This window comes from Oncorhynchus tshawytscha, linkage group LG14 (assembly GCF_018296145.1).
Source record: "Oncorhynchus tshawytscha isolate Ot180627B linkage group LG14, Otsh_v2.0, whole genome shotgun sequence".
Classification (NCBI taxonomy): Eukaryota; Metazoa; Chordata; class Actinopteri; order Salmoniformes; family Salmonidae; genus Oncorhynchus; species Oncorhynchus tshawytscha.
The window spans coordinates 38,049,465-38,182,141 of NC_056442.1; the positions used below are offsets into that span (position 1 = coordinate 38,049,465).

The 132,677-nt window shown below is 42.7% G+C and overlaps 1 protein-coding gene across 1 annotated transcript; it reads right to left on the reverse strand.

Annotated features, from left to right (window-relative positions):
• Positions 1-37,279: 37,279 nt before the first annotated feature.
• LOC112267179 (CXADR-like membrane protein) lies at positions 37,280-120,678 on the reverse strand. Its single transcript, XM_042297502.1, has 7 exons — positions 120,152-120,678; positions 45,994-46,151; positions 42,540-42,741; positions 40,792-40,959; positions 39,301-39,423; positions 38,622-38,763; positions 37,280-37,844 (listed from the first exon to the last, which is right to left on the reverse strand). Exons 1-7 carry the CDS (start codon positions 120,210-120,212, stop codon positions 37,391-37,393), a joined length of 1,308 nt encoding a protein of 435 aa, XP_042153436.1. The 5' UTR covers positions 120,213-120,678; the 3' UTR covers positions 37,280-37,390.
• Between the last annotated feature and the right edge of the window lie 11,999 nt (positions 120,679-132,677).

The window sequence follows — 132,677 nt, forward strand, 5'->3', positions numbered from 1 at the left end:
CTCCACTCCCACATTTGCCCGGCACGAGCGGAGCGCAGGCATAGGACGCACTGCCACCTCCCAGCGCCCCGGAGACACAGTACGCAGAGCCGGCGTAGGATACCCTGGACCAAAACTGCGTAACGGCGACCAGACACGCTGAGCAGGCACCATACGCCCTGGCTCGATGCCCACACTCGCATGACACTTTCGGGGGGCTGCCCTATAGCGCACCGGGCTATGGGCACGTACTGGCGACACGTGTGCTTAACCGCATAACACGGTGCCTGACCAGTAACGTGCTGCTTATAATAATAAGCCTCCCGCCAAATCTTGCTCACGCAGCAATCTCTCAGGCAGCAGTCTTTCACTAGTGAGTCTTTCAGATTTTCAAATTCACACGTTTTGCTCAGTGTTTTCAGCTCAGCCAAATACTGGTCAAAACTGACTCCCTGTCTCTGATCAAGAGAGAAAAACTTGTATCTCTCAAAAGTGACGTTCTGGCTGGTACAAAGTACTCCTCAAATTTAGCCATTAGCACAGTCAATGTGAAGTTTGCCTCGTCTTGCTGAAAGCTATTGTAAATGTCCAATCCATCCTCTCCAATAACATGCAGAACAATGGAAGCTTTCAATTTGTCATCATCTCCCCCTGCACCACTGGCTGCTAGGTAGATATTGAATCTCTGCTTGAAACGTTTCCAATTGTCAGCTAAATTGCCTGCTAACTGCATAGGAGTAGGAGGACTAAGCCTATCCATGACGGAGAACAGGAACAGTTTCAATTTCTCTTACTTCATTCAGTATGTTGCTCATCAACTTGCTCGTCAACAGATTCCAATGCAGCCTCGGTCTCGCTGCTGTCACTCTAGCTGCTGCGGCTCGTTGTCCTCGCTCTTGCAAGCTAGCATCTTCGACTACTCACGTCACTTGAATTGTGGTAGAATGTTCAATTTCCGTTGTGGAAATTTGCAGAGTTACTCTTTTCTTTTCTCTGTCTCTTCATAGTGACTACCAATCTGACACCATATTATGTTTGTTCCTTATATAATGACAAACTGTGGCGTACGTTTAACTACTTTTAATTAACATATACTTCAGTTAGAAAACTCCATGTTTAGCCATGCAAGGCATTCTTCAAACTGCTGCCTCCCGCATAGCCTGCTGGGTAACGTAGTCTAAATGTTATGAACACATATCAACACAGCAACAAGTACTGATATTGTATCATATAATAGCACTGACAGCTTTTAAAGAAAACAAAAATGTAGACATACATGGTCTGTTTACATATATTTTAGAAGCTATTTATGTCACACCCTGATCTGTTTCACCTGTCTTTGTGATTGTCTCCACCCCCCTCCAGGTGTCGCCCATCTTCCCTATTATCCCCTGTGTATGTATACCTGTGTTCTCTGTTTGTCTGTGCCAGTTCATCTTGTTTGTCAACCAACGTTTTTGTGTCAGCTCCTGCTTTTCCACAGTCTCTTTTATTGTTCTCCTGGTTTTTGACCCTTGCCTGTCCTTATCCTGTACCCACCCGCCTGACCACTCTGCCTGACCCTGATAGCCGTCCTGTACCTTTGCCCCACCTCTGGATTACCGATCTCTGCCTGACCTGACCCTGAGCATGCCTGCCGTCCTGTACCTTTTCCCCTGCTGCTGTAATAAACATTGTTACTTCGACACGGTCTGCATCTGGGTCTTGATACCTGATCATTTATACAGATTTGTTTAATAAAACCTGTATTCTTGAAAATATAAATACTTATGAACGTATAAAATATTTGAGCTATTTATATGACAATATTTTACATTGACAATAATTGTATTACACAATTTCTGATATCACATACTCACTTTTATTTAAAAATGACAAGTAAAATCAGGATTCTACCTCTACTGCCATTCATTCCAATTAGTGTCATGTCTACTCCTGTTCCTCTCATCTGACGTCACTGGTATACTAACCACTGGTCCTGGGATCCATCTTTACGCACACCTTGCATCCATCATTATGCACACTTACAGATCATTATGATACTCACCTGGACTCCATTACCTTCCTGATTACCTCCCCTTTATCTGTCACTCTCTTGGGTTCCTTCCTCAGTCGGTTTTGTTCCTGTGTTCATGCATTATTGCCACTGTTATGTTGTCTCGTTTCATGAAACGTTTCACCTCCACCTGCTTCTCGACTCACAGCGTCTCTGTCCACCGTCACAAGGAGCAGGCAGACCGCCACTGCACTGCGACTCCTGTGTTTCACCCTGGGGACCGGGTCTGGCTTTCTACCAGGAACCTCCCACTACGCCTCCCCTGCAATAAAGTGAGCCCCAGGTGAGTAGTCTATGTTCTTTTTTCTATGTTGTGGTTTTGTGTTTGGCCTGGTATGGTTCTCAATCAGAGGCAGGTGTCGTTCATTGTCTCTGATTGAGAATCATATTTAGGTAGCCTTTTCCCACCTGTGTGGTGTGGGTGATTATTTTCTGTTCTGTGTTTTTCTTCACTGTACAGGTCTGTTCGTTTGTTGTTTGTTGTTTTTCCAGTGTTCAGTTGTTTTATTAAAGAATATGAACACTTAACATGCTGCACATTGGTCCTCCTCTTTTTCCACCCACGACGAGCATTACAGAATCAGAAACCACCAAAGGACCAAGCAGCGTGGTAAGGAGCAGCGCTATCTGGAGGAGGTGACAACATGGGACAAGATAGAAAGGTGGTCGGTCGACCCAGGGAGAGTGCCGGAGCCCTTCCTGGGATTCTCTGGAACAGTGCGAGGAGGGATACCGGCGAATGGAGTTGGCACAGCAATCAAGGAAGCCCAAGAGGCAGCCCCAAAAATGTATTGGTGGGAGCACACGGGGAGTGTGACTAAGTCAGGTAGGAGACCTGTGCTTACCGTGGAGAGATGTGGACCAGGCAGGCACCGTGTTATGCCGTGAGGCGCACGGTGTCCCCGGTGCACAGGCATAGCCTGGTGTGTTACATCGCAGCGCCTAGTATCGGCCGGACTAGAGTGGGCATCGAGCCAGGTGCCATGAAGCCGGCTCAGCGCATCTGGTCTCCAGTACGTCTCCTTGGCCCGGGGTACATGGCACCAGCCCTACGCACAGTGTCCCCGGTTCGCCAGCACAGCCCAGTGCGGTCTGTTCCACCTCGCCGCACTGTGCTGGCGACGGGGAGTATCCAGACAGGTAGGGTTGTGCAGGCTCAGTGCTCGAGACCTCCAGTACGCCTCCACGGTCCGGTCTATCTGGTGGCAGCCCCACGCACCAGGCTGTCTCTCAGTCTTCTTCCTGCAGGTGATCCCTCCTGTCCAGCGCTGCCAGAGTCTCCCGTCTGTCCTGAGCTGCCAGAGTCTCCCGTCTGCCCTGAGCTGCCAGTGTCTCCCGTCTGTCCTGAGCTGCCAGAGTCGCCCGTCTGTCCTGAGCTGCCAGAGTCGCCCGTCTGTCCTGAGCTGCCAGAGTCGCCCGTCTGTCCTGAGCTGCCAGAGTCGCCCGTCTGTCCTGAGCTGCCAGAGTCGCCCGTCTGTCCGGAGCTGCCAGAGCCGCCCGTCTGTCCGGAGCTGCCAGAGCCGCCCGCCAGTCAGGAGCTGCCAGAGCCGTCCATCACTCAGGAGCTGCCAGAGCCGCCCTTCATTCCGGCGCTGCCGGAGTCTCCCGTCCATTCGGGGCCCGCTGCTAGGGTCCCCAGTCCGAGGTCGGCGGTGAGGGTCACCGCTCTAAAGGCGCTACTGAGGCGGGGAAAGAAGCGGGCAAAGACTATGGTGGAGTGCGCCAGAGCCTCCATCGCGGACAGACGCCCACCCAGACCCTCCCCTATAGGTTCAGGTTTTGCGGCCGGAGTCCGCACCTTTGGGGGGGGTAATGTCACGTTCTGACCTTAGTTTTTTTGTTATGTCTTTGTTTTAGTACGCTCAGGGCGTGAGTTGGGTGGGTAGTCTATGTTCTTTTTTCTATGTTGTGGTTTTGTGTTTGGCCTGGTATGGTTCTCAATCAGAGGCAGGTGTCGTTCGTTGTCTCTGATTGAGAATCATATTTAGGTAGCCTTTTCCCACCTGTGTGGTGTGGGTGATTATTTTCTGTTCTGTGTTTTGCTTCACCGTACAGGACTGTTCGTTTGTCGTTTGTTGTTTTTCCAGTGTTCAGTTGTTTCCTTGTTTTTTAAAGAAAAGCACTTTTTGTTAATTTAAATAACCCCAAATTGATCGGAAATACTGTGTAGACATTGAACTTTTCCTGGCTTTCCACAAGGCCAAATACAATCATGTAACCCCATTCATATTGGGATCTGTTTTACGTTATCCACTTCATCCTGAAATAGTGCAATCCTGCCACCATGTGGAAGAAAATCTATAATACGCAGAGACAGTGTATACTATACCATACCACTGGGCCATTCCAATTCTGATTAGTTCAAATAGCGCTGCAATGTTTGAGACTTCCTGCATGCAAGCCATACAGTACAGAGATCAAAGAGCAAGAAAACCTCACATGATCAGAGGAAACAAACTAACTCTTTGCATCCTTATTGAAAATGCATTGTTTTTAGTCACAAGAAAACCTGCTCCTCAGGTGCCCATTATGCACATGATTTTATAAATAAACCAAATAATGTTCCTCTAAAGCAATTTGCAGCACCTTAAACCAGAACACCTACTTTCCTGTAATACTTCCCTTTTTAGATGTTCACCTAGTTATTTCCCTGATTTGACTATAATTAATCTCTTCAGTGCGGTCGGTCAGACGAGAGGAAATTACTTTGGAGGGACTTAGAGAGCCCTGACACTGGGGACTCCCCTGTTTTATCTCTGGCCTCTCAGATGGAGATAGCGATGGAGCAGGGAGCTAAATCAATTTTCCTGTGTTGTCTCATTAGCTTGGGCCCTGGGGTAAACTGTGCTCCATGGAGATGTCATTGGAGAAGGAGAGAGAGAGAAAGAGAGCGAGAGACAGAGAAAAAAAGAGAGCTTAGTCAGGGGCAGTGTGCTCAGAAGATGGCTTCTCCTTTACAGGCCTGGATGAGGACAGTAGGGTTCACTAAGGGTTCAGTATTGAAGGTGTTTAATCAAATGTGCAGTGCAATCAATCATGAACATTTCAATGCAAAAATATTTAGTTGGTTGGATGTCTCACAAGATGCTTCGAAACTTCTGCCAAGCAAAACTGGTATTTTCCAAGTGATAACACCTGACTGAACAGGGCACAAGCAAGAAACACCTTCATGTGACATACGAAAAACAAATGTCATCATGCCATCTGGTCTGCATTGAGTGGTTTGGGGTGGAGACACACACCGGACACACACACCGGGCACGCACCCACATACACACTGTGACGGCAAGGCACATCTCCAGACCCATCATGACATATGACGGCCTCGTGACAGTAATGTTGCTAAACTCCGGCAATTCGATCCAATAACCAATGCAGTGAATATTGCCATCCTTCCGTGCCCTATTTTGTCAACAGGGCTGAACACAGCAACAGCATTCTCAGTAATTCCAGGATGCTGTATATATCAGAGGGCTTTTGTGATGAGGATGATCTGGATATTTCCTGGTTGATAAAATTCTAATAGTTTCCTAATTTCAGTTTGTGACAAAACAAGCAAATACAGTGTAGAGAATTGTAGTACCATCTAAACCGCTGTGAAATATATGTTCCATAACCAAACATATTGTATTTTCAGCTGTTTGATGCTGGTGTACAAAACAGAAAGTAAAAGACTAAAAAACAAAACATAAGCATGAGAAGAATAGAAATAGTGCAAATTGAACAGATCTACCGATTCTGAGACTTGCTTTCAATGAGAATGACAGATCTATAACTCCCATTTCTATGTGAAATTGGTCGGGTCGCCCAAAAAGTCATATATTGCAGCTTTAAGACTCAAGGGAGGAGTATTATACCAGACTAGCTAAGCAGATCCATTATCATCAATATCATATGAGATTTTCTAGTGATTACATCAAATCAACTAGTTATACAGTATAGGCCTAGCTACAACTGCTGGAATCAGTGTATCTATCCATTATGGGCAGACTGAAAATGTCTTAGGTGACAAAGCTGTCAAAAATGGAATCTTGGAAGAGCCTAGGGCTACCACGGTGAGCTCAACGTCAGTAAGAAAGCACTATTCCAGCTGAAGGCACTTCTCTGGTGCTGTATAAGAGGGAGTTACATATCCAAAGAGCAAGATGAGAGCAGTGTGTGTGCCTATCTGTCGGTCTGTGGACCTGTATGGAGTAATGGGGTCCAAGAGAGACTATCCTGTAACTGTGTATTGGCCTTTGGGGAGGATTCAGGGCCTAAGGGCCTGGGGGGAAAGAAAATCAGTAGTGCCACAGCCCTAGCCCTGAACAGGGCCGGGTCTGCCTGTGAAACCTTAGCTACAGCACTGCTCATGGCCCAGATATGGGAAACTCAACGTGATGTTTAACCCAGATGTGAAGACAAGGATGCACACAGGACACCCAAGTATGGGGTTGGGAGCTTAGTGATTTGTAATCTGGGGACAGCAAGATCAGCCAGATCTTTGACTGAAATTACAGTGAGCACAGTACTTAAGCAATACTCCATATCTATGTATAAGACGTTTCCATCTGGTACCACAAATAACAAGGCTGGCCATAAAGGCCTCTGGGCTTTCCAGTTGCCAGCACTCACAGGGAATAGCAGAGAGGGATTTGGGCCCATAAAGCTTCATGCAGATGAGTTCCAGAAAGATTTTCTTTATTCTGCCCACGTATGCCTGACCAGGGCCCCAATGCAAATGAAAAAGCATCCAAAAAGCCTGCTCGTTGAATCTCCCTTCACTCTCGCATAATGAAACATTTACATTAAAATATAGGCAAGGCAATCCACAGCTTTCATTTCTCCCTGTAAGCAAAAAGCAGCCGCGCTCACTGGCCATAAGGGACTCTGCATCGCCTTGCTTTTGAAAATACATTTAAAATGTGCCAGGCTGCTTTGATCTTGGCGGTGGATTGAGATAATCAGAGGGAACTGGTGCAGTAGATCTCACGGGGATAAAAACATTAAATGAATCCCTTTACCAGGGCTACGATCAGCCTCATCTACTAGCACAGCTTTGATTATCCTCATTAGGAGGCATGTCAACAGAGAGAGACTAGAGCTGGGAACTGTTCCTTGGGAGAAAGAAAGGCCATTGGCCTAGTCCTTAGCCAACTAAAGAAGACGTGGAATTACTTGCTCTCTGCTGACCTTTTCATTGACTTACCACATTATGTTTGTTTGATAAGCCTGTGGTGTGAAAATCAAAAGCACCATACATCTAAAATGTGATGGGGGTCATCGCTGTCGGTTCACCTGACAGGTACATGACACCCTGTGCCTTCTGTGAGCCGGATGGCACTGCAATCGCTAGTCCTTCTTCAAGGCACTCAGAATCACATTTATTCACCAAATACATTTGCTTGTACAGGATTTTGATATGGTAAATTGGTGCAGCCACAATAAACAGAATACACAGACAGACAGACAAACAAAGAGAATATATGGACACAGAGTAGCTACAGTATGTATACAATGAACACCAGGCTAAAAACTACAGACTACGTTATAAACTTGTATAGAGCTCAGTGGGAACATACAGTATAGGCTAGAAATGATTGATGGCATCAAGCATAATGTACAGGGGGCTTGAATGAGGGATGGAGAGTGAGGATGGATGGCCAAAGGGGAGATGGTGGGTATTTGTGAGAGATGATTATTTCTGTCATTTCCGTTATTGTGTGCACTTTGTTCCGTCTGCTGCTTATGGGAACAAGATTTAATCTTTCCAATCAGCCTCCTGCTGTTTCAGAGGGAAGCTGTCTGGAAATCATATCAAACTGCCATGAATATAATTTGCTCTGGAGTCTAAATGTATTCATACCGTACACATCAGTATTCTCCACATATCAGCAAGCATGCAGGAAAATGTAAATAATGCACACAGTATACTATCATTATATCTTCCATGACTAGCTACAATAAGACAAAGCAGTAACTAACAGCAGATGAAAAGAGGATAATAATATTAGCACACTATAAAACATAGGCATACGACTTAATGGATCACTGCTTTGCTTCAAAAAGCACACAGCTCCAAAAATTATACTGCACATCTTCAGTATCCACACTAGTCATTACATCACCCTTGGCTGTAGTAACTCCTGATTCCTCCCATTCTAAATGAGTGGCTGGAATAAAGAAACCATACATATTCATCCATCTGGATGGGAACCAGGAATAGACTAGTGTTACAAGGCGGAGCCAGATGAATTCTTTATTACTGTTTCCCTGTAGTATATAAATCAGCTACCTGAAAGGCAAGTGAAAATGAAACCGCACGACCAAGCAGAGCAGTGGAGAGATGATGGACACACCCACTGGATGGCCACAGTAGCGGTGTATCAATGAGTGTATCAATGAGTGTATCCCTTACACGGTTACATAAATAGATTAATATAATAGTTTACATGCTTTACAAGAAGAACAATGTCCCTAATAATCCTGTTTACATGGACACATCTAAAATCAGGCTACCTGATGGGACTTTGATAAATGCATAAAATCTCAAATCAAAATAAACTTTCTACCACAGCACCATTTTGGGATGCCTATTTCATTGTGTTCGGACATATAAAGTTTGTATGTGAAAACTATTTATAAGATACATACTTTCAGTTGTTCTGAACTCACTTCACTCGTGCTAAAGAGGGAGGCTCGCTCGGCTGGTGCTAGCACATGTGCAGATCAACTACACAGCTGGAACTCCGATTAAAGTGTTTACATGTACTAATAATTTGAAAGATTGCTCAGAAAAACTGAAAGGCAAATGCTTACTTCGATTATGACCTTATACCAATTAAGATAAGCAAAGTAAGGGGTTTACATGACTAATGCCACATTCGGCCTACTGACATAATCAGCTTAATATTGAATTATTACTGTGCATGTATGGGAAAAGATGATCCATTCTCTCACTGCTATTATCACATACTCCTTTTACCCCCAACCTGTCTTATCGCATTTACCTAGTTCCATCCACTTATTTACATTTATTTGACTTTCTCTCTCATGGTCAACAGGTGTGTTATACCAATCAAATAGAAAAAACATCAAAGCTTAGAATGCCAAAAAAGCAGGTAGAGATCCCCTAGAACTCTAAGCCAAAAGGACAAAACCCTCTTAATTACATTTTATAGCCAGAATAACTGAAGAAAAGGTTTGACATTTTCCTGTTAATACAGATAGGAGTACAGAAGCCTGACAACTGACAATCACTTTCCTACTGTAGCTCTGTGCCATGACATGCAGTCTCCTGTAGTAAAACAATGCCACCATCTCTTCCTCTCAAGGGCAGGTTCAACACAGTGTTAGGGGGACCATCCCACATCTGTCTAGTAAATGGGTTATAGTGACAACAGAACTATAGCTCAAGAAGGTCACCCATGAAACATCATACAACTGGTTACTCATACATGCTGTATCTGCGCAATACGATTCAGTATTGTGTATGCATGCCTGAGTGAGTATGAATGACAACTGGATGGCCACAGAGTGACCCTAATTTTCAGCAAAAGCTTTTTCTTTAGTATTCCTATTAGGCTGATACCTTTTAACACAGTAATACAGGGCTGTGTAATCGGGCTGTGACACAGTTGTCATACATCATTGTTGCTCAGATAGTCAGCGGACAGACAGACTGGTTGAAGTAGGCCTAGAGGTATGGTACTGTACATGGCCACAGAGATGGAGTGATTCTTAATAGCCAGGTTACCCAGAGACCACCAGGCCTGCTAAGCACCACCGCCGCTCATATTAGACAAAGATTCATGTAGATCAGGATTGTCCCAAGTGACACCTCTAGTAGACACCATTTAGCAAGTACCCCAACTGCAATTCCGAAGACATATTACTTTTGATAGAGCAATCTTTTTACGCCATACTGTGTTATGTTGACTGAGTACATTTCTCAAAGGGGCCATTTTTCTATCTAATTGTTCATCAAGAACCAAACACACTATAGTCTGGTACTTGGTGCAACTGGATAAGGAGGGGGACCCGAGTGAGCATTAAATTAACTTGCTTTGCTCTCTGGAAATCCCATCCATCTCTGGCCTATCAATGACACAACTGCACCTTGGCTTTAGCATGATTAAAGTCTTTGCACCCCCCGTTTATGGCCGTCATTTACTTTGCAGTGTTATCAAATGTGCATCTAAAGCAGCATCATAGGTTCTGTGGTGTTTCATCCATATAAAAATCTTTGCAAATAAATCCAGACTTAATAGCCTCTCCCCACATGAAGTTTACTACAATAACATCTTACATTACAGACATTGAGGTAATCATCACAAGCTGTGTGAGGTAACTAGGGTTTCAAAGCTACTGGTAATTTACCAAAGTTACCGGAATCTTCAGTAATTTTAGCAATTAACAGAAATTCTATGGCAATCAATTGTAACTTCCGTAATCTATGGTTGAATACATTTTTTTTGTATTATTCATATACAGTAATAATTTGTTATATCTATGTTCATATTGTCCATGAGTTTCTAGTAGATAGCTTATACTGTATATACATTTTTTTATTTCACCTTTATTTAACCAGATAGGCCAGTTGAGAACAAGTTCTCATTTACAACTGCGACCAGGCCAAGACAAAGCAAAGCAGTGCGACAAAAACAACAACACAGAGTTACACATAAACAAACGTACGGTCAATAACACAATAGAAAAATGTATGTACAGTGTGTGCAAATGTAGAAGAGTAGGGAGGTAAGGCAATAAATAGGCCATAGAGGCCTATATAGCATTAACACTGGAGTGATAGATGTGCAGATGATGATGTGTAAGCAGAAATACTGGGGTGCAAAAGAGCAAGAGGGTAAGTAATAATATACTAATGAGGTAGTTGGGTGTGCTATTTACAGATTGGCTGTGTACAGGTACAGTGATCGGTAAGCTGCTGTGACAGCTGATGCTTAAAGTTAGAGAGGGAGATATAAGACTCCACCTTCAGTGATAATTGCAATTCGTTCCAGTCATTGGCAGCAGAGAACTGGAAGGAAAGGCAGCCAAAAGGAAGTGTTGGCTTTGGGGATGGCCAGTGAAATATACCTACTGGAGCGCTATGGTGTTGCTATGGTGACCAGTGAGCTGAGATAAGCCGGGGCTTTACCTAGCAAAGACGTATAGATGACCTGGAGCCAGTGTGTTTGGCAACGAATATGTAGTGAGGGCCAGCCAACAAGAGGATACAGGTCACAGTGGTGGGTAGTATATGGGGCTTTGCTGACAAAACAGATGGCACTGTGATAGAATACATGTTGCAAAATAGGAAACCGATTCTAGATTTAATTTGATTGGAGATGCTTAATGTGAGTCTGGAAGGAGCGTTTACAGTCTAACCAGACACCTAGGTATTTGTAGTTGTCCACATATTCTAAGTCAGAACCGTCCAGAGTAGTGATGCTAGTCGAGCGGGAGGGTGCGGGCAGCGATCGGTTGAAGAGCATGCACTTAGTTTTACTAGCATTTAAAAGCAGTTGGAGGCCACGGAAGGACTGTTGTATGGCGTTGAAACTCGTTTGGAGGTTTGTTAGCACAGTGTCCAAATAAGGGAAAGATGTATACAGAATGGTGTCATCTGCGTAGAGGTGGATCAGAGAATCACCAGCAGACATCATATGAATCAAAGTGGAGGAGAGAGACTCTCAGATGAAATTGTGTCTGGTACATCAGATTGTCCACAGTATGGTTCCCAGGTACCTATGTAACTACTTTAACTTGGTCCGGGATAACCATAACTATTCCACAACAATGAGTGAAACTAACGTTGTTCCTTTTAGATTTAAAAGTGGTTTGGGGTAAGAAACTGTTTTATACTCATCTGCCATTCTTTGGAATAGTCTTCCAAAGAATTTGAAACTTATAACCTCAGTAGGTAGGTTCAAGTTCTCACTGAAAAAAGTGCTAAATAGTAGCATGTCTCAAAAGTGAGTCGTAAGATTACAGTACGTGACTGAGAAGGAAATGGATAGCATATAGTCTGCCTTTTGGTGCCTGTTGTTTATCATATTGTGAATGTCTTGTATATATTAGGGATTTATTGTTTTATATATTAAGGCTGTGTGAGAGGAGGGAGATGTCCTTTCCATAGTTGTTCATTAGGAAAAGGAATTGTACTAATTATCTCAGGTTATGAAACAAACAACAATTTTGTCTGTCGTTGTCTGTTGCCCCCTTCCCTCTTCAAAAGGACCACAATGGAAATAAGCTTAAGCTTTATTGTGTTATCCTTGATGATTTTCTTAAATTGTATGTGAAGGTGTCACTGGCTGGAGCGCCCTTATGTACAGTGGGGCAAAAAAGTATTTAGTCAGCCACCAATTGTGCAAGTTCTCCCACTTGAAAAGATGAGAGAGGCCTGTAATTTTCATCATAGGCACACTTCAACTATGACAGACAAAATTAGGAAAAAAAATCCAGAAAATCATATTGTAGGATTTTTAATGAATTTATTTTCAAATTATGGTGGAAAATAAACGTTTGTTATTGACCACATACTTATCTAAATACTTTGTTATATACCCTTTGTTGGCAATGACAGAGGTCAAACGTTTTCTGTAAGTCTTCACAAGGTTTTCACACACTGTTGCTGGTATTTTGGCCCATTCCTCCATGCAGATCTCCTCTAGAGCAGTGATGTTTTGGGGCTGTTTCTGGGCAACACAGACTTTCAACTCCCTCCAAAGATTTTCTATGGGATTGAGATCTGGAGACTGGCTAGGCCACTCCAGGACCTTGAAATGCTTCTTACGAAGCCACTCCTTCGTTGTGTGTTTGGGATCATTGTCATGCTGAAAGACCCAGCAACGTTTCATCTTCAATGCCCTTGCTGATGGAAGGAGGTTTTCACTCAAAATTTCACGATACATGGCCCCATTCATTCTATCCTTTACACTGATCAGTCGTCCTGGTCCCTTTGCAGAAAAACAGCCCCAAAGCATGATGTTTCCACCCCCATGCTTCACAGTAGGTATGGTGTTCTTTGGATGCAACTCAGCATTCTTTGTCCTCCAAACATGACGAGTTGAGTTTTTACCAAAAAGTTATATTTTGGTTTCATCTGAACATATGACATTCTCCCAATCTTCTTCTGGCTCATCCAAATACTCTCTAGCAAACTTCAGACGGGCCTGGACATGTACTGGCTTAAGCAGGGGGACACATCTGGCACTGCAGGATTTGAGTCCCTGGCGGCGTAGTGTGCTACTGATGGTAGGCTTTGTTACTTTGGTCCCAGCTCTCTGCAGGTCATTCACTAGGTCCCCCCGTGTGGTTCTGGGATTTTTCTCACCGTTCTTGTGATCATTTTGACCCCACAGGGTGAGATCTTGCGTGGAGCCCCAGATCGAGGGAGATTATCAGTGGTCTTGTATGTCTTCCATTTCCTAATAATTGCTCCCACAGTTGATTTCTTCAAACCAAGCTGCTTAACTATTGCAGATTCAATCTTCCCAGCCTGGTGCAGGTCTACAATTTTGTTTCTGGTGTCCTTTGACAGCTCTTTGGTCTTGGCCATAGTGGCGTTTGGAGTGTGACTGTTTGAGGTTGTGGACAGGTGTCTTTTATACTGATAACAAGTTCAAACAGGTGCCATTAATACAGGTAACGAGTGGAGGACAGAGGATGCTTCTTAAAGAAGAAGTTACAGGTCTGTGAGAGCCAGAAATATTGCTTGTTTGTAGGTGACCAAATACTTATTTTCCACCATAATTTGCAAATAAATTCATTAAAAATCCTACAATGTGATTTTCTGGATTTATTTTTCTCATTTTGTCTGTCATAGTTGAATCAATTCAAGAGAAAATAGCCTAATTAATTAAAAAAGCGTCTAATTAACAATGATTTTATTTTCAGTTATCGCTGCAACTTGCCCAACTATTGAATTTTTCACAACTGCCACCATTTTGACAACAAAACATTGAAAATAAATACATATTGACAAAAAAAAGTCTGTAAAAAAAGGATATTGCACACTGAATCCCTCATATTAAACACCAATGGTATTCACTAAGTTGATGGTTTATATTTAGAATAATATTTTACAGCTTTTTCGAACACCAAAAAAAGTGTCAAGGTTAGCCAGTTTGGATTTGGCTTCACTCCTATCACAACACATCAAGATAAATATGTCATTGACAGAAACAACTTGATGTTACTAGATGCTACTGCACTGTTGGAGCTAGAAACACAATCATTTCGTAACACCCAAAATAACATCTGCTAAACACGTGTATGTGACTAATAAAATTTGATTTGATTTGACTTGGGAGCTAGGCCCACCCACTGGGGATCTAGGCCCAGCCAATCAGAATGAGTTTCTCCCCACAGAAGGGCTTTATTACAGACATAAATACTCCTCAGTTTCATCAGCTGTCCAGGTGGCTGGTCTCAGACGATCCGGAAAGTGAAGAAGCCAGATGTGGAGGTCCTGGGCTGGCTTGGTTACATGTAGTCTGTGGTTGTGAGGCCAGTTGGACGTACTGCCAAATTCTCTAAAATGACGTTGGAGGCGGTATATGATAGAGAAATTTTAATTAAATTCTCTGGCAACAGCTCTGGTGGACATTCCTGCAGTCAGCATACCAATTGCATGCTCCCTCGAAACTTGAGACATCAGTGGCATTGTGTTGTATGACAAAACTGCACATTTTAGAGTGGCCTTTTATTGTCCCCAGAACAAGGTGCACCTGTGTAATGATCATGCTGTTTAATCAGCTTCTTGATATGCCACACCTTTCAGGTGGATGGATTATCTTGGCAAAGCAGGAATGCTTCCTAACAGGGATGTAAACAAATTTGTGCACAACATTTTTGAGAAATAAGCTTTTTGTGCGTATATGGAAAATGTCTGGGATCTTTTATTTCAGCACATCAAACATGGGAATGACGGACTGTTGTTTCTCTTTGCTAATTTGAGCTGTTCTTGCCATTATATGGACTTGGTCTTTTACCAAATAGTGCTATCTTCTGTACACCACCCGTACCTTGTCACAACACAACTGATTGGCTCAAAAAGCATTAAGAAATTCCACAAAATTAACTTTTAACAAGGCACACCTGTTAATTGAAATGCATTCCATGAAGCTGGTTGAGAGAATGCCAAGAGTGTGCAAAGCTGTCATCAAGGCAAAGGTTGGCTACTTTGAAGAATCTAAAATCTATTTTTATTTGTTTAACACTTTTTTGGTTACTACATGATTCCATATGTGTTCTTTCATAGATTTGATGTCTTCACTATTATTCTACGATGTAGAAAATTGTACAAAAAAAGAAAAACCCTTGAATGAGTAGGTTTGTCAAAACTTTTGACTGGTACTGTATAGAGTACTTCTTTCATTCTCTCACTTCCTTGGCTGCTCTCTCAAGAACCTCAAGTGGGGCTTGTTTTATATTTGTATACATGATGTCTGCTCTGTAACAATAAAAATGCTCTATCTTGAGTAAATATAAATTACACATTGTACCAATACTATGCATATTCTAAAAAAAAACTGATGAAATGTAATCATAAATTGTATGGGATATGGAGGCCATAGGCTCAATTTACCCCATGGGCAATGGCTCAACTTAATCCAAGACAAACATTTTGACTATATTAGCCCACACAGCTACAAGGATGCACTTTCATGTTATGTTAATGACCTCATACTGTAGCTTACCTGTCTACTTTGGTTTAGATACAAGCATCATGAAACCTATAACACAATACATTAATTTGACTTTTTGAAAATCATTTTTTTTGTTTTTAGATATCAACCTCAAATCAAATATTTCAACTCACAATACCATGCATGTTTGGAATCCTCGGGTCTTCAGTATTCTACTGTAAGTAAACTAGCGTGTAGGCTACCTGTGTTGTTTTCTGTCACTAGAAGGGGAGGTTGTTTTCCCACGTTGGTTCTGTCCTTGCTGAAAGAGAGGGAAGGAGATGCTCTTGAACAAACCGTCCTCAGCCGACTCCTCCAGCCTCAGTTGAGGGATCAGGTGTCCGAAGGCCATGATGTTTATCACAACACCTGCGCACCGTATTTACAACGTATAGCCACTGATAAAGAGGGCGCACTTCGAGAGACAAGCCTACAACACTATAAAGAACTAATAAAACGAGTGCTGGTGCTTCTGTCGCTCTTATAATGTGGTCTCCATCGCCCCAAGATCCTTGTCATAGCGTCCTAAACGCTTTACTGCCGCTGAAAAGTATAATGTGGATGCTGAGGTGCAGTTGGTGCCAAGCGTCTCACAAATCGCTTCACTCTGGAGTCGCGTGAGCCAAACGATGGGACAGAATCTTTGTGGTGGACCGCGCGCCACTGGGTAGAGTGAGCATGCGTCGTTTGTTAATGGATCTAATGAGGCCCTCTTTACGATTCAGTGGACAGTTTCAAATATGTTGATTTCATTAGAAGTTAGGAAATTAAAATGCATGTTTATGTAAAACATAATTATTTGCCTAACCTGATGCTGCCTGTCACCCCAAACTTCACATATGTCACGTCCTGACCATAGTGTGGAGTAGGTCAGGGCTGACTAGGGGGTAGTCTAGTTTAATATTTTTATGTGGGGTCTAGTTAAATTTTTCTGGGTTGGTGATTTGTATGATTCCAACTAGAGGCGGCTGGTAATCGTTGTCTCTAATTGGGGATCATATTTAAGTAGTTGTTTTTCCCACCTGTGCTTGTGGGATATTATTTTGTGCATCACCTAGTCACCTTTCATTGTTTCTTTATTGTTTTGTTGTGCGGTTCACTTACTTTAATAAATAAGATGTGGAACCCAGATCACACTGCACGTTGGTCCGAGTATGCTTCCAACGACAAACGTGACAGAATATCCCACCACAACAGGACCAAGCAGCGTGCCCAGGAGGAGAAGGTATCCTGGACTTGGGAGGAGATATTGGATGGGAAGGGATCCTGGACTTGCAGGACAGGATCGCCTTCCTTGGCGGCAGACGCAAGGAGAGAAGGGAGGATAGCGATGAGGCCGGGGTTCGCGGCCACATGGAAAGCCCAAGAAACAGCCGAAAATGTCTTGGGGGGGGGAGCCGGAGGAGTGAAGCAGAGCCAGTCTGGGAGAAGCGGGAGAAACTGGAGTGTGAAGGGTGAGAGTCAGAGAGTGGTATTGGAGGAGAGAGAACGGAGAGGGTTGTTGAGTTGGTGGAGGATGCACGACATTTGCCCTAAGAAGCGTGTAATCAATTTAATTCCACCTGAGTCAGCTCCTCGTATTTGTCCTGAGGAGCGTGCTATTAGTCTGGTGAAATCTGTGTTGGCTCCATGCACCAGGTCTCCAGTACGCATCCACAGCCCAGTATGTCCTGTGCCAGCTATCCACACTTGCCTTGAGGAGCTGTCATTTGTCTGGTGCCATGTGTGCCGGCTTTACGCACCAGATCTCCAGTGCGCCTCCACAGCCTAGTACGTCCTGTGCCAGCTCCTCACATCAGGCCTCAACGTCCTGACTATAGAGAGCCCTTGTTTCTCTATGGTGGAGTAGGTCAGGGTGTGACTAGGGGGTAGTCTAGGTTAATATTTCTATGTGGGGTCTAGTTTAATTTTCATAGGTTGGTGATTTGTATGATTCCCAATTAGAGGCAGCTGGTAATCATTGTCTCTAATTGGGGATCATATTTAAGTAGATGTTTTTCCCACCTGTGTTTGTGGGATAATATTTTGTGTTTCACGTTTCGTTGTTTCTTTATTGTTTTGTTGTGCGGTTCACTTAATTCAATAGATAAGATATGGAACCCAGATCACGCTGCATGTTGGTCCGAGTCTGCTTCCAACGACAAACGTGACAACATAAGATAGGCTATCACAGACTTTCCTTTATGTTTCGACCTGAGCTCCAGCCAATGACTGGTAATACATCCGGATCCCTTCAAGTTAAATGCTTCTCACCCACTATGTTTGTATCATGTTGATGAATGTGGGATTTGGCTAGAAAACATACCTCAATCCAGTGATGGAAGATGCAAAGTCAAGAAGATTAAAATTGGCTATTTTGTTCCTCTTGCTAGGCTAGCTAATTCTAAAGCCACCTATTGGATTCCACAACACTTTCAGAAGCTACTCACTCCAACACGTTGCATTTTCATGGAATCCAATGGGCTGCTTTAGGAAATTTTTCCAGGTTGTGTGTTGTTTATATGTCCAGCAGTAGAGTCTAGCTCTCACCCATCCCCACCCTTTCTCCCCCTCAATTGAGAGATTGCTATCACCTCCAGCTCCTGGATTCAGCCAATCTGACAGTCTCCATTCACTTCACTCCTGTGCACGAGCTAGCCATGCTGTCTCTTCAGGCCCTGAATGGCTAGCCAGCCTGACATACGCACTCCAAGGGTATAAGTTTGGCCTGTACCCGTACAGTCTTTTGTCCAGTTTGTGAGCATGCATGATTTTACAGATCTAGGATCTTAATTTGACCCCATTTTCTACAGCAGGAAAATAATCTTGCAGCAACAGGAAATGTGAATTATTATGTGGATTATAATAAATGGTCTGACATTTCAAAGTGGAAATTACAAACTTCAGAAGCCTTTTTAAACCTCAAATATACTAGACATTCTACATTTCCTGCATTGCAGGAAAGTTATCCTGCAACAGGGTGAACAAATTAAGATCCTACATCTGTACATGCATGGGATGCATGACCACAAATCTGCTTATTCCCCTCTGGTCACTGACCAGCAAACACAGAGAGCTAGGTCTCTCTCTTTCAGTACTGGACCCAGAATCAACTCCCTGCGGTACCCCACATGACATACAGTTGAAGTCGGAAGTTTACATACAGTTAGGTTGAAGTCATTAAAACTTGCTTTTCAACCACTCCACAAATTTCTTGTAAACAAACTATAGTTTTGGCAAGTAGGTTAGGACATCTACTTTGTGCATGACACAAGTCATTTTTCCAACAATTGTTTACAGACAGATTATTTCACTTATAACTCACTGTATCACAATTCCAGTGGGTCAGAAGTTTACATACACTAAGTTAACTGTGCATTTAAACTGCTTGGAAAATTCCAGAAAATTATGTCATTGCTTTAAAAGCTTCTGATAGGCTAATTGACATCATTTGAGTCAGTTGGAGGTGTACCTGTGGATGTATTTCAAGGCCTACGTTAAAACTCTGTGCCTCTTCGCTTGACATCATGGGAAAATCAAAAGAAATCAGCCAAGACCTCCACAAGTCTGGTTCATCCTTGGGAGCAATTTCCAAACTCCTGAATGTACCACGTTCATCTGCACAAACAACTGTACGCAAGTATAAACACCATGGGACCACACAGCAGTCACACTGCTCAGGAAGGAGACACATTCTGTCTCCTAGAGATGAACGTACTTTGGTGCGAAAAGTGCAAATCAATCCCAGAACAACAGCAAAGGACCTTGTGAAGATGCTGGAGGAAACAAAAGTATCTATAGCCACAGTAAAACGAGTCCTATATCGACATAACCTGAAAGGTCACTCAGCAAGGAAGAAGCCACTGCTCCAAAACCACCATAAAAAAGCCTGACACCGGTTTCCATCTGCACATGGGGACAAAGATTGTACTTTTTGGAGAAATGTCCTCTGGTCTGAGGAAACAAAAATAGAACTGTTTGGCCGTAATGACCATCATTATGTTTGGAGGACAACACAGGAGGCTTGCAAGCCAAAGAACACCATCCCTGGGGTGGCAGCATCATGTTATGGGGGTGTTTTGCTGCAGGAGGGACTGGTGCACTTCACAAAATAGATGGCTTCATGAGGGAGGAAAATCATGTGGATATATTGAAGCAACATCTCAAGACATCAGTCAGGAAGTTAAAGCTTGGTTGCAAATGGGTCTTCCAAATGGACAATGACCTCAAGCATACTTCCAACGTTGTGGCGAAATGGCGTAAGGACAACAAAGTCAAGGTATCGGAGTGGCCATCACAAAGCCCTGACCTCTCCCTGTAGAACATTTGTGTGCAGAACTGAAAAAGCATGTGCGAGCAAGGAGGTCTACAAACCTGACTCAGTTACACCAGCTTTGTCAGGAGGAATGGGCCAAAATTCACCCAACTTATTGTGGGAAGCTTGTGGAAGGCTACCCAAAACATTTGACCCAAGTTAAACAATGTAAAGGCAATGCTACCAAATACAAATTGAGTGTATGTAAACTTCTGACCCACTGGGAATGTGATGAAAGAAATAGAACCTGTTATAAATCATTCTCTCTACAATTATTCTGACATTTCACATTCTTAAAATAAAGTGGTGATCCTAACTGACCTAAGAAAGGGAATTTTTACTAGGATTAAATGTCAGGAATTTGAAAAACTGAGTTTAAATGTATTCGGCTAAGGTGTATGTAAACTTCCGACGTCAACTGTATGTTGTCTGCCCATATGTCATAGACTAGCCTACGGTTAAAGAATTGAAGACTTCTCGTTCAGAATTCTTTAGACTGTAGCTAATAGACTAATCCTCAAAGCTCTGCTGATTTGTGTAGTTTTCCTGAGGAGTCTCAGCTCAATTACCTTACGGTGGGCTTCCTAGTCATCACTTGTATTCAATTAGCTCTCCTCTATTGAACTGCATGGAGTCAGCTTAGCATCTGTCAAATACACGTCTTAAGGGCCCAGAATAATTGTATTTTGAAACCACATGGCATGCCAATTTGGACTAGGCCTACTCTTACTTTTCTGCACTCTGCCTCCATGAAGAGATATTACTATTTGCTTTAATTTACAATTAGGCCACCCAAACAATGTTTTTTAGTTGTTTTACTTCATAAATATTAATGTAACAGGTGCTCTACTTTCTTATTTAGCATCAATCAGGTTTAGTGAATTCATTAGAATCTCCAAGATTGAACCTAACGCCAATGGCTTAACTAAAACGCATTTATGTTTGAACAATTGCCCCCAAAAGTCACATGGGCAATCCTTCTGCCCAAAATAACATATTGACCAGCAGTTCTAGGGAAACAAAACATTTGTAATTATAAAAGATTCCACAATATTGTGCCCTTTATACACAGGTCAAAGGGAAGGTTGGCCACCCAAAAAAGCCATAGAGAAGGACGAATGAGGAAGAGATAAGGCAGGAACCACCTGGAATAAGGTCATGACAATTACCCAGAACCAAGTTAGCTGGAGATGCACCATTGATGCCCATTTCTCCACTATGATCTAAAAGGAATGAGTCAAGTAAGTATCTTTCTTTTAGCACTGTGAGCAGGGCAGTATCAAGAAGAAAAGTATCAAGAAGTAAATTGTGAGCAATTGAATGTCTTCAGACTGGAATGATGTCTGCACAGTTCATCTGGATGAAGGGGGAGTTGGGGACTCTTGATTTAAAAAGGGAATTATAATGCCAAATGGATGTTAAAAATAGCATCCTATTAACCTCTCCATTTGACTTTATTGCAGCGCTGTAATTAGTGTAGTCGTCAGACAGTGAAATGTGCTTTAGATGCGAGTCACAGTGCAATACCCATTATCCACTGAGAGTCACTGAGAGAACTGAGAGGCAGACAGACATGGTTAAAAGTGTACGATGTGTGTGTTAAGTTTGACTCAACCTTCAGACAAATCTATCAATTGCTCAATAGTATCTTTCACCAGCCTTTTGGCTTTTATACAGAGTTCAAACTCCGGCAAGAGAGGCATTTTGTCCTATACAGCAGCAGTTGCCATTTTAGATGGAAATCAATGGGCAGATGGTTACCAATTGTAATTTAGGCAGAAGATATTCTTGTCCAGAGAGATACATGACCATGATAGTTACATGTGGGTTGTCAAAATATGTGAGTGCCCAGTGGGTACATACTACATTACTGTAGGCCTACAGTACTAGTGATGGGTCGTTCGCAAACAAGTCGGATCTAAGAGCCGTTGTAGGTGAACGTTGGGAACCGGCTCGCACACCAGAAGAGCCAAATCTATTTATTAAAAAATTACAAAATTAAGATATGAATAATCAAAAGATTTAAATGAATGGAATTAACTCATTTAAGGAACATATGGATGCTGTTTGACGAGAGAGCAACTGGGGATACAGCACAAAGGAATCCCTCAGCAGATGAGTGAGGCAGCTTGCATTTCTGAATGCAAATCTCTCATAAAAGCAAAATATAGTCAGCATTGCTGTGTGCTGCTAGTTATAGCATAGCAATTAAGAAGAAAGAGAGAGAAGAGGGACCAGTTTAATGTTTTAAGTGGAATGCTGCAGTTTTACACATTGCTATTTATTTTTCTTTGATATGGTGCAATATTCTATTATGCTGTTCAGATTGTATTTGTTTTGAATGGTTAGATATATATGCACTTTGTTTATATACATTAAAAAGTTATACTTTAAATGCAAATGTTTAATACACTGTGGTTATTAAGGTAGAGTATGATTTCATTTAATAATTTAATTTTAATTGTTTTAACACCAATCAGTTAAACTATCACAAACTGTTTGACTTGAAAAAATACAAAATATATTTTTAAGATCCGTTTGGGAGCCAAAAGAGACGGCTCTTTTTTGTGAGCTGAGTTACCAGCCTCAGAAATTGCAGCCTAAATAAATGCTTCACAGAGTTCAAGTAACAGACACATCTCAACATCAACTGTTCAGAGGAGACTAAGGGAATCAGGCCTTCCTGGTCAAATTGCTGCAAAGAAACCACTACTAAAGGACACCAATAATAAGAAGAGACTTGCTTGGGCCAAGAAACACCAGCAATGGACATTAGAGGGGTGCAAATCTGTCCTTTGGTTTGATGAGTCCAAATTTGACCATTTTGGATCCAACCGCTGTGTCTTTGTGAGACGCAGAGTAGGTGAACGGATGATCTCTGCATGTGTGGTTCCCACCGTGAAGCATGGAGTAGTGATGTTGCTTTGCTGGTGACACTGTCAGTGATTTATTTTTAATTCATGGCACACATAACCAGCATGGCTACCACAGTATTCTGCAGTGATACACCATCCCATCTGGTTTACGGTTAGTGGTACTATAATTTGTTTTTCAACAGGACAATGACCCAACACACCTCCAGGATGTGTAAGGGCTATTTGACCAATAAGGAGAGTGATGCATCAGATGACCTGGCTTTCACAATCACCTGACCTCAACACCATTTATTATTTTTTATATTTAACTAGGCAAGTCAGTTAAGAACAAATTCTTATTTTCAATGACGGCCTAGGAACAGTGGGTTAACTGCCTTGTTAAGGGGCAGAATGACAGTTTAACTTGTCAGCTTGGGGATTCAATCTTGCAAACTTTCGGTTACTAGTCCAACACTCTAACCACTAGGCTACCTGTCACCCCAAGATGGTTTGGGAAGAGTTGGACTGTAGAGTGAAGGAAAAGCAGCCAACAAGAGCTCAGCATATATGGAAACTCCATCAAGACTCCATCATTCCTGGTGAAGCTGGTTAAGAGAATGCCAAGAGTGTGCAAAGCTGTCATCAAGGCAAAGGGTGACTACTTTGAAGAATCTCAACTATAACATATATTTTGATTTGTTTAACACTTTTTTGGTTACTACATAATTCCATATGTGTTATTTAATAGTTTTGATGTATTCACTATTGTTCTACAATGTATCAGTACTGATAAAGCAGTTCCTTTGTAAACTGCCATTCATATATAACCATATGTGGACAGTGACACATGCATCTCTTCTGTATCGTTAGCTCGGTTTCCATCCAATTTGTGACAGATTTTCATGTGAATATTCTAAAATATGCTTAAAACAATATGCACATTTTCCCACTAGATGTTTCCAGCAAACTGACCTTTTGTGGATAAAAGGCTGTGCCTGATGACAAAAGGCGCATACAAATAACTTTTACAGTTAAATTCCCAGTTTTGGGGAAAAGTACAAATGGTCATACTTGAGTAAAAGTAAAGATACCTTAATAGAAAATGACTCAAGTAAAAGTCACCCAGTAAAATACTACTTGAGTAAAAGTCTAAAAGTATTTGATTTTAAATATACCCAAGTATCAAAAGTAAATGGAATTGCTAAAATGTACTTACGTATGTAAAGTAAAAATCACATCAAATTCCTTATATTGAGCAAAACAGACTGCTCAATGTTATTCTTTTTTTTACTGACGGATAGCCAGGGACACACTCCAACATAATTTACAAACAAAGCATGTGTTTAGTGAGTCTGCCAGATCAGATGCAATAGTACCAGGGATGTTCTCTTGATAAGTGTGTTGGACAATTTTCCAGTCAAAATGTAACAAGTACTTTTGGGTGTCAAGGAAGATGTATGGAGTAAAAAGTACTTTATTTTCTTTTGGAATGTAGTGAAGTAAAAGTAGCCAAAAACATAAATAGTAAAGTAAAGTACAGATACCCCCCCCCCAAAAAAATAAGTAAAAATACTTTACACCAATGTAAATTCCCATGTAGGCTACTGAATGAAAAATATAAGTTTAATGTGTTTCATCGCATTTTCAACTCTACTAATGGTTTTGAAAGAAAAACTGTTGCGTTCTATAGCAAATGTGCACACTCTTCTCTTGGTTGATGCGCTCTAGCAAACACTTAGCAGGTACCGTGCGGGTAGGCTACCTATATTATGAGATGAATATGGATAAGAGCGATAGGTCTATTATTTGTATTTGTCAAAGACACTTGATATTTATTGGAAAGGTGCATCAAGCTCATCACCTTGCACATTTCCCAACCTGTGAAGTTAATAATAATTTATTTAATCTGTAGCTTGATAAACTGCATGCTTTCCCAAGTGGTAGTGGGAGGACCACACATTATCATCACGTGACTCCAAGTTTACTTCGAAATGATCGATATGATGGTTATTATATCAATATTTGCATAAAGGCGTTTCCAACAAAGATCCCACCATGTCAAATGGAGAAATTGTGGGATGGCAGGTAATTCATCTGCATCAAATTGTTGGATGGAAACGTGGTTTGTAATAACCATGATTCCTCTTGAGGAGGCCTTATTATGGACCATCAGAGGGCAGAGGTGGTGCCAAGTCACTATTATTGGAGTCACAAGCAAGTCTTAAGTCACAACGTCCAAGTCTCAAGTCGAGTCCCAAGTCACATAAAAAAATACATACACGCAATGACTTGTTTAACTACAAATATTTGTCTATTTATTGAGGCTACCAGACAGCCCTTTTCATTATTTTACCAGACAGCCCTTTTCATTATTTTACCAGACAGCCCTTTTCATTATTTTACCAGACAGCCCTTTTCATTATTTTACCAGACAGCCCTTTTCATTATTTTGTCTAAAACACATTTTGATGATGTAATTGTAAAATAGGGACCTTGTATCAGTCATAAGGGCATTACATCAGCAGAAGGCAAGGCAGGTTGACATGCTCAGAGTGTACATTTATTTACTGGCGATCCAATGGTGAAAGCACAATATCATACAAAATATACAAGTAGATTGACCAAACATACAGAAGCGATAGCCCAAAAGAAATAGCCTTTTTATGAGGCTTAACCTGTCCTATCTGAACGGACTGGTAGAGGGCAAGACTGTACAGTCTACCCTTGAGAAACCAAATCGAATCGGTCTAACAGGAGCTCAAACAGGTAAGCCTACATAATATAAGCACTTGGCCCCCAGGACCATACAAATTACCCAATTGGCAATTGCAACCTATACACTGGTTCTTCAATGTAAAATGCAATTTACACATACATTGTTACATTCGTGTTAATCAAACTTAATGATTATTAATGATATTTAAACACCATGCATACACGGAACAATCATTTGATCTTACTCTACGTTCTGACTCCAAAGGGTAAAGAGAGTGCAGGCCACGTAGTCTATTTCAATGCGCAATGAGGCAAGCGCGCTCCTTTTACGCACAACCATAATGACAAAGACGTAGGACACAGACACACGGAACTCAAACGTTACACAGGAAATATGAACAAAGGAAACCATACTGTCAATTAACTAAGCATAACTTCTACCTCATGAGTCTTGTGAACGTTCACGTGCACAGTAAACATCACGCCCTCTCAGAGGGCAAGAAATGGTTGGCTAAATTAAAATTATCGTAGGCCTATCAAACATGAAACAGAAATGTATACGTGTGGCAATAAACGGCATGGGGATGAAACGCTAGCCGCTATTGTAGTATTAGATGGAATATAGATTTACAACATAGGGCCTATGCATTTAAACGTGTGAAAGCAAGAGCAAACAGTTCAACAAGAGAACAAAAGCAGAGCGCAAGTGAAGAGCCGCGTCTTCTCCACATTAATAATTAGTTTTAAACAAATGCAAATTATAATTTTGAAGCAAGTACCAGTGGCCTATGCTAGTAATTGTTACCCGATTGCTGATGAGCTTGCAAAGTAAACAGTTCATATTCTTGACCAGGGGCAACTTTGGTTTTAGAAGTACATATTTTTTTGTCCTATTGGATAAACACTCCAAACATCCTTCCCCACCGCTCAGTGGCGTCCGCATGGTCCCAAACCACGTCGCGGCCATGTTTTGTATCACATTCCAATGATAAAACTGGGGTGGGACAAAAATGCAATTTCAGAATGTGGGCTGTCCCCAGTGTTCTCGATCACCAAATGTGTTTGGGAGCTGCATATTTATTTATTATGGCAATCCTTTCTTCCTATAATTTACTTTCGAGCTGCAACATTATTACCTAGGTGTTTGTGACTGACAAAAAACACCACCAACGCAAAGAGACATACATTTACAACACAAACACCACCCACAGTTGATTTAGACTACAGGATAAATTAGATAGGTCTAGTCTATACAGATCCACACAATCCTGTAGCTGTACAGCAAATCAGCAATCTGTTCGCTAGATCATCACCCGACCTGTATTGATTGACCGTTTTCTAGTCCAATCAGAGTGCCAAGTGTGCGTTTTACTAGCCAATCTGTTCCAGTTTTTTTTTTACAAGAGCAATGCTGCGGCTACTGTCTCTGGCTGCTGTTAGAGTAATCCATGTATACTGTGCCACAAAATGAGTGACAAAACATTACAAAACCTGTCCAGATAAATTCAAGTCATCAGTCTCTTCATCAGTCTCTAAAGTCGTGTCCCGAGTCTTGAGGCTTCAAGTCAAGCCTCAAGTTATTCTATATCTCGTCTCAAGTCATCAAATTTGTGACTTGAGTCAGACTTGGGTCCAAGTCATGTGACTAGAGTACACAACTGCCAGAAGGAGCCTCAACCAAAGCTATTCATGGCTTCACTGTTTCATTCCCGATTACCACCAACATACTGTAGTCTAGATAGTCATGTGAGGATTTATTATAAACTGATAAAGTTAATTATTTTTATGCCTGATTTCTCAGTTTAATATGTGGATGGCTGTTATCATATTAGGGTCCAGCAGCATCATCACAGGTGGGGTAGTTTTCACTGAGATCTTCAACCAACACCAGGGGGCACAATTCTATAACTGATGAACAAAAACATATTTTTGGTGCTCCGATAATGTACAGAACTATGTCAATCTGCATACATTAACTTTCAAGATAAAGGAGAGACCAAAAGCCAAATAAGGTTTGATTACATTTTCTTATGGCAAAAATATCAGATTAAGATATTCCACACCAAGATAAAGACACAAGGACTAGTCTTTATCATAGTTACGTTATAACCCATTAGAGTAACATTGTGTTTCCTATTCCTGTGTTAATCCTTATTGTATTCCACACTAGGACTAGAATCACCTTTTTAATTTTCAATTACATTTCTCTAAAATGAGACAATGACCAGTGCTTGTATTATTGATTTTCATACCAGATAATTTGATTGTGTGTGTGTTTACATGTGTGTGTATCCGAGTGGGTGTGTCATTACACATTGTTAATCATGTGGAATCAAAGGGCATAGAGAGTAGAGATATGTGATGTGGGCTTTAAAATGTCTCAATCTTGTTGGATATGTATGAGGTGCTCTGGAATTATGGCAATGTTTAAACAAGTAGGATCAGCAACAAGCAGATGTCAGATAGTCTGATGTGATATCTAGCCTAAACAATCCCCATTGTATTGCTTTCATATCTACAGTAGTCACTTCATAGCTCTTTTACTTCAGGAATATGTTCCATAACCCTTGTTTGTCATGATTTGTTAAGACATTTTGTATGATACCTGTGTTCCCGTGAAAAAATTATAAGTCACCATTTCTCTCTGGATCTGTTTGACATGTATACTTCATCTTGGCAGTTCAATAAATTGTCAGAGGAAGATATTCAGAGGGAAAAAGATGAATGTCAGTTGTCACGAACTGGCACAAAGCCCGCAACAAAAAGGGAGACAACGTGGAGATCAGGAATAACAAAATATATTTATTAATTTAAGTAAACTAAATACAATTAACAATTGTGTGTAGTCAGTAATCAGTAGTGTGAGTGTTTGCATACATAAAGGTGATAATGGGGGAGTGTTGAAAGGTGCCAAGGCAAACAAAATCTAAGAGTCTCCTCAATGAATGGGGAAGAGGTGTATTTATCCTGGGACACACCACGGCCCAGGTGTGTCCCATGTCGCTGACGAGCCTCTCAGCTCCTCCCGCCAACATCCTAATAAGGAAAACAAGAGCAAATAGAAAGAATACGGCAGACAGAGTGGGAGGGTCGTCACATCCCCCCCATAAAACCGGGGACCAACAAGGACCCCGGAACACAGTACCAGTCACACAAACATATTCACCCAGTGTCCCAAATTCACCCAGCCCCTGCATCCCAAATTCATAATGGGGTACGTGTTCACACTTCCACTTGCCCTCAGACCTCAGCAACGTTTGCGCACAGGAAGCAACCTTTAAGAGGAAAGAAGAAAACGAGACTAGAAGGGAACAGACCGGAGCGACTGAACAGGACAAAACAAAACAAAATACACAATGGTCAGTCACGTAGACATTCAGGAACAGGGCGCACAAGCGAGCTTGTCAGCAACAAGCTCCAACAAAAAGAAAGCCTCAGGGTCCTTCACATTACATTTTGGCAACATATGTAAGTTTCCAACAATATCAAATGAGTCTGGGGCACGACCGAGAGAGGAGCGACCCCTAGGTAAATCTGGGTCACCTTCCCAGAGCAAACTCCCTTGAGAGCTTTCCTTCCCTAACCAACTGTAGCCACTCGTTGCAACTTGATTTTTGCACCCTCCAAATCCTGTTTAAATGCCAATTCCTTTTCATACTTTACATGATCATGCTCTAGTTGTAACAGAAGCAGTTCTTTATGTTGTTCGAAAGACAGACTACTAGGGCTAACAGATTGGAAGGCCATTGTAATGAAACAGGGAAATGGCGAGTCCTCGGCAGAGGCTGCTCCAAGAATACCACTCTCCATCAGATTGGCTTTCAATATCAACCTAACAGAATTTGATGTTTGTCACTAATTTCAATCTTGTAGAGTTCAGCGATCTTCAACAGCTGTTCTTTAGTACATATTTCTAACAGTTCCATTGATGGAAAGCGAATAAACTTGTCTACACAAAGACACCATAGTCACAAGTAAATACAAAAAAATAATACGTTTGCTCTTCCCCTCTGCTGAGCACACCAGACCACTAGAGAAATGACAATCACACTGGGCACCACAGAAGAGTGATGAGACATATGGAGCTTCCCCAAAACAGAAAATAACTCAACCCTAGTCTTCGTGAGGATTTGCAGTGGGTAATTACGCACTGTAGCCCGCTGGAAAGGATATAAAAGAGGTGTATTTATCCTGGGACACACCCGGGCCCAGGTGTGTCCCATGTCTCTGACGACCCTCCCAGCTCCGCATGCCGACATCCTAATAAGGAAAACAAGAGCAAAGAGAAAGAATATGGCAGACAGAGTGGGAGGGTCGTCACCCAGTCAATATAAGGCTGACAGGTCAATAGATATCTCTGAACCTTACTGCAATAGGCATAAGTGGCACATCCAGGGGCCTGGAGATTAGCAGTTAGGCTGAAGCCTCTGCTACTGCTGTCGCTGGCCATTCTGTCACTGCGAAACTGGGGATCATGAGGCCTATTGGCAACACAGAGAAAGGTGCTCCCTACTGTAGCTCTCTCAACTAAGTCACCATGAGTCACCAGTATAATACCATTACAATGTCATACAAATGAGAGGCAGCTGCTAGTGAAGGTCAGTTTCACTGCTTGTATTTGCCTTGATTGAAGCAAAGAAATTATATGCCGTATAACTTGTCATTGTATATTTTATTTGCAAATGAAATAGTAATAACTCAGAAGTAGTAAAAATATACATTTTTTTACTTGTAATATTTACATGTATTGTTTTCAACAAATAAAGAGAAGCAACTACAAAGAAGATGACAGATTATTGAAAAGTAAAGAGTGGTTTAAATTTCCCTTAATGATGCTATGCTGAGCTGTCTGTCCAGTCAAGGTCGTTACAGACAGAGCCAAACCCCCCAACCCCCAACTCTCACCCGTGACGAGCACAGCACACAAAGGTGCAAAGTACATGGATTTGGAAGAACCAAAATAGAAAACAAATTAAAAGCGTCATAAAACTCTCTGTAATATATATTTACAATCATGTTTTTTTAATCCAAATACTGGTATACATTTACATCAAAGCAAAGCATTCCCCCTCATCTGCTCCATAGCTTTTGACATGCAGCTCCCTTTGCGTTCCTCCTTTCTGAGATGGACTTCCACCCCTCCCTTTTCAGAATGTCACAACAGATCATGTTCCCGTGCCAGAGGCTGTCCAAATACAGTCTGAGCTTCAATCTGTCATGCTGAACTGCTTATCCCCAAAACTGCTTTATTAAGAACACAAAAGTATTGGCTACATGAAATTCATAGTCATTTAATATAATGTAGGATAATCAGAATCATGAATCATTTCACTTACATTTGAATGATGATAACATTATAGTAGGGCTACTTTAAGACCCATTTTGTCGGTGTTGCAAATCTGGGGGTGGAGAAAAAGCCTAGTTTAAATTCCCGACTGCTCAGACAAAAGCCTATCAGGATTCATTTGGAGAAAACAGAGCAGGTTTGACAGTCCACAAAGCTGGCACAGATGTGGAAAAGCGACGCGAGGGCTCATAATCTGGGGAATTTTCCACCTGAGACCTCCAGTTGCTTGAAAGCAAATCAAAAAGTCGGAGGAATTAAAGACAAAGCATCTTATCCTCCACCGAGCTGCTCCTATAGGCAGTGGAGGGAATTTAAATGGAGGAGCCTAGAGCTCTGGCTCGATCTCAATCTTGTTTTATGTCCCCTCCTCTCCCACTACTCTCTCACGTTCCCTTGAAAACTGTGAGAGCATTTGTTTTGAGAATGCTAAGACACATAGCACTGTTCATGTGTGTGTGTGTATTGTCTCCTGGGCTATGCAATGGTTCTTTTTATGCTCCCTTTGCTGGGGAGTGCCATCAGTCAGTCGTAATGCCCGCCAACCATCCATCAAATGTATTCTGAAGGAACAGAAATAACAAGGCTGACTGTTTCGGCTTTTGGTTCACTATGTACTGTATGTGTGTGTGTCTGTATTTATGTGCATTTGTGTGTCTGTTTCTGTGTGTGTGTTTCTATGTGTTTGTGTGTGTGTGTGTGTGTCTGTGTTTCTATGTGTTTGTGTGTGTTTGTGTGTGTGTGTGTCTGTGTTTCTGGTTGTGTGTGTGATGGGAAGCTGTCAATACACAAAGAGACCGGTGCATGGCTATATTAAAAGACAGCTTTGCCAGGCAGATAGCATGCGAGCGACTTCCAGAGGCCTAGATGAGTATGAATTATGGACGGGCATTGTTACCACTAGAGAAAACAAGATTGCTGCATGTGAAACTGAATTGATTTCAATAATAGACATACAGTTGAAGTTGGAAGTTTACATACACTTAGCTTGGAGTCATTAAAACTCGTTTTTCAACCACTCCACAAATCTATTGTTTACAAACTATAGTTTTGGCAAGTCGGTTAGGACAGCTACTTTGTGCCTGACACAGGTAATTTTTCCAAAAATTCTTTACAGACAGATTATTTCATTTAGAATTCACTGTATGACAATTCCAGTGGTCAGAAGTTTTCATACAATAAGTTGGCTGTGCCTTTAAACAGCTTGGAAAATTCCAGAAAATTATATCATGGCTTTAGAGCTTCTGATAGGCTAATTGACATAATTTGAGTCAATTGGAGGTGTACCTGTGGATGTATTTCAAGGCCTCCATTAAAACTCAGTGCCTCTTTGCTTAACATCATGGGAAAATCAAAAGAAATCAGCCAAGACCTCAGAAAAAAATCAAGTCTGGTTCAGCCTTGGGAGCAATTTCCAAATGCTTGAAGGTACCACATTCATCTGTACAAACAATTGTATGCAAGTAAAAACACCATGGGACCAGGCAGCCTCCATACTGCTCAGGAAGGAGATGTGTTCTGTGTCCTAGAGATGAATGTCTTTGGTACGAAAAATGCAAATCAATCCCAGAACAACAGCAAAGGACCTTGTGAAGATGCTGGAGGAAACATGTACAAAAGTATCTATAGCCACAGTAAAACGAGTCCTATATCGGCATAACCTGAAAGGCCGCTCAGCTCCAAAACAGCCATAAAAAAAGCCAGACTAATGGGGAAAAGATCATACTTTTTGGAGAAATGTCCTCTGATCTGATGAAACAAAAATTGAACAGTTTTGCCATAATGACCATTGTTATGTTTGGTGGAAAAAGGGGGAGGCTTGCAAGCCAATGAACTCCACCCCAACCGTGAAGCACGGGGGTGGCAGCATCATGTTGTAGGGGTGTTTTGCTGCAGGAGGGACTGATGCGCTTCACAAAATAGATGGCATCATGAGGTCGGTAAATTATGGGGATATATTGAAGCAGCATCTCAAGACATCAGTCAAGAAGTTAAAGCTTGGTTGCAAATGGATCTTCCAAATGGACAATGACCCCAAGCATACTTCCAAAGTTGTGGAAAAATGGCTTAAGGACAACAAAGTCAAGGTAATGTAGTGGCCATAACAAAGCCCTGACCTCAATCCTGTAGAAAATGTGTGGGCAGAACTGAAAAAGTGTGTGCGAGCAAGGAGGCCTAAAAACCGGACTCAGTTACACCAGCTTTGTCAGGAGGAATGGGCCAAAATTCACCCAACTTATTGTGGGAAGCTTGTGGAAGGCTACCCAAAACATTTGACCCAACTTAAACAATTTAAAGGCAACGCTACCAAATATTAATTGAGTGTATGTAAACTTCTGACCTACTGGGAATGTGATGAAATAAATAAAAGCTGAAATAAATATTTCTCTCTACAATTATTCTGACATTTTACATTCTTAAAATAAAGTGGTGATCCTAACTGACCTAAGACAGGGAATTTTTACTCTGATTAAATGTCAGGAATTCTGAAAAACGGAGTTTAAATGTATTTGTTTAAATGTACGTAATCTTCCAACTTCAACTGTATACTGCAAGTCACAGAAACTAATATAAACACTGCTTGTCTACACTGCAGTCTTTTCCATTCAGATAGGTTATGCCTAGCTGGTCCCACTATTCTTCTCACTTGAATGAGCGGCTAACATGAGAATGTGTGGGTGTTGGTGTGGCCCTGAAGGCTTGTACCATTGTTTTCAATTTTCGCCTAAAATGACATACCCAAATTCAACTGCCTGTAACTCAGGTCCTGAAGCAAGGATATGCAGATTATTGGTACCATTTGAAAGGAAACACTTTGAAGTTTGTGGAAATGTGAAATGAATGTAGGAGAATATAACACAATAGATGTGGTAAAAGATAATACAAAGAAAAAAAGTGTATTTTTTTGTACCATCATTTTTGAAATGGAAGAGAAAGGCCATAATGTATTATTCCAGCCCAGGTGGAATTTAGATTTTGGCCACTAGATGGCACCAGTGTATGTGAACGTTTTAGACTGGTCCAATGAACCATTGCATTAATTTTCATTATGTTGTATCAAGACTGCCCAAATGTGCCTAATTTGTTCATTAATAACTTTTAATGTTCAAAACTGTGCACTCTCCTCAAACAATAGCATGGTATTATTTCACTGTAATAGCTACTGGAAACAGTGCTCTTAGATTAACAAGAATTTAAGCTTTCAGACAATATCAGATATGTTTACTTGTTACTTACAACCTCATGCTAATCACATTAGCCTTCGTTAACTCAACCGTCCCGCAGGGGATCCACCGATCCTGAAGAAGATTTATAATGTACATCATTCCCTTGGCATGGAATGTTGTCTCATTATGGAGATGTACACCCTCTGCATTGTGATTGGGTTACATATACATATATCATAGCAGAGATTAGTCCTAGCGAGATATTCTTCCGGGATACCCTTGTGCGCCTTCAGTCAGGGTCTTTGTCCACTACTTTGTATACAAAGCCTACATGCCTCTAGTGCTCTCAGTAGAGTACGTACCATTGATGAGACCTCTACCAGAAGGGATAAAAGTAATACAAAAATGAATAAAATAAAAACCATTCATGTCTGTACTGTTACATATTGTTCTGTGAGTGATGACATCAAGGGAGTGATGACATCAAGGGAGCTATTAAGTAGTATTGGAATGTGCTTATTGCTGATCCTGCTTGCCAAAAGATTTTCTCTGACCCTCCTCTCATTTCACACTACAGGGCCAGGAATGTCAGGGACTTCACTGTTAGGGCTGACACCAGGTGACTGGCTTCTACCTCTGTCGTAGTTGTGCAGCATGTAAGGATACCTATTACAAAGTGAGCGTATTCAACAGCTCTGCCACTGGAAAACAATACACTATCAAACAGTATCCACATTCCACATGCAGGTCTTCTAACGTCATATTCTATTTTAGGCATGAATGAATAATTGTTATTGGAGTGTTTTCTGCAACTATTTGTGTACGATACCCCCAGCTAGTGGGGTCTCTAGCTCCCTACTCTTACAATCCTGTGTTATTTATTTTGAGGAAATGTTCACATTGTACATCTATAAGTAATAATTGATGATTTCTCTCTGTCCGCAATTGTATATAATCTAGATCATGCATTCTATTGTACTAGGTACTACTTTATAGATTTTCTGATGTATTTTCTTGCCCATGTGACATGCAAGTATTATTGAAATAGAAACCAGGTGTGTGCTGAAAATGTCCACTGATGGCCTGAGGAAGAAACATTTGTGTTTTGTTTTTACATTTTATTTATGCACTATGCTATATTCTTTGGACACCATGATGTTTCAATAAACATCTTGATTTTGTATTCAAGCCTAAGTTTTGGATCTATTCTTTTGTCGACAAGGTGCAGGTCTCTATCTCGTCCAGTATTGTTACTTTGACTCCTACGCACCTGCAACAGACCCTTTTCAGTAGTAAGGACCTTAAAAGAGCGCAGATGGACTCTGATCAGATACATATAATCCCACAGGTTTGGTTAATGCCCCTGTCTCACTGTGTTTTGGCAGTAGATTCCCAAAGCTGGATCAACACATAACTCAAACCACATGTGCATTCCTGATAAGGACAGAAAAAGAAACCATCAACAGGGATAGGGATTGCAAAGGCACACTAAATAGCCTACTTCATTCAAACTGCACAGGGTCAGACAGATGTACAACAAAGGGGATGGCTGATGCCAAAGCTTGGCCAATGTACAGAGAATGTACAGAGAAACTATCAAAACAATCAGACAGTAATCGAGTGGCACTCTGTTGTTGTGGATCCAAGGAGAGTACCTACCAGGGGTGGAACCATGCACACTGTACAATAGTCCCTAGAATCATACTCCTCCCTCTATTCAATCATCCACAGTATTTCGGGGATTAACTTCAATGTCATTTGTGTCTCTTTAACTATGTTTTACTTCCTTCTATTCAGTACCTTACAAAGCATAGAAGATATTTGTAGTGACCATCTTTGTTCAACACACATTCATTGACTTTTTGACAGGTTTTGGTTTCCGTAACATTGCAAAACAGTGGAGGTAAATAAATGAGTAAATAAAGCAACGATGACCCATCCTGGGGATTGGTGGCACTTCCTTAGGCTGAGACACAGCTGTCTGTCACCCTTCACAACCTGAAATATAATGGATATTAAACCTCCTTTGTCTTAAAGTTATTTTTATTATTCAGTATATTCAGTCATGTGTCTCTATTTACTGTACATTAACACCCAATTCATCCATATGCTAATTTGGGGAGAAGTTTCCGTACCATATGGGATGGTAACGCCAGTCCTCAGGGGCCTGATTGGTGTCACACTTTTGCCCCAGCCCCAGCTAACACACCTGACTCCAATGATCAACTAATCATGATGTTCAGTTTAGAATTCAATTAGTTTAATCAGCTGTGTTTGCTAGGGATTGGGGAACAGTGTGACAGCACTCTAGACCCCGAGGACTGGAATTGCCAATCCACAGAGCTGAGAGAGGATGTGGTGAGAAAAATAAAAGTTTCATCAGAACTCTGACTACCATGTCAGTGCTACATCCTATGAATGTGGCTAAAGTTTCTCCTATTGAGAAAAGCAAATGAGCTGTTCTCTGAATGGGGTCAGGACCATGGAACATGATGTGTCTCAGATGTCGTCATGGAGTTCGTAAAGCATCACAGAGTCTGGAGCACAGGAGGCTGCTGAGGGGAGGACGGCTCATAATAATGGCTGGAATGGAGTGCATTTAATAGCATCACACAATGAAACCATGTGTTTGACGTGTTCGATACCATTCCATGTATTTAATTCCAGCCATTACTATGAGCCCGTCCTCTCCAAATAAGGTGCTATCGGTCGCCTGTGTTCTGGAGGGTTGATCTAGCGGTTTCTCTCCTCACAGGACACACAGCATGCTCTCTGTCAGAAAGCCAGGGGTGTGTGGTTGTAGTGGGGGCTGGAAGCTCCGGTGTGTCTGCCTGTTGGGAGTGGTGTGGTTGGATGAGTCAGAGACACCACTAGGCCAAAATAAAGAGGCGTGGTTCTCCCTCAGTATTTCATGCCCTCATCCCTCCGTCATGTCGTCAGCTGCGTGTCTCCACCGGCACCTGGTGCAGACTTTGGATCTCTTTTCTCAACCCATTCCTTCTTTCTTCCTTTTTCTCTGAACTCTTCCTGTCCTTTTGATTTGATAAATAAAAGCTCCACTCTGGGTTTTTCTTACACCTCACCGCACACAGCGCTGTGCTCGCTCATTGCTTCCCATGACTTCAAAGTAGAAAGAAAAGTGTAAAAATAAGTTATTTAGCCACGAGACAAACAAAAATGTGTTCTGTCTCAGTTTTTTTGTTTTTGTTGTTTTTTATTCAGTAGGGGGCAAGCATTTCTTATTTTCCCTTTTAAAGTATGCATTCATTAAAAGTTTTGGGGTTTATATTATTGATTATTTTAATTACATCCTTTTACTACTTGCATTTCGTTGTTTAACGGAAGAGTTTGTGTCTTTGAAAGGGTGGGTTTTACACATCAACATAGCCAGGACAGACTTTCTTCTCCATCCTACACAGTTTGAAAGGCCTTGGTCTGGGCAGGGACCATGAGAGTGGGGGGAGTGGGCCCAGAGATCTGTTTCCTGGAGTTGATGTTGAATTTGGGGGTGCCAGGGGCTCAGGGGTCTTGTTGGGGGTACCACCGTTGTGTATGCTGGGGGGGACTGGGGGAAGTCAGGGGGTTGTCCATTCTCCTTAAGGGCAGCTATCGCTGGGGGCCGAGGGCGGTGCCCGTGGGGTGCGGTGTTGTGCACCATGGACTGTGTTGAGGAGGCCCCGGAGCGGGAGCTGCCAGAGCGGGATGAGGACAGTGAGTTGGGCTTCACCAGCTTGGCCTTGGGAGCCTCTGCATCCTCCCTGCACAGATACACAAATCAAAAACAAAAACAAACAAGAGCTACTTAGATTTGGCCAGTCATGACCCCAAGCATGCACACAGAGACAAACATAAACTTAGACAAACTCTATGGCCTTTCTGAGGAGAGCCAGTGGAGAAAACGATCTTACACAATCAGAGAAAAGGGTTTGGTGACGCTCCACTGCACTTGCTGCATTATCATCTGGGTCTGACACAAGTGTCTAAATAAAAATAGTCCAACTCGTCTAGGTCTTAATCCACTACATTACACTGGCACCACGGTCACCGACCCCACTTCAGAAAACTGCCCCATCCCATCCCACCCGCTCAGTGGTTAAACATGACATGTAAAAAGGAAACACCTCCCCGTAGTCTGCATTATTTATCTAAACACCAGCAAATAAGCAGCTACACAGCCTCCAAGCAGTGAATTGTTGTCTCTTCTGCTGTAACAAGCTGCGCCATTAGCAGCCTGGAGGCCCCAGTTTACTGTAAATCTCGCTCTGGGAGTCAATCACGGCCTCAATCCGTACTTAGGCCCTGCTGCCTGCTTATGGCTGCTCTGGAGAGGAGAGAAGCTCTGGGCACGGGAGCAGAGAGGTGTGAAAAGGATGGCTCTCAGAAACCATTAAATACTACGCTTGACAATGAGAGATTTATTACAGACACACACGCAAGTGCACATACACGCTTTAGTATTTAAAAAGTTAGACAGAAAAAGAGTGAAAGAGGGACAGAAGATAAAGAGATGCAGGAAGAAGAAGAAAATGACTGACCTGATCTCATTGGGAGTCTCCTCCTCCTCATACTTCTTCTTCTCCTTCTTGCGGAAGACGAGCCAGATGATTAGGATGATGAGGAGAACACCAAAGGAGACGCCCACCACGGCACCTGCCAGCACGCCCATCCCTCGAACATCTGTGGATCATCACACATTTTTGACCTCAGAAGGGCAGCGGAAAACTACCATACATGCACCTGTACATACAGTATCCACACGCAAATATTGATGCTTCTCACGTAAACAATCCCTTTCAAAATAATGATTTAGTCCCGATAGGTAAATCCTGTGAATTTGTGGATGATAGATTTTGCTGGTGTTGTGTGTATTATGTGTTCCCTACAAAGCTATGAATCTAACAAAATGCTATCAAACCATTTCTGTTGCTGTGTTAACTTATAAATCATGTCCCCAACATTTCACCCTGTTGTGACCTTAAAATTCCTGTGCCTTTCTGGAAATCTATTACCGTGACATTGAAACATTACTGTTTGAGCGAAGTCGATGACCAATGGCCACTGTTTTAACGGTACAGTCCCCAGTGTTGTGTTACTGAGGCGCAGGGGAGTGGAGCGAGGAAAAAACAATGTCCAGGTGCTGTTGGAAACTACAGTCATCCATCACCATCATAGCATGGTGTGGTGCGGAGCCGGAGAGCAGCTCTCTCTACTCACACTGCATGGTGACCTCGATGATGCAGTTCTCCTCGCCAACGTCATTGCTGGCAGTGCACTTGTAGACACCTGTACTGTCCTTCGTCAGGTTCCGCAGGGTGACGATCTCTGGATTCTTCAGATCTGTAGGAGAGATAGATAGACTGTGATTTAACAACCTGCTCAACTTGGGAAAGCTGATAGGACCGGGGTCTATGGTGCAGTTAGTGCATGTATGTCCACTACAATGGTTTCAAGCACTTCTACAGTTAGCATGATCTTGAAGAGCAATTTGATTAACAGCATGTAATAAATCCTTGCAGTGAAGTACTGTACTTCATATCAAAGTCTACTCAGCTCTGATCCACTCCATTCTATGATAATCTAGTACAGATCAGCAGCAAGACAAATGCAATGTGAGGCTGTATTTGTATTGAGGCTGTATTAAATTGTATTGATGAGTGTTGAGCCTAGTTAGAACTGACTCAGGTCTGTTTTGGGCTAACCATTCCTGTCTGCAATAGCGTGTCAGCTCTGAGGTATCACACTCTGTGGGATGGAGCAAGAGGAGAGGAACTTGCAAATGTTGATCTTGGCCTCGGAGAGATTGGGTGTACTCATGCACAGAGTGATTCTGGTGATTGAAGACCACCGGGCTCGTAGACCCTGGGGGAATTTAGGGGGAGTTTAAAGAGTTTGTCTGAGACAACGATGGAGATTTACGTGGCTAAGAGTCCCTTAGACATCCCTGTCATGACAGCCATGTGATATTACCTTTCACCACCACCCATAAATAATGGGCCACGACGGTGCGTTGTATCGCCCAATGAAAACGAATTAGACTGAACAGATGTTGTATCATGGAGGTCATTAATTTCTAGGCTTTCGGCATGGGCACGTGTCATCACTAATGCGAGTTGAGTGGGGAGAATAGGTGGTAAAACTGAAACGCAATGAAAGTGTGTTTTGTGCCTCAAAGGGGTAGATGCGTCTAGGATAGGGATTATCAAATAGATTCAGCCATGGGCTGATTTTCTTCTTGAGTGGATGGTCACCGGGTCATAATTAGTAATAATTTGTAGAATGCATAAATCATAATAATTTCAAACCTTGCTTACAGTTGTATACAATCACATATATCTCTCTATTATGCGTGGGAGTACTTTTGAACAGATTTACAAAATTAAAATCATTCAGAGCTGATTTTCTGGTGATTTTACAGTCTTTTATGTCCAAATAAAATCAGCCGCGGGAACAAATTAGGCTGCCAGTTGGGGAACACTGGCTGAATTGCCGGTATCAGGAAGTTTTTGTGCTATAATGAATCTCCATTACATTTTGGTGTTTCGGAGGCAGACTGGAATTTAAGTGTTTGGGGATAAAAATTGTATTCTGGGAAATACTATCATCAAAATATCACATACTATGTAATGTCCTCTTTAGGGGACCTGTGTTTCACATGCACATGGATGAAGTGGCGTACAGCAAGTGTACAATCTACAATCTACTTACCTCTCAGTGCCAGTAGGGGGAGGTTCCCAACACTCTTTCCCTTATCCAGCACCCTCTCCCAATTGTATTTGATAGGGTCTGAGCCGTCACTGGATTTGCAGCTCAGTTTAACATCACTGCCCTCCAGCAGCCTGCCGTCCATCCAGCATCGTGGCTTAGAGGGCTTCACTGTAGAAACAACAGAACAGTAGTTATAAAACACTACAAATAACATTATAATACTGTAGCAGCATGTGTAAACAGGAAATAATACTTAAAGATTCTTGAGTGTAACAGTAGCCTGTCTGTTTCTCATGGAAGCCAATGCTGTGATTACAAGTTGTGTTACAGGCCCCAAACCTAGATCAATAAGTGACTGTGAGTTGGTTTTGAAAGCCTGCAGACAGAGACAGGTCAGGAGAGAGTGCTGTGCTCCTGAGTTCCTGTGGCCTGGGGGTCACTATATGGCCAGCCCTTCTCTAGCTCTATGGCTGCTTCACAGTAGGTGCTCCAGTCCTCCTTATATCTCTCCATCCATCCCTTAACCCATCCCTCCAACCCTCCACCCCTTCCTCCTTCCATCTCCACCCCTTCCTCCTTCCATCCCTCCCCTCCATCCCTTCCCTCCCAGTCTAACTGGCATGGTGAACATGCTGCTCCCACGCTCAGTAAGAGGTATAATGAAGGGGCTGAGGAGAGTGCCGGGGATTCTGCAGTACATCTCACAGCTCTGTCAGGGCCAGTTAGACCAATCTATCTGCAGCCGGAGCAGGCAGAGCGAGGACACACACACTGACACAGGGGCCCAGACCCAGCCAGCCACCAGCTCCTCTACCAACCGATTATCTTAACGTCGGGACTGCAAGAGAAAAATGCAAATGTTCATCTCTCAAAATCAAAAGTGTCACTGCAAAGCTGAGGGCAATTAGTAAAAATCTAGATGCTAACTCAATGAAATGTCTTTATGGAGGAGAGGGAGAAAAGGAAAAAAGGATTAAGAGACTGTTCCATTAAAGTACCAATAACCACCGGTTTAACTGATCTCCCATGATGTTTTAATAAATTGCATGGGAGAATGATCTCATTTCTCCCGTTGGACTACGTTGTGGTATTGCTGCTCTCCACTTGCCTGTCTGTCCTTCAAAGCTGTTTGTCTATTCAACGATATGCAGAGACACATTTACCACAGAGCCAGTGAAAACTAAGCCATTTAAAACAGATCCGCCAAACCTCTGTGTATTGGAGCAATGAAAAAACTAAACAGAACAAATAAAACAACAATGGGGTTTTTGCCCCTCTAAAGCAGCCCAACTGGCTTTGTCATAATAGTTATGAAAGCTGAATGACGGCTCAGAACTCTGTATGGTGTTTAATAATTATAAACAGATAACAAATATTAAATCATCATAAAGAGCTTGTCTGCAGTATATTTGATGACAGAAAACGTATTTTCATATCATGGTAGCAAAATAATTCCTAAGGTTTAACAACTACATTCTGCATCATCTGTTTCAAGCTGACAAGAGGTCAATCCCCAATGCCAGCCATTTTTCGACATATATTAGATTATGTTACTTCTATGTGCCTCAGCAACCATACATCTGAGACCCTCGCAATGGAGAAACAAGGCCAAACAAAAAAATCTAAATCGAATCACTCCATCTGAATCAAATTGAATCATTAGATCAGTCAGCATGAGAGAGGAAATGTGCCTGCTAATTCTCTATTGATTAGCGTGTGTGAGAGACAGAGCTGGAGAGCAGACTCACCCAGCACTATGAGGTTGACTTGGCTCCAGTGGTACTTTCCCCCCATCTTGACCTTGCAGTAGTACTCCCCAGAGTCGGTCAGCTGTAAGTCACTGAGGAGCAGGGAGGCGTCTCCTTTCAGGTAGTCCCCAGCGAAAGACAGACGACTGGTCCCGCTGGTCACCTCGTTGGTGTAAACCTGGCCCCCGAAAAACGTGATGATCTGGGTTGGGGAGAGAGACAATGAGACACACAGAGAGCTGTATGCAGAGAGATATGTAAAGGCATCAGCTCTGTATGTGGATTTAGACATGCATGGACACTGCTTGCTCATAAAGACACATACACATACAGTACAGACATGTACCCTCTATTTGTCTTTCACTCTCTCTACCTTGTAAAAACACACACACAATGGCATCAAACACAGCTGTCACAGCAGCCTATTACTCAGGGCAAGTGAGAGCCTGCAGATGGGGACTGCTAAACGCTGGTGCCACAGCACATCAGTGCCATCGGAGCTGGGTTTACCTGCTGCGCTCGCAGGTGACGTCTGCCCATTTACACACACACACACAAGTTACTGTGCATTTGCATATGGGCACACTCCTGCTGTGTTCATCCATTTTGGATGCGGAGTGTACAGTATTTGCAGGTGTGTATGTGTTTGTGCTTGTGGCTCTGAACATATGTTTATGAGAGGTGGAATGAGTGATCTGTCTAATGTGCAATTGAATTCAATACAGCATCCAACATCAGAGTTCTCAATGTTCCCCTTGTCTGTGGACGGCCTAAGGATGGGCCAATGGGTGTGTAGCACCATTAGCATACGCATCCCCAGGTCAGCGCCAGTGAACCCTGCCCTTGCTCGGGATTTCTCTCCCCTCTGTGCTCCTGACACATGTAGCCTGTACACTCGGCAACAGAGGCTAAATGTTGACAAGCTGCTCTTTTCCATTTCAACACGACCTTCCAGCTGAAATAAAATAATGATTTATTAATTCCGCTACAGGCACAGTCTCGTTTCTAATAAAATGTTCAGACGTTTCATTTTAATTAATGGTGCCTTCAATGTTATCTCCTCGTTAAATATTCAATGCAATGTGCCAGCGTCTTCAGAGGTATCAAAGACATTTGTTTTCCCCTTTCTTCCCTTCTCTCCCTCCTCCCTTCTCCCCTCCTCCCTTCTCTCCCTCCTCCCTTCTCTCCCTCCTCCCTTCCCTTGTGGAACCAAATCTCTCATTGCTAATCAACAGATCAGTGTGTAAATGAATGACTTTCAAATACATTTGAAATCTCTTTCATCTGATAAGGCCTGTTGAGATTTCACGGTATTACTGTTATCAGATGTTCGTTTTTTCTTAATGAAATGTACTAAATCAAAACAGAAACTGAAACTTTAACATCTTCTGAGAGCTAGAAGACAAGTAATTACATTAGGACTGTTTTTAGACTCGGGTAGATGATAAAAGGTGGGTGATAGGATGGATCCATTTTTATTATATTAAGAGCTGGCAGTATTGATGTTGTCTAATTCATATCTCAGGGACTGGAATGTCTAGGTATACTATTTTCACAGCTGTTGTGATGTACAGGCTTCTCTGGTCTAATGTACAGGCTTTATTTAGTAACTGTGTCTCAGGAGGACTTTCAGCCACAGTAATTTGTTTACTACTGTATCTCAGTCGATATCGTTTCACTTCAGGGAATCTGAAAAAGCCTACAGTATATTCGGAATGTATTCAGACCCCTTCACTTTTTCAACATTTTGTTACATTACAGCCTTATTCTAAAATGTTTTAAATAAAACATTTTCCTCATCAATCTACAAACAATATACATACAAATTTATAAAAAATAAAATGTAAAAAACTTATTTACTTCAGTATTCAGACCCTTTGCTATGAGGCTCGAAATTGAGCTCAGGTGCATGCTGTTTCCATTGATCGTCCTTGAGATATTTCTACAACTTGACTGGAGTCCACCTGAGTTCAACTAAATTGATTGGACATGATTTGGAAAGGCACACACCTGTCTACATAAGGTCCCACAGTTGATAGTGCATGTCAGAGCAAAAATCAAGCCATGAGGTCGAAGGAATTGTCCGTAGAGCTCCGAGACAGGTTTGTTTCTAGGCACAGATCTGGGGAAGGGTACCAAAAAATGTATGTAGCAATGAAGGTCCCCAAGAACACAGTGGCCTCCATCATTCTGAAATGGAAGACGTTTGGAACCACCAAGGCTCTTCATAGAGCTGCCTGCCTGGCCAAACTGAGCAATCGGGAGAGAAGGACCTTGGTCAGGGATGTGACCAAGAACCTGATGGTCACTCTAACAGAGCTCCAGAGTTCCTCTGTGGAGATGGCAGAACCTTCCAGAATGACAACCATCTCTTCAACACTCCACCAATCAGGCCTTTATGGTAGAGTGGCCAGATGGAAGCCACTCCTCTGTAAAAGGCACATGACAGCCCGCTTGGAGTTTGCCAAAAGGCACCTAAAGGACACTCAGACCATGAGAAACAAGATTCTCTGGTCTGATGAAACCAAGATTGAACTCTTTGGCCTGAATGCCAAGCGTCACGTCTGGAGAAAACCAGGCACCGCTCATTCCCTGGCCTATACCATCATACTGTGGGGATTTTTTTTCAGCAGCAGGGACTGGGAGACTAGTCAGGATGGAGTGAAAGATGAACGGAGCAAAGTACAGAGAGATCCTTGATGAAAACATGCTCTAGGGCACTAAGGACCTCATACTGGGGTGAAGGTTCACCTTCCAACAGTACAATGACCCTAAGCACAGAGCTAAGACAACTCAGGAGTGACTTTGGGATAAGTCTCTGAATGTCCTTGAGCGGCCTAGACAAAGCCTGGACTTGAACCCGATCGAACATCTCTGGAGAGACCTGAAAATACTTGTGCAGCAACGCTCCCCATCCATCCTGACAGAGCTTGAGAGGATGTGCAGAGAATAATGGGAGAAACTTCCCAAATACAGGTGTGCCAAGCTTGCAGTGTCATACCCAAGAAGACTTTAGGCTGTAATCGCTGCCAAAGGTGCTTCAACAAAGTACTGAGTAAAGGGTTTAAACTTATGTAAATGTGATATTTATTTTTTACATTTGCAAACATTTCTTAAAACCTTTTTTTTGCTTTGTCATTATGAGTTATTGTGTGTAGATTGATGAGGGGGAAAAAAACGTTTTAATCCATTTTAGAATAAGGCTGTAACATAACAAAATGTGCGAGAGTAAGAGTAAACTGTAGGAAGTAGAAAAGGGCTGAGATGGGAAGAAAACAAATTGGAGGAACATTGTGTTGTATTAGTGTGCCTTTGAAAAAGCTATTAAAATAAATCAGATTGGTTGCAACAAAGAGATTGAGGGTGAGAGGGGGGGTATAGAAAAGGAGAGAGAAAGAAGGAAAGAGAGAAAATGACAATGAAAGAGGCAAGAGAGAGAGAGCTGCTTCCTCACCACTCTCTGCTTGGAGTTGGGCTTCTGCAGTAGCCACTCGATGTCAAGCAACTGCACATTGGATTGCCAGAACTGATGGTGGCACGGCAGGGTGGTGTTGTCTCCGACGACTCTCTTCATTTCTGTCTGGGCGCCGGCCGTCAGCAGGCTCAGCAGCACTATATATATATATATATATATATATATATATATATATATATATATATATATAGAGAGAGAGAGAGAGAGAGAGAGAGAGAGAGAGAAAAAAAAAAAAAAACAAAGACACTGTCAGACAACTAGAACCAGATACACCACCAGACAGCAGCCACAGGCAGAAAATATCTGGAGTAAAAAACATAGTGAGATAGGAAACCCCATCAGAATTACTAGGACATAACACATAATAGAAACAGAATCAAACAAACAAACCCATCTGAACCACAATGAGACAAAGACTATAACTAGAGTCAATTTCTCCCAAGCTCACCTAGCTGTCAGGTTGTTTGCTGTACGACAGGGTCTGAGTTGCACTAGGCTCCGTCAGCTGTGTATGTGGGGCTTGTGGCTTGGACCCTGGCCAGTGGCCAGACTGTCAGGGCATGCTATGCAGTGGGGGTCGCAGGGTTAATTTATTGGAGGATGCTGGACAGCCCCGCTGGGTTGAGGGGAATTGGACAGAGGCGTCAGGGGGATTTAAAGAGGGATGGAGCTCGTGGGGGCCGTTGGGTGATCAAGGGGACATACGACTCCCTTCCACTGGTAGACCCAGCACAGGGAAAACAATGCACTTGCTCCACAGCCCCCATGACGCCTCTGGCTTACTCTCTTAAATGCGCTAGATATTTTTGGTGCTTCAGCATTAACCTAACGCACATTTCATTTAGCCACTGCAGAGAGCCAGCTAAGAGCCTGGCTTCGAAGTGCTCTAAATAAAGTTATCAAACGCTTGTTCGGCTGCAGTATGTCCTGGTCATGTAAATATACTCGTTTTTATTACTCAGTGGTGTGTCGCTGATTAGGTGCTGAGTGGTTCAATAAATCACTAAATATACAATGTGGTATACAAACACTGTATTTCCTGTGGGCTGGCCCTGGGTATATCGGGGCTTGAGAGAATAAACAGACAGCGACTCATTGAAAGAATGCCTTTGTGCCCTATCACCCTCGATCACATGTTGTCAATGCATCAGCCGGAGGCACATTTCTTCTTATACATTGGCCAGCCTTTCAGGAACAGCACACGTAAGAGCGGTCAGAGTCAATGAGAATGATCGCTCGTCTGCCTTATAAAATAGGTGACTTGGTGTAGGGATGTGGTAAAGAGGGTGACATCTTAAAAGTTCTGTCACTTTTACCCTGCCTTCATGTACATACAGTGCCTTGCGAAAGTATTCGGCCCCCTTGAACTTTGCGACCTTTTGCCACATTTCAGGCTTCAAACATAAACATATAAAACTGTATTTTTTTGTGAAGAATCAACAACAAGTGGGACACAATCATGAAGTGGAACGACATTTATTGGATATTTCAAACTTTTTTAACAAATCAAAAACTGAAAAATTGGACGTGCAAAATTATTCAGCCCCCTCAAGTTAATACTTTGTAGCGCCACCTTTTGCTGCGATTACAGCTGTAAGTTGCTTGGGGTATGTCTCTATCAGTTTTGCACATCGAGAGACTGACATTTTTTCCCATTCCTCCTTGCAAAACAGCTCGAGCTCAGTGAGGTTGGATGGAGAGCATTTGTGAACAGCAGTTTTCAGTTCTTTCTTTGGATTCAGGTCTGGACTTTGACTTGGCCATTCTAACACCTGGATATGTTTATTTTTGAACCATTCCATTGTAGATTTTGCTTTATGTTTTGGATCATTGTCTTGTTGGAAGACAAATCTCCGTCCCAGTCTCAGGTCTTTTGCAGACTCCATCAGGTTTTCTTCCAGAATGGTCCTGTATTTGGCGCCATCCATCTTCCCATCAATTTTAACCATCTTCCCTGTCCCTGCTGAAGAAAAGCAGGCCCAAACCATGATGCTGCCACCACCATGTTTGACAGTGGGGATGGTGTATTCAGGGTGATGAGCTGTGTTGCTTTTACGCCAAACATAACGTTTTGCATTGTTGCCAAAAAGTTCAATTTTGGTTTCATCTGACCAGAGCACCTTCTTCCACATGTTTGGTGTGTCTCCCAGGTGGCTTGTGGCAAACTTTAAACGACACTTTTTATGGACATCTTTAAGAAATGGCTTTCTTCTTGCCACTCTTCCATAAAGGCCAGATTTGTGCAATATACGACTGATTGTTGTCCTATGGACAGAGTCTCCCACCTCAGCTGTAGATCTCTGCAGTTCATCCAGAGTGATCATGGGCCTCTTGGCTGCATCTCTGATCAGTCTTCTCCTTGTATGAGCTGAAAGTTTAGAGGGACGGCCAGGTCTTGGTAGATTTGCAGTGGTCTAATACTCCTTCCATTTCAATATTATCGCTTGCACAGTGCTCCTTGGGATGTTTAAAGCTTGGGAAATCTTTTTGTATCCAAATCCGGCTTTAAACTTCTTCACAACAGTATCTCAGACCTGCCTGGTGTGTTCCTTGTTCTTCATGATGCTCTCTGCGCTTTTAACGGACCTCTGAGACTATCACAGTGCAGGTGCATTTATACGGAGACTTGATTACACACAGGTGGATTGTATTTATCATCATTAGTCATTTAGGTCAACATTGGATCATTCAGAGATCCTCACTGAACTTCTGGAGAGAGTTTGCTGCACTGAAAGTAAAGGGGCTGAATAATTTTGCACGCCCAATTTTTCATTTGTTAAAAAAGTTTGAAATATCCAATAAATGTCGTTCCACTTCATGATTGTGTCCCACTTGTTGTTGATTCTTCACAAAAAAATACAGTTTTATATCTTTATGTTTGAAGACTGAAATGTGGCAAAAGGTCGCAAAGTTCAAGGGGGCCGAATACTTTCGCAAGGCACTGTATCTACCTGAAATACCTGGTACCTCTACACATTGATCTGATATGGGTACTCCCTGTGTGTAGCTCCACATTGATCTGATACTGGTACTCCCTGTGTGTAGCTCCACATTGATCTGATACTGGTACTCCCTGTATGTAGCTCCACATTGATCTTATACTGGTACTCCCTGTGTGTAGCTCCACATTGATCTTATACTGGTACTCCCTGTGTGTAGCTCCACATTGATCTGATACTGGTACTCCCTGTGTGTAGCTCCACATTGATCTGATACTGGTACTCCCTGTGTGTAGCTCCACATTGATATGATACTGGTACTCCCTGTGTGTAGCTCCACATTGATCTTATACTGGTACTCCCTGTGTGTAGCTCCACATTGATCTGATACTGGTACTCCCTGTGTGTAGCTCCACATTGATCTGATACTGGTACTCCCTGTGTGTAGCTCCACATTGATCTGATACTGGTACTCCCTGTGTGTAGCTCCACATTGATCTTATACTGGTACTCCCTGTGTGTAGCTCCACATTGATCTGATACTGGTACTCCCTGTGTGTAGCTCCACATTGATCTGATACTGGTACTCCCTGTGTGTAGCTCCACATTGATCTGATACTGGTACTCCCTGGATGTAGCTCCATTCTCATGCAATTTACTCCCCGTGTTTCTATTTAAATGTTGTATTATTATTTTTCAACTCTGCCTCGTTGGGATAGGCTGATAAGCAAGCATTTCATGGTAAAGTTGTAGTCGACAACTATGGCAAATATATTTTATTTGGTACATGGAGGGAGGTATCATACATGCAAACCCGTTATTCATAAGCGGTTGAATGACTCATAATGATGACATCATTACTCTGTGAACTTTGTGTGCAGCTCTAAAACTTTATTTGACTTTCACATTTCCCTGATGCAATAACCCTGGGCTCCACACCAGTCACTCACATCCATCTGAGTCACCACGTTGACCGAACTCCAGACACCCTCTCTGACTGGCACCCAGCACCACAGGAAAGGAGGCCATATTACAGTACAGCAGGGCCCTCAGTCTGCTCAATACAGCCCCGGTGACAGGGCACATTACTGAGGTCCTCCTACTGCTCTCGCTCTCCCCTGCTCTGCTGAAATCATTACTCATCAGAAAAAATGGCCACCTATTTCAAGCCAAGGAGCTCCCAACTCCCCTGAAGGTATCCCCATTCATGACTTTTTAATGCAGCATTTGCAGAGCCATTCATCTTGTGGGCGTCCCGCAGATTTTACTTGGATGGAAGTCATGGAGGGGAGCCTAGGAGAGAATGATCCAGCCAGCACAGAGGACTGTGGGTATCCTCTCAGCATAGCTCCTAATCACTTTGAGGAGGAGGAGGAAGGAGGAGGTTGGTTGGAGTGTGTGTGTGTGTGTGTGTGTGTGAGTGAGAGTGAGAGACCGTTGAGTGTTAGGGCCCGGTGATGGTCCGTTGGGAGCCCAGTGCATGCTGCTGGCCAAGGCCTGTTCAAGCCATGCTGTCTAGTCAGTGCCCTCACACTTGTCACCACGGAACTGAACCCCCTGCTCGGTGTGCTGGGCCTGATAACAGCTAGTAAGCTCACCTCACCTCTCCACCACCTGCTCTACTTCCTCCCTTCGCCAGGGGACTCACAGGCTGGGGAGTCGGGGAGAGAGAGAGAGTTTTGCATGGGAGCGATATGAGTATGACCAATTATCAAGGTTGTGTGTTGTATGTGCAATTAACTGTGCTGTAGATCGCCCACTCCTTTAGCCAACTCTCAACGACCTTCCAACAAGCACACTGAGCCAATACAGACTGCATGGGTTTGGAATTAGGCTTCACTTTATCATCGGTCAATGGATTTACCATATATGAAATGATCTCAATTTCAGCCAACAACATGACAAACAATACTATGCCTTTATAGTAACACTACAATCAGCTTTTACATCCTCAGTTTATGGTCTTGGAGAGGGGATTTTGTGCTCTGGGGTCCAAAATAAGTCTACCTTGAAGTCGAATTGTTCTCTGATTTTTGGGATTGGCTTCATTCACAGTGTTCACAGCTGTGGCGGTTTGGACCGATGGAAACCATCATCTGTGAGATACCCAGTATGCGGCATACCAGGGTGTCACAGCATACTATGGTGACTTTGTATAGGAACCTCAGGTAGTCTTTAGTTTATGCCCTTGACATTCAATGGTCTAATATAGTGGGATATTTCAGCTTACTTTAGTTTGTTATTTCAGCCGTTTAAAAAATAAATAATAAAAAATGTATAAAAATAAAAATAGCACATAAATCTTGAAAAAGCCATACATGCACATTAGTAAAATCATGGAGGATAACACACAATAAAGTCTGGGACTTATTTCCATTGTGGTCCTCTTGAGACAAGATGGCTAGGCAAGATCGAACACAGTATGGCACTGAGGTAATAAAACATAAAACCAAAGAAGAAGAACATCTATCTCATCACTGCAGTTACATCGCAGGGTACATTCATATGGGCACAGAAGACAAACAGTTTGGTACTTTATTGTTAAGGCAACTCATTCTGCTCTGAGGCTCCAGTATACAAGTAAGTACCTTTCCCAGCATTACTTCTGAACCTGTATAAGCACACATTAGCAACACCTGATCTGGTGCTGTGGTTGTGTGCATCCCTAACATGCAGAAAGTAATCAGTCAGATATCTGGACGCAGAACCATAAATACTAGTGTAAATCAGACTTTAATCTGGGATACCCTAGCATCAACAGGCAGCCAGCTGAGTTCCTGAAAGCAGCTCTTGCCTATGTGAGTATGTGGACTCAGGATCTTTGATGTTATACTGAGGATAGATACAGGCCTATAATTCCTATGGTCAGACTTTATCCCTCCTTCTCATAGAGAGGTATAACTTTAGCTTGTTTTCATGGGAAAGATGCATTGTTCAAGAGAGAGATTAATGATGTGTAATACAAGGGGCAATTTCCTCAGCAGAATTTCTAAGAAACCTTGCAGGAATATTATCCAGGCCTGGGGCTTTGGAGCATTTATGCTCTGCTAGCATACTGGCTACTTTGGCTGATGGTACCTTTGCAAGAGAAAAAGAGTTTAGCTGAACCCCTAACTCAGTATAATACTTCTTGACTTTGTCGTTTCCATACAAACTAGAACTGGTGGGAAGCATGCTGACAACAGAAGTAAAAAAAAATAATAATAGTTGAATTACTATGAATACCGGAGACACAGTAAATAGTCTGAGACATTATCTACTGTCAGGCACAGCAAAATTGTCAAAACATCACGAGCAGACCTCGGTTCAAATACTATTTCAAATATCTCAAATACAGTACATTCAAAGTAATTTTTCAGAAATATTTTACTTGAAAAGACAAGTCCCACTTGGCACACACTGGTTGAATCAATGTTGTTTCCACATCATTCAATGAAATTAAGTTAAACCAACGTGCAATAGATGTTGAATGGATGTCTGTGCCCAGTGGGGTGGTTGAATATTTTTATGTAGTTGGAAATACAATTGGAAAGTATGTTACAGTATTGTAAAATGCTTATTTCAAATACTGTTTTCAAATTCCTGGATTAAATGCATGAGTGTATTATGTCAGTGTATTTGAAATACAATTTGGCAGACTATTTTTTTATTTTGTTTTACAAATAACCATTCAAATACAAGTACTTGTTTTGGGCTGTGTATTTGAAAATACTGAAATACACAAAAAAGGGATTTTAAATACCAGATACTCAAATACACATGTATTTGATCACAGGTCTAATCACGAGGCCTCTATGTGTTCACGTCTTCTTGACATTCCATAGGACCCTGGGAAATTGTATGTTAAGGAGGCCATCTTAGCTGAGAGCTGTGAGTCAAGGGGGTGTTTCGCGATAAGGTAACTATGTTAATAACTTCTGGCTCTGACGAGACACCCCCCTCTCTCCCCCTCCTCTTCTCTCATTTCCTCTACTCTCTGGACTGGGATCAACATGGCTGAAAATTGACATTTTTTGACAGGGCTCAGTTTTTACCCAAGCAAAGAAAAGAGCTAAAGAACTGTATTATAATGAACAAAAGGGGACCTGGCAGCAGCATAGGCTTAGAGAGAGACAGAGAGACAGAGGGACAGAGAGCGTGAGGGAGAGCTGGGGCAACTATAGTGGAGGAACCAATTTCTATGAAAATGCCCTAGGGGGAGTTGTGCTCCAATAAATCCACCTCCCCGCAGAACGGTACAGTCTTATTATAGAGCAGCCAGTGGGACGCAGGCAGGCAGCGGCCCCAGATCTTTCACATTGCCCAAAGTCAAGCTCCACGTCCCATTCAGCACGTTGGCGTGGCTGGGGCCTCAGCACCGCTAAAGCTCCTGACCTCTGGCTCTCACAACTGTAGAGATCAGGGGAGGAAAAAGAAGAGGGAAAAGAGAAGAGAAGGCCCAATGTCTTGTGTTTAATAAGTCCACTCTGTTCGCCATGGTCAACAGATTCTGGCCACAATGAGCTTGAATCTCACCATAGCTCTAGGGAAAAGCAGTGGGAAAAGTGGAGGACGCAGAACTAACTCCTTTAGAGTTCTATATGTATTTGTCCTTTGTAATAAGAGTGCATGTGTGTGAGAGTGTGAACAGTATGTGGGTGCTTATGTGTGTGTGTGTGTGTGCTGCATGCTTTGTGTGAACATCTGCTGTCTCAGAAATGCACTTCCATACTTCCATCTGCATAATGGGAAAACAAGACCTATCTCATGCTGACGGTAAATCAAGGCCACTGTGCAAACATGTGAAGTAGAATATAGCAGTCGTAGGGCATACAGTTTCAAATTGCATAGGAGTTACCAGCTGATCCACACAAGGTCCAGACAGGGAGAGAGGACTGCAGCATTCATCTCTCAGCACAGTCACTCTATACTAAAGTTTTATCTTGCTCCACTGACAGGCATCTCTGGCAGGAGGAGAAAACAGAGGGAGCGGACAGGGAGAATTACTCAGAGAACAATGGGCTGGGACATAGAGAAATGCCTCCCGGATAACCAGGTGCAATGAATTTGGCTTAGCTCCATGGTATGACTAATATGTGTGAAATGAATCAGAAGCAACTGGTGACACACAGTTGAGCTGGGGACACATTAAAATGATGGAAAACGCTGAAATAGTCAGAGGTCACAACCAAAGTTTCCTCAAAAAATGTTTGGCACCGAGCATATTTCAGGTCTGCTGAGCACAAACTTGAACGTTATGACAATTCTGTGCATCTTCCAGAGCGCGTTTACTGTTAACACTGAGGCTGTACCCGCTTTAAGTTACAGTTTTAACAGTGGCCTTGTAGACTACTGTGGCTATTTGATCATAATGTAGCCATAACATTTCAACATGGAAATACAGTAGCTGTTCTATCATTCAGCCTACAGTAGCATCCAATGTGTGGTGTTCAATGTAGGCCTACATTACATGAGACTTTTGAAACATGCAGGGCTTGACATTATAACCTGTTTATCCACTTGTCATTCAGTGAAGGAGGTGACTGGAAATGTGGTGTTGTTTGATGCAATAAATTACTTCACAAAATAAAATGCATTATTATTTCCATGCCATTATTACAGAGAATCAGACAAATTATGCTACCCTCTGCCTATTGGCTACTTAGCTTATTCAAGCCTGTCTTAAAATACAACACTGCCCCTTTAAGAAAAAAAAACCTGACTCAGTTTAAAGATGTCTAGAAATGTATACATTTTGTGCTCCTGTAAGAAGCAATCACTCCCCTATTGCTGACTATAAATGATATATAACTGGGCTAACTCACTAACTAGCAAAGGATATGAACAAGATGTGCAGACGTAGCTACATGAAGCTCTCGCTTTGATCTCAAAACAAGCGCATCTACTCATGCTGTAAGCACAGTCCAGTTCAAAGTAAATGACACAGATGGTCTATGGTCTATTTGCATATAGGCCTACTGCAGCGCTGATTGTTTATGCCGCACCGGTCTGTGTAGAGTACTGGCTGAGTAGTGCATGTCAATGTAATAGAATCCTACTCCGATGTGTTCTGCCTACAACAAAAATCTCTTGCATAGTTAGTTTTGGTATGTTGCATTGAAATTGGATAATATTGCATTGATTCAATATCAATTACCACAGTAAAGAGAAAGGTCAATAGTGTTAACAGGGAAAACTCTAGAACAGTGGTCACCAACCGAGTCAAGATCACTACGAGTCAAAATGCAACCCAAGATCGTTACTCAGTAAGCTATAGGCCCAATACATTATCACTGCACATTGGCTTTGCCAATGCATTGTTGTTCAGGACATTTAAAAAAAATCATATTTCAAAATTTGATGTAGCCTATATGATCATACAGGGAATAGATCCGTTGTTATATTACTTGTAAAGCGCAGCTGAGTGAGCGTACATTTAAATAATTTGCTTTTTATTTTACTGGGCTGATGGTGCCTGCATCTGATGGTCAGTCTCAGCAGAAAGAGAGAGCAGCAGACTGACGGTCCGCCTCTCAACATTCCTCCGCTCTCCCTTTCCTCCACTGACACTGACCAACAAGGGACACAGTCTTCCAGCTGATGACGAAATTCGAGCCAAACAGCATATTTCTGCCTCATGCACAAATTGATGCCTCATGCACATGTTGTTACTCCTGTGAACAGAGAAAGTGAAATATTCCTCGATATTACTGTAGGTTTACCTGCTAACCTACAAAGCATTTGGTCGATTTGGTCCTGCCGTACATACCTACACGTACGCTACAGTCACAAGACACAGGCCTCTTTACTGTCCCTAGAATTTCCAAGCAAACAGCTGAAGGCAGGGCTTTCTCCTATAGAGCTCAATTTTTATGGAATGGTCTGCCTACCCATGTGAGAGATGCAGACTTGGTCTCGACCTTAAAGTTTTTATTGAAGACTCAGCTCTTCAGTAGGTCCTATGAGTGAGTGTAGTCTGGCCCAGGGGTGTAAATGTGAACGGAAAGGCACTGGAGCGACCAACTGCCCTTGCCGTCTCTGCCTGGTCGGTTCCCCTCTCTCCACTGGGATTCTCTGCCTCTAACCCTATTACGGGGGCTGAGTCACTGGCTTACTGGTGCTCTTCCATGCCGTCCCTAGGAGGGGTGCTTCACTTGAGTGGGTTGAGTCATTGACGTGATCTTCCTGTCCGGGATGGTGCCCCCCTCGGGTTCGTGCCATGGGGAAGATCATCGTGGGATATACCCGGTCTTGTCTCAGGGTAGTAGGTTGGTGGTTGACGATATCCCTCTAGTGGTGTGGGGGCTGTGCTTTGGCAAAGTTTGGCCCTGTCCGGGGGTATCGTTGGACGGGGCCAGTGTGTCTCCCGACCCCTCCCGTCTCAGCCTCCAGTATATATGCTGCAATAGTTTGTGTCGGGGGGCTAGGATCAGTCTGTTATATCTGGAGTATTTCTCCTGTCTTATCCGGTGTCCTGTGTGAATTTTAGTATGCTCCCTCTTTCGCTCTCTCTTTTTCTCTTAGAGGACCTGAGCCCTAGGACCATGCTTCAGGACTACCTGGCCTGATGGACTCCTTGCTGTCCCCAGTCCACCTGGTCATGCTGCCTGTGGCTATGAAACCCTAACCTGATCACCGGACGTGCTACCTTGTCCCAGACCTGCTGTCTTGGACTCTCTCTCTACTGCACCTGCCGTCTCTAACTCTGAATGATCGGCTATGAAAAGCCAACTGACATATACTCCTGAGGTGCTGACCTGTTGCACCTCTACAACCACTGTGATTATTATTATCTGATCCTGCTGGTCATCTATGTACGTTTGAACATCTTGACATTTTTCCTAGCCACCGTGCTTCTCCATCGGCATTACTTGCTGTTTGGGGTTTTAGGCTGGGTTTCTGTACAGCACTTTGACATCGGCTGATGTAAAAAGGGCATTATAAATAGATTTGATTGATATGAAAAAAGACCCACTAATAATAAGAATGCAAGTCTATAGATACACTTTCCTACTCATTAGTTACTGCTGCAGTGCTTTCTGTGAAGCTGAAAGGAAATAGGAAGAATGTGCATTTTGTGGCTTATAAAAGTGTTGAATACAAAGTGTTGACAGCTCTGAGTAAGAACTTAAACTCACTCATAAAAACAGCAGCTCTTTGTTGTATTTGTCTCTCTAGTCATGGTTTTAAACATTCTGAAATCTCACAGTATCAAGCGTTCTTTTATGCCTGCTACATTACTGCAGACAGTCATCTTGATTTGTACACTCACATTAAATGGTTCAAATCGACAACAGTTCACCTATCTGGCACACAGGGCAGCAGAATCGACAACAGTTCACCTATCTGGCACACAGGGCAGCAGAATCGACAACAGTTCACCTATCTGGCACACAGGGCAGCAGAATCCTGAATCGGGTGCACCTACAGTACCGTCTGAGACACAAAAAAAGGCTTTATAATTTTTTTACAGAAATGTTTAGCGATCGACTAGGAATGCCTTAGAGATTGACTAGTCGAGCCCGATCAACCGCTTGGTGCTCTAGAAAGTTGAGTGAAGTTCAATCTCTTGATTCTCTCTGTGAGCTAATATTTATGTGCAGCAATCTCGGGGCTAGCTTAGAGGGAACATTGGTCACAGCCAGAAGTACAGCTTGGTGTTCAGAAAGATCAATGAAATTAATACTTGTGGGTTTGTTGACAACCTGTTGCTATACAAATGGTAAATATATTGGTGCTTTCTTCACAAGGAAACAGTTATTACAGAGATGGGCACAGAGGGAGGTAAAGCATATGCTCTCATTTATACTGCTCTCTGAGGTGGACTTGAAACACTGAAATGCTCTCACATCTCTGATGGCTCCCCAGACAAGAGCCATTCTCTGAGACACTAGTACAAACTAACAGGCTACAAAAACAACCCTTGTCAGACCTCTCACAGAGACTCCTTTATACAGCCTCATATACAGGCTCTTTTTAATTAGTTCTTCTGAAGGGATTCAATATTTTTTAACTCTACCAGAGATCACACCTTAACATTAAATTGTACGCGTTGCAGGCACTCCCTAATTCTTGATCCAAGTCATGAATATTTTTCTCCTGTGGAATCCAAGAGGGCTGTGTTTTCACTGACTGGAGGCTGCTTTTTGAAGGGATAAAGTACCCATAATCCTTCTCTGCATTGCGCCCGGCAACCAACACCCCTTCTGCTAATATGGAACTTTTCTCCATGCCACTAAGAGCACTATTAAAGATCAGGGCCATTTCAAGCATGGAGAGAGCTGGGGCTTGAGAGGAAAATGTTTAAAATGAGGGCCCAGTCATGTACAAACTCATCTGCGATGATGGATTCCTAAGAGCCTGGCTAGAGCAGGCGGGTACAAAGGAATGGAATCGCTTCAAGGATAATCCATATGACCTGGAGGAGAGAAACAGGGAAAGGGAGAGAGCCTATGGGAAATAAGGAATGGGAGATGAAATTCCACTAAGGTCTGAATAATATGCGACCCTGTGGTACGTTTTCACCTCAAGCGCTATTGTTGGCTTCATTAACATTTATTTCAAGGGCTTGTCATCTATGTCACATCAAGCAAAAAACGGACATCATCCCACTGATAGAATCCAAAAATAGATGCTAAATTGGTTTCATGCCGAGCGCTTTTAATTCACCCAAAAGTTTTCAATAAACTAGCAGCAGATAAATGCCTCAAAAAGCTAATTACAACTTTTCCCAAAGGAACGCCAAGTCACGGAATCCTGCTTACATCTTCCAAACCATGCAGCTGTCGTCATCATACTGTATACATGGGTGTTATCCAAGATCCTATGGATGTTCCGTCAGCTGCTTAGCCATTAGCATTAGCTTAAACGACCAGGGCTCCAGAGTGTACCAAATGTGGTACTCGAGGCGTTCCAATAAGCAGCCACTGCCGCCCCACTTCCTCCCTTTACCTTTATGTGGCTCAGTAAAACCGTAGCTCCACATATGACAGAGTGGAGTTACGAACTCCTTCGGCCCTGCAGTCTAGGGGGCATGGAAACAAGACCCGTAACACATATCATACGAATCATAACCGTGAAAAGGAACAGTGAGAACTAAAAGAAATTCACAGAGAACCTAAACCTACCGTCAACACATAAGGTTTATTTCAAACACACGGTAATGGGGGGGGTGGCTGAGCTGGACCCAAGGAAAGAACTAATAAATATATATTTTTAAACCTAATCTAGTCTTACCTGCTTCAAGAACAGTTAGCTAACTAACCAATAAAATACAGTGGGTGGTCCACCCAGTTCTAACTAGGGTACTTAGACAGAGTTCTCCTACGGGTAATGTATGCCCATGGACGACTTGGCTTCGTATACCCTTTTCCCACCAAAAAAACTAACAGTCATACATACTCACAAGATAACGGACAAAATGAGATCTAGGCGCAACAACAAAAGAGAGATGTATCAATCCAGAAAGAGAGAGAGAGAGTTTGGGAAACAACTGACTGGGTTTTTAAACCAAGGGAAAGGGAATGTGATTGGGTAAGGGAAAAGGAGCAGGTGTGTCTTCAGTGGTGACTGATTGGCGACAGATGACTGCCACCTGTGACTAGGGCAAAAGGAGAGAAAACAAACACCCACAGGATACCTGTATCCATAACAAGTGGCACAGGACTTAAAAGTGCTCAAACACAAAGACACCACTGATAGTCATTGGTCGAGTTTGAATTAAAACCCATATTCATCATTTGGAATGGACATTCAACCAAAAGTTTGCTAGATCAAATCCCCGAGATGATAAGGTACAAATCTGTTGTTCTGCCCCTGAACAAGTCAGTTAACCCACTGTTCCTAGGCCGTCATTGAAAATATGAATGTGTTCTTAACTGACTCTCCTAGTTAAATAAAGGAAAAATAAAAAATACATTCTTCATTTACATTTTAATTATGCCAATGCATCTTAAGAGATTCCAGGCTCACTCACAGGATAATCGCTGGAGGTTTGTATGGTGTTAAACCGTTTAAGGTGTTATTTTCAGCTTGAAATAACACCATGTAAAGGACCTCCTATTTCCCTGATGTGTTCTAAATAAACAAGCCCCCCCCAAATGTCAAATGGCATGGCTTGCGCAAGATAACACGCTTCAGCTGAATTGTGGGGATTGGACAAAGACCCTCTTCTCTGCTGTGGCAACACATCCTCCCCACATCTGGCCACTACAAAACATACCAGCATGTGTGTGCATTCGATTTGCTACAAATGACTAGAGTGTCTATATACAGTACGTACTTAGCTTTCTCTTCAAATTAAATCAAATCAAGCTTTATTTATACAGCACATTTCAGACATGGAATGCAACACAATGTGTTTCACAGAAAATAGTGAGAGAGAGAGAGAGAGAGAGAGACATTTAGACATACTCCTCACAGAAAACAGTGAGAGAGCGTGAGAGAGAGAGAGACATTTAGACATACTCCTCACAGAAAACAGTGAGAGAGCGTGAGAGAGAGAGAGACATTTAGACATACTCCTCACAGAAAACAGTGAGAGAGCGTGAGAGAGAGAGAGACATTTAGACATACTCCTCACAGAAAACAGCTAAAATGACTAATGTGCTGGTCCTTGGCAGAATCTCTCTCTCTCTCTCTCTCTGTGTGTGTTTGCTTCACATGTGGTTGGGGTGTGGGCCTTGTAAAGGGCACATTCCCCCCAGAACACACACACAGAGAGAGGGAGAGAGCGACACACAGAGACGCACACTAAGAGAGAGACACACGAACACACACACCCTTGCAAAACCTTTGCTAGCCCCCAATGCCCCACAGCTTAGAGCGGCCACATTTCATGGACAGGGGACTGAAATCCCTTGACACGGTAAGATTTTCTCAGACAGGCTAGAATAGACTGCTTTTTTGCCATTTCCACAGAAACATTAGACAACTTTGCTGAAAATCATTTTCACTTGTGTGTATACAGTAAGTAAGGATGGAAAACAATGGCAATATTTGACTTAGTCAGAAATTCGGGATATTTAAAGAAAACAATTATACATCCTGTTAAGAAATTACATGTATTTTCACAGAAACTATTAGGAAAACCTGTATTTAATTCAAGCACAATCACAGTTTCTCCAAGAATTCAGCAAAACTATTGTTTTCTGAGCTGGGCCTATTTTTTGCTTTGAGTGCCATTAAGTTATTTTTCTTGGCAAACAAAAAGGTTATTTTTCAGGATTGTGCAAACAGAAAGGAAATATTAATCACAGAGGATTATTACTGTAACTGTTAGCTGGTGAAGAAACAAGAAACAATAACTAGAAAAAGACAAACAGTCATAGATTTGCCTCCATGGGGTTCAGGCTTGACCCTGATATCAAAACAGATGGTGCAGTCAACAAGGAAGCTGGCCTTATGAATTAAAGCACTGTTTAATACTGCCTCACCTGCTACTGATAACAGGAGCTGTCCTGTTGGGTATTGGCATGATAGAAGCTAAATTATGCTTGGGACAGACATATGGAGAAGACCTGAGACCAAACACAATTGTCATGGTATCCATACATGTATCAACAACCTTTTTGTGTACTATTTCACCTGGCACAACTGGTGTGCAATTCTCTTCATTATTCAGGACACAAAATAGACAACGTTTATTTCCCTGTTATTTATGCGGTCTAATTTCCATTTGTGGCTGGCTGCTGGTGAACTCCACTCACATTGTTGGTGCTGCCTGAATTTGTGCATTGGCCTCCGAAGATCAATACTTAATACGCTATGGTGCTGCCAAGTCCATTTAGCTGCAATCTGCTATTTTTTATGTCCATTAGGTGGAAAATAAAGCTGACAAGGTGGATGACCACAGGATGTGGAATGCATGATGTTCGCCCAGTCTCTGTGGTGATGAATGCTCTGTAGCAGCGTACTGTATGACCAATAAAAACATCAGATGCTGTCTGCCTCAAGTATTGTGCCATTAACTTTTATTAAATGCAGTTCAATACTTTGATGATGATGTTTTAAAGGAGTCTCTTTAACTCCTTTTACAAGATGTGGGAAGACAATAAAACACATGAGAGTAGACAAAGGATGGTGGTGGTACGTGAAAACAGGGCTGTTTGAAAACAAAACGGCCTGAGTTTGGACATGCTAACGCTAAAGCATGGCTTTAGACAGCATAAAACGGCCTGGATTTGGACATGCTAAAGCTAAAGAATGGCTTTACACCATAAAACAGCCTGGGTTTGAACATGCTAACACTAAAGCATGGCTTTAGACAGCATAAAATAGCCTGGGTTTGGACATGCTAATGCTAAAGAATGGCTTTACACCATAAAAAAGCCTGGGTTTGAACATGCAAACACTAAAGCAACAACAACAGAACAGAGCGGCTCATATGTTGTACATTTCACAAGCTAATTGAAAACACAGGGGACGCTAACTGCCTCCCCTGATCCGAGGCTGCTAGCTCGCCAGCAACATATTAGCACTGTCTCCAGACTTATGGTATGTATCTGACTTATTATTTAGTTTTTTTTAACTAGGCAAGTCAGTTAAGAACAAATTCTTATTTTCAATGACAGCCTAGGAACAGTGGGTTAACTGCCTTGTTCGAGGGTAGAACAAACTATTTTACCTTGTCAGCTCGTGGATTTGATTTTGCAACCTTTCGGTTACTAGTCCAACACTCTAACCACTAGGCTACCTAATTTGACTTGACTGACAAAGCAGAAAAGAACAAACACAGTACACCTGAAACCAGGAGTGGATGCCTGATGCTGCTGTTGCTTCCTAGGAGTGGAGTCACCCTGTCCATCCTGTCTGATGACTGGGAAGGGCACACCAATGGACGCCATCTCCATTTTTCTAACTTGATCACTAATAATCAGAATAATTTGAGAGTGCTCTTCTCGACCATTGATGGTCTGATAAATCCTAACCTCGCAAACCCATGTGACCTTTCTTCCACATCGAAATGTGAGGAGGATGCAGCATTTTTCAGAGATAAAAAAGCAAACATTAGGCTGGGTATCAGTGAAGCAAGACCTGATGAGAAGTTTGATAATATGTGCCCTAGCCTACCACACAAAGGCACTATGTATTAATTTCCCCTGGTTGACATAGACATGCTCAGGAAAGTGATATCACAACTTAAGCCTTCTACCTGCCTCTGATCCTATCAAGTCAAATCAAATGTATTTACATTATATAGCCCTTCTTACATCAGCTGATATCTCAAAGTGCTGTACAGAAACCCAGCCTAAAACCCCAAACAGCAAGCAATGCAGGTGTAGAAGCACGGTGGCTAGGAAAAACTCCCTAGAAAGGCCAAAACCTAGGTAGAAACCTAGAGAGGAACCAGGCTATGAGGACATGAACATGAACAGAACATGGCCAAGATGTTCAAATGTTCATAAATGACCAGCATGGTCAAATAATAATAATCACAGTAGTTGTCGAGGGTGCAGCAAGTCAGCACCTCAGGAGTAAATGTCAGTTGGATTTTCATGGCCGGTCATTAAGAGTATCTCTACCGCTCCTGCTGTCTCTAGAGAGTTGAAAACAGCAGGTCTGGGACAGATAGCACGTCCGGTGAACAGGTCAGGGTAACATAGCCACAGGCAGAACAGTTGAAACTGGAGCAGCATCCTATCCCCACCACCTTCTTCAAAATAGTTTTTAATTGTATATCTGAAGGAGTGCAAGCTATTGTTAATCATTCCCTGTTCATAGGGACATTCCCACTGCACTAAAAACTACTATGGTGAAACCCCTTCTAAAGAAAAGTAATCTAGATTCTTCAGCTTTTGGCAATTTTCGGCCAATCTCCAACCTTCCATTCTTAAAACCTCTACAGGATCGGTGATTTTTCCAACAATTGTTTACAGACAGATTATTTCACATATAATTCACTGTATCACAATTCCAATGGGTCAGAAGTTTACATGCACTAAGTTGACTGTGCCTTTAAACAGCTTGGAAAATCGCAGAAAATGACATCATGGCTTTAGAAACTTCTGATAGGCTAATTGACACTATTTGAGTCAATTGGAGGTGTACCTGTGAATGTATTTCAAGGCCTACCTTCAAACTCAGTGCCTCTTTGCTTGACATCGTGGGATAATCAAAATAAATCAGCCAAAATGTGTAAACCTCCACAAGTCTGGTTCATCCTTGGGGGCAATTTCCAAACGCCTGAAGGTACCACATTCATCTGTACAAACAATAGTACGCAAGTATAAACACCATGGGACCACGTAGCCGTCATACCGCTCAGGAAGGAGACACATTCTGTCTCCTAGAGATGAATGTACTTTGGTGCGAAAAGTGCAACTCAATCCCAGAACAACAGCAAAAGACTGTGTGAAGATGCTGGAGGAAATGGGTACAAAAGTATCTATATCCACAGTAAAACAAGTCCTATATCGGCATAACCTGAAAGGCCACTCAGCAAGGAAGAAGCCACTGCTCCAAAACTGCAATAAAAAAGCCAGACTACGGTTTGCAACTGCACATGGGGACAAAGATCATACTTTTTGGAGAAATGTCCTCTGGTCTGATGTAACAAAAATAGAACTGTTTGGCCATAATGACCATTGTTATGTTTGGAGGAAAAAGGGGAAGGCTTGCCAGCTGAAGAACACCATCCCAACCGTGAAGCACGGGGGTAGCGGCATCATGTTGTGGGGGTGGTGCACTTCACAAAATAGATGGCATCATGAGAGAGGAAAATTAAATGGATATATTGAAGCAGCATCTCAAGACATCAGTCAGGAGGTTAAAGCTTGGTCGCAAATCGGTTGTCCAAATGGACGATGACCCCAAGCATACTTCCAAAGTTGTGGCAAAATGGCTTAAGGACAAAAAAGTCAAGGTATTGGAGTGGCCATCACAAAGCCCTGACCTCAATCCTATAGAACATTTGTGGGCAGAACTGAAAAAGTGTGTGCGAGCAAGGAAGCCTACAAACCTGACTCAGTTACACCAGCTCTGTCAGGAGGAATGGGCCAAAATTCGCCCAACTTATTGTGGGAAGCTTGTCGAAGGCTACCCAAAACGTTTGACCCAAGTTAAACCATTTAAAGTAAATGCTTTCAAATACTAATTGAGTGTATGTAAACTTCTGACCCACTGGGAATGTGATGAAAGAAAGAAAAGCTGATACAAATCATTCTCTCTACTTTTATTCTGGCATTTCACATTCTTAAAATAAAGTGGTGATCCTAACTGACCTAAGACAGGGAATTTTTACTCTGATTAAATGTCAGGAATTGTGAAAAACTGAGTTTAAATGTATTTGGCTAAGGTGTATGTAAACCTCCGACTTTAACTGTAAATATTTCCGTATTTTTTCTCATTGTTTTTATTAGTTTTTTCCCGAGAAGCACATTGTGTTGCATTTCATCTCCAAAATGTGCTCTATAAAAAAAGCTTGATTTGATCTCCTCTGAGGTGAAGAGGTGCCATGACAGCTTTCACGGCTTGTGAAAGGCGTTGATTTGTGAGGTTTCAGACAAAGACAAAGTGCTGCTGTGGCTGTGGCTGTGCAGGGCAAATTGGAGCCAGTGCTTACAGGAAAGGTCCCGTTTACGCTCAGAGGATCGCTAATGGCCCAGGTTACCATCTGTCCTGCTGGCTACTCAGGTCCAATGGATCAGACAGACACTGAGTGCCTGCTAGGTACACACAGACAGTTACTACTTGCTGGCCTAAGGAAACTATGCAGCAGTTCAGTAGGCCTAATATAGCAGCCTATCAATAGTAAACAATTTAGAGGTATCTTTAAATCATAATTATTGTACTTTGTCCATTTGTAATGTGCCATACACTAGATATCCATCCAAATAATGCATGTGATGTGTTAGGTTTGGAATGGGCATAGCACATTGAACCTTCATAGCCACCAAACATCTTACAGCACAAGGACACAACATGCCTAAACAGCCCTTTTTAAAGAGAGCACCAGGAAAGGCCTAAAACATTCTCCCCTCTCTGGGGGCCAGCAGCACTAGCAGAGCAGAGGTCCCCATGCATCCATATGTGGCATAAGCTTCACAGCTCTCACACACTCCCCCAATAAATAAGGCTGGCCTTTGGGCTGATCAGCTCAGTCAGTCTCTCTCAGGGCAGGGTTGTCCCTCCCGGCCCGTCAGCTAGATAAGGAATTTCCACACGGCCACATCCGCGGGTGGAGAGGAGATTGAAACCAGATGAATGGGACTTTGGTGCAGCAGGCTCGCCAGGGCCATATTTCACTCCCCAAAGCATGATTAAACGAGATGCGGAGCTTTTTGGGCCAAGGCTGAGAACTCAGTGCTCAGAGGCAGGGCGTGGGCTCACTGCGACAGCCCAAGCTAGAAAAACAGGGCAAAGGGCAGACCTACAGTCTCTCTGATTTGTTGCTGTAGTCTCAGGAGTTAATTCCAGACACATCAAGAATGCACTCCGAATTTGCTTCAGACAAAATAATTGATCTACCCTGATTCAGACTTCTCAGTGAAATGGGAGCACTGATGAATGTAATTAAATTAGATTCTGTCTAAAAAGGGGTTTGGTGGGAATCTGTCACATTACATTGTGTTTTTGTGTGAAATAAAGCAGTGCAATGTAGGCCATGGGGTTGAAACTGACAACCAACGGTGCCAAAGAAAATGAGGGCAAACGGCAACATTTTGGGAGTGAGAAATAGGAATGTCCCTGTCTAATCCAGGAGTGAGAAATAGGAACGTCCCTGTCTAATCCAGGAGTGTGAAATAGGAACGTCCCTGTCTAATCCAGGAGTGTGAAATAGGAACGTCCCTGTCTAATCCAGGAGTGAGAAATAGGAACGTCCCTGTCTAATCCAGGAGTGTGAAAAGGGTGAAAAAAACTGACACAAATCTACAATTGCTAGAGTTACTAATTATACCTTAGACTGTAAAATTGCATTGTTGAGTTACTAAAATGACACTTTAATACCCCTGTCTGCAATTACTGTACTGGATGTAAGCCCCTGTCCAATGAAATGCAATATATGGTAACTCACGCCCTTCCCCCAAACTTGAATGTTTTACAGCAATGTGGTATAAAGTACAGTTTCCAGTTGTCCAGGACATCAGATGTGCACAGTACAGAGAAGTTGAGCAACTTGGAGGGTGTTGGCCTGTGCTCAAGGGGACTGGGGAAGAAAGAGAAAAAAACAAACCAACTGCACAGGTCTTGTTTTTCCAGCTTGGAGGCGATTTTCTGTTGGCCAGCGGAGGACTCTGCTAAATGTGTGTGTGTGTGTTCAGGGCAGATGGTGTTTGTGAGTGATTAAGGGTCTGCTTTCATTGGTTGTCCACAATGGCCCTCCTGAGCGAGGGAAAGTGGCATACTTTTTTTCCAAACCCTGCTCCAGGAACTGTCCCTGTTCCCTCTGACATGTAGCTGGTTGGCCACACTCACAACCCAACACCAAACACACTCCATATCACCACATTTCAGCTATGTCACTGCTAAAAGAATTGTGGCTGCTTTGCTGGCCGCTGCCCTGCGCTATACTCGAGTAAGTAAAGAAAAACCTTGTTTTTAATTCAGCCATAATGTTTGATCTGCATTTGCTTGGCCAACGAGAGATTAATCTCATTACCCTGTGCTAAATTGCATGCTTGGGCATCCTCTCTGACAAGACTAACATTTTACCGTTAGTTAATTAAGAGAACCACTAAAAAGACACTGGACCTACTGGACACGTAATACATTCCGAAGACAGCTCAGCCAGTAGAGAGCAAACCACGTAGATGACAAAATACCCAGCACTATAAACACACACAATAACAATGGCAGAATGGGGGAAACCTGGCACAGGACAGGCTAGTTCTGTGGTCGAACATGTGCTCCAAGTGATGCGGTGTGAGTTTAGTTAGTTGTGGTTTACCTGCTGTGAGAGTGCCCTATTAAACTCAGCCAGCCTTGCCACAATATACATGCAGGCTAAGCTTATTATTCTCCTCCTCCTATTCAAACAGCTCCCTTCATGTGGCACATTAATCATAATTTACACCTATTTGAAATTAGAAAGAGAGGAGAAGGAGAAAGGGAGAATGAGAGAGAGAGCGAGAGAGAGAGAGAGCGAGAGAAAGAGAGAGCGAGAGAGCGAGAGAGAGAGAGATAGGGAGGCTGCTGCTGTTCCTGCTATCCTTTCCTCTCCTGTCCTCAGGTTCTTCCCCTGTCCGCATTGGCTTCCTCATCTCTGTGTGAATCATGAGCCAGGCCCGAGCCTCCATGACTTGATCCCCTGTGACATCAACCCGGGAGACGTAGTGAGCAACACAAAGCAAAACAGCCTCTCTCCCTCTCTCTCTCTCTCTCTCTCTCTCTCTTTCTCCTTCTCCTCTCTTTCTAGTTTCAAATGGGTGTAAATGATGATTAATGTGCAAGAAGGTATCTGAGGATATGTCAGAGGACTCTAGATATTACAGTTTTTCTCAATTGCTAAACCACAATTTCTGAAACCTTGCTCCATTTCCTGAAAACATTAAACACAAAACCTCATCTTCAAACACTATTTACATAACCTCTGACTCCTCTTGCAAAATGAAACATTCGCCTCAAAACAGTTTTACCTGTGTTCAAAATCAAACACCACTCTCAAATCATAAACAAAGTGTTCAAAATGATATACACTCTCAAGCAGTCAGTAAACAATACACCAGAAAATAGAAAACACATTGTTCAAAACAAACAATTCTCAGGGAGAAGTACATTTTTAATTTAAAAAAATATTCATATTTTTCCTTCATTGTCTTTTGATGAACGAAAACAGGTTCTATCATAGTAGCTCAAAATGTATCAGAAATTACTACTCTGCTTTGCTCTTTGCAATTTTGTTTTTTGTTCTTCCTCGTCCTTGTACCCCTATTTTTACAGTACTCTACCCTGCATCTCACAAACTTGTCCTTGTGATACTGTAATTCTTGTTCTTTGTTGATATGAACCTGCAACCAGTCAAAATCTATTGAGCAGTCAGTACTGTTAATAAATGGAAAGCACAATGTTCAGGGCCACACAATTTGTCCATTGTACAGTATACAGCCTACAATGCACTGTACTACAGTATCCATTCTCAGACTTTCTCCTTCCCACCTTCAATAGCCTGTTTGCTCTCTGAACTGGCATATATTGGTTGTGTCGCATCATTTGAAACAGGTTAAATCAATTTTGAGTGGTTGTGTTCAATCAATGACATATGTTCTCTATTTGTATTTGATTGTGGCCACTTGTGTTTACCAGTATGGATGACATGTGCATTAGAGTGCAGAATGTGTTTTGAGAATGAGAATGTGTTTAGAGTTTTGCTGAAAAGTCTAAGTGAGATCTGCAAATTGTGTTTTACCATGTGAAATGGTTTAAGGTATTGACAACAGACTGCATAATGAGTCCAGGCAACTGAGAACTTTGTTCAGCCAATGGGTTTTAGTGTTTTAGCAATTGAGAAAAACTGTAATTTAACAGGTATTTGCTTTTCGGAGACTGAAATTAGTCTCTCTCCCCCTTCTCCTTCGTTAAGCCATTTCTTCCCCCTCTCCTCCCTCTCTTGATATTTTATGTAAATTCATACCTTCCATTCATTTGTTTAAACACAGCAACACAGCCCTAGATGAGTGCTTATGTAGAGTGGCAGCCAAACTAGAATCAACACAGGGCCCTTTTAGCCATGAAAAAAGTGTACCCTCGAGGGCTGAATACATTTATTTATTTTAGGCAACAGAACATAAAATGTTCTGTAAGGCCAGACATGCTAAGTGCTTTGTCTCTTATGCATCAACCCTTGGGGCAATTTATTCCTCTTAATTAAAGAGGGAGCAAGGAGCAGAGGAGGGATAGCTACTGTTGAGGCGGGTGGGTTTCTTGTTGTATTTCTTGTCAGAGTTTTTGGTATGATCCTCACTGCCGTGGAGTCTGCGGTTCTGCTGATGCAGGGGCTTTGTTTCAAGATTAATGAAAGACGTTTGGCTCATTGGCGTTTGGATCCAACTCAGAGGTTAAGAACAACCTCCAACCGGCAAAGGTTTATGCGCCACACTATACAGAATGTTCTGCTCACTCAGTGAAGCAATTCTTTCTCTCCTCCTCTCCCATTTTTACCCCCCTAACAAAGAAATAAAAAGTGAACCTCAGATGAATTTGAAAATGCCTACTTTTTCACTTTCTCCTGCTGACAAATCAGAGCAGGAAAATGAAAACCATTACCCCAAATAATACCATTACCACGTTTTTGAAGGCAGTAACCATGTTAGAATAGAATATCATCTGTTCTAAAAAGGACAAACGACTCCTGATTTGGGACTGCATGAGAATGCTTATTCATTGACTACAGCTCAGCTTTAATCACCATAGTGCCCTCAAAGCTAATCAACAAGCTAAGGACCCTGGGACTAAACACCTCCTTCTGCAACTGGATCCTGGAGTTCCTGACGGGCCGCCCCCAGGTGGTAAGGGTAGGTAAAAACACATCCGCCACCCTTATCCTCACCACAGGGGCACCTCAGGGGTGTGTGCTCAGCCCCTCCTGTACTTCCTGTTCACTCATGACTGCATGGCCAGGCACGACTCCAACACTATCATTAAATTTGCCGATGATACAACAGTGCTAGGCCTGATCACCGACAACAACGAGCCTATAGGGAGGAGGTCAGAGACCTGGCCATGTGCTGCCTGGACAACAACCTCTCCCTCAACATCATCAAGACAAAGGAGATGATTGTGGATTACAGGAAAAAGAGGACCGAGCATGCCCCCATTCTCATCGACGGGGCTGCCGTGGAGCAGGTTGAGAGCTTCAAGTTCCTTGGTGTCCACATCACCAACAAACAATCATGGTCCAAGCACACCGTGACAGTTGTGAAGCGTGCACGACAAAACCTATTCCCCCTCAGGAGACAGAAAAGATTTGGCATGGGTCCTCAGATCAGAGCATCCTGGTTGCATCACTGCCTGGTATGGCAACTGCTTGGCCGAGGGTAGTGCAAATGGCCCAGCACATCACTGGGGCCAAGCTTCCTGCCATCCAGTACTTCTATACCAGGCGGTGTCAGAGGAAGGCCCAGAAATTGTCAAAGACTCCAGCCACCCTAGTCATAGACTGTCCTCTCTGCTACCATATGGCAAGCGGTACCGGAGTGTTTAGGTCCAAGAGGCTTCTAAACAGCTTCTACCCCCAAGCCATACGACTCCTAGTCAAATGGCTACCCAGACTATTCGCATTGACCCCCCCTCCGCCCTCCCCTCTCCATACCCCTTTCACTCTCTGTTGTCATCTATGCACAGTCACTTTAATTAACTCCACCTACATGTACATACCACCTCAACTAACCGGTGTCCCCACACCTTGACTTTGTACCGGGACCCCCCTGTATATATTGTTATTTTTTACTGCTGCTCTTTAATTACTTTTTTAGTAATTCGATTTTAAAAATTAATTAAAATTTAAAAAATTAAAAAATTAGATTTTTTAAAACTGCACTGTCGGTTAGGGGCTCATAAGTAAGCATTTCACTGTAAGGTTGTATTCGGCGCATGTGATAATACAATTTGATTTGATTTGATGTCCTTTATGCCATTTATATGCCGCCCATGCAGCATCACATACATATGTGGAATCAAGTACTCCATATTCATAAAACCTAAAAACACCATGCTGTGAATGCCATCCATCTTATAGAATTCTCCACTTGACTGTGTCCGTGCCAGATAAATCCTATTCCACAGCAGTAGACTGTGGGCTTTGCTTTCTGGGTGTGATGAGAACATCATTGGGTGTCAGGACTTCACAACACAGTGAACCGGTGAGATCCTGATCCCATCATCGTCTGGTCATATTAAACATCACAGGTAATATGTAGGTACTAAAGCCTATAACACAAAGCTTTGGCATCTGCCATTGTCCAACATACTTTTCAAAGACGATTATATCAAACAGCGAACTGCAGCATCTTCCTATTCAGAACTACAGTGAGGTCTGGAGGCAGACAGAGTGAAGCTGTATAAAGAGACTTTGTCATGCTGTCTGTCTGATTGCCACCCACCCATCCCAGTCTAAGAGGCACCGCATTACTAGTGGTGATACACTTCACTCTCAGGCTACTCCCTTTGTGTGGAATTCAAACCAGATTCACCATCGCTGTCTAGCTTCTCTGCTGCATTGGGGAAGATGGGGATAGGGAGAGAGGGTTCTGGGGGGAAGAGGGTGAGGGAATGTTTTCAGGAGCCTGCAGTGAGACGTTTTTTCTTTCTTCCATTCATCCCAACCCTTATCCTTCAACCCGTTCCTGCCTCCAATCCTTCTCCACCAACCTCTTTTGCCTTGATGTAGACAAGCCTACAGTGCACCCACAGAACACATACTACAACACAAACACACAGTCTCACAGTCTCGCCCTGCATGGCGACTGTTCAGTGAAGGGGAATAATGCACTTGCCATGCATGGATGGGCCAATGCCAGGGCAACGACAACATTCTCCCAGGGATCCAATAAACAAGAACTGATTCAATCAGCTTTGTTTCCGGCCCAGATACCATGCAGTAGCCCGGTCGGTCTCTTCAGCTGGAGCAGCAAGCCAGCGGATTTGAGGAGAGGAGAGCCGAGCCGAGCCGGGCGACGCTGAGGTTAGCAGGATATGTTTCAGACCAGCCCGCTCTGCTCCGGGCTTATTTATCCCACCGTGGCCAATCACACAGGCTCTGGGCGCAATTTATATTCCCTATCGTCGGGCGGATTAGTCCAGTCTAATCTGCTCAACTCATAGAAAAAACCTTCACCATTTTTCTCACTCTAATATTTCTATTAGTCCCGCCTGAATTCCAGTGATGTGCTGCGACACAAGTGGCTCTGCGTGAGAGACTCCTCTAATAGGTGGTGGAGGGGGAGGTCAGGCAGGCACAGGACTTCTTAATGCAGACATAGGTGGAGAGCATCAGGGTGGGACTGCATGCTGATTATGGGTCTGGTGTGGATGAGAGGGAGAAACGACTCGTATGATTTAATGAGCAGTGGCTATTGGCCTGGAGCAGGGTCTTAGGAGGGTGCACACACACGTACGGAGGCAACTGGAGCAGTAATGCTGCCCTTAGCGAAATGCTACAGACTCCATAGTGCGACCTTCCAGCCCCAATGTCCTTCCTCCCTCAGATGTCCTTCATGACAAGCCAGGTCCCCTTTCACTCATTACAAAGCAGGAAGGATATATAGATGAATGTGGATGAGAGAAAGAGAGAGAGAGAGAGAGAAAGGCAGAGAGAGACTTGCATGTTTGGTATATCAAACTGAATAATATACTGAATAATAACTGCCCCTGAGGTAAGCACAAGAGACCCCCCTTTCACTTTATGAAGAGCAGATTAATAGCCAAACGCATAGAAAAAAAATATCTTATGACATTTGAAGGCCTTCATATTGACATCGGGTCCCCAGCAGCAGTTTTGTATGCTGTAGTAGTGCTCCTGGCCAGTAGGTACAAGCGTGCCTGTGTGCTCGCCGGCTGATCAGCAACGTAATGTCACTGGGTTTTACCAGAAATTATTCTTAATGTCACTCCGTCTCCCACGTTTGAATGTCACTGCCTTTTAATTGGCCCAGTAAAATAGCAGTGTTGTTTGCAACTGGGAGTGACGGATGGGAGGGGACAAATGAGGTGATGGTGGTTTCAGAGACATGTTCTATGATGGGGGAATCAAAACCTGATAGGTTTTGGCCACGAGCCATTTTGCAATTGGGCTGATTCTGTGGTGCATTGTTTCACTACTGCCAAAGCAACATTAGGTTACACTGTGTGGGAACAGAACCGAGAACCATTCATTGACCCAAGTCAATAGTGTACATACAAAGAACAGTGGATACCCTATACTTTTGAGTGACAATGTAGGGACCTGATTGGTTGGTTTTGTAGAGGGGAATTGTGGGGCAGAGGTCAAAACAGTCAGGGCTGCCCTTAAGCCCTGCCTGTGGCCCAACAGACTCTGGGGACAGACTCTGTTCGACTGATATGACACACACACATCAGCCAGTCAGTCAGCCACAGTAGCAACACAGCACTGAGCGTCACATGCCAACCTAACTCTATGTCCCTTCTGACAACGCTGACATGGTGACATCCCCATTTGGCAAGGTCCTAGACTGGTGCCAGGACTATGAAAATGATCCCTCTGCTCATAAACAAACAGCTTACAGTCGGAATCGTGTGCCCATTGGAAGATTAACGCAAGGAAACATTTGCTCTCTGTGATTTTGGTTTTGAAATATAACAGGAATTTAAGAAAAGAGCCCACTGGGAATGTGCTAGCACTAATGTTTCTGGAATGGAAAGAAAATGATATCAGGTTTCTAGTTTTGAGTAATAAAAGAGCTCATTCTCTGTTAGCTCGGAGGAGGTGCTCTGAATCAGAAAGCCACATAAGCAAGGATCTCAGAGACGTAGAGGAGGAAGAAACAGGCTGATGGGGTTGGTGTTGTGTGGGGGCTCGGTAGTGTGTGATCCGTGTGCAGCCTGAATATCTGGTTGCAGGGTGAATTTATCACCTCGCTATGACTATACATGGCAATCAGGTGAAACTGGGGATAGCCTGCCTGCCAAGAGGCTCCAGGTTCAAGTTCAGAGTGTGTTTAATCTCAAGCACACACACTTGGATACTGACAGACACACACACACACACACACACACACACACACACACACACACACACACACACACACACACACACACACACACACACACACACACACACACACACACACACACACAGCTTCACAACCTTCTCTTTTGCCATGACTAACAGAGTACACATTACTCATTGCAGCTCTGCCGAAGCTCTTTGTTTAGATTAGGTGAGGCAGAGCAGAGCCCCGTCAGGCCCTGTGGCTGTGAACGCCACACGTCCGCCTGCCTGCCGTGCTATATACACACAAGCACGCACACACACTGCCAGTCTGCTGGCCTTATGTAGGCATGGTGGAGACCCATTGCCTTTCATGGGAGAGCTGACTTCGTTTCCTCCTGTCCTAAGGCTGAGTGTTTTCCATCCACAGCCATCATACCGTTCGGAATGACAGGAAAGGAGGGGGGGAGGCCGAGCTGCAGGAGACAGGGAGATGAAGAGTACTCTGGTGCTCCCTCAGTGTTTACAGTGGTTCAGTCGTTTGGCACCAGACTCGTCCCCACTCTAAGCCCCTCTTTCCTGAGTTCCAAACACCTGAGTGGTTCTGGGACGATCTGAGCTAGATAAAAAATATATACTGCTCTTGTCACTGTAATGTGTATGTGAGGCCTGCTGGGAAGAGAAACTCTGTCAGCATTGGTTTCTTCCTGCTTTTTCTGAACTTCGAGTATGATTTGTATTGAAGTTGGATTTGTATTGAAAGCACAGTATGCTCCCACTAAAACTAAAATTGGCATAGGCACACCCACTCGGGAGCCAGGCCCACCCACTTGGGAGCCAGACCCAGCCAATCAGAATGAGCTTTTCCCAATAAAAGTGCTTTATTACAGACAAAAATACTCCTCAGTTTCATCAGCTGTCCGGGTGGATGGTCTCAGATGATCCCACATGTGAAGAAGCTGGATGTGGAGGTCCTGGGCTGGCGAGTTTACATGTGGCATGTGGTTATGAGGCCGGTTGAAAGTACTGTCAAATTCCCTAAAACAATGTTGTGGTGGCTTATGTTAGAAAAATTAACATTAAATTCTCCGGTTCAGTTTTAGATGCAAGATGGCGCTGACAACATGGCAGCTCCTAAAAGCAACTTTGCAGAATTTCGTTTTTTTCCTTTAGTTCACCCGACCTAGAATGCCTCACAATCAAATGCCGACCGCATTACCGCCAAAGATAATTATGTTCGGTTATAGTCACAGCCATGTATATTCCCCCTCAAGCCGATACCAAGATGGCCCTCAAGGAACTACACTGGACTTTGTGCAAACTGGAAACGGCATATCCTGAGGCCGCATTTATTGTAGCTGAGGATTTTAACAAAGCAAATTTGAAGAACAAGTTGCCTAAGTTCATTCAAAAATCCCCCTTCTGGGATGGATACAAGGCCCTCCTCCGCCCTCCCTTCGGCAAATCAGATCACAACTCCATTTTGCTTCTCTCTTCCTATAGGCAGAAACTAGAACAGGAAGTACCCGTGCTAAGGTCTATTCAACACTGGTCCGACCAATCGGAATCCATGCTTCAAGATTGTTTTGATCACGCGGACTGGGATATGTTCCGGGTAGCCTCTGAGAATAACATTGACGTATACACCGACACGGTGACTGAGTTCATCAGGAAGTGTATAGGGGATGTTGTTCCCACTGTGACGATTAAAACCTAAACAAACCAAAAAAACGTGGATAGATTGCAGCATTCGGGGTGCACTGAAAGTGCGAACCACCCCATTTAACCATGGCAAGGTGACTGGGAATATAGTTGAATACAAACAGTAAAGTTATTCCCTCTGTCAGGAAATCAAACGGGCAAAACGTCAGTACAGAGACAAAGTGGAGTCACAATTCAACGGCTAAAACACGAGACATATGTGGCAGGGCCTACAATCACGTACTACAAAGGGAAAACCAGCCATGTCTCGGACACCGATGTCTTGCTCCCAGCCATGCTAAACACCTTCTTCACCTGTTTTGAGAATAACACAGTGCCACCGATGCGGCAGGCTCCCAAGGACTGTGGACTCTCGTTCTCCGTGGCCAACGTGAGTAAGACATTTAAGCGTGTTACCCCTCGCAAGGCTGCTGGCTAAGACGGCATCCATAGCCGCGTCCTCGGAGCATGCGCAGACCAGCTGGCTAGAGTGTTTATGGTCATATTCAATCTCTCCCTATCCCAGTGTGCTGTCCCCACTTGCTTCATGATGTCCACCATCATTCCTGTACCCAAGAAAGCAACTGAACTAAATGATTATCACTCCGTAGACCCACTTCAATTTGCATACTGCCCCAATAGATCCACAGATGATGCAATCGCCATCGCACTGCACACTGCCCTATCCCATCTGGACAAGAGGAATACCTAAGTAAGAATGCTGTTCATTGACTATAGCTCAGCGTTCATCACCATAGTACCCTCCAAGCTCATCATTAAGCTCGGGCCCTGAGTCTGAACCTCGCCCTGTGCAACTGGGTCCTGGACTTCCTGACGGGCCGCCCCCAGGTGGTGAAGGTAGGAAACAACACCTCCACTATGCTGAGCCTCAACACAGAGGCCCCACAAGCGTACGTGCTCAGCCTCCTTCTGTACAGTTGAGCTAACATAGGCTAATGCAATTAGCATGAGGTTGTAAGTAACCAGAAAGTTAGGAAACAACACCTCCACTTTGCTGATCCTCAACCCAGGGGCCTCACAAGGGTCCGAGCTCAGCCCCCTCCTGTACTCCCTGTTCACCCCTGACTGCGTGGCAATGCATGCCTCCAACTCAATCATCAAGTTTGCAGACGACACAACAGTAGTAGGTCCGATTACTAACAATGACGAGACAGCCTACAGGGAGGAGGTGAGGGTCCTGACGGAGTGGTGCCAGGAAAATAACCTCTCCCTCAACATCAACAAAACAAAGGAGCTGATCATGGACTTCAGGAAACAGCAGAGAGACCCTATCCACATCAACGGGACCGCAGTTGAGAAGATTTGAGAAGATGAAAAGTTGAGAAGATGTTGAGAAGTTGAGAAGATGAAAAGCTTCAAGTTCCTTGGCACAGCTCCACCCCTCCCGCAGCTACTCGCCCAAGCCTCCCCAGCTTATCCAGATAGCAGATGTTCTGAAAGAGCTGCAAAACCTGGACCCGTACAAATCAGCTGGGCTTGACAATCTGGACCCTCTATTTCTGAAACTATCCGCCGCCATTGTCGCAACCCCTATTACCAGCCTGTTCAACCTCTCTTTCATATCGTCTGAGATCCCCAAGGATTGGAAAGCAGTCATCCCCCTCTTCAAAGGGGGAGACACCCTGGACACAAACTGTTACAGACCTATATCCATCCTGCCCTGCCTATCTAAGGTCTTCGAAAGCCAAGTCAACAAACAGATCACTGACCATCTCGAATCCCACCGTACCTTCTCCGCTGTGCAATCTGGTTTCCGAGCCGGTCACGAGTGCACCTCAGCCACGCTCAAGGTACTAAACGATATCATAACCGCCATCGATAAAAGACAGTACTGTGCAGCCGTCTTCATCGACCTGGCCAAGGCTTTTGACTCTGTCAATCACCATATTCTTATTGGCATACTCAGTAGCCTCGGTTTTTCTAATGACTGCCTTGCCTGGTTCACCAACAACTTTGCAGACAGAGTTCAGTGTGTCAAATCGGAGGGCATTTGTCCGGTCCTCTGGCAGTCTCTATGGGGGTGCCACAGGGTTCAATTCTCGGGCCGACTCTTTTCTCTGTATATGTCAATGATGTTGCTCTTGCTGCGGGCGATTCCCTGATCCACCTTCACGCAGACGACACCATTCTGTATACTTCTGGCCCTTCCTTGGACACTGTGCTATCTAACCTCCAAACAAGCTTCAATGCCATACAACACTCCTTCCGTGGCCTCCAACTGCTCTTAAACGCCAGTAAAACCAAATGCATGCTTTTCAACCGTTCGCTGCCTGCACCCGCACGCCCGACTAGCATCACCACCCTGGATGGTTCCGACCTAGAATATGGGGACATCTATAAGTACCTAGGTGTCTGGCTAGACTGTAAACTCTCCTTCCAGACTCATATCAAACATCTCCAATCTAAAAATCAAATCTAGAGTCGGCTTTCTAATCCGCAACAAAGCCTCCTTCACTCACGCTGCCAAACTTACCCTAGTAAAACTGACTATCCTACCGATCCTCGACTTCGGCGATGTCATCTACAAAATAGCTTCCAATACTCTACTCAGCAAACTGGATGCAGTTTATCACAGTGCCATCCGTTTTGTTACTAAATCACCTTATACCACCCACCACTGCGACCTCTATGCTCTAGTTGGCTGGCCCTCGCTACATATTCGTCGCCAGACCCACTGGCTCCAGGTCATCTACAATTCCATGCTAGGTAAAGCTCCGCCTTATCTCAGTTCACTGGTCACGATGGCAACACCCACCTGTAGCACGCGTTCCAGCAGGTGTATCTCACTGATCATCCCTAAAGCCAACACCTCATTTGGCCGCCTTTCCTTCCAGTTCTCTGCTGGCTGTGACTGGAACGAATTGCAAAAATCGCTGAAGTTGGAGACTTTTATCTCCCTCACCAACTTTAAACACTCTTGCGATCTGAGCAGCTAACCGATCGCTGCAGCTGTACATAGTTCATCGGTAAATAGCCCACCCTATTTACCTACCTCATCCCCATACTGTTTTTATTTATTTACTTTTCTGCTCTTTTGCACACCAGTATCTCTACCTGCACATGACCATCTGATCATTTATCACTCCAGTGTCAATCTGCAAAATTGTAATTATTCGCCTACCTCCTCATGCCTTTTGCACACAATGTATCCTCTACAATGTAGACTCTTTTTTTTTCTACTGTGTTATTGACTTGTTTATTGTTTACTCCATGTGTAACTCTGTGTTGTTGTTAGTTCACACTGCTATGCTTTATCTTGGCCAGGTCGCAGTTGTAAAAGAGAACTTGTTCTCAACTAGCCTACCTGGTTAAATAAAGGTGAAATATTTTTTTATTTTTTTATGCTTAATTATTAATGTAACTTTAGTTGTTCTACAAACATTGGGCTATACATTTAGATTTTTAATACATTGTAAGGCTGCATGTTGCAACTCTAATGATGATTTCAAAAAAGTAGCTTGAAAGGCATGAACTCTGCTTTGTTTTTGCACAGGCTGTACAGTCGTGGCCAAAAGTTTTGAGAATGACACAAATGTTAATTTTCACAAAGTCTCCTGCCTCAGTGTCTTTAGATATTTTTGTCAGATGTTACTATGGAATACTGAAGTATAATTACAAGCGTTTCATAAGTGTCAAAGGCTTTTATTGACAATTACAAGAAGTTGATGCAAAGAGTCAATATTTGCAATGTTGACCCTTCTTTTTCAAGACCTCTGCAATCCACCCTAGCATGCTGTCAATTAACTTCTGTGCCAGATCCTGACTGATGGCAGCCCATTCTTGCATAATCAATGCTTGGAGTTTGTCAGAATTTGTGGGGTTTTATTTGTCCACCCTTCTCTTGAGGATTGACCACAAGTTCTCAATGGGATTAAGGTCTGTGGGGGTTTCCTGACCATGGACACAAAATATCAATGTTTTGTTCCCCGAGCCACTTAGTTATCACTTTTGCCTTATGGCAAGGTGCCCCATCATGCTGGAAAAGGCATTGTTCGTCACCAAACTGTTCCTGGATGGTTGGGAGAAGTTGCTCTCGGAGGATGTATTGGTACCATTCTTCATTCATGGCTGTGTTCTTAGGCAAAATTGTGAGTGAGCCCACTCCCTTGGCTGAGAAGCAACCCCACACATGAATGGTCTCAGGATGCTTTACTGTTGGCATGATAAAGGAATGATGGTAAGCTCACCTTGTCTTCTCCGGACAAGCTTTTTTCTGGATGTCCCAAACAATCGGAAAGGGGATTCGTCAGAGAAAATGACTCTACCCCAGTCCTCAGCAGTCCAACTCTGTACCTTTTGCAGAATATCAGTCTGTCCCTGATGTTTATCCTGGAGAGAAGTGGCTTCTTTGCTGCCCTTCTTGACAACAGGCCATCCTCCAAAAGTCTTTACCTCACTGTGCGTGCAGATGCACTCACACCTGCCTGCTGCCATTCATGAGCAAGCTCTTTAGTGGTGGTGCCCTCATCCCGCAGCTGAATCAAGTTTATGAGACGGTCCTGGCACTTGCTGGACATTCTTGGGCGCCCTGAAGCCTTCTTCACAACAATGGAACCGCTCTCCTTGAAGTTCTTGATGATCCGATAAATGGTTGATTTAGGTGCAACCTTACTGGCAGCAATATCCTTGCCTGTGAAACCCTTTTTCTGCAAAGCAATGATGACGGTACGTGTTTCCTTGCAAGTAACCATGGATGACAGAGGAAGATCAATGATTCCAAGCACCACCCTCCTTTTAAAGCTTCCAGTCTGTTATTTGATCAAAATCAGCATGACAGAGTGATCTCCAGCCTTGACCTCGTCAACACTCACACCTGTGTTAACGAGAGAATCACTGACATGATGTCAGCTGATCCTTTTGTGGCAGGGCTGAAATGCAGTGGAAATGTTTTTGGGGGATTCAGTTCATTTGCATGGCAAAGAGGGACTTTGCAATTAATTGCAATTCATCTGATCACTCTTCATAACATTCTGGAGTATATGCAAATTGCCATCATACCAACTGAGGCAGCAGACTTTGTGAAAATGTATATTTGTGTCATTCTCAAAACTTTTAGCCACGAATGTACACACTAAATCAGTCACTCATTCACAATTTGACAAGCACTTGATAATCCCTGGAATTTCACAGCGGCATCCCCTTTGTGTGGCCGTATTGCACCCTAAAAAATTCCAGGCCTTTTGCGGCCATTGGCCGTTGTGCCCTTCTCCCTGCATTCCGAATCACCTCTCACTAACATGGCTCTCCATCACGTGATCGGGTCTTTCTCACAGGCTACAAGTGAAGGCAGACACACCGGGGACACAACTGCATGTGTCCTCATCCAATTCTGAGATGCATATTGAGGATATTGGAAGAACTCTCCATTTACTTTTCGTCAGCAAACATGAAGAGTAGGCACTAGCCTATGTCATTCTACTGTCCCCCATCCTACAAAAGTCGATCTATTCTGTTGCGAGAAATAAATATAAATATACTGAAGAGCCAGTTAGGCTCTACAGACCTTGTAAAGCGGATTAATGTGCTTAATTTAGTTATTAAAAGTTATTTGGCCACTTTAGTTGTGAAAGAACCCTATCAAAACATACAGTTGAAGTTGGAAGTTTACATATACTTAGGTTGGAGTCATTAAAACTACTTTTTCAACCAATCCACAAAATTCTTGTTAACAAACTATAGTTTTGGCAAGTCGGTTATGACATCAACTTTGTGCTTGACACAAATAATTTTTCCAACAATTGTTTACAGACATATTATTTCACTTATAATTCACTGTATCACAATTCCAGTGGGTCAGAAGTTTACAGCTTGGAAAATTCCAGAAAATGATGTCATGGCTTTAGAAGCTTCTGATAGGCTACTTGACACAATTTGAGTCAATTGGAGGTGTACCTGTGGATGTATTTCAAGGCCTATGTTAAAACTCAGTGCCTCCTTGCTTGACATCATGGGAAAATTAAAATAAATTAGCCCAGACCTCAGAAAAAATGTGTAGACCTCCACAAGTCTGGTTCATCCTTGGGAGCAATTTCCAAACGCCTGAAGGTACCACGTTCATCTGTACAAACAATAGTACGCAAGTATAAACACCATGAAACCACGCAGCTGTCATACCGTTCAGAAAGTGGACGCGTTGTGTCTCCTAGAGATTAACGTACTTTGGTGTGAAAAGTGCAAATCAATCCCAGAACAACAGCAAAGGACCTTGTGAAGATGCTGGACCATCTCTATCCACAGTAAAACGGGTCCTATATCAACATAACCTCAAAGGCCGCTCAGCCACGGCTCCAAAACTGCCATAAAAAGCCAGACTACAGTTTGCAACTGCACATGGGGACAAAGATCATACTTTTTGGAGAAATGACCTCTGGTCTGATGAAACAAATATAGAACAGTTTGGCCATAATGACCATTGTTATGTTTGGAGGAAAAAGTTGGAAGCTTGCAAGCCGAAGATCACCATCCGAACCATGAAGCACATGGGTGGCAGCATCATGTTGTGGGGGTGTTTTGCTGCAGGAGGGACTGGTGCACTTCACAAAATAGTTGGCATCATGAGAGAGGAAAATTATGTGGAAATATTGAAGCAATATCTCAAGACATCATTCAGGAAGTTAAAGCTAGCTCGCAAATGGGTCTTTCAAATGCACAATGACCCCAAGCAAACTTCCAAAGTTGTGGCAAAATGGCTTAAGGAAAACAAAGTCAAGGTATTGGAGTGGCCATCACAAAGTCTTTACCTCAATCCTATAGAAAATGTGTGGGCAGAACTGAAAAAGTGTGTGCAAGCAAGGAGGCCTACAAACCTGACTCAGTTACACCAGCTCTGTCAGGAGGAATGGGTCAAAATTCACCCAACTTATTGTGGGAAGATTGTGGAAGGCTTCCCAAAACATTTGACCCAAGTTAAACAATTTAAAGGCAATACTACCAAATACTAATTGAGTGTATGTAAACTTCTGACCCACTGGGAATGTGATGAAAGAAATAAAAGCTAAAATAAAAAAATCTCTCTACTACTATTCTGACATTTCACATTTTTAAAATAAAGTGGTGGTCCTAACTGACCTAAGACAGGGAATTTTTACTCTGATTAAATGTCAGAAATTGTGAAAAACTGAGTTTAAATGTATTTGGCTAAGGTGTATGTAAACTTCCGACTTCAACTGTATATACCTACATGAGGTGTGCAACTATGATTATCTATGCACTTAAATAGTGAATGGAGGAAGCTTTTCCCGTGGTTCATTTTCAAGCCAGCCAGGTAGGCTTTTCTCCTGTTGTAATTATAATTAATGAGCTTAATATTAGGAATGTTGAGAAATAAATATAGTAGGCCTAGCCTACAGAAAGCTGATGAGATCCGCCTATTTTTAGTAGAGGCCATCACTGTTTTCTCGCGCAATTGCATAGACTATAGAAATTTTGTGCAACATGAGCTCATGAGCTCTAATGAAGTGTTTCATTCGATTTTTGATTACTTTTGCATTGATGTCAGAGTGATTATAGGAACAATGGAGTGCAGAGTACCAGGCATTTAACACGTTTGGTAGGCTACTAATGACAAGCAGCAGCATCAGAGCTTGGAGAAGCCTAATCACCTTGACTAAACAGTCACGTGGAATTTGACTGCCTTCATGACTAGTAACCGCCGGTGTGGTGGTAATACGGTCATCGCAACAGCCCTTGCTGGGGCCGAGAGACTAAAAAACAGCTTCTATCTCAAAGTCATCAGACTGTTAAATAGCCATCATTACCTGGCTTCCACCCGGTTACTCAACCCTGCACCTTAGAGGCTGCTGGCCTATATACATAGACATGGAATCACTGGTCACTTTAATAATGGAACACTAGTCACTTTAATAATTTTTACATACTGCTTTACTCATTTCATATGTATATACTGTATTCTATTCTACTGTATTTTAGTCAATGCCACACCGACATTGCTCATCCTAATAATTATATATTTCTTAATTCCATTCTTTTACTTTTAGATTTGTGTGTATTGTTGTGAATTGTTAGGTACTACTGCGCTGGAGCTAGGAACACAAGCATTTCGCTACACCTGCAATAACATCTGCTAAATATGTGTATGTGACCAATACAATTTGGTGTGATTTGATTTGAACAGCTCTGGTGGACATTCCTGGGGTTAGCTTGACAATTTCACACTCCCTCAAAACTTGTGACATCTGTAGCATTGTGTTGTGTGACAAAACTGCACATTCTAGTGGCCTTTTATTGTCCCCAGCACAATGTACACCTGTGTAATGGTCATGCTGTTTAATAGGCTTCTTGATAAGCCACACCTGTCAGGTAGATGGATTATCTTGTCAATGGAGAAATGCTCACTAACAGGGATATAACCAAATTTGTGGACAACATTTGAGAGAAATACGATTTTTGTGTGTATGGAACATTTCTGGGATCTTTTATTTCAGCACCTGAAACATGGGACCAACACATGTTGCATTTATATTTTGTTCAGTATATATGCTCTGCATACATTCTGACACTTCACTGGCAGCACTGTCCAACAGGAGGTTCCAGTTCAGCGCACAATAAAACTCCACTCTCCACTGTGGCTCCAGGGAGTCATAACAGGCTCATTATAAATGAATGAAGAGCGCTACATCTACGGCTACATACAGTAACGTTATGCATGACTGACATACTTTAATGGAGGGCGCTTAGAACAATTTTTAACTAGTCATGGAAATTATGGTCAAGCCTATTGATTTGGGCACAAAGTAAAATGTTACGATGTCACTTGATATTGGGAATAGATGCATGAAGAGCTTGAGGGTTTTGTCCATTAATGACCATGTAAATTAAGCTGTTACACAAAGGGAAATTAAAGGGACATGGTGGATTGTGGCTGGATTTCCATATGTATACTGTATGTAAATGATTAACAGGTGCTACACTTGTGTAATGATGTCACAGGGCTGATGAGTCATGTATCAACATTGTTGCAGCCTAACTGTGTTTATGCCATGGAGACTGGCCTTATGTACATGTTGAAGCCTACATCGGCGATATAGCTCATTAAACAATGTCTGTTTCATGTACATGTTGAAGCCTAAAGCTGCCTGGGATATAGTAGAGTACACAATGTCTGTGCGCTAACAACTACACTACATATGACCAGGGTGGAGCTCCTTGTCTTTCTTTTTTCCCGGTCTCTCCCAGTCTTTCACGCTCTCTCTCTCCTTGCCTCCTATTTACGTGTGTAAAACTCTCCGCACCCACCCTTCTCTCCCTCTCCTTGTTTGTTGCAGTAATCTCTCCCCCACCCCTGGCTACCTATTCCCTTTCTCTCCCTCTCTCCCCATCTCGATCGCGCTCCCCTGTCTCATCAGCTGACATGCACAGTGTCCCTCAGAGAGGGCCAGATGAAAGACACAGAGTACCGTGACCTTCACTTCACAGCAGGGCCACTATCAGTGACAAGCATTCAGCTGCAGTGAGACACTGTGTATACACACAGAGGCAGGGAGGCAGGCATGCACACACAGGCAGGGAGGCAGGCACGCACGCACACACAGACAGACACAAGGTAGTGCACACAAAGACACGAAAACCACACATCAAATTCTCACGATTCAAAAGCACTCATCCTCGCCAATCCTAAACGCCACTCTGCCAGGGATGACACCTCTAGAGGTGGAGAGCAGCAGCAGCCATCATGGCCCTCAGCCCAACCCCTCACAAGGCAGTAGTGGGATGGGGTTGGAGCGTTTAGAGCCTCCTGTGGGTCGTTTCCTTGGCCTGTGGCAGCAAATACAGAGCATCATGTTTTAATCAGCCTGAGGGACACATGGGTACTCCCCATCATGCTAACAGGTCATCCTACATCATGGCAGCTGGGGGCTTGATCACATGGGTCCATAGGGTCAGGTGGAGAGACAACCTGGTTGACCCCCAGGGCGGGTTATCAGGATGCTATTTCCTTAGCAAAGCCCATAAACATAGGATGAGCTATCTGAGGCCGAGAGACTCAGTAACCTTGGGATATGGGGTGTGATGGATGGAGACAGTAGACATTGGCCCTGTTCCATCATTGATCAGGGAATCTCAATCACACGAGGACCTGTGAAGCTTCAACTCATCCATGGTGTGCTCTCCAAATGAATTGGGACCAAGGCAATCAGGACCACTGGAAAACACACCTGGGGGTGATAATTATAATCACAGAGCAACTGCATGTCATTATAATAAATTATCAGGAAAATACGTAATCAAAACAATTGGCATAATTAGCTAGCTAGCATCACTGCAGTCATTACATTCAACAAAGCTTGTTTACTGTACCAAACAGGTAGAAGGCAGCACCATTTAGACTAACTGCCTTTGCTTGCTTTTTGGGTGACTGCTTTATTTTTCAGAGTGCTCTGTTGTAAAGAGCGGGCTATGGTGAGAAAGAGAGGAGGAGTGGAAGAGTTCAGTAATGTAATCAGGGCTTGGTCGCTTTGACATCTTGCTGCTGACTGCACTACTGGGGCTGAGTGTAGGACTGAGGCTGAGGATGGTGGGGTGTCCACACTGTGTAATGCCAAGGAGAAAAAAGCCTGTGTCATGCCAAGCTGGGAGTAGGGACCTTGCATGTCCGTGGACATCTGGCGTCCAACCCGCACTATGAAAACAGATCCCAAGACCCCAGGCATCCTGTTTACTATAACCAGACAGTCACCAGGATTGGTGGACTCACAAACTACCTACACACCCTATAACACATCAGAACAGGGTGGTTCTGTGAAGGCTTTACTGCTAATCCTGTTTGTGGAACAGACCAGCCTGTGACAAAAACAATACTATGGTAGAAAATTTAGCCAAATGTTATACTGAAGCATGACTTGGTACAATGTTTTAGCTTATATGAGGTTCAGTTTATGTGAATAATAACAAATAAAGATCCATCCATTTATGACTGCAAGTGGCGTATTAGCTGACATTGTAAATAAGAATTTGTTCTTCACTGACTTGCCTATAAATAAAGGTTTGAAAAAAATAACATTGAATTTCAGCTGTCACAGAGGAGAGACAAAAACACTTACGAGTTTGAGTTAGTCACAGACACACAGCCAGACCTGTTATGGAAAGCACTGGGAACATCCAGCAGTGTGTGCTGTTGATTACCAGCCAGAGTATTCACACTAGATACTGTAGATTGTCTGGAGACACAGCGTTGTTGTCATTAGCAAATAGCATCTATGCACATGAACTGGAGAAAAGGTGTCAGAATATGAGGCCTCAAGAAGACTAAATGTAAACCGTCCTCGCCAACTACACAACACTTTATCTAGTGCACTTCTTGCATCTCACACGACTATGTCTCCATGATATTATTTATGATATTGGTTTCATAATAACAGGAATTACACAAGGCTAATTTCTTGGTACATAATAATACTTCCTACTACAGAATGAGCTAGAGAGAAAGATATAAACTGATAGAGAGAGAACACTAGAAAGACAGAGAGATGTAGAGATAGAGAGAGAGGGAACGTGTCACGCCCTGGTCTTAGTATTTTGTGTTTTCTATATTTATTTGGTCAGGCCAGGGTGTGACATGGGTTTATTTTGTGTTGTGTTTATGTATGGGGGTTTTTCGTAGGTTTTGGGCTTGTGGCTTAGTGGGGTGTTCTAGCAAAGTCTATGGTTGCCTGAGGCGGTTCTCAATCAGAGGCAGGTGATTCTCGTTGTCTCTGATTGGGAACCATATTTAGGCAGCCATATTCTTTGAGTGTTTCGTGGGTGATTGTTCCTGTCTCAGTGTTTTGTATTTCACCAGATAGGCTGTATAGGTTTTCACGGTCCGTTTGTTGTTTTGTTTTGATCGTGTTTTGTCTACATTAAACATGTATCGATTTAACCACGCTGCATTTTGGTCCGACTCTCTTTCGACGGAAGAAAACCGTAACAGAACGAGAGAGATGGAGGTGGTGTATGGTCTTCAAACCAGTGACCTTTCATAACCAGCACTGTAACCGTTAGGCTACCTGCCACCCTAAACCATAGCATAGCAACACAATCATGTCAGCCATTAAGAGAGACAAAGACTGTCTGACATGGCTTTTAGATGTCTACTGTTTAGACTGAGTAATTGGAGAGAGATCATTTTGGTCTGGTCACACATAAATTGACAATTCACAGAAACGTACACACAGCCAAACACACAACTAGACACAGTCATTAGGTGTTGCCCCCCTGATTATTATGAGCTGGACTTAATAACTAGTGGAGGGGCACCACGTGTTTTTAATGTGTCAGCTCTGTGACCCGCTACATATCTGACACGATAAACATGCCTAAACATCTGCACATTTAGAGTGTTTTTCTCTCCCTCACTCTCTCTCTCCCTCCCACTCTCTTCTATTAATGTGGCTGCCAAGAGACAGAGAGAAGCTAATCAGAATGTGACAGAGAGAAGCTAATCAGAATGTGACTTAGAGAAGCTAATCAGAATGTGACAGAGAGAAGCTAATCAGAATGTGACTTAGAGAAGCTAATCAGAATGTGACAGAGAGAAACTAATCAGAATGTGACAGAGAGAAACTAATCAGAATGTGACTTAGAGAAGCTAATCAGAATGTGACAGAGAGAAGCTAATCAGAATGTGACAGAGAGAAGCTAATCAGAATGTGACAGAGAGAAGCTAATCAAAATGTGACAGAGAGAAGCTAATCAGAATGTGACAGAGAGAAGCTAATCAGAATGTGACAGAGAGAAGCTAATCAGAATGTGACAGAGAGAAGCGAATCAGAATGTGACAGAGAGAAGCTAAAGTCATTTAAGTTGTTTCACAAACATATAGGTACTTATGCAAACGAATATCTCCATGAAATTATTTATGATATTGGTTTTATACTAACAGGAATTACTTGGCTGATTTCTTGGTACAGTATAATAATAATTCCAACTAGAGAAAGAGCTAGAGAGAAAGATATAAACTAAGAGAGAGAGCTAAAAAGAGAGATGGTGAGATATGAAGAGCAAGGGAAAGAGAGAGAGATGGAGAGATGTGGGAGATGGTTCTCTCTGATGAGAGTGAAGAGTCTAACTCTGGAGCCTCCTCAGATCTCCTCCTGTCCTCATCTAACAATGACACTCATGCAGCACACACTTCGGGCTGAGCCAGCTTCAATCCCTCTCCCTCCCTTTCCTCCAGAGAACAGGTTAGGATGAAACAGCATAAAACAGTGTGCGAGCCTTTCTCTATTAGTCTCCTATACTGTAGACTTGCTATCAATGATTCTCTCAGTCCCTAAAATCCTTTTAGCTCTGATGCAGAGTTCACTAAATACGTTTCTTATTAGTCATGCCTGAACCAGGAGCTATGCTACTTTGTATATTTGTCTGCCTTCCCAAATTTCCCCTGGCAAACCTTACAGCTCTCTGTGGCAATCTGTTTTGTAAATAGAGACTAAACCAAATAGGGGCTGTGATTGATTGGAAAGCATGTGAAACAGCTCAAGTGCCCAGATTGACTCATTTAGGGCCATTTACTGTTCCAACGAGAGGAGGCCTGCCCTGCCTTACCTGTGGCCATCAGGACTGACTGAGGTGTGCCATGTTCAATTTCAGAGTAATAGGGGAGTGTTTCCTTCTCAAATGGATCATTGTGCCCAAGCTCCCAGGAGATAATTGGAATGGACAGGTAGGTCTATTCTTCAAGCAGACACTGATCATGCAGTCTAGAGGGGGACCGAGACAGTCTGTCTGCTTAGTGAGTTATTTGAAGGTAAAGACAAAGGAATATACAAACGGTGTGTCTAAAACTATAGTTTACCAGCTCTGGAACACATATTTAGAAAAAAGCTGCTTTTAAATAATCCCTCAGGGGTTGGAATTTCTCACTATCTCACTAATTGTGTACTTTAGGAACTCAAACTCCCAGCCACTCCTGATTAATGTACCTAAGATGGTGAAGATCAAATGTATTATGAATTAGACAGACAATGAGGTCACCCAGGCTGTTAACACTGAATTAACATACAGTCTAAGTCTTTTAACCCAAAGAAATGGGCAGACAAACAACACGGCTTAACAGTTAAAACCATTATGGGCTGTTAAGATTCAATGTAGGATCTTCATTTGATCACTCATTTGTTACTGAGAATTTTCCTGTAAAGCAGGAAATTAAAAGTTGTTAACTTATAACTTCTAAAGTTTGTAATTTCTACTTTGAAATTTCAGATTTGATTTCTCCTAAATAAAAATGTATCAACCTCTACAAAAATGTCAATTAATTATAATCCACATAATAATTCACATTTCCTGTTACTGCAGGAAAAAAATTATGTTGTAGAAAACTGGCTCAAATTACGATCCTGCATCTGTAGCATTTCAGTATATGCCACAGGGATAGCACGGAGTCTACGAGACTGGTGCTCTGAACCACGTGTCCCCAAAAGGTAACATCTGGCTGGTGCCATGAGAACTAAAGTGATAAGCATTGTCTCTCTCCCACACTGGGCAGTTCCCTATCTATGCACCATTACAAATGGTCCTCCAGAAAATAATAAAACAGGGGAATGGCATGTAATGAAGTTGTTTCTGGCCTCCACCTTTTCCTAATGAAATGCTAGGCAATAACTCATTTAGGACATAATTATGATGGATGCGGCCGTGAGATTTGTTAAACCCCAGCGAGAGAGGAAAAGTATTGATGAGTGAGGGAAAATAACTTCCCCGCTAAAGAGTCAGCTATCTGGACAATCTCTTTCTAAAATTATCTGCCGCAATTGTTGCAACCACAATTACTAGCCTGTTCAACCTCTCTTTCGTATCGTCTGAGATACGCAAAGATTGGAAAGATGTCGTGGTCATCCCCCTCTTCAAAGGGGGAGACACCCTAGACCCAAACTGGTACAAACCTATATCAATCCTACCCTGCCTTTGAAAGGTCTTCAAAAGCCAAGTTCACAAACAGATCACCGACCATTTCGAATCCCACCGCTTCTCCGTTATGCAATCTGGTTTCCGAGCTGGTCATGAGTGCACCTCAGCCACGCTTAAGGTCCTAAGCGATTCCATTACCTCAATCGATTAAAGACAATACTGTGCAGCCGTATTCATCGACCTGGCCAAGGCTTTCGACTCTGTCAATCACCAGATTCTTATCGGCAGAATCAACAGCCTTGGTTTCTCAAATGACTGCCTCGCCTGGTTCACCAACTAATTCTCAGACAGAGTTCAATGTATCAAATCGGAGGGCATGTTGTCCGGACATCCGGCAGGCAGTCTCTATGGGGGTACCACAGGGTTCAATTCTCAGGCTCACTCTTTTCTCTGTATACATCAATGATGTTGCTCTTGCTGCTGGTGATTCTCTGATCCACCTCTACGCAGACAACACCATTCTGTATATTTCTGGCCCTTCATTGGACACTGTGTTATCTAACCTCCAGACGAGCTTCAATGCCATACAACTCTCCTTCCGTTGCCTCCAACTGCTTTTAAATGCAAGTAAAACTAAATGCATGCTCTTCAACCGATCCCTGCCTGCACCTGCACCTGCCCCCCCCGTCTAGCATCACTACTCTGGACGGTTCTGACTTAGAATATGTGGACAACTACAAATACCTAGTTGTCTGGTTAGACTGTAAACTCTCCTTCCAGACTCACATTAAGCATCTCCAATCCACTAAATTAAATCTAGAATCGGCATCCTATTTCGCAACAAAGCATCCTTCACTGCCAAACATACCCTCGTAAAACTGACTATCCTACCGATCCTTGACTTCGGCGATGTCATTTACAAAATAACCTCCAACACTCTACTCAGCAAATTGGATGCAGTCTATCACAGTGCCATTTGTTTAATCACCACAGCCCCATATACTACCCACCACTGCGACCTGTATGCTCTCGTTGGCTGGCCCTCGCTTCTTATACGTCGCCAAACCCACTGTCTCCAGGTCATCTATAAGTATTTTCTAGGTAATGCCCCGCCTTATTTCAGCTCACTGGTCACCGCAGCAGCACCCACCCGTAGGACGCGCTCCAGCAGGTATATTTCACTGGTTACCCCCAAAGCCAATTCCTCCTTTGGCCTCCTTTCCTTCAAGTTCTATGCTGCCAATGACTGGAACGAATTGCAAAAATCACTGAAGCTGGAGACTCATATCTGCCTCACTAACTTTAAGCATCAGCTGTCAGAGCAGCTTACAGATCATTGCACCTGTACATATCCCACCTGTAAATAGCCCATCCAACTACCTCATCCCCATATTGTAATTTTTTTTTGTTCCTTTGCACCCCAGTATCTCTACTTGCACACTCATCTTCTGCACATCTATCACTACAGTGTTTAACTACAAAACTGTAATTACTTCGCCACTACGGCCTATTTATTGCCTTACCTCCCTAATTTTACCTAATTTGCACACTCTGTATATAGACTTTTCTATTGTGTTATTGACTGTACGTTTGTTTTTTCCATGTGTAACTCTGTGTCGCACACATATTTGCTTTATTTTGGCCAGGTCGCAGTTGTAAATAAGAACTTGTTCTCGACTGGCCTACCTGGTTAAATAAAGGTGAAATAAAATAAAAAATCTTCATGATGTGGATCATGAACTATTTAGATTGGGTCGCAAAATTCCTGGAACAATCAATAAATTCCCTTGTTTTCCCGAAATCCCGTTTGGAGGATTACTGGAGTCAGAAGGGAATAGGCAGGAAATCCGGAATCCACCAACCAGGATTTCAGGATAAGCAAGGAATTCATATTATTTAAAAACCAAAAATTCCCAAATGAGCTACAGTTAGAGTTAGAGTTCAGAGGAATGAGTTTGTTTGGTGAGTTCCATTCCGTGGTTGAAAGGGACACTAAGAAACCCTGAGTGGTGGAGAAGAAGAGAGAAAGAAATTGAGAAAAGGAATGAACTTCAAAGGTCTGCGTGATACCCCCAGTGCGATGAGAGTGCTTTACACAATCTCAAGAGGCAGGGCATAAAAACAAAGCAGCTCGGCAGTCAGTCGAAGATATGTGAGATTGAGAACAACAGAGAAGAAAGAAAAAGAGGAAGGGCTTTCATATGTGAACTCTCTCTGAAACAGCCAGCCTCTAGCCTTCCTCTCACACCATGTCCAAATCAAATACATTCATACTGAGCCACCGATGGAATCCAAAAGACCTGCAGTGCTATGCTCAAGAGGACAACACGTGGCAAAGGAAGCATAGAACAACAACCATGTCCGCCATCGTAAGAGAGAGAAGACTGACTGGCATGGTTTCTAGATGTCTATTGTTTAGGACACCCTCAGTGGGAATGATACCATCCGGCAACATCAGGTTTTCAGGGATACAGTATCTACAACCTAGCTTCCCTTTCCCCTGAAACCCAGATGTGGGGATCCTGCTTAGTGTTGATTCACAAACATACAAGTATATATGGAAACACTCCTGCAGAGCTCAGAGGTTGGTTGTTTTGGCTGAGGAGCATGTGGCTGTTGCCCTGCGCTGTAGTAAACCGCCCCATCTCTATACGGCTGCTGATGAAGGCAACTGTATGCAGTTGCACTGTGTGACTCACTGAGCTGGCTGCTCTTAGGGCTGGACTACTGCTCACTGGGGCACTATGTATTAGTCTCTCTACTGCAGTTCCATAGATTGAGCCATAAATAAAGAAGATCACACAATTGTTTATGTGGACTCACTTTTTCTCTTTGCTTTTCTCTCACTGTCTGTCTGTTTCTCTGTCTGTTTCTCTGTTTGTTTGTCTCTGTCTGTCTGTCTGTCTGTCTGTCTGTCTGTCTGTCTGTCTGTCTGTCTGTCTGTCTGTCTGTCTGTCTGTCTGTCTGTCTGTCTGTCTGTCTGTCTGTCTGTCTGTCTGTCTGTCTGTCTGTCTGTCTGTCTGTCTGTCTGTCTGTCTGTGTCTCTCTCTCTCTCCCTATCTCTCTCTCTCTCTCCCCTCTCTCTCTCTCTCTCTCTCTCTCTCTCTCTCTCTCTCTCTCTCTCTCTCTCTCTCTCTCTCTCTCTCCCTATCTCTCTCTCTCTCTCTCTCCTCTCTCTCTCTCTCTCTCCCTCTCTCTCTCTCTCTCTCTCCCTCTCTCTCTCTCTCTCTCTCCCTATCTCTCTCTCCTTTTCCCTGCATGACACAGATTGTTTTGAATATATTCATTTGAAATCCACTGGGTTGCTATAACTAGGAAACACACTAGAAGGGATGCAGATAATGTAGACAGATAGCAGACAGTTTCTAGCCTGGCCTCCTTTATGCACCACTATCATCTTGATGTCTTTGTACTGGAACATTGTTTCCTAGTTTGGAGAATTAGGTAAATCAGATTCACAAAACAAGTGGATTAACTCAATCACTCCTCCGTTTTGACAAGGACCTTTGCTTCTCAACCACAATAGGGATTAGGGGAAGTTGAGGACATATGCCATGCAGCAGAGAAAGATTAGAGTTTTCCCTTTACGGAATTATTGAAATGTGCTATTCAGAATTCCTTCACGGTGCCGGGCTACAGTAGGATAAGATGCAATATGGTACAGTACAAACCCTCTCAGTTACAGTTGAAGTCGGAAGTTTACATACACCTTAGCCAAATAAATGTATGTTTTTCACAATTCCTGACATTTAATCAGAGTAAAAATTCTCTGTCTTAGTTCAGTTAGGATCACCACTTTATTTAATAATGTGAAATGTCAGTTGAGAGAATTATTTATTTCAGCTTTTATTTATTTCATCACATTCCCAGTGGGTCAGAAGTTTCCATACACTCAATTAGTATTTTGTAGCATTGCCTTTAAATTGTTTAACTTGGGTCAAAAGTTTTGGGTAGCCTTCTACAAGCTTCCCACAATAAGTTGGGTGAATTTTGGCCCATTCCTCCTGACAGAGCTGGTGTAACTGAGTCAGGTTTGTAGGCTTCCTTGCTCGCACATGCTTTTTCAGTTCTGCCCACACATTTTCAATAGGGTTGAGGTCATGGCTTTGTGATGGCCACTCCAATACCTTGACTTTGTTGTCCTTAAGTCATTTTGCCACAACTTTAGAAGTATGCTTGGGGTCATTGTTCATTTGGAAGACCCATTTGCGACCAAGCTTTAACTTCCTGACTGATTTCTTGAGATGCTGCTTCAATCTATCCACGTAATTTTCCTCCCTCATGATGCCATATATTTTGTGAAGTGCACCAGTCCCTCCTGCAGCAAAGCACGCCCACAACATAATGCTGCCACCCCCGTGCTTCATGGTTGCGATGGTGTTTATCGGTGCAAGCTTCCAACTTTTTACTCCAAACGTAACAATGGTCATTATGGCCAAACAGTTCTATTTTTGTTTCCTCAGACCAGAGGACATTTCTCCAAAAAGTATGATCTTTGTCCCCATGTGCTGTTGCAAACCGTAGTCTGGCTTTTTTATGGCGGTTTTGGAGCAGTGGCTTCTCCTTGCTGAGCGGCCTTTCAGGTTATGTCGATAAAGGACTCATTTACCTGTGGATATATATACTTTTGTACCTGTTTCCTCCAGCATCTTCAAACAGTCTTTTGCTGTTGTTCTGGGATTGATTTGCACTTTTCGCACCAAAGTACGTTCATCTCGTGGAGACAGAACGTGTCTCCTTCCTGAGCCGTATGATGGCTGCGTGGTCCAATGGTGTTTATACTTGCGTATTATTGTTTGTGCAGATGAACGTGGTACCTTCAGGCGTTTGGAAATTGCTCCCAAGGATGAATCATACTTGTGAAGTTCTACCATTTTTTTTCTGAGGTCTTGGCTGATTTCTTTTGATTTTCCCATGATGTCAAGCAAAGAGGCACTGAGTTTGAAGGTAGGCCTTGAAATACATCCACAGGTACTCCTCCAAATGACTCAAATTATGTCAATTAGCCTATTTAAATAATGGTGAAATAAAAATTCTAAAATGTCAGGAAAAATGCAAGATACTGTACACAGCAAAAGCATCTGGTGTAGCTTACATTGAAGTCCACTGTCACTGTAAACAAAAGTATTGCAGCACCCACAACAGCTACAGAAGCGGGAAAGTTTTAATTTGCAGTGGGGATTAGATTATGGCTACGGTTTGTGTATTCAAGAACTCATATCCTTTGTGAACTGAATCGCATTATATTTCTTAGGGCCCATGCTATTGATTCATATGAAGGAAGGAAGTCAGTTCAAGTTATTCCTGGGGCCATATGAAAGACAATACTGCCATGGGTCATACAATGTATAATATGCGTTCACCTTTATCCTCACTTGAATGAAACCTGAGGTCAGGTGGGAGCAGCAAGGTCACTGGACTAGCAGCTCAATGCAAATGGGGGAATGAGATCAGCAATAGGGACGATGGGTGACCATTGATTTCTGGTGACACAGGAACAATCAATTGCCATGCACAAGTGTCTTCTAAACGAAGGACGCTGTTGGAAACAGATCTGTCTGTTTAAAAATAAAAGAGCAGAACAGAGAGGAACATGCTGATATGGGACAGTGAAGGACATTTCCTCTCTCTGTGACGCATGTGTCACTTCAGTATGTACTGGGATTGGTGTGCTATTGTTTCATGTCAGCTGGATGGGGTAGGGTAAATGTTACTGTAAAGTAGGCTGATTGCTGACTGGTAACCGTGTGAGCATATGTGTGTCAATGTATGTGTGTGCGTCAGTGTGAGTGTGTGTGTGTGTGTGTGTGTGTGTGTGTGTGTGTGTGTGTGTGAGGCAGGATGGGAGTAGGTACGACGAGGGACTGTAAATAACAACAGCCACAGGGTGGTGGAAGGGGGAAACGTGCCGTGAATTTATCCCCCCCCCCTCCCCCTCCCCCCTCAACCGACCAACACCTAACCCCCTCATAAGTCCCACCCAGAAATGCAGGAGATGGACGATAGGAGTGCAATGTGCTGTTTCTGTAGGCATGACATTAAAATGTGGTGACTAGCGTTACATAAGGTCCGAGGGCGGAGCTCGGGAGGGGGGTTGTTTATCCTAGCAGGGTCCACTTTAAAGGTTGTCCTGGGAGTGGTACAAGGACAGGAGGCACTGCATATGACAGGCCCCAGTGACGTGGAAGAGTAACAGTCACAGAGGGTTAAGAAGTCCAGAGGAGCCAGTAGGACCGCTGTAACAGACCCAACACCACTCTCCATCTTCCTCGTCTCTCATTCCCCTCTCTCCCGGGGACGAGTGAATTGTATGTTCATTACCCAGCATGTCACCTGTTCTTGACACTTATCTATCTCTCTCTCCCGGTACAGCAGCTTATGATGGAAGTCATGTTCTCCTCCATATCATGCACCGGCACGCAAGCACGCACACACACACACACACACACACACACATGGAGAATAAACAAAGACATACTGTACATATTGACGCTTGCACGCAGACATACTGTACACTAAGAATGCAGACATGCAAATACATACACAAGTATGCATGAATGCAGGCAAGCACACACGTAAACACACACACATACACGCACACGGAGGTTGGGGAGGAACTGGCAAGCCACTGAGTCACGAAGCAGCAGTCGGCAGGCTGCAGTCGGCAGGCAGCGCAGTGCTTACATTGTCCCCTCAGAGGCGAGTATAAACAGATTGATTGGATTACTCCTGCTGACTCACACGTTAAATTAGCAAGCTGGGGGGGTTGTTCATAAACGATCCTAATTCTGCCCCCCTCCCCCATCCTCCCCCCTCAGTCAGTCCCAAGGTTAGCTGAGGGGCAGCCCACCTGAAGCGGTGTCTAAACAGTGGACAGGCCACCTGAAGCGGTGTCTAAACGGTGGACAGGCCACCTGAAGCGGTGTCTAAACAGTGGACAGTCCACCTGAAGCGGTGTCTAAACGGTGGACAGGCCACCTGAAGCGGTGTCTAAACAGTGGACAGCCCACCTGAAGCGGTGTCTAAACAGTGGACAGTCCACCTGAAGCGGTGTCTAAACGGTGGACAGCCCACCTGAAGCGGTGTCTAAACAGTGGACAGGCCACCTGAAGCGGTGTCTAAACAGTGGACAGTCCACCTGAAGCGGTGTCTAAACAGTGGACAGCCCACCTGAAGCGGTGTCTAAACAGTGGACAGCCCACCTGAAGCGGTGTCTAAACAGTGGACAGTCCACCTGAAGCGGTGTCTAAACGGTGGACAGGCCACCTGAAGCGGTGTCTAAACGGTGGACAGCCCACCTGAAGCGGTGTCTAAACGGTGGACAGGCCACCGGAAGCGGTGTCTAAACGGTGGACAGCCCACCTGAAGCGGTGTCTAAACGGTGGACAGCCCACCTGAAGCGGTGTCTAGACGGTGGACAGCCCACCTGAGGCGGTGTCTAAACGGTGGACAGGCCACCTGAAGCGGTGTCTAAACGGTGGACAGCCCACCTGAAGCGGTGTTCCTCACACCATCTCTGATTAGCAATCTGTCATGGTAGACATACAGCCACAAAGAAGAGACTGAGAACCAGACCCACTGAGACTGATGGTTCTGATGGTGCTGGAGCCAAGCGTGGGTGGGGTGCAGAGTTTGTTGTGTACTCGAAAATGTACTCAAAAATGAGCCCAATGTCACCGTGACTGCGCCGCACCCCTCTGAGGGAACCGTAGGCTAGGAGGGGACATGATGTACGATTCGTGCTGCCTCCCTCCACCATGGTCAGGCATGCACACACACAGACAAACACACATACACAGCAGAGATCACAGCACAGGCCTCATTATGACCATGGCCCTGGCTAATGCCACAAGATCAATGACAGATCCTGCCTGTCTCTCCCTCTCCTTCTCTTTCTCTCCCTCCATCTTCCTCTCTTTCTCTCCCTCCCTCCCACTCTTTTTTTCTCTCTCCCTTCTCAAGTGCTGTTTCTGCCTCTCCACCTTGCTTACTGTCCCAGACTTTCTCCTTCTGTCTCTCTATCTTTCTTTCAATGGTTCTCTCTCTCTTCTTATAGCTCTCCTACTCTGTCCCCTAGTGTCTACCTACAGTGAATTCCTTTACCAAGCAATAGCCTCCAATATGTTCCTGCAGCCAACCCAACTCAACCCCACTTCCACTTCCACCCTGCACCCAACCCCACTTCAGAGCAGAGAAAAATAGGCTGCCTCTGTTGAGCAGAATGCACATGGCTGAGTGGTCATCCATCACACCCTGCAGTGGCTATATGTTCATGATTTTTTACATTTTCTCGAACCTTTATTTAACTAGGTTAAGAAAAAAAATATGATTTACAATGACGGCCTACCCCAGTCAAACCCAGACAATGCTGGGCCAATTGTGCACAGCCCTATGGGTCTCCCAATCACAGCTGGTTGTGATACAGCCTGGAATCGAACCAGGGTCTGTAGTGACGCCTCTAGCACTGATATGCAATGCCTTAGACTGCTGCGCCACTCAAAAGCCCTATGATGCTGCACCCTTACACAGCCTGTCCCATAACCATCACATTGCTGCAGTGGCTCTGTGTCCATGATGCTCCATCCATACATCCTTGCAGGCTACATGTCCATGATGTTCCATCCATATATCCTTGCAGGCTACATGTCCATGATGTTCCATCCATACATCCTTGCAGGCTACATGTCCATGATGCTCCACCCATACATCCTTGCAGGCTACATGTCCATGATGTTCCATCCATACATCCTTGCAGGCTACATGTCCATAATGTTCCATCCATACATCCTTGCAGGCTACATGTCCATGATGTTCCATCCATACATCCTTGCAGGCTACATGTCCATGATGTTCCATCCATACATCCTTGCAGGCTACATGTCCATGATGTTCCATCCATACATCCTTGCAGGTTACATGTCCATGATGCTCCACCCATACATCCTTGCAGGTTACATGTCCATGATGTTCCATTCATACATCCTTGCAGGCTACATGTCCATGATGCTCCACCCATACATCCTTGCAGGTTACATGTCCATGATGCTCCACCCATACATCCTTGCAGGCTACATGTCCATGATGTTCCATCCATACATCCTTGCAGGTTACATGTCCATGATGCTCCACCCATACATCCTTGCAGGTTACATGTCCATGATGTTCCATTCATACATCCTTGCAGGCTACATGTCCATGATGTTCCATCCATACATCCTTGCAGGCTACATGTTCATGATAATCTACCTGTACATTTTTGCAGGCTATGTTTCCATGATGCTCCACTCGTACAAAGCCCATTCCATTACTCAGAGATGAGGGAGGGGTGAGACGTTAAACAAAACAACAGTGTCATATAAACTGGTGGACTATGGCTCTGCACTTGTAGTGTTTTGTTGCTGTACTATACACAGCGTTACTGGCTATGATTAGTTGTAGTCAAGCCGAGGCTGAGAGTATGTGGTGGCTACACTCTAAACATTAGGATTAATGGTCTGATAGGGTCAGCTAAGTGAAACATCATTCATGCTTCAGTTCCATTCAAAAGACACACAGGGAGACTATAACACAAAACAGACATTTGGGATTTATAAAAATGCATTATTGCTTATTTCTTCCAAATCCAATTCTAATACATCAGTGATGAAAACAAAAACAAATGTACGGTAAATATACTGTATTACCTTAACAGATCTCAATACGGTGCAGCTGAAAAATCTAAAGGTGAGATAATGGTGGTTTTCAAAACCTATGTGGCCTCGCCATTGGCCAGGCATGCTAATGCATTCAAATGATAATGCATGGCGTGATACATCCAAATGTCTGCCCCCCAGGACAGGACGGGTGAACTGCCTGGAGGAGATGATTCGCTTGATGGGAGGATGGTCTAAGGAGACGAGGGGAGATAGGAGGAGAGCGACATACTGGTGAGGTAACTGGGTCATACTGGTAGTAAAGGAATAGAAAGGGGGATACCTAGTCAGTACAGTGCTAGAATAAACCCTCTTTGTTAAGCACTGATGCACCCTCATACTGAATGGTTTCCCCTCAGAGGCAACTGAGACCAGACAACAACAAAAAATACAAAAATGGGGCTAACCAGTCAGTTGATGAATAGGCTCCCCAAAGCACTTGAATGCACTGGGGTATAACGGAGCTATTGACATGCCTTCAGAAAAAGCATTCCCAAGACAATCCATCTTCACCAGCGCAGTTACCATGGGCTAATGGTAGGCACTCGTTAGCTAGCCTCCTGAAACACCAAATACAGCGCAGCTCCATCCATAAGCAGAGTGCCACTGCCTGCAACATCCAACAGCATTACTGTACATTGGGATGTGCGTCCTCAGGGTGCACACTCAATACATGTCCTCTAACAAGAGAAGTAAGAGACCACTGTTTCATCCTGCTATGCTATGTGGGTTGAATATTGAATAAGGAGTCATTTCTCCAGTCTAATGTCTTTATAAAGGTCCTGTAAGCAGTGCATTTGGAGGAAAGGAGTACGTCTGCAAGGCAGGGAAGTATTTATCCTTCAGCATGCTGCTGTGCTGTCAAGCACGTCCCCTGCTGGATCTGGTGTCCCTCCGTTCAGCCAATGATAGAGCAGACACGGTCGGCCATTGCTCACAAGGCACTTTTCTAAGGTCTTGTCAGTTTGCCCTCCAGGTGACTTGTAACTGAAACCCCCCAATCCAGCTGCCTCACAGGCGTCAATCGCTCGCAGGGGTGATCTCTGGCTATTGATCCGCTCATGTAATCTGCAGATGGAGCTTGACAAACGATATGTCACCCTTTGTTGTTTTGTTCTCAAAACTGGAGAGGATGTGGAAATCCTATACAAAGGGACTGCTACTTGATATACTTGATAGACTTTTCTCTGCAAAACGGAATCAACTGACATGTTGTTTTATACATGTACATACATGTACTCTCTACAACGGTTTGGTCAAAACAAGCATCATGATATAACATGGGTAAGCCTATGATGCAAAAATGGGCATCTCGTTTTCTATTCCATCTGTGAAATCCCTGTGCATCCAGTGTCCCATCAGCTCAGCCAGCCAATTCATTAACTTGATCTCCACTGTAAAAAGCATCAAGACATTATTTCTCCTTACTTCTAGCGTAACATTTGGTTTGCAACAACGGGGGTTTGTACAAACGTTGCTGTCTGGCTCTTGACATTTGCAACAATGTTTCAATATTGAAATTAGATTTTAACTGTCCTATTGAGAATGAACCTGTCAGGACGAGAAGGCCTTATTTTCTCAGCCAGTAGAAATGATGAACTAGCATAATTTCTATGGATATATACAAAGAAATGTCAGGTGAAACAAAAATGGAGAAATGCAGCTATTTTGCTGTTATTCTAGCTGCAAGGTTTGACGTGACTGTGTTAGCTGTAGTTGGCTAGATAGCAAGCAAGGGATAAGAATGTTGCCAGCCAGCATGGTAACGGTACATTTAGAACTAACGACTGGGTTTCATCTGTACATAGATACAGAACAAAAAGACTTAACAACTGGGTTGCGTCTCTGGCAACCTAAACGATAGAATGAATGTCCAGCTGGCTTGGCTAGCAAACATAGCTGTGTCGGGCTAGGCCTTTTCTTTGAGGGATGAAATAGTAGCCTATGAATGCATTGATCAAAATAATATTATTTAATTGGTAACGCTTTGTAAAAAAAAAGCAATTGTACACGAGGTTGGCAAAACAACTTTTTTAGCATGGCTGTGTTGATCTACGGTATTCGGGTCCAGCTCGTACCTATGACCACAGCACAGCCGTGCTAAAAAAGCAGTTTAGCACGCTCTCTCATGTACAATTGCTTTATTATATGCATGAGCACATGCCTGTATGCCCACACAAACGCTCTCATTACAAATCACACATGGATCGCTTGTCAAATGTTTCTGATCAATCACTAGATAATTGGCCGTGAAAGAGGAGACTTCGGACATCTCCTGTCTCTCTCTGCACTGTGCGTTGCAATATACCTTTCCAGCGCTAAAGCGTAGCCGCCTTCCTTCTCCGCAGAGTGAGGCGTTCTCTTTCATGCCGTCTGTCAGGAAACACCAGCAATTCATTACCAGAGAAGAAGAAAGTAATCTGACGGTTAAACCAGCTATTTGAAGACAGAAAACGATGTCCCGTAATCCCTTAATGAACAGCGGTAAGCCTTGCCGTTATCACCGCCTTTAAACACATTAACTTAGGCTCTAATTCTGTACATGACACAGCAGCGAGAAGCTATAGAGGTTTGGAGGAAAAAGCATACTAACTGTTGTCACTACAATTTAAAAGGGCATAAGGAGAAATGCGTAGTATCAGTGCAATTTAAACAATCAACATTAGCCTGTAATAAGCAAAACAGCCTTGAGGTGAATGAATTTCCATGCTTTAATAAACATCCCCATTACACAATAGGAAGATGCAATCTAAAGAAACACATGATGCACACACACACTAACACACACACATAAACATACACACTAACACACAGGATTCTCTAGTAACGAGTGACCAGGTGAAGGAGAGATGGGCCTTGTTTTACTTATGAGCGTCATGGAAGAGGGAGGAAAAGGCGAAACAAGCACCCACGCACCACACTACCTCCAGCTGCAGTAGGATCCCTCCATCCACACTGCTGCAGCCTAACGTCCCCTCCCTGAGCAGGAGCTTTTGGTAGCATGAATAACTCATGGACTAAAGGAAACATGGTAAATACTCCACTAACGGCCCGGGGTGACCGAACAGGAAAACGCTGCTGCTGCACCGTGTTATACTCAGGTCAGGTTCACTGAAACACAGCAGTCAAAGGTAGTAGTCATACAGGGAACACTTTGAAGCAACACTATAAGACCATGTACTGTTTCACATCCCATCGCCAAACAGGAAGCGCACAAGCATCAATCATGGATAACGTGATTCTATGAGGCCACTAGTTGGACAACGCTTCAATACGGCCTGGCCCTGCTGGTGATCTGAAGACATGAGCGAGGGTCACATTGACAAGGGAGTGCCACAGGAGAAGGAAGGATGGGAGAGGGGATGGAGGGGGAGTGAATCCCACCAGACAGCCTGCTTGTGCCTTCTGTTTGCAGCCAGGGGGGAAGAGACACTTGCTGATTGCTGAGACTGCAGATGATTTCTCGGCCCTACACTCAGCCCAGTGCTCCAACACGGCAGGATAGACTTAATTGCCTCATTAGCAAAGGGGCTAGTGACGAGTCGGCTCTTCCACATTGTTCAATGTCAAGAGTGCATCCAAGAGGAAAGGTTCATAGAGTAAATAGCATTTTCTCTTCTACATTTTCTCTTCTACATTTTTTAAATTGGGTCCAGTAACCAAGGAGATGAGGCATGCCCTTATTCTCTCCTCACAAACAAGGGATAGACCATCCATTAAATAATATGTTCTTATTCTATACTCTATATTCTTATTCTATACTCTAACCCCATGCCATTTTTTTATAACATAGCACACAGTTGATGGTACAGTACTTCCCATCACTGTACGTTTTGAGCTTGGACTACTCTAGAATACACAGTCATCATTGCCAACTTTAATTATTTTAGGAGCTTGATTTTGCAAACGTTGCTATTCCTCCTCCACAACAACTCGGGACCTCAGACTGCAAATCATGCCAAATGTTAACACTCCAGATTTCCCTTTCTGAAATGACACAGACAATAAAGTGATGTGTGCTGTTAATAACCTCACATTGAATATCAAGAAGACAAGCCGTGCCCGTCATGTTCTATTTGCTCCCAACTGAACCTTTGCTCCAAAAACTTAACAAATATTTGAAAAGAAACATCTCATTCACAAGCAGACTGTTCAGCACCACTATGGAATACATTGAAATGTGACAGTTTTGACAAAACCACAAAACCATGACAAGCACTTTAAACACAGTCCTAAGCCGTGTCTTCTCTGGTGGCGTAGTGAACTACAGTTAGCCTGCCAGGCTGCATGAGGACCAACGTAAAGAATCCAGGAGAGACACAGGAGAAGCAGAAGATGACTAAACAATGGAGTGAAAATGGTAGCATCTGCAGGAAATGTAACTAGGAGCTTAGACCATCCGGGAACAGGGAAGTATATGGCATTAATTTGCCACTCCCCAGGGTACTGGAAGCCTCCTCAGACACAGGAGTTGTGTGTGTTTTAGAGAGAGAGAGAGAAAGAAAGAGAGAGAGAGAGAGAGAGAGAGAGAGAGAGAGAGAATATGTGTATTTCAGGCATGCAGAATAACAACCCCACACTACACTTTTATCAGAACACAGGGGTGGTGCTTCTGCCACCTCAGTCAAGGGAAAACACAATGTGCCCACTTTGGAAAGGCAATATTAAAAGCCTTGTACTGTGAAAATCTAATGCTTGTGTGTGTTTGGGTTGTATTTTACATTGCTATTTCTGCACGGCACTCTGCGACTTGGTGGATAACATCAAACCATAGAGCTACACATCTGCATGGGCAGTATAGTGGAAAGGCTCCATTTCATCATCTAGTCAGGTCTAACGACTCGTAAAAACAAAGGTGATGATGCCATCTGTTCTGGAACAGTTTCACAGGAAGAGGAGAATGTTCTTACTTTTCAGCAATCTACTGTACACTCACCATGGTCTAAGCCAGGGGTGCCAAACATACATAAAACAACATCTCTCTATATATTTTTGGGGGGCTGGGGAGGGGTCATATTAAAGTATGTTAAATATACTTTAAAATGAACCAAACCAAATTGAAACTGTGTAGTAATCAGTTGTGTAAAGTACTTAAATAAAATACTTAAGTTTTTTTGGGGGGTATCTGTACTTTAATTTACTACTGTACTTTTTAACAACTTATACTTTTAATTCATTACATTCCTCAAGAAAAGTCTAAACTTTTTACTCCATATATTTTCCCTGACACCCAAAAGTACTTAGCAGGACAGGAACATTGTCTAAATCACACACGAATCAAGAGAACATCCCTGGTCATCCCTACTGCCTCTGATCTGGCAGACTCACTAAACACACATGCTTAATGTGTAATGATGTCTGAGTGTTGAAGTGTACCCCTGGCTATCTGTAAATACATTTAAAAAACAAGAAAATGGTGCCATCTGGTTTGCTAAATATAAGGAATTTGAAATTACTATACTTTTACTTTTGATACTTAAGTATATTTAAAACCAAATATATTTAGAATTTTACTCAAGTGGTATTTTACTGGGTGAGTCACTTTTACTTGAGTCATTTTCTATTAAGGTATCTTTACTTTTACTCAAGTTTGACAATTGGGTACTTTTTCCACCACTGGTAGTAATGATAATGGTTCTACATTCATACAGTTTGTTGATTGTGTCCTGCTCGCTAATAACCACCAAAATGAAAGCTAGACAGTCAGGGAGCATCGCATTTTTCAAAAACAATGGATAAGGAGTATTTTTCAAAAACATTTACAGGGAGGAAATATAACCAATTTTAAGTGCGGCCCTCCAAACCTCGTTGAAGACCGAATGCAGCCCCCAGGGGCAAAATGAGTTTGACACCCCTGGTCTAAGCACCTAAATGTGACTTAATCTCCTAAGCAAACATTAACTTCTTCCATTGAGTGCATCTCGCCTCGTAGCGTTTAAAGGTTGAGCCACCGTTAGTGTGACACATTGCAGGCTAGCGTAATCAGCAGCATTAAACACTTAATTGCAGGAAGCCTAGCGTTTGATCAGCGATATCCAGTTTACAATGTTTTTGCTGTGGAATGAACAGCCAGATAAATGCCTGGCATTGTGTCTCGATAATTAAACCATCCATCATGATGCCTCTAGTACAAGATAACAGCAAGCCACTACAGTGGGACCTAAATATGGCATTCTACAGTTACTCGCACTGAATAGCAATAAAAGATCTGCAGTCATGATGACCAATGCATTCATCCTTAGTTTAAAAAATATCAGCATCAGTTTACAGTACGCGTTTATCATATAAAGCCTTTTTCATGGTTCTAATAAAATAATTGCAACCTACATGTATCTGAAGTACAGGATGTTGTGTAATGGTCAATTTATGACAGACATGAAAGAAAAGTGTTGAACCACGAACAAGCTTCGGATTTTAAAACCCCTCCATATCAAACAGGGAAGACAGATGGTCCTCAAGCTGTTATTGCTACCTGCAGGTTAACCATTCCTTCTTCCTACTTTTAAATGCACTTATCAATGGCCACCAAATTCCCCCCTGCAAACACCATCCATCTTTGGGTCTTTTCCGGATGGAGTGGTGATGACAATGGGGGGTGAAGATGAATGCAAGAAGAAAAGGATGCCTCTGCTGATTACTGGCGCTAACGCTTGGGGGAGAGCAGCAAGAGGGAAATGGAGTGAGACAATGGAGCACGTGGGTTCAGAACACCTAATGGAGTGGCCTGCTAGCAGAGCTAATAGACTATTTCAAATTGAAAGGAACAGCAGGCGTCTAAATAGTCAGACGTGGAACATTCCCCCTGTTCTCTCAGTTGGCTCTCATTCCACAAGAAAGAGAGGGAGAAAAAACAACAGGGATGTCATTGCCTTGTGAAACATGCTTTTGCATCATTGGTTGATTAAAAAAAATCTGAATTCAATTTCAATAATTAATTTACTGCTTAATGTCATACGAGGGAGAAGAAGTCAATCCTTAGTGAATTAACGTTGCTGTCCTGGTGCGAGGGAAGCATGTTCAGAGATTCTCCTGCTTGAATGTGTGAAGAATCCCCAAGTTTTCTTAGTAAAAAAAAGAGAAAGAAAACATCTGTTTTTTTTTCTTGCATTTTCAATGTTGGACATAAAAACCTGTAAAATACCAGGAAATCAGCTCCAATGGATTTTAATTGGGGAAATCTGTTCCCAAGTATTTCCACCAATAAAGGCTGCTGAGGGGTGAACGGCTCATAATATTGGCCGGAATGGAGCAAATGGAATGGCAACAAACACCTGGAAATCATGTGTTTGATGTATTTGATAACGTTCCTCTAATTTTGCTACACTCATTACCATGAGCCCGTTCTCCCCAATTAAGGTTCCACCGACCTGTGATTTCCATGCATAGTAGAGAGACGTGATCATATACACATGTAAGCAAGGTTTGAAATTATTATGTTTTAGTGAAATATAGGGTATATATAGGGTATATAAATATATCTGTTTGGGCTGCTTGCGGTCAATTTGCGGTCTACAAATTATTGTAATCGGGTAGCGATTTTAGCATGTAAATCTTGGTGGGGCAAACAAACAAAAAATGTGGGGGATGCATGCCAGCAAAGCCACTGCACAACACAACACTAAACAATAGATTAATTGCACTGTAACGGTGACAAATTGTGCCCACAAACTGCTAGGGCCTTCATAAAGATGTCCCAACAGCAGTCCCAACACCTTACTGCTACACCTGGCTATATTCGAAGCCTTGTCTGGAAGCAAAATAGTTCATTCAGCCTCATTTACTGCCTTTAAAAAAACATAGCTGATATGGCTCACTTGCTTAAACAAATGTGGATTCTACTGACAATTGAGATGTACAAACTAGGGCATAAGGGGACGACAAGAAGTAAAGAGGCAATCCTTAATTTTGATTAAGACATTAATGAGCGAGCTAGGACGGACCTAGTCAATATAACTATTTGTTCAGCACTTTTGAAATGTACAGCGACAGAATCCAGAACATGGGCTGTTCTTAGTATTCTCCCTGTACACCCAGTCCGAACCATAGGGTAAATAAAGGGGGCATATAAGCAAACAATGAACGCTCTTACAATATTCGATGATTACATTTTTCTAAAACAGGTTATAGGCTACATGTGTATCACAAAGTCAGAACAGTAGGTGAAATTAACAGGGGAAAAATAGACCAAATGATTAGGGTGAGGCAACTAATAGAAACTAATAGAAACTACACAACATACACTTCGTACATTCTTACAGTAGCTACAGTTTACATACTCCCTGGCATTTTACATAATATATGCAGCAGCGTACAAGACATTTTTGGACTCACCTTGTTGTGCTGTGTTCACTTGAACAGGAAGATGGTGCGGCAGTCCTTCGTGGGCAAATTTTGTCATCAAACGTTGTCATCAAAGTCTGACATTCTCTGGATTGATGATGCTTTCAAGACAACTGGGAACTTGGAAAAAAACAAGGTTGAATCATGATAACATCCGTGATCTTCAGATCGTAGCCCTAGAAATAGGCCCGAGTTCCCAACTTACAATTCCGAGTTGGATGACCATTATTCCAGTAGGAGCTTGTTTTTCCCAGAGTTCTCAGTTGACTTGAGCTCATTGAAGTCAGATTTCCCAGTTCCGAGTTAACAGTTGATTTAAACGTGGCAAAAATCATGCTGGGTTGACAGCATGGCCAATGTTGAATGTTTATCATTCTAAGATTGGAAAGAGAGACCCTTAAACCCAGAATTGGGACCACACACCAACTCTACGGAATAGCAGTCTAGTGATTGCTTTGCAATGCTTGCAGTTAGCCACTGATTGTAATGTAATGTTTTTGTCCAATGGCCGATGAGCACCGATATGTTTCATCTGTAATTTCTCTTCATTATTTCTCTTCATATGACAAGGATCAAAAAGGATTTGCCAGTAGATTGTCGACTTGATTCATTATGATGACTGCTAGCTAAGATTTTGAAAGTATGATCAAAGCTACTGTAGATATAAGGTGATTTGATGTCATTTTATCTGTGGCCAATGACCTTGAACCTTCTTGGATTGGCACTTCTAATGTAGCTCTATGGCACACCCAAGGAGCTTGAATTTTTTTAGCTCTACCCTTAGATTTGGCAGTGACGTAGTGTCCCCATGAGTGAAAGAACACTGAGCCAATCACAGCGCAACTAGAGAATTGTCACGTTCGCTGGAATAATTATCGGACCAAGCTGCAGCGCAATATGGTTTCCACATATTATTTATTAGAAACGCACAAAACAACAAAGAAAGAATAAAACAAACAACGAACCGTAACAAATAGGTGTAACATACACTAACTTAAAACAATATCCCATAAAACACAGGTGGAAAAAATGCTACTTAAATATGATCCCCAAACGATAGCCAGCTGCCTCTAATTGGGAATCATACCAAACACCAACATAGAAAAACTAAACTAGAACCACACATAGAAAATAATAACAAGAAAACCCCCCAGTCATGCCCTGACCTACTATACCATAGAAAAACAAAGGCTCTCTATGGTCAGGGCGTAACAAGAATATTACCAACCCCTACGCTCCGTATTTTCCACTGGCTGCCCCACCACCATAGAAAGCAATGAGCTAGGCTGAAAGACCTGCATTTTGGAGCTGCCTTACTCAAGAAAGCAAAAAAAAGACCATGTTTGTATGCAGTTTTATTTATCATTCAATTATTTATTACTCAATTATTATTATTATTTTTTTTTTACATTGTTTGCAAACTGATATGTGACACGTATTATCGCCAAAATAACATGGAAAACAGGCAACCCCTCACAAAAATAAAAAACAATATTTTTATTTAGCTTTTTTTTAGATAAATATGTGGGGCTGAATTACGGGACGCCACTGATTGTAAAAATGTTCCGCCCCCTCCGAACATCCGCTCCAGAAAAAATTGGCCCGCGGCTGAATCTAGTTGATGGTCACTGTCACAGAGTGCTTTATAGTGAGAACCTATTCCTCTGAGAGCAATATTCCCAAATTATTCAGATCTTCAGTCACATCATGCCTTTTGAATATCAAAGCCTCTATTTGGACATAATAATCAATTAGTCCCTCCAGGATTCTGCGATTCTGTGATTGCAATTTTTTGGGGAGAAATCAACAATTCCTTGCATTTTATTTGAGGGCATGCACATTTGACTAATCGCATAAAACAGTCAAATCACAATTCATAATCGCAGACTTGCAATGTCAACACCTCAGCTCTAGCTAATGGGTGGTCCAGATGACAGTGGGCTAGAGCGTTTGACACAGAGGAATCGCACACTACAGCCTCGGAGGAAAATAAGGTTTGGCCAATTTCAGCCATGGAACTAACGTACAGAATGACAATCCCATTCTTTTCAATGGAGGAAAATCGCATATAAAATACATTGTAAGGCACTTGTTATTCTTCTCGTGTCGTTGATGTAAGCAGCATGCTAAGCTGCTTGAAAATGAAAGACCTTTGCGACAGAAACTATTTATTTTTCTGTACCAATAACGGATCCCTCAGCCTCTCTGAAAACAGAAATACCTGGTTTCCAAAGAGAGAACACAGATCAAAAGCATGTTTTGCTATGAGTAGACAAGCGTGCCACACTTATTTTGGGCTGCCAGTTTTCAGTTAGGTAGAGCATGTTTGAGAGAAGCAAAACAGAGCTGTGAGCTTGGAATGATAGCATCCTAACAATGAATGATGATAATGGATTTCTTTTAAATGGTATTCAGAAGATGTGTTGATTTTGATAAGTCTCTATTCACTTGGCAGTAGCTATCCATTGAAATATGTGGTTGAAGTCCAACAGTGCCAATCATTTATGTGCAACAATATCATACCAGGGGATCGGAAAAACCATGATCAGTCAATGGGAAATATCATTATACTTTTGGGTAAAGTATTTATTTTTAGGGCAATATTGGTAGAAATGTTACAAATAGGGAGTTTCCAGACCCCCGTAAGACATCATAGTAAAATGGAGGGATGTATTCCAAAAGGAAATAGCAAAATGGCATTATACTGGGAAAGATGGGTTCATCTCTGGACATCGGAGGGTTATCGTTAAAATCAGAATGAATGGTGGATTGGTCGCTTTGGGTGAAAATCTGGCATTTGCAGAAAGAGTAAATTAGGACCATGCCCTTCGTAGTATGGGGCAAAAACATCAGTATTTGTCTTGTCATTTGTTCACCCTCAGATCTCTGCGTCCTTATAAAACAATCAAAGAGACCCTCATCAAACTGTTTATGTTCACTAGCGGCAAAGTTTTCCTGATCAGAAGCAATAATGGTCCCCGCTCTATTGACTTTCATGGTTATTTACCCCAACAAATAATGCAGAAATCCTCACTTTTGCTTGTAAATGACCATGGTGGCAGAGATGAAAGAAATCTGTAGGGTACTCTGTTGTTTGAACCCCTTTTATGAACCTAAAATGGAAGGTTTGCAATGCTTGGTAGATATCATAGAAAGAAGAGCTTGGTGTACCAGAATGAACGTAGCCTACTGTACTATACATGTGGCTTGAGTTAACGTGAATCTGAGCCTCTCCAGAGCATCTGTCAAAAGTTAGCCGTACAGGGAAATAGGCAGTTCCTGTTCATGTGTTCCAAAATAATCTGGAAGTAATTTTGTCAGTGAAGGTTGAAAAGCGGCTGAGATTTATAGATCAGAAAACAACACACACCCAGTTCTGTCCAGATGTTTGTGGCCCACATCAATGCTACATAATATTTCAAGCAAAGACATATTGTATTTTGAGACAGACCTCTTGAAAAGACATTGATCAATGGGGAAATTGATGTCCAATGTCAATGTAGTGTATTGATGCAAATAAGATGGTGACAGACACAAGGGGGTAAAATAGGAAGGATGTAGAAAAAAGAGAGGAAATCTGTCATACTGAAATTTACATTTTCATCTCGCCAGAATGACCTTCACTTGTATCGAAGATGATTTTGGCTGTTAAAACCTCTCTTGGATATGTGGGATGGTAGCATCCCACCTCGCCAACAGCCAGTAAAAGAGCAGGGCGCCAAATTCAAAACAACAAAAATCTCATAATTAAAATTCCTCAAGCATACAAGTATTTTACACCATTTTAAAGATAAAATTATTGTTAACGTCTTTGGCATAGGGGGCAGCATTTTCACTTTTGGATGAATAATGTGCCCAGAGTGAACTGCCTCCTACTCAGTCCCAGATGCTAATATATGCATATTATTATAAGTATTGGATAGAAAACACTCTGAAGTTTCTAAAATTGTTTGAATGATGTTTGTGAGAATAACAGAACTCATATGGCAGGCAAAAACCTGAGAAAAAAATCAAAACAAGAAGTGGGAAATCTGAGGTTTGTAGTTTTTGAACTCACCCCTATCGAATACACAGTGGGATACGGGTTATTTTTGCACTTCCTAGGGCTTCCACTAGATGTCAACCATCTTTAGAACATTGTTTCAGGCTTCTCATGTGAAGGGAGGTCGGGTGGGAGCTGTTTGACTGAGGGGTTTCTCTTTCTCAGTCATGCGCTTTCACATGAGAGGTAGCTCTCGTTCCATTGCTTTTCTACAGACAATGGAATTCTCCAGTTGGAACATTATTGAACTTTTATGATAAAAACATCCTAAAGATTGATTCTATACTTAGTTTGACAAGTTTCTTCGACCTGTAATATAACTTTTTGAACTTTTTGTCCGATGTTCGGCTGGACCAGGACGCGCTTTTGGATTTGTTTACCAAACGCCCTAACAAAAGAAGTTATTTGGACATAAATGGACATAAATGATGGACATTATCGAACAAAACAAACATTTATTGTGCAACTGCGATTCCTGGGAGTGCATTCTGATGAAGATCATCAAAGGTAAGTGAATATTTATAATGCTATTTCTGACTAATGTTGACTACCCAACAATACTCGACTCAGCAAACTGGATGCAGTTTATCACAGTGCCATCCGTTTTGTTACTAAAGCACCTTATACCACCCACCACTGCGACCTGTATGCTCTAGTCGGCTGGCCCTCGCTACATATTCGTCGCCAGACCCACTGGCTCCAGGTCATCTACAAGTCCATGCTAGGTAAAAGCTCCGCCTTATCTCAGTTCACTGGTCACGATGGCAACACCCACCCGTAGCACGTGCTCCATCAGGTGTATCTCACTGATCATCCCTAAAGCCAATACCTCATTTGGCCGCCTTTCGTTCCAGTTCTCTGCTGCCTGTGACTGGAACGAAAATCGCTGAAGTTGGAGACTTTTATCTCCCTCACCAACTTCAAACATCTGCTATCTGAGCAGCTAACCGATCACTGCAGCTGTACATAGTCTATCGGTAAATAGCCCACCCAATTTACCTACCTCAACCCCATACAGTTTATATTTATTTACTTTTCTGCTCTTTTGCACACCAGTATCTCTACCTGTACATGACCATCTGATCATTTATCACTCCAGTGTTAATCTGCAAAATTGTAATTATTCGCCTACCTCCTCATGCCTTTTGCACACAATGTATATAGACTCTCTTTATTTTTTTATATTTTTTTCTACTGTGTTATTGACTTGTTAATTGTTTACTCCATGTGTAACTCTGTGTTGTCTGTTCACACTGCTATGCTTTATCTTGGCCAGGTCACAGTTGTAAATGAGAACTTGTTCTCAACTAGCCACCTGGTTAAATAAAGGTGACATCTAGTGGAAGCCGTAGGAAGTGCAATATGACCCCATTTACACTCTATATTGGAGAGTTGAAAAACTACAAACCTCAGATTTCCCAATTCCTGGTTGGATTTTTCTCAGGTTTTCGACTGCCATATGTGTTCTGTTATACTCACAGACATCATTCAAACAGTTTTAGAAACTTCAGAGTGTTTTCTATCCAATACTACTAATAATATACAAATATTAGCATCTGGGACTGAGTAGGAGGCAGTTCACTCTGTGCACGCTATTCATCCAAGCTACTCAATATTGCCCCCCTGTCACCACGAAGTTAAAAATACACACATTGAAAATATTCCACAGAGAGTGCAAGAAAGCAGGCACTATTTCACCTAAAATCACTCTCATTCAGAACACAGAACTAGGGCCTGGATTCAATCAGATCTAGCGCTAACCAGCGTTATCCAGCATTGGCTGGATCCACATACAGTGCATTCGGAAAGTATTTAGACCCCTTGACATTTTCCACATTTTGTTACATTAGAGACTTATTCTGAAATGGATTACATCGTTTTTCCCCGTAATCAATCTACACACAATAACCCATAATGCCAAAGCAAAAACAGGTTTTTAGAAATTTTAGCAAATGTTTTCAAAATAAAACTCTTAAATATCACATTTACAAAAGTATTCAGACCCGTTAGTCAGTACTTTGTTGAAGCAACTTTGGCAGCGATTACAGCCTCGAGTCTTCTTGGGTATGACGCTACAAGCTTGGCAGTACCTGAATTTGAAGAGTTTTTACCATTCTTCTCTGCAGATCCTCTCAAGCTCTGTCAGGTTGGATGGGGAGCGTATCTGCACAGCTTTTTTCAGGTCTCTCCAGAGATGTTAGATCGGGTTCAAGTCCGGGCTCTGGCTGGGCCACTCTAAGACATTCAGAGACTTGTGCCAAAACCATTCCTTCATTGTCTTGGCTGTCTGCTTAGCGTCATTGTCCTGTTGGAAGGGGAACTGTCACCCCAGTCTGAGGTCCTGAACGCTCTGGAGCAGGTTTTCACCAAGGATCTCTCTGTACTTTGTTCCATTCATCTTTCCCTCGATCCTGACTAGTCTCCCAGTTGCTGCTGCTGAAAAACATCCCACAGCATGATGCTGCCACCACAATGCGAGTTTGGTGATTCCAAACTTCTTCCATTTAAGAATGATGGAGGCCACTGTTTTCTCACGGCCCTTCAATGCTGCAGAAATGTTTTGGTACCCTTTCCCAGATCTGTCCCTCGACACAATCCTGTCTTGGAGCTCTACGGCCAATTCCTTCCACCTCATGGCTTGTTTTTTGCTCTAGCATGCACTGTCAACTGTGGGACCTGATATGTCCAATCAATATAATTTACCACATATGTACTCCAATCAAGTTGTAGAAACATCTCAAGGATGTTCATTGGAAACAGGATGCACCTGAGCTCAATTTCAAGTCTCATAGCAAAGGGTCTGAATACTTATGTAAATAAGGAATTTCTGTTTTTATTCGTAATAAATGTGCAAAAATGTCTAAAAACCTATTTTCGCTTAGTCATTATGGGGTATTGTGTGTAGATTGATGAGGAAATTGTTTTATTTAATCCATTTTTGAATAAGGCTGTAAAGTAACAAAATATGGAAAAGGTTAAGGTGTCTGAATACTTTCCGAATGAACTGTAGCTGATGTTTTGATGGTGTTGGAGGTGTAACTGAGGTATGAGCTGACAAATTGGGGAACGGCTGCTCGTGTGTCACAAACCACTCCCTTCCTTATTATCCCTACTGCGTTAGAAGTTCACAACGGCACTACAAAGTGTAGGCTCTATTGATGTTAGAAATAATGATTTATAAAAAATTTCAAGCCATTGATGTTAGACTAATGCATGTTTTCATGTTCATTTGGATATGGTGATTTAGTCTAATTCGAGTGTTTGAACTTGCAAAGCGGCTGCATGAACTTCTAATGCGGCTGCATGGGAATTGTGGGATTATAGACAGCTCTAACGCAGTTCCACCTCTGACACTGCCAAAACAACTGATATGCTGATGTTGGCCAAAGCGGATCTGATTGAATCGGGCCCTAGGCTTGCTCTGCACAGAAAAACATCCCTAAAAGCACTTCAATCAATGAAACAAGGTTCTTTCAGAAGAAAATCAGGAAAAGTGTATTAGCCATCTAAAGGCCATAGGAATCAAGTAAGACATAACACATCAGGAAAAACTGCTAGAAAAGCAAATCAGTGTTTGTTAGTGATATGGGTGTATAGTTCTAGTAGTGACAGTTAGACCTTTGTGCTCAAACATAGTCTCATTAGGGTGCTCATTACATGTGTGCTCACATCTTCTAAAAGGTTATTCCATCCTGTGTGTATCTCTGCAATCTAGAGCTTGAAATATTTGGAGTGTTTACGTGAATGCAGTCTCCGCTAATGCGGGAACATTGCTTTCAATTTCAATCACGCTGTAACGCTTTACTTCTGTGATACAGATTGAATACAGCCCCTAGTCTAAGAATATGGACTAGAGCAACAGGGTAGCCTAGTGGTTAGAGTGTTGGACTAGTAACCAGAAGGTTGCAAGTTCAAATCCCCAACCCAAAAAGATACAAATCTGTTGTTCTGCCCCTGAACAGGCAGTTAACCCACTGTTCCTAGGCTGTCATTGAAAATAAGAATTTGTTCTTAACTGACTTGCCTAGTCAAATAAAGGTATAAAAAATATGCAATAACTAGACCTACAGTCTTAATGCTTTCTATGGTCATCAGATTTTTTTAAAAATGGCTGTGTGTTTGTGTGAGATAGGGGGGCTAGTATGTGTGGAATTGTGATTCAGGGCCAAACACATCGAGATGTCACTTCAAAACCTCTGGCTCCGGAGGCTCCTGTCATCTCCACATTTGAGAGATGCTTTGTCCACCCCTGGAGACACGCTAAATATAGAATGGGAACAGAAACCCGTTTTAAACCTAGTCACTCTTAGCATATATCTCCATACATTACAGATCAGATGAACGATGATTATGCAACTTGAGGATGCAACACAAATTCCCTCTGCCATTGTCATAGAGCAGCATAGATGCAAGACTGCTAAATATCATAGCGGTCAAAGTGGATAAGCTCCATTTGAAATTAGGTTGTTTGCAGGTTGGAAATGTATAACTCCAACGGAAGGGCTACTCACTTTTTCCCATTACATTTCTGTCAAGTGAATTACAATCTGTTTTTACTTCCTGGACAGTCATTTAACATGTTCCATTCAAAACCACATATTGCTGAGGGAATGACAGGCAGGCAATCCATCATTAAGCTCCACTACTTTGGTTTGGTTACTCTGGTTCTACTTCCAGCTTTTTTACAGGCTTTACCATATCATTTGACCTTCCACTGCACCATTCATTTTGTGATGTAAGCCTTGATAAAGCCAGTTAAGGAATTCTGTGGTGTTTAATTGTGGTACTTATCTATAATGTGAACACTGGATATTACATCTCCCACAGATATTAAGTTAATTAAGGATGTCTCTGGACTTCCAAGGCCAAAGACAAATTAAAAGGAAATTAGCTCTATTAATTAGTATTGATCATTCCATAATAAAATAAGCTCTTCTCTCTTAGCTCAGCCTCTGGGTTGGTCTTAAATAAATACTGTTCATAACTATAAGGGAAATGTCCTTCAACCTGGTTTGCCATTATGAAAGACCTCACAGAGGGGTATGTCACCACTACATGTATGCCATCTGACTATCAATTCCAACCTACACATTAGCAATACACTAATCTGCTAATAACAAAAAAATAATACAAATTCCATCGTACTCGACATCATCACCACCACCACCACCAAAACATCACCATCATCACCACCACCACCACCACCAAAACATCATCACCACCACCACCACCATCATCATCACCACCATCACCAATATTCACCATCATCAACACCACCATCATCACATCAACTTCATCACCATAATCATCATCACCACCAGCTAACAAAATTAATAGCTGATAATACAGTTCACTAGAGCTATGATTGCATGTCTAGACTGTCAACCCAGTTATCCCCAGCCTATTGGCTAAGGAAAATGAACACAATGACAACCCACATAACTTGTCTGCCTCACTCATAGGCCTATTATTGCAGAGCAGGCTACTGAGACCTCATTCAGGTGTAGCTACTTTGACAATAGAGAACATGTAAAGCTCTAGCTATGGTATTTGCTGAATTTATAGAAACCTCACAGTGAAATTATGATGCGATGTTACTGCAAGAATTATGGAAGATGTGTTGAATTTGGACAAAATAAGACTTTAGGGCCCAATTTAACATACAAATATACTGAACAAAAATACAAACGCAACATGTAAAAATGGCAAAGATTTTACTGTTACAGTTCATATAAGGAAATCAGTCCATTTAAATAAATCAGTAGGGGTGTGGCATTGTCTTGTTTGACAAAACTGCACATTTTAGAGTGGGCTTTTATTGTCCCCAGCACAAGGTGCACCTATGTAATGATCATGCTGTTTTATCAGCTTCACGCAAACAAATGTGTGCACACAATTTGAGAGAAATAATATTTGTGTGTATATGGACAATTTCTGGGATCTTTTATTTCAGCTCATGAAACATGGGACCAACACTTTACATGTTGCATTTATATTTATGTTCAGTATATATTGGCAGAGGTAATGTATTTAATGCGCTATTGCAAAGAACAGATATACTATATTAAAGGTCTAAGTTTGATAAACACATTAGGCTACACACAAAAGGCTACAGCCAATAAACTGTCATCAGAAAAAATATACTAATGGAATGCACCATCACAACAACGGACAGAATTGTTGGAATTGAACCAAAGGAGACAAGAGTAGGCCTATTCCATGTTTGCTTTGCTCAACTCTCACCAACTCTGACCCCGGCACACGCCGGCACGCGATATCCAGCTTCCTCACCTCGTGGTGAAGTCCCTCTCAGGGCACCAGCTAGGCACTCTCAACACCTGCCATGATCTATTAGAAATATCTATTTTTGCCAATCGGTGACACAACACATTAGTTTGTGATTCGGATTATAGGTGGCGTGCGCTGTCTTTGTGCTTTCTGTTAAGAAGCAGTTGTGTTAAATCTGTCATTAACATTCAATGGACAATACAATACAGTCAGACTACAGTCTTTCTCCAGAACCAGTCTAGTGGATGGATGCCTGAAGTGCAGCATTTGTACAGTGATCATAACACAGAAACATCTGCTTTCAATTCACATTGTAGGGGCTTTTTTCCCGAAGTTAACTTTTTTCTTCTTAACACACATTTTTCATTGAATTACTTATCACAATGAAGTGTCATCTCACTATTTATTTTACATTTTAAAATGGCTAATTTGTCAAACTGATCTAGACTATTCATAAAGAACTTGAGATAAATATTATGAACAGCTTATGTTACATTATTTGTATTCTAATTTCGATATAATTCTGGATACAATTACGCACGATGTCAGCTATGTAACATTTTTGTGAACAATAGCCCACATAACGGCTCTGTATAAATCATAACCCCAATTACATCCTTTATCGTGTTATTGATCATCTCCTATTAATAACAACATATTTTCATATGAATGGGAACTCACTTACCCAGAAACAAAGAGCGAAATGTTGCAGACATCACCGCACCCGACACGACTGGAAATCCCATGCGACGAAGCTGGAAACAATGCGCTCAGACTGCCTTAAAATTCATGCGGGTGAACGAAGTGTACAATCACAATAAAGAAAGATTTCAGAAATAGGAGAGAGCAATTAAATATAATCTACAATGAGCAGGGATCCAAGGACATTATATATTGGAACACTCGAAATGTAAATTATTCCCTTCACTAAGGAATGCAGCTCTTTCGTGTCATCAATTTCATCATTATCGGCCACGCGTCAAATCAAAGTTCCCTTCCTTTCTGTGTCGTTCGGGACGCGTGCGTGTCTCAGGTTCCCTCTGTCTCCGTGGCTCTGAACGTTCTCCTCTCCTTCCTATACCGCTGTCCGCTGCACTAGACAGTGAGGGGAAGAATTCCGATAGGTGGATGTTGCTGCATGCTGGATGGAGACCTCTAGAGCCTGAAGCGCTCACATTGCCTCATCTGACCACAAAGGCATCTTGGGCTGGTCTGACTGTGGGGTAGGTTACTTGAGGCCCACTTCCTTAGCAGTGCATCAAAAGGGTAACAATGTTCCCCCCTACAGATGTCTGAATGAAAATGTTTTTTTTATTTTATGTTCTTGCATTATTTTTACAATAGTGCATGCTGGATCTGGAAAAATAATGTGATAGTTTGGGAGACAGCACAGTGGACATTTAACACATGGGAAAGATTGAAATGGAAAATAAATTACTGTAATTCCTTATTTTTTCTATATATAGCATTTAAATTCAATATATATTTGCAATTTCAAACAATTGTAACAAATGTCACTACTCAACACATAGTTCTAGCATTTTTCTGTCGACACATCTATTGGCTTGTAGGAATACGTGTCCATTATCCTGGAGTTATAGTGCACACAGTCAGGATTTATGTATCCATTCATGGGCTCCCTGGCTGTATAATGTATGACTGTGCAACAGTGAGGTAAATAAACGAACAGAGAGAGGAGTAACACTTCCTGTCAGGCATCGAGACAGGCATTTCTACTGAAATAACACACAGGGCTGAGGTCTCCAGTGGCCACCAGGCTAGCCCTTCCCCTTACTGCTGCTTCTCTTTGAAGTGGCTCTTTGAGCACAAGACCCCCCATTCCTTTCCATCCCAATAACTAGATACCCTGAAACAATTCCCCCTCCTTCCCCTCCATCTACATCAAGCTAATGTGCCAGGAGAGATATGGAAGTGCTTCTATTTGTCTCACTCTACCCATGTGCTATAGAAAGTGCAGTTTTGTCAGAGAGCTCCTTCAAATTTTATACAAACTGATATGTTTTTTTTTTGTATTTGGGCAGGCAGCGTAGCCTAGTGGCTAGAGTGTTGGACTAATAACCATGAGGTTGTGAGTTCAAATCCCCAAGCTGGCAGGGTACAAATCTGTTGTTCTACCCCTGAACAAGGCAGTTAACCCACTGTTTCTAGTCTGTCATTGAAAATAAGAAATTGTTCTTAATTAACTGACTTGCCTTGTCAAAATAAATTCATAAATGTGTCCTATTTTGACATAATGTTATTGATAGACGTCAATCAATCTTATGGCAAACATGTCATTTATATAATTGTCTAATTGCGACAACTCAATTCATTGTCGAAGAGTAAGAGCATAACATGAAACTTCGCTCTTCCAACACAGATTATCAAACTATGATGGATGGAAGATTACCCTTGATGCTGCAATCCAAGACATAACCATAGACAGGCTTGGCACTGTCAGCACAATTCCAGGAGAGAAGCAATGCAATAGCATTGGGGGTGCAATGCACAGCTTACTCAATGAGCAAATGTGATAACATGGCACAATCTCTGAGCAGTTGATCGTGCGATCACCACTGAACTGATTGCAAACACATAGGTACCTGTACTGAATTGTCCCCAAAGGACAAGTTTGCCACAGCTACTGTAGGGGCGGCAGGTAGCCAAGTGATTAAGAGTGTTGGGCAAGTAACTGAAAGATTGCTGGTTCGAATTCTCGAGCCACTAGGTGTTAATGTGCCCTTAAGCAAGGCACTTAACCATAATAGCTCCTGAAAAGCTAAAAGACTAAAATGTAATGCAGTTAGATTAAATATTGTGAGGTAGATACTAATTATCATGCAGCAGGTCACCCATCATAAATGGGAAGCAGACCCTGCCTTGGAAGTGAACTTGGTGGCTTGGCCTTGGTGCATGATATAGCACCTTAATGCAGATGGCTGATATTTATACCACAGGCCCTGAAAAGTCAATAGTGTGGAAACAGGTCCTTGTCAGCACTGATTGGTGAACTAGCATTACAATGTGCCACATTCTGTCCTGGCGTTCATTAAGGCATCACTGTTGGCATAATGATTCCATTTGTGGGAACAGATTCCTTTTAAAAATGATAATGGTGATGTGTTGGGACTCTTCTTTCACCGCATGAAAATGTAATCCTCCTATGTGCAAGGTCCATACTTTTTAAAAAGCTTCAGACACAACATGGCTCCCGTTTTAGAGTCCGAGCACTCCTAACACTAGCACTCCTGTATTTCCAAGATGGCATAGCAGTCAGATGTCCTTTGTCCTCGTCTTGTCGTGTCCCGTGTATATATATATATATTTACATATTTTCTTCGTATATCTTTTTATATATATTTTTTTTCTTCTTCAAAAACTCAACTTGAAAAACACTCTCCTGCAACCCGCCTCACCAATTTATATATAAAAAAAGTTTTATTCATCTCAAATCTGAAATCCACAACAGAAGCTAGCCAGAAGCTAGCCAGTTCACTGGCTAACGTCAGTATTCAGCTAACCACGGTTGTCGGTCATCAGCTATCCTTTAGCTCAACGTGACTCAGACCAGAGCATACTATTTCTACCGCAAGCTCTGGACATTTACACCTGCATCTTGCAGCTAGCTAGCTGCTATCCGAGTGACTATTGGCATAGGTCAGTCCCGGAGCAAACATCAATTATTCCAGAGCGAATAATCCAACTGGCCCCTCCGTCGTGACGTTACCTGAACGCCCATCTGCGGCCCGCTAATCGTTAGCTGTCTTATCGGCTGCTATATGAATAGGTCCATCGGACAATTTTCTTGGGTCACTATAACTATATCTATTTTGCCAATTGCATTGGTCCCCTCTACCACACGGAACCCCACTAATCTACTGACGAAACGCATGAATGAGGTGGCTAAAAACAGACCTCCATCCTCTGCCAGCTTGCTACCCATGGCCCGGCTAGCTGTCTGAATCACCGTGACCCCAACCAACCTCACTACTCACTGGACCCTTATGATCACTCGGCTAAGCATGCCTCTCCTTAATGTCAATATGCCTTGTCCATTGCTGTTCTGGTTAGTGTTTATTGGCTTATTTCACTGTAGAGCCTCTAGTCCGGCTCATTATACATTATCCAACCTTTCAGTTCCATTACCCACACATGCGATGACATCACCTGGTTTCAATTATGTTTCTAGAGACAATATCTCTCTCATCATCAATCAATGCCTAGGTTTACCTCCACTGTATTCACATCCTACCATACCTTTGTCTGTACATTATATCTTGAAGCTATTTTATCGCCCCCCAGAGACTTGATCCTTTTACTCTATGTTCCAGACATCCTAGATGACCAATTCTCATAGCTTTTAGCCATACCCTTATCCTACTCCTCCTCTGTTCCTCTGGTGATGTAGAGGTGAATCCAGGCCCTGCAATGCCTAGCTCCACTCCTATTCCCCAGGCGCTCTCTTTTGATGGCTTCTCTAACCGTAGCCTTGGTTTCATGCACGTTATTAACCTCTCTGCGCACGGAACCCGCTAGCTGGCTGAAATTCCACAACATACGGTGATCGCTACATAAATAGTCATATTAAACATTCATGAAAATACAAGTGTCTCACATGTATCGAAAGCCTAGAATCTTGCTAATCCAACTGCGTTGTCAGATTTAAAAAAGGATTTACTGCGAAAGAATACGATGCGATTATCTGAGCATAGAGCCCCATAAAATAAAAACAATTTTAACCAGCACAGGCGTAACATAATCACAAACTGCATTAAAATAAGTTGTTTACCTTTGACGATCTTTGTCTGTTTGCAATTCGAATGCTCATTGTTACACAATGAATGATCTTTTGTTTGATAAAATTCATTTTTATAGCCTAACACGAAACATTTTGTGAACTGCTTATGTCGTGAATTCCGTCTCATTCCATTTTCGACGACACATTCCAGGTAAATAACCCACACAGAACGTGACTTTTCCAGTCATGTTTGGTTTCACTGCAATCAACTGGTTTGTTTGTAACTCAATCAAACATGATGGGCCATTTGGCGGGACGTATTGACTGAAAGAGAACCGATTTGAAGACAACAAGTCATGACATCATTGTGCACCAATGATTTGCCTGCTGTTTCATTGATTGACTGTCTTTTAACCCAATGATCACTGATTGTCTTGAAATCTAGCTGGGTAGATAGCCAATGAGCTGAGCTAAACGGCAATACGCCATGTTTATGTGTTGCAAGACCAACCCATGTAGTAAGCTTCAGCGTAAAGTGAGTCATTCGCTCTTGAAGTTTCATACCGGAAGGAGCTACGCATATTACGCACTGCACTGTTTGGTGAAGGCGCAGAGTCAGCTGTTTATATATCAATCATTATGGCGACTAAGTCAGGGAAAGCTAAATCTAAGTCTAGATATACAGATGTACACACAATTTTAGAATAAATTGATTGGGAAGGTGAGACAGAGATTGTTGTAGGACGCTTCATTTCGCGATTGTGGAGGAATATTTTTTGAACGGGAGAGGACATCGTTTTGGACTGGTAAGTTCTTATCATGCTAATGCCCTTGTTTGAAATTAATAATATTAAATATTATTTGTGATTTTTTATTTTATTTAGAAGCAATATATAAACATGTAATGTCATGAAATGTGAGATGCGTGTGTCTGCCGCCCCACCCCAACCCACATGAAATAGCCTATTTGAGGCTGTTGAGGAGAGGGCAGGACCACATTAATGGCCAAAGTGAAATGGAGACAGTAGATACAGCTGGTCTGTTGTAATATATTAAAGACAGTAGATCTAGCTGGTCTGTCATAATATAATAGAGACAGTAGATCTAGCTGAATTGTCATAATATAAAAGAGACAGTAGATCTAGCAGATAATAATAATATATTAATATATTAAACCTAATATATTCAACCTTCAACCTTCAACTCTCTATATATATATATATATGTTTATTATACCTGTTGATACAGGGCTCATATGTGAAACTATTCTAACTGAACATTTTCTTTCACAGTGACACTGACTCCGAATGGGAGTCTTATCCGGTGTCCTGTGTGAATTTAAGTATGCTCTCTCTAATTCTCTCTTTCTCTCTCTCGGAGGACCTGAGCCCTAGGACCATGCGTCAGGACTACCTGGCATGATGACTCCTTGCTGTCCCCAGTCCACCTGGCCTGGCCGCTGTTCCAGTTTCAACTGTTCTGCCTGCGGCTATGGAACCCTAAACTGTTCATTTTTACTCTTGAGGTGCTGTCCTGTTGCACCCTCTACAACCACTGTGATCTCCACCCGGCACAGCCAGAAGAGGACTGGCCACCCCTCATAGCCTGGTTCCTCTCTAGATTTCTTCCTAGGTTTTTGCCTTTCTATGGAGTTTTTCCTAGCCACAGTGCTTCTACACCTGCATTGTTTGCTGTTTGGGGTTTTAGGCGGGGGTATATAAATAGATTTGATTTGATAGAGGACTGAGGGTCTTCCAAATATTGAAAGTGTGTAAATAGTTACCCATGTTATTTTGTAAATCTATATATTTTTTTTCATATATTTTTTAATCAATAACTTTTTTCCCCCATTTTTTTTCTTCATTTTTTTTCCTAAATTTGTTTTGAGGGGTGTGTTAGAATACCATTTTGGTATTTTGTATATAGTTATTTGTTTCAAAATGTATACCTTCACCAATTTGGCCACTGGGGTACATTTGGGCTACTTGTGTGGGACACCTGGGTGACTTCATGATAAATGTCATGTATAGCACACTCATTTTGGAAGTTATTATTCTGAAACTTTGCACAAGTACTGTTGCCCTCTCAAATATTTCACTGAAATTGTCCCCATCATCCTATCTGAATGTTTGTTTTATCTTGTTTTAAAGATGATGATATAAAAATAAAAAACGTATGTTTTTTTTCATTGTTTTATCTAAACCAGATTGTGTTACATTCTCCTACATTCAATTCACATGTACACAAACTTCAGAGTGTTTTCTTTCAAATGGTACCAAGAATATGCATATCCTTGGTTCTGTGCCTGAGCTACAGGCTGTTAGATTTGGGTATGTCTTCAGGCGGAAATTGCACAAAGTAGGGGGGAGCTGTAAGAGGATTTATGCCCCCTTTTGCGACTAGGGGGCAGTATTTTCCTTTTTGGATAAAAAACGTTCCCGTTTTAAACGGGATATTTTGTCACGACAAAATGCTTGACTATGCATATAATTGACAGCTTTGGATAGAAAACACTCTGACGTTTCCAAAACGGCAAAGATATTGTCTGTCAGTGCAACAGAACTAATGTTACAGGCGAAACCCAGATAAAAATCCAATCAGGAAGTGACGCATTTTTTGAAAGCGCTTCATGCTAATGACTCCTTATATGGCTGTGAATGGGCTATGAATGAGCTTACACTTTCTACGTATTCCCCAAGGTGTCTACAGCATTGTGACGTCTTTTTACGCATGTATGACGAAGAATAGCCGTAAGGGACCACATTGAGCAAGTGACCACATGTGACCACATGATGGCTCCCGCAGAAAATCTTGAGTAAAGTACTGAGGTAGCCATTATTCCAATCGCTTCTAATGAGCAACCAATTGTCCCGACGGATATATTATCGAATAGATATGTGAAAAACACCTTGAGGATTGATTCTAAACAACGTTTGCCATGTTTCTGTTGATATTATGGAGCTAATTTGGAAAAAAGTTTGGCGTTGTAGTGACCGCATTTTCCGGTCGATTTCTTAACCAAACGTGAAGAACAAACGGGAGCTATTTCGCCTACAAAAATAATATTTTGGGAAAAAAGGAACATTTGCTATCTAACTGGGAGTCTCCTGAGTGAAAACATCCCGAAGTTCTTCCAAGGTAAATTATTTAATTTGATTGCTTTTCTTATTTTCGTGAAAATGTTGCCTGCTGCTAGCAGAGCCTAGCATAGCATTATGCCATGATAAACTTACACAAATGATTGTCTAGCGTTGGCTGTAAAGCATATTTTGAAAATCTGAGATGACAGTGTGATTAACAAAAGGCTAAGCTGTGTCTCAATATATTTCATTTGTGATTTTCATGAATAGGAAGATTTTCTAGGAAGATTTATGTCCACTGCGTTATGCTAATTCGTTTGAGGCGATGATTACGCTCCCGGATCCGGGTTTGAGAGTCACAAGAAGTATTATAAGCCTCCTCCCTACGTTTGTTTCATTCACTGCTTTAGCACATTCTGCCAACCCGGATGTCCTAGCCGTGTCTGAATCCTGGCTTAGGAAGACCACCAAAAACTCTGAAATCTCCATCTCTAACTACAAAATGTTCAATCTAATGCAGGCTATATCTGTATTAGCAGAGTTCTGTCCTACTATCCAGGTCTGTACCCAAACAATTTGAACTTCTACTTTTAAAAATCCACCTCTCTAAAAACAAGTCTCTCACCGTTGCCACCTGTTATAGACCACCCTCTGCCCTCAGCTGTGCTCTGGACACCATATGTGAACTGATTGTCCCCCATCTATCTTCAGAGCTGCTAGGTGAGCTAAACTGGGACATGCTTAACACCTCAGCCATCCTACAATCTAAGGTTGATGCCCTCAATCTCAAACAAATTATCAATGAACCTACCAGGTACCACCCCAAATCCTGTAAACACGGGCACCCTCATAGATATCATCCAAAACAACTTGCCCTCTAAATATACCTCTGCTGTTTTCAACCAAGATCTCAGCGATCACTGCCTCATTGCCTGCATCTGTAATGGGTCAGGGCTCAAACGACCTCCACTCATCACTGTCAAACACTCCCTGAAATGCTTCATCGAGCAGGCCTTTCTAATCGACCTGGCCCGGGTATCCTGGATGGATATTGACCTCATCCCGTCAGTAGAGGATGCCTGGTTATTTAAAAAAAATGCCTTTCTCACCATGTTAAATAACAATGCCCCAATCCAGCAATTTATAACCAGGAACAGATATAGCCCCTGGTTCTCTCCAGACCTGACTGCCCTTAACCAATACAAAAATATACTATGGTGTTCTGCATTAGCATTGAACAGCCCCCATGATATGCAACTTTTCATGGAAGTTAGAAACCAATATACACAGGCAGTTAGAAAAGCCAAGGCTAGCTTTTTCAAGCAGAAATTTGCTTCCTGCAACACAAACTCAAAAAAAGTTCTGGGACACTGTAAAGTCCATGGAGAATAAGACCACCTCCTCCCAGCTGCCCACTGCACTTAGGATAGGAAACTCTGTCACCACCGATAAATCCACAATAATTGAGAATTTCAATAAGCATTTTTCTACAGCTGGCCATGCTTTCCACCTGGCTAACCCTACCCCGGTCAACATCACTGCACCCCCCACAGCAACTCCCCAAACCTTCCCCATTTCTCCTTCTCCCAAATCCAGTCAGATGATGTTCTGAAAGAGCTGCAAAATCTGGACCCTTTCTTTCAAAAACTATCTGCCGAAATTGTTGCAACCCCTATTACTAGCCTGTTCAACCTGTCTTTCGTGTCGTCTGAGATTCCCAAAGTTTGGAAAGCAGCTGCGGTCATCCCCCTCTTCATAGGGTGGAAACTCTAGACCCAAACTGCTACAGACCTATATCTATCCTACCCTGCCTTTCTAAGGTCTTCAAAAGCCAAGTCAACAAACTGATTACCGACCATTTCGAATCCAACCGCACCTTCTCCGCTATGCAATCTGGTTTCAGAGCTGGTCATGGGTGCACCTCAGCCACGCCCCAGGTCCTAAACGATATCTTAAATGCCATCGATAAGAAACAATACTGTGAAGCCGTATTCATTGACCTGGCCAAGGCTTTCGACTCTGTCAATCACCACATCCTCATCGGTAGACTCGTTAGCCTTGGTTTCTCAAATGATTGCCTCGCCTGGTTCACCAACTACTTCTCTGATAGAGTTCAGTGTGTCAAATCGGAGGGCCTGTTATCCAGGCCTCTGGCAGTCTCTATGGGGGTGCCATAGGGTTCAATTCTTGGGCCGACTCTCTTCTCTGTATACATCAATGATGTCGCTCTTGCTGCTGGTGAGTCTCTGATCTACCTCCACGCAGAGGACACCATTCTGTATACTTCTGGCCCTTCTTTGGACACTGTGTTAACAACCCTCCAGACGTGCTTCAATGCCATACAACTCTCCTTCCTTGGCCTCCAACTGGTCTTAAATACAAGTCAAACTAAATGCATGCTTTTCATCCGATCGCTGCCTGCACCTCCCCGCCCGTTCAGCATCACTACTCTGGACAGTTATGACTTAGAATATGTGAACAACTACAAATACCTAGGTGTCTGGTTATACTGTAAATTCTCATTCTAGACTCACATCAAACATATCCAATCCAAAGTTAAATCTAGAATTGGCTTCCTATTTCGCAACAAAGCATCCTTCACTTATGCTGCTAAACATACCCTCGTAAATCTGACCATCCTACCGATCCTGGACTTTAGCGATGTCATTTACAAAATAGCCTCCAATACCCTACTCAATAAATTGGATGCTACCTATCACAGTGTTGTCCGTTTTGTCACCAAAGCCCCATATACTACCCACCACTGCGACCTGTACGCTCTCGTTGGCTGGCCGTCTCTTCATACTCGTTGCTAAACCCACTGGCTCCAGGTCATCTACAAGACCCTTCTAGGTAAAGTCCCCCCTTATCTCAGCTCGCTGGTCACCATAGCAGCACCCACCTCTAGCACGTACTCCAGCAGGTATATGTCTCTGGTCACCCCCAAAACCAATTCCTCCTTTGGCCGCCTCTCCTTCCAGTTCTCTGTTGCCAATGACTGGAACGAACTACAAACATCTCTGATACTGGAAACACTTATCTCCCTCACTAGCTTTAAGCACCAGCTGTCAGAGCAGCTCACAGATTACTGCACCTGTACATAGCCCATCTACAACTACCTCTTCCCCTACTGTATTTATTTATTTTGCTCCTTTGTACCCCATTATTTCTATTTCTATTTTGCACATTCTTTCACTGCAAATCTACCATTCCAGTGTTTAACTTGCTATATTGTATTTACTTCACCACCATGGCCTTTTTTTTGCCTTTACCTTATCTCATCTAATTTTCTCACATTGTATATAGACTTATTTTTCTGTTGTATTATTGACTGTACGTTGGTTTTACTCCATGTGTAACTTTCTGCTTTTGTATGTGTCGAACTGCTTTGCTTTATCTTGGCCAGGTCACAATTGTAAATGATAACTTGTTCTCAACTGGCCTACCTGGTTAAATAAAGGTGAAATAAATAAATAAATAACTTATGTACTGTAAGTGGATTTACAATTCAAATATAACAAGCAATGCGCTATGGCTCAGACATCAGGAATGGACCTGGCGAGTGTTCCTGGTTGCTCTTACACCGTATTTCCGTGGTCGTGACATCACACGGAGGTGTAAGCATTTTCTTGATGAGCTAACACACCACAAATGTACATGAGCTCTGCGGGAAGTTGAGCCTGTCTTTGAGTCCTGACTTCAGAGACAGCAGACAGACTTTAAAGGATTCTTGAATAACAATATGGACTGAAAAATCTATTTTGTTTGGGCTCTGTTTTTAGGCACCGTTGGGATCCTTCACAGTTAGTCTTTCACGGCTCACAGATCTTTTATAATTTAATGAGGGAGAGGGTGGCCCCGGGAGATTTATGGTCAGCATCTCGAGGCAGCATAGACCACTCAGCCTATTGATCTACATTGGATGTTTATTTATAGGTCAGTAAAGCGCATTCCCTCCTGTGTAGTAGAACACAGCCAGGCCTTTAGTGATGCTCATATCCACATGCAGGTACAGTGGGGCAAAAAAGTATTTAGTCAGCCACCAATTGTGCAAGTTCTCCCACTTAAAAAGATGAGAGAGGCCTGTAATTTTCATCATAGGGACACTTCAACTATGACAGACAAATTGAGAAAAAAAAATCCAGAAATCACATTATAGGATTTTTAATGAATTTATTTGCAAATTATGGTGGAAAATAAGTATTTGGTCAATAACAAAAGTTAATCTCAATACTTTGTTATATACCCTTTGTTGGCAATGACTGCTGGGCAATGATTGCTGGGCAATGTCGCTGGGCATTGTTGCTGGGCAACACAGACTTTCAACTCCCTCCAAAGATTTTCTATGGGGTTGAGATCAGGAGACTGGCTAGGCCACTCCAGGACCTTGAAATGCTTCTTATGAAGCCACTCCTTCATTGCCCGGGCAGTGTGTTTGGGATCATTGTCATGCTGAAAGACCCAGCCACGTTTCATCTTAAATGCCCTTGCTGATGGAAGGAGGTTTTCACTCAAAATCTCACGATACATGGCCCCATTCATTCTTTCCTTTACACGGATCAGTCGTCCCGGTCCCTTTGCAGAAAAACAGCCCCAAAGCATGATGTTTCCACCCCCATGCTTCACAGTAGGTATGGTGTTCTTTGGATGCAACTCAGCATTCTTTGTCCTCCAAACACGACGAGTTGAGTTTTTACAAAAAAGTTCTATTTTGGTTTCATCTGACCATATGACATTCTCCCAATCTTCTTCTGGATCATCCAAATGCTCTCTAGCAAACTTCAGACGGTCCTGGACATGTACTGGCTTAAGCAGAGGGACACGTATGGCACTGCAGGATTTGAGTCCCTGGCGGCGTAGTGTGTTACTGATGGTAGGCTTTGTTACTTTGGTCCCAGCTCTCTGCAGGTCATTCACTAGGTCCCCCCGTGTGGTTCTGGGATTTTTGCCCACCGTTCTTGTGATCATTTTGACCCCACGGGGTGAGATCTTGCGTGGAGCCCCAGATCGAGGGAGATTATCAGTGGTCTTGTATGTCTTCCATTTCCTAATAATTGCTCCCACAGTTGATTTCTTCAAACCAAGCTGCTTACCTATTGCAGATTCAGTCTTCCCAGCCTGGTGCAGGTCTACAATTTTGTTTCTGGTGTCATTTGACAGCCCTTTGGTCTTGGCCATAGTGGAGTTTGGAGTGTGACTGTTTGAGGTTGTGGACAGGTGTCTTTTATACTGATAACAAGTTCAAACAGGTGCCATTAATACAGGTAACGAGTGGAGGACAGAGGAGCCTCTTAAAGAAGAAGTTACAGGTCTGTGAGAGCCAGACATCTTGCTTGTTTGTAAGTGACCAAATACTTATTTATTTTCCACCATAATTTGCAAATAAATAAATA

Excerpts from the sequence above, each read along its gene's own strand:
- LOC112267179 (XM_042297502.1), bottom strand. The coding sequence starts at position 120,212 with ATGGGATTTCCAGTCGTGTCGGGTGCGGTGATGTCTGCAACATTTCGC. Across the intron at positions 42,742-45,993 it reads CCAACTCCAAGCAGAGAGTG|ATCATCACGTTTTTCGGGGG; the intron begins GTGAGGAAGCAG and ends TCCCCAACCCAG. Across the intron at positions 37,845-38,621 it reads GAGACTCCCAATGAGATCAG|GGAGGATGCAGAGGCTCCCA; the intron begins GTCAGTCATTTT and ends GTATCTGTGCAG.